The following is a 141,224-nucleotide window of genomic DNA, read 5'->3' as shown; positions in this document are numbered from 1 at the left end:
CATCCTGCTGTCTGTGTGTGTGTGTGTGTGTGTGTGTGGGGGGGGGGGGGGGGGGGGGGGGGGGGGGTTTGAATTAAAAACAAGAATAACAACTTCAGATTAGTCTTTTAAAAAATGCCAGATAAGAATAGCATCACTTTCAACATCCTGAACAATGGGAGTAAAATCCACAAAGCAAGAACAGTAAAAAATAGGAAGTTAGAAAAGATAAATAGAACATCATTACTCAAGATCATGGTTTTAAATTTCGACCGAAACAAAATGGTACCAAAACCGAAATTTCGTCGAAATTTATATTAAAATAATAATTTTTTATCCCTTCAAACAATTTTGAACGAAACTACGTCCCAAAAATCAGGGATTTCGTGCGCCAATACCAGAGTTCGCCCGAAATTTTGGGATTTCGGCTGAAATTTCGGTTTCAGATAAGTCCGAAATTTTAGCCCCAAAATTTAAAACCACGCTCAAGATACAAAGGCTTATTATCCAAGATACTCAGAAGGAAAGAAAAATAATACCCAAAGATTAGCAACTAAAGTAGTAGGATTCCAAAATAACCCACTTACCCCACAATCCCACCTGAAAAGAAAAACCCACATCATGAAAATGCACAAAATTAAAAAAACTTGCAACTAATAAAGCACAATTTCCAAATAACCCACCTAAATCAGAGCACTGCAGAAACAAATATAAAGGAAAAACCCACATCAAGAAAATGCACAAACCCACATCAGGAAAATGCAGAAAAGGTAGAAACCTTGCCACTAATAAAGCACAATTTCCAAATAAACCACCTAAATCCGAACACCAGAAAGACAAAGATACGAAAATATAAAAACTACAATAGAAGCAATAACCCAACATCTGAAGAAGAATGAATTCTAAATACAATAAAAAAAATTACATCAAAGCAACAGATAAACAAACATACTTTCAATCAGCCACAAACAACTCCCACAAAACAAAAGTGCAGAGAGAGAGAGAGAGAGAGTTCACCCTATTGTGTTCTCTCTTTTTGTTGAACTTATGCACTGCTTGGATTGCAGGAAAAACAATTTTGATGGAAAAAATTTTCCCTGGTAAATTCTTCTTACCACGATTTCGAAGAAAATAACTAGGCAATTTCGCGGAAAGCCATTTTGCGGATGGCGTTTGCATGTGAGAATAGACTTTTAGGCAGGTTTTGTCTTATTAAATTAGTTCATCTGAGGTGGCCGTTCTCACGTGCAAAAGCAAGCCGTGAAATATTCTTAGAATATCATCATAAATTGATATTTACGACCCTTTTATCACCGGGGACACCCATTTGTCAGTGTACTTTACAATCAAAGGCACTGGATTTTTTCTGACATTAGAGTCCTTTTTGCCATTGATTCACTGACGCTGGGTGTCCTGATGGAAAGGGGGGCAGGGCAGTGATATTCCCCCTGTGAAGTTTCAAAGGTAAAGGAAAACGTTACGAGGGCGGGGGGAGGGGAGGGATATCACTGCCCATTGAATCCCTCTAAATTATAATCGAATTGGAATTGTTAATTTATCTTATCTACTTTGTAATAAAAGTAGGGAATTCTAGAAATATTCTTACGTTCCAAACTTTTTCAAAAAAAAATCATGCAACCAAACAGTTTAATTTATACATCTAAACTTGAGTTCCCACCTCTCATCACTCTCCGTAAAACAGTCTGCTCTTGATCCTTAAACTCAAAATGCAGCCCACCTCTTATCACTCTCCATAAAATTCAGCTATCAGAAAAAAAAAAAAAAATAGTACCATATGGAACTAAAGCAGTCTAGAATGGGCTCGATCCAGACAGATGACATGGCGGCGACCATGATCAGGTAATCCTAACCATTGATCAAATTTTCAGTTTTCCAAAAGAAGTGTTGATCTATTGCTGGTAATGATCGAAGGGTTGAAATCATACAAATCAGGTGGGACCGGTGCTAGCTGTTTGATTGAGCTCGTGCGAACACCAAATCAACAGCTTTAATCACCATACTCGTATGCCCATAAGTAGATGTGGTGGGATAGTCACATCCGAACCTGAGTCCCAAGTCCTAGCAATGTTTTCCTTCTAAATTCTCAAAGTCAAAAGGAAAAAAAGAAGAAAAAGAAAAAGATGGAACCCAAGTTTTAAATTTCGACCGAAATCCTAAATTGACCGACACCGAAATTGATAAAAACAGAAACAGTCATTTATTTAGGCCGAAATTTAGGAATTTCGGTCGAAATTTCTGTTTTTCCGAAATTTGACCCAAAATATATGTTTTTTTTTTTAATATTAATTTAATATTTCACCGAAATTTCGGTAATTTAGGCCGAAATTTAATATTGAATAAAATATTGGTTTCCAGTTTTGTACCAGATTTCGGTCGAAAATTTGAAATTTCCTGGGCTCCCCAGGGGGGAGGGATGTAAGAAAAATTACCAACTTGAGCTTCAGACAGCAAAAGAATCATCATATGCCCCGAAAGATAGATTATTACGAGCCATACTTGGAATTCAGGTATCCACTGCAAAGGAAACTTGTCTAAAATTATCTATAGACGGAAAGGGTCGAGTTATTGATGTGAGATGGATCCATAAAGGGTGGGGGGGGGGGTCCAGTTATAATCCAGAAACCGGTACCGAAACCGAAATTTGGTACCAAATTCCAAATTTTAATAAATAATGTCATTAAACCGAAATTACCGAAATTTGGTAAATGGCGAAAAATGGAATTTCGGAAAATTCCAGTTTCGGTCCCCACCGGTATCCGAAATTTTGGATTTCGGTCGAAATTTTAAACCATGGATGGAACTGAAGTTACTGGAGTTACTGAACTTTCAGAGTGACCTAAATCATTAGAAATCCAAAACAGGAAAATATTGTACCATTGGTGTTACTTACAAATATGGAAATAATAGTAAATGTACAGTCACGTCCGAATGTGCGAGTCTCAACAATGTTATCCTTCCTAACTAATTATCAAAGTCAAAAGAAAAAAAAAATTGGAGAAAAGATGCAACTGAACTTTCACTATGACCTAATCCAAAATAGGAAATATTGTATCATAGCTGTTACTTAGCGAAAATAATAGTAAATGTGGAGAGGAAGAGGAACCAAAGACCATACATCCAAGAAGATTCCACCTTTAGCCAATGACAAAAAAGAGAAAATACCACTTTGTTTAGGATCATCACCCCAATAAATATGGGAAGCCTTCTCTCTTCTTTTCCCCATTCACAAAACCTCTCTCTTTTGTTTAGAAAATGGATTTTCTGCTCATGTTTCTGATAATCTCATCATCTCTGCTGCTTTTCTCATGGGTGGTGAGAATAGCATACTTCATATGGTGGAAACCCATGAAACTAGGGAAGCAATTGAAGTAGCAAGGAATCAAAGGCACTCCTTACAAGCTTCTGTATGGAGACATGAAAGAGCTAGGGAGGCCAATGAAGGAAGCATGTTCTAAACCCATGAATCTAAATCACCACACAATTCCACGTCTCATGCCATTTGTTTATCAACCGGTGCAAACCCGAAGTATCTACTCCCTTTCTTCTCTTAACAATTTTGCAGGAGTTTAGAAATGAATGTGGAGCATTACCCTTTCATTTTTTTCAACCATATCTAAAGGTTTGGGGATATATTTTCATGGCATGGTCCATCCGTAACTAGCAAGGCTTATACATGGATGGATAGAATTGTAACAATTGTTATCCTTTGTGTACTGCGTACACCAACACTTCTTCTTCGATAAAATATTACCAAATCAAAATTCATGAACAGGGGACAAGTTAATTTAAAGATAACCTAGCCAAGTAACTTATCTCTAAGGATATCTGTCCCCTGGGTGAACAACCTTAACAGGGCCAACACACTGATGATTTGGATTCTCATCAATTTGTTTGTGTTGCCCGAAATCAGTCCATTCACTTTTCCGTCAGCGGCTGAGATTAGTCTAACTGAAAAACTGGTTTTATTTAGTCTCAGCCTTTCACCGAAAAGAGAGTGGGCTGATTTAGGGGAAGGTGACGGTCTTGAAATAAAGTGAGTAGTGCCATTATCAAAACATGGTAGCACCGATATCAGTGCCCTGAATGTATTAATCAATATAAATCATGCATTTTCTTTCTTTCTTTCCCATGTTCCATGAACAGATAGCTTATAGGACCTAACAGATAAGAAATCTCTTTTTTACCGGCGGACCCACTGGCTGTCTGTATAACCTCCCCTAAATGTAAATATATAGATATATGCATGGTTTTAAATTTCGACCGAAATCCAAGACCAACACCGAAATCAACAAAAATTGAAACAGTATTTTATTTCGGCCGAAATTTTGGAATTTCGGTTGAAATTTCACCCAAAAAACCTGTTTTTTTTTAAAAATTTTTTTTTTATATTCCACCAAAATTTCAGAATTTCGGTCGAAATTTCCCCAAAAAACATGTTTCTTTTAAATTAATTTAATATTCCACTGAAATTTACGTAATTTGGGCCGAAATTTAATATTGAATAAAATATTATTTTCTTTGTTGTACCGGATTTCAGGGTCCGAAACCGGTACCGAAACCGAAATTTTAAACCATGGATATATGCATGGTTTAAATTTCGAACGAAATTTCGGATTTCGGTTTCGTAAATACCCGAAATGTTACTTTATTTGAAATTTTATTTTTTCCCAAATTTCAGCCGAAATTTAAGGAAAATCAATCAAAATTCTCCAATTTTTTTACTTATTTAATATTTTCCCGGCTGAAATTACCGGAATTTTGACCGAAATTTTGGGAATTTCGGCCAGGATAAGATAAACTAATCTATTTAACGATTTCGATCGAAATTTCGGTTTCGGTTAGGACTGAAACGCAAATTTAAAACCATGGATATATCATATATGAGCCATGAAATCGACATAAGATGGTCCCGCCCAAAAACTTGACGAGTAAATGTAAATATACGACAGCCGTCTCTGACAGGAGGAAATGAAGTAGGAATGAATTATTTAATTTGTTCCTATATCTGATTTCCTATTGCCTTTCTTTTTTAAAGTTGTCTCAAGTGGTTGTTTGCACTTGACATTGACTTCCACTGGTGAAGCGTTTTATTTCACTGTGGATGCTCTGAATTTAGGGTGGTCCCTTATTATTGATGTTTGGATATTCAAAACAGGAAAGATATCTCTGTTTTGAAATGGGACAACTCCTAGGGTGATCATCAAGGACCCAGAGCTAATGAAGTCAGTCATGTTAAACAAGTTGGGTCACTTTCAACACCTAAAACTAAACCCTCGTATACAGCTTGTAGCCAATGGAGTTAATAACTTGGAAGGAGAGAAATGGGCTAAACACACTTTGGAAGTCGCGGAGAAGAAGATTGGGCATCTTGTGGAAACTTGTAAAAGTTGGTTGCATGCAAAGAACTTACCCAAAGCCTTATGGGCGGAAGGTATGGCATGTGCAACTTATGTGATTAATCGGGTGCCTCTTAGTCCGATTAATATGAAGTCTCCTTATGAGTTGATGTTTGGAGTGAAGCCTAGTGTCAAGCATTTCAAGGTTTTTGGTTCAATTTGCTATGTGCATGTGTCGGATGAAAAGAGAACCAAGTTGGATGCTAAGGCGAAGAAGTGTATTTTCATTGGGTATGATGAAAGGAAGAAAGGTTGGAAGTGTGCTTAGCCCATTTCATCAGTGCGGTAAGCATTTTCAAAATACACATTATTATAAGAAAGAACAGTCTTACCACCTTGGAAATCAAGACGCATACCGGCATCACATAGAAGACTGCCAAACACTAAATTCTTAGCTATGGATGGAACATGCTTGACGTTCTGTAGAGTAACAGTCTTCCCAGACGTGAGTGTCAACACAACAGTCCCAGAACCGAGCACATTAGTAGTAGAACGACCCACCATAGCCACTTTCTCCTTTGAAGCAACATAAGAAGAAAATAGTGACTTATTGGTGCACACATGACAAGTAGCACCAGTGTCTAGCCACCAATCAGTAGAATCTGAAGTACCCTCCACATGAGAGATTACTGCTACAAAATCTGAAATCTCTTCATTTCCAGTTACAACATTAATCGACTCATTCAGTTCTTTGTTCTTTGATGGTGCCCTACAATCCTTAGCCAAGTGGCCTTACTTTCCACAATTGAAACATTGACCTTTCTTCTTAAAATCATTTTTCTGCACATTAAGGTTCTTTTTGTTCTACTTCTTCTTGGGATTGTACTTCTTCTTTTTCACATCATATTATCCCTTGTTATTTTCTGATTTTGCTTCTATCATATTGACAGTAGCCTTCTGCTTCTCAAGCAACTCAATGTGAGAACGGGTTCGGGCTTCAACTTCAATACGAATGAACCGCTTCAAATCATCAAGAGAAACTTGTTTCTTTCTTCTACGCATCTTCGTAGAGAAAGATAACCAGGAAGGAGGGAGCTTGTTTACAATAGCTCTAGCAATGAAAACATTGTTGAGCTTTATCGCTTTCTGTTCAAGCTTCAATACCAATTTTTCAAGTTCTTTCACTTGGGGCAAAACCTCTTTTCCATCTTCAAATTTCATATTTAGAAACTTGTCGATAAGATGAGTCTTGGACAAATTCTCTTCATCTTGATATTGCTGCTCCAGATTATCTCAAACTGCCTTAGCTGTTTTGTTTTGCCCATAAACATCTGCAAGATGGTCTGACAAATAGTTGAGCAAATAACTTCTACAAAAGTCATCATCACGATCCCAATCCGCCTCTTCCTTAGAGTGAGAACTTCAAAATCGGGTTTCTCCTCTTGAACAGTATAGTGGATTTTCAGAAGTTGCATTCCAAAAATCACTTTTCGACACCAAGCGTTAAAATCAGAACCATCAAAGTTCTCAAGCTTTAGACCATCAATACCCATAACTCTTGCAGTATCCATCTTATACGAATAACGTCTTAAGATTGTTGGTGCAAATAGCAAAAAATTATAAAATGAAAACTGCAATAGTATGATCTTAGAGAAAGATGGAAATACCAAACAGAGAATAGATAATCCAAAATATCTGTAGAGCTGCTGTACGTCCTCGAACGTTTCGCTTAAGACGTTATTTGGCCCTATTCCGGTGCAAGGATCTGACGACCGAACCGTCTCTAGGAACAACAACTAAGTGTTGGTGTGCACCTACCAAATACTTTGAAGGCAAAGCTTCGAGTCTCTCTAGTTAAGCAAATCGGGCTCTACAAAATACTTTGAGGCTTCTTGTGAAGATCTTAATCTCACACCAAAATATGGGACACACCCTTGGTTGGTTTTCCTTTCACACACCACAACAATGGTGTAGAACTTTTTCCTTCTCTCTTTTTTTTCTTATTAGAAGCTAGCCAAGAGTCTCTTCATTCTTATGGAATCACCCTTAATGAGAGAACTAAAGGCATTCAACTAAAAGGAGAAAATCAAAGAGCCACCATAAATGGAATACAAAGAGTCACCAAGAATGGCCCACTCTTTTGTCATTTTGTGCATGACTTTTGGAGACCAAGGAATATGAAAAGCTACCTTAAAGCCTTAGCCCAATTATGGAATATTTGAAACTTAGATTTTTTTTTAATAAAATCCAACACTTATTCCCTGTATATCTCGTTGCCTATTTCACAGATTCCTTATATGGCTTATTTGATGCTGTATGGTTTCTTACTTATTTAGTTTCTTACTAAATAGTTTGATTTCCCAACACATGCCCGGTATAGTTCCTTACTTATTTAGGCTGTAATTCTCTTTATCTGATTTCCCAAATCGAGGGATTTTATATCTATATGCATGTAACTTGTGAATACTGAAAAACATACGGTGAATGCAATATACTATTCTTCTCTATTTGCACAGTACTTGATATGGTATCAGAGCTATAAGGCCCGATCCGTTCTCTTCTCTCTCGCAATCAGTTCCTCTCCGGCAACATCCATCTCTTGTTGCGAAACCTGCCCTCCATTTTTTTCCTCTCCGGCAACATTCATCTCTTGTTGTGAAATCTACCCCCGGTGAGTCTTCTCTATTTGCACAGTACCTGACATTGATATCATTTATGGTAAAGAAGAGACAAAACAACACAGTGAACAGACGGAGGGTTGTTATGAATAAATCTCTCTTCTTATGTGATCTGAGATTTCAATGGCAAAGCAAAAACAAAATAACAAACACAAGCAAACGCACAGAAGACACAAAGATTTACATGGTTCGGCAAAGCCAACTCCACAGCAGAGGCGACAAGAAAAAATAAGTCCAATCAATGCCTCTCTCACCAAACCCACTAGAAACCTTAGCACCCCTTTTTCGCCTTTCTTATGAGCTCTCAACCCTCTTTACAAGACTAGCTATCAAATAAGCCCTAAAAGCCCCTTTATATAATGCGGGCCATAAGTTAGTCTTATCAGGCTGAAAAAACACATAAAACAGCCCCCATATGGCAATTAGGAATTAGTGACCAATTGAACCCACACAATATTTCGGACCTTATCCAGGTCACACACAATATTTTGGACCCCAATCAGGTTTGAATTCAAGACATCCAACTCAACAAGGGTCTATTAGGAATCCACGACTAATGGTAACTGCTTAAGTATTTTTTGCTTTTTTATCTTTTTGAAATAGATACCACTATTAAATTTCATTAATAAAAGTGAGCCTGGGAGTGAATACCCCCAAAAGAAAGAGTTGCAAAAAGCACCCAATTTGGCTAGGCAGCCCAACTTCATCATTCGAGATTCAGTCCGAATTCGCTCCTCCTCCCACATAGGCTCTTTGATCGACAGATTTTTTTGTCTTTATTCATGATGTGGCTGCTCTCTCATGCAACAGATCATCCGCGAAATGCCTTCTGCGATGGTCCCTAGCAAATCCCCCATCAATAACATTGCCAAGTCTCCATGGACCATCACTGATTCCTTTTGCCCACTTCACAATGTTAGAAGAGTCACTTTCAACTTCCAAACTGCCCTCGATACAATGTTCATGAAGATGTCCAAACCCCGATATAAGTGCTTAAGAGATCAAATTGGATGAAAAAACAGACACTTGAACAAATTAGCGTAATGATTAAGAAAAGGATAATAACATTTCCTCTTCCACCAACAAGAACAAAAGAACTATCAACAATTGTAAGCCTACCATCGACATGAAGTAATAAAAGAAAAGTAAACTCTAGAGGGTACAAGAAATTTCAGAAATTTTCTTTGACTCTACTGAACAAAACTTAAAAGATGGATTGGTCGTGTGTACAGACTTGGGTACAGTCGTACAGACTCAAAAAAGAAACACCTTTTAAGGATTGTAAATTTATTAAGTCGGTACTGGTATAAATTCCCTAAAAAAATTATTCATGGTGGGGATGGCTTGAAAAATATGCTATTCATAAATCCATAGGTATAGAGGTCCCCTCTTCAACCTAAAATTCTAAGTGCAGGCTGTGCAGCCCATAGGGGTGGCAACGGGGCGGGTCGGGGCCGGATGTTGGGGTCCCCTTCCCCTTCCCCTCTGCGGGGAATTTCCCCCCTCCCCTTCCCCTTCCCCTCTGCGGGGATGGTGGGGAATCCCCCTCCCCTCCCCGCGGGGAATATCTAATCCCCTTCCCCTTCCCCTTCCCCTTCCCCTCCCCGCATCCTTCGGGGACAAAATCCCCGCCCCGCCCCCTCTTTGGAACCCAATCAAACCAGCAAACAGAGCTTCTTTCTTCTACGTCCATTACAGACAATATTGTGATGAATGCTATGATTCTATTCATGTGATCAACAAACAGATGGACAAAATCAGAAATGCATGGATGAGACAACAAACATAAATAACAACAGGACCTCATCTTTCAGCAATTTTCTGCATAAATTATGGAATGATAAAAATGAGCACCAGGATTACCTTCATTAACAGACAGCCAATGTGCAAAAAGTAACTATTTCAGTAGTCACAATGAACTTTAAAAGTCCATAAGTGGGCGCTCACACACGCAAAATAATGTTCATTAGTTCATTCTGTATAGCATGTTAACCCCCAGATGAGCATGAGAAATGAGAATGGAGAAGAGAACAAAATCAACAAATGACTTATTTCTTTAACTGCAATTCAGTCTAGTGCTGACATGAAACAAATTTCTAGTAGCTAAATTTTTCTTGTTGAAAATTAAAACCTGCAATCCAACCCTAAAATTTTGTTGGCACTACGATTTTTTGATAATTGCATACACTCAGCGTCTCAGGCTCTCAGCTTGTCTTTATTATTTCAACATCTGTGAAAAGGTTATTATAGTTCCCAAAATGCTCTCAGAAGCTAATTAAAAGGAAAAGACAAGCTAAGTTTATGTTTGGGGGAATCTTGTAGCCGATCCACAGAGTTTCTAGTAGTTTTCCTTAAAAAAAACACTTAAAAATTTACAAAAAAATGGCATTATTAGCGGGGCGTAGCGGGGCGGGTCGGGGTGGGGCGGGGCGGGGCGGGGACAACTCCATCCCCTTCCCCTTCCCCTCCCCGCACCGGGGAATTTTTATAATCCCCTTCCCCTTCCCCTTCCCCTTTCAAATCGGGGAATCCCCTCCCCAAACGGGGCGGGGCGGGGCGGATCCCCGCTTTTTCGGGTGAAATTGCCAGCCCTAGCAGCCCACCTCTTATCACTGTCCATAAAATTCAGCCATCATAAAAAACAGAGAGCTCTACCACATGGAACTTCACTATCCATAAAATGGGCTAGATCCAGACAGAAGATATGGCAGGCCACTATGATCAGATAATACTCACCTTTGATCCATTTTTTGGGTTTTCCAAAACAAGTGTTGATTAATTGCTGATAATGATCAAACGGTTGGAATCATCCTGTCGGGGTGGGACCGTTGCTGATTGATTGGGCTCATGGGGTCACCAAATCAACTGCTTTGATCGCCATATACGTGTGCCATGTGTCAAGGAGGCAAATGGGCCATGCCAGCCCGCGGCTGGCAAGGCACGGCAAGACACGGCCGTGCTGGCATGGCACGAATAGCCACAGTGACATGGGTCGTGCCGGCACGGCACGAAGCCGCGGCTTGTGCCAGACTGTGGGTTTAGGCACGCGACCCGGCACGGCAAAATCAGTTAAAAAGTGAGCATATAAGGCTGTTGTCCCAGGCCGGCACAGCCATCACGATACGGGCCGCGGGCCGGGCCGTGCCGTGCCGTGCCGTGCCTAACCTCAAACTTATTGGTGCCATGCCAGCACGGCCCATTTGCCACCTTGAGCCATGTGGCAAGATAGTCACATCCGAACGTGAGAGTCCCAATAATATATTCCTTTCCAACTTCTCAAAGTCAAAAAGAAAAGAAAAAGGAAGAAAAGTTGGAACTGAACTTTCATAATGTCATAAATCATTAGGGACAAACGAGAGACCCAAAATAGGAAAAAATTTATAATAGGTGATACTTAGGAAAATGGAATTAATAGTAAATTTCGAGAGGAAGAGCATCAAAGACCATGTATCAAAGAAGATTCCCACGTTTAGCCAGTCACAAAAAAGGAAAAATACCACGCTGTTACTATCATCTGTCGTTGAGACACCAATAAATATGCAAAGCCTTCCCTCTTTTTTTCTCCATTCACAAAACCTTTCTCTCTTGTTTAGAAAATGGAAGAGTTTCTTTCCATGTTTGTGATAATCTCTTCATCTCTACTTCTTCTTTCATGGGTGGTGAGAATAGCATACACCATATGGTGGAAACCCATGAAACTAGGAAAGGAATTGAAGCAGCAAGGAATCAAAGGCACTCCTTACAAGCTTCTGTATGGAGACAAGAAAGAGCAAAGGAGGACAATGAAGGAAGCATGTTCTAAACCCATGAATCTAAATCACCATACAGCTCCACGTCTCTTGCCATTTGTTCATCAAACGGTGCAAACCCATGGTATCTGCTGCCTTCTTTCTCTTTACAATTTTTTAGGATTTTAACACTGAATGTGGATCATTTTCCTTTTATTTTCAACCTTAGCTAAAGTTTTGTATATATGTTCATGGATCCTCTGTTTAGTGAACTATTTATCTATTTAGCTGGCTTCTCTGATGGGCTCTTGTCATGGATCAATGATGCCCCAAAAATCTCATCCAAAGATTCTAGCAATCTAGTTACTGAATCTTTTTATGATTGATTGGGACCTAGGTTACATATGTTTTTACTACATCCATTTGCCGGCTTAAAAAATGACAATCACCTCGGATTTTGTCTGAATGGGCAATATTTTCAAAAATCTAATATAAAATCTCTGTTTTTTTTTCTCCTAACGCATTAAAGAACATATTGCCCAGTCAACTCAATAAAAAATCTTTGATAAAACATTGGGATTTACTACGGTCCATTGCGATGGCCATGGACTCTAGCAAATCCCTAAAATATTTAAATACTTGGGACTCTCTCTCTCTCTCTCTCTCTCTCTCTCTGGAAGTTCTAGAAACACATTAAATAACATATTTCGCGGTAAAGTTTAAAAAAAGTTTAATGGGCTCTGTTTCTTTCGACCTAAAATTTGTTTTATGTTGTAAAAATGAACATAAAACAAATTTTACGTCCAAAGGAACAGAGGATTTATGTGGGAGAAAAAAAATCCAAGGAGATTGGTGGGAAAAAAAAAAGTCCCAGAAGTATCCTGGTAAAATAAAAAAACCCATGTTTGGTTGACCGGACTATGCTTGTTTGGTTGCCTGAACTGTTGGGAAGAACAAAATTCTTCTCAAGCTTATTTTTGGTACCTGGGATTATTTTGGTTCCTGGGAGTATTTTTTTCCTTCCACAGATTTCGCGCGGGGTTATTTTGGTTCCTGGGATTATTTTGGGCCCACCAACCAAACGTGGGTTTCCTGAGGAAATCCCACAAAAGTGCCAAGAATAAAAAAAACCCGGCAACCAAACAGACCGTATACGCACGAGATTTTATTTGGTGGCCGACTGTGAAACAACAAGGGCGGGAAGCCCATCCTCGAATTTTTATCCAACAGCAGCCCCTTTTTCTTGACTTTTTAGGGTGCTGCTGTTGGATCAAATATCAAGGGTGGGATTCCCGCCCTCGTTGGTGCACGGTCGGTCACCATATAATTTCTCTGATATGCACAACCATAGTTTGATAATTGCACTAACCCATCATGTCTTTTTTTATTTAAAGGATTATTACAATTCCCAAAAAGCTCTTACCTTCTTGAAACCAGAGCCCAGAATTCTCTGCAATGCATACTTCCCTTTTAAGTTGGTCCCTTCACTGTTTACCCCAAAGTGATCTACTGCTGATGGTTATCCCTAGTTTTTCGAACCCCTCCGAATAAAGCCAAAAGCACCACACAAGTCCTTCCTATTCAGTTTGATAAGATTACGTACAGCATCTCTATTAAACGTCATTTTCTATCACGCCAAGTGGGCACCAAACTGCCTTAATAGAAAATTTAAAATCAAGAGAGGAGTGGGGAGTTCAACTCCCTTATTAGAAGAATAATCTAGTGGCAATAATTCACACCTTAGACATGGATGGTGGGGTGGTCCATCAAGAGCAACCATCAGGTGAATTGAATGACCAAATAAAGAGAAGCTCTCAATGTTTTGACCATTAATTTGTTTGCAAACTACTAATCTGATGGTTAGGATCATTCATTTAGATCGAATACTTTGCACGATCGGCCATTCAAACTGGGGCCCGCCAAATGAATGGTTATGATTATCCTATCTGAAACATGTTCATCCCCAGTAAGGTCCACTAAATGAATGGTCCAGACTCTATGTAATCAGACAACTGTACAGTTTATTAGGACAGACAGAACTATAATGTACTGTGGAGTCATCAGAAGCATACACACTGGCCACTAGCATGGAGAGCCACTGCAAAAACTGCACCAATCAAATGACCCGAATTGTCCAAGATAAAGATAGCCTTGTAAATATGGTAAACTATTTGCAAACACAACTAAAATCATGTGGGTAAACTCAATTATTTTATGATGAAAATCATGAGTTTCCATATCAGTTTTCCTTGTTCTTCTCTTTTACATTGCTTTTAGAAGTTGTATTAACTCGTGATTGGTGAACTTTTTTGAGTTTTCCTATTGCTGCTTTTCTGATTTTTCATTTGATGAAAGAATGTTGTAGGTTTTCATTCCCCTTGCACACCTCAAATTTATACTAGTTATTCTCAAGTAATGATGTTGGGACATTCAAAACAGGCAAGATATCGCTGTTTTGGAACGGGCCAACACCTACACTCATCATCTCGGACGCAGAACTGATGAAGGAAGTCTACACCAACAAGCTTGGTCACATTCGCAAGCCCAGAGTAAACCCTCTTGTGAGATTGTTATCCAAGGGAATCAATAGCTTGGATGGAAAGGAATGGGCAAAACGTAGGAGGATGATTGCCCCAGCTTTCCACATAGAGAAACTGAAGGTTGCTTCCCATAATGCTCTATTAATTTTACGCAGAAACCATGTAGATGTAGTATATAATGTGAGGTTCTCATGTTAATAATCAAAAAATTAACCTGATAATTCATCCAATAAATGAGATATACTGGAAAGCTTTTTACAGAGAATTACCAACTAGAAACACCCAACTATTACATAAAAATTGAGATAATTTAGAATTACGGATAAAAAATTACCTTCATTTATGAGATTCTGTCAAACTTAATGCAGCACCATACAAAACACCAGCAACACAGAAAAAACATGCTTATAAAGTGGCAAATGTTAGTAAGAACTCAAATATATATCACACACCACGCGCAGGCAAATCTAGCAATCCCTAGAATCAATTTCAATGGCCACTAGATGCTGCCCATAAGTAACATTTACAGGCCAGAGTAGGTGCAAACATCGACTGCTTTCTAGAAAGCAATTTATTTTAAAATTTTACTGTCCTAGTGCTAAGGTTATACATATTTTATAAATATAATGCTGGAATCCTAATTACAGGGGATGGTACCAGCATTTTCTACTAGTTGTAGTGAAATGATCAAGAGGTGGGGAGACTATGTTGGTCCACAAGGATCTTGTGAATTGGATGTCTGGTCTGAATTTGAGAATCTTACTGGAGATCTCATCTCTCGAACGGCCTTTGGAAGCAACTATGTAGAGGGCAAGAGCATATTCCAACTTCAGAAAGAACAGGTCGCTCTGGTCAACAAAGCTCTTCAGATGGTATACATCCCAGGTTTCAGGTCCATTTCTATTTCTCTGTTTTTTATATCCTTAGTCCTTACTCCTGACTTCCTATTGGGATTCTTTAGATATTATAAGATATTGATATAATGCTATCCCTGTTAACCAAACAATATGAACCTGTTTTATTTAACAGGTTCATCACAACCAATATTTTTCTAATGGCATTCATCTCAACCAATATTCACACTAACAATTCAGATTTAAGTACAGAATATCAGGTTAAAAACATAGCCTACCAGGTCTAGTCACGTAAAAAGATGCACAAATATTTTTCTGCGAAACAAAGAAGAACCCGATTTCTTTTCAACAAAAGAAAAAGGCATGAACAAAAAGAACACCACAGCCAAGCAAGAGTGTTGCCAATATTTTTCCTGTATGTTTACAAGAACACCCCTCTATTTTTGTGAGAAAAAAATACAGGGAAGCTTTGGCACTCGTTTTTCTTTCCTCCTCTGTTTCCTCTATGTCACCAACTATGTCATTCCAAACCCACCATACACCACAATTTTCTCTACTCCATCACCATGTTTGCCACACCATTGTTACTACCAGAGATGCTACTCTGATCTTACGTCAACACCACTTCCCCTAATGTCTGCTATTGAATTCTCACAATTGTTACCTTTGGAAATCAATCACCAACACCTCCATCGTTCTTGAATTCTAAAGTCGCGAATATCACAAAAAATCAGTTTGGAACAGGCAAAGCGAGATCACTATTTTTCATGGATTTATCGAGTACATATGGGGAAGAACAGATTAATCGCCATAGATATAAAAGGCAATTGTCCTTACATTTTCGACTCTGTTTTATATAGATTCCTTCCCACAGAAAACAACAAGAGGAGAATGAAGTTAGACAAAGAAATCAAACGTTTGTTAAGAGATATGATCAATAGGAAAGAGCAGGCAATGAAAATGGGAGAATCAGGGTGTGATGACCTACTAGGTATGTTGTTGCAATTCAAATACAACAATGATATCCAAGAAGATGAGAATGACTCAAAGAACAATGTACTGACAACTGAAGACGTGATAGAGGAATGCAAGTTGTTCTACTTTGCTGGCCACGAGACAACCAAAGTCCTGCTAACATGGACAATGGTTGTTTTAGCATTGCATCCAAGCTGGCAAGAAAAGGCAAGGGCGGAGGTACTGCAAATATGTGGGAAAAGCACACCCAATTTTGAAAGCATAAACCAATTTAAGATTGTGAGTAATTTTCCTTCCATCAACTTACTACTTTATCCAGGGTTTGTAAGTTCATTTCTAATGCTTATTACTAATTCTATGGTTGTTAGTATTCACCATGAAAATTTAGAAGATAATTGTTTCCTTAATATCCCCTCCTTATGGAAAACATGCAAGAGTTACTGCACTCATTTCAGCAAGACCGAATATCTCTTCCATTTCAAAGTAAAAACTGTTCGCGTTTTGGGCACTTAACAGAGAAAATAAGCTGTCCAGAGTGATTTTTGAAAGAGTATGCGACACTTCTCATTTTAAGAAAACTCTGGGTGAACATGATCTTATCTTTGTACTCCAATACGTGTTATTGTGTGGATTTGCTCACACCTGTATTGTCTTACAGGTAACCATGATATTGAATGAAGTTCTAAGGTTGTATCCACCTATAGCTAGTCAACTTCGGCATACTGACAAGAGAATAAAATTAGGAGATATCTCAATCCCTGCCGGTGTCGACCTCTTGCTACCAACAATCCTTGTCCATCATGATACTGAGTTGTGGGGCAAAGATGCTGAAGAATTCAAACCAGAGAGATTCTCAGCAGGAGTTGCAAAGGCATCAAAGGATCAACTCGCATTCTTTCCATTTGGATGGAGCCCAAGGATATGTATTGGCCAGGGCTTTGCAATGATAGAAGCTAGGATGGCTCTGGCTATGATCCTGCAGCACTTCTCTTTTGAGCTTTCACCCTCCTATACTCATGCTCCATGCACTATTATAGCACTTCAACCACAACATGGGGCTCAAATCATCATACATAAGCTATAAGGTCATCCTTCTCAACAGTACCATCATCATTACCTCTTTTACTAGCTCACTAAAGATGTAGTGTTTCTCCTTCTTCTTCTTTTTTTCTTTTTTTTATTTGCTGTCATCCTTCTATAATTGTACTTGGAGCACAGATGTCTAGACAATATATATACATCCAAGGATAATGAAATTCTGTGTTTGTGCACTGCAATGCGTACTCTAGTAAGTTCAAGTGTACTAGAAAACACACCCATACAAATACGACTTAGGCAGCTATGCCAAAGCATTAATTGATCTTTATTAACTTTAATTGAAGACAGATGAGTTGTAGAAGTCTACTATGTGCCCAGAAAATACTGCCCGACTTCAAGACCACCACCAATCATCTTCCTCACAATTAACTTTACATTACAGTTCAGAGATACGTTTAGTCTAACAATTTCTCTTCCCCAACAAGAACAAAAAATACCATCAACAATTGTAAGCCTACCATTGACACAACTTACTATTGACACAACTTGAAGTAATAAAAGAGAAGTAGCCTTATTAGAAGGGAAATGATATCAGCACAACCATGTTTTGATATTTTCACTAGTGCATCTTGTCTTTAAGCATTTAAAGAGCTGTGAAAAGGTCATTACAGTTCCCAAAAAAGCTCACAAGCCAATTAAAGAAAGAAAAGATAAGCTGGGTCTGTTCAATTATTAAAACATGGTTGTGCTGATATCATTTCCCTATTAGAAATATGGTGATGTAGGGAGGCTGTGGAAGGAAAAAGAAACTCTATAAAGAGCAAGAAATTGGAGGAATTTTCAAAAGTCTAAGAAATTTCCTGAACTCTGCGGAACTAAACCAAAAGGATGGACTGGATGTCTGTAGTCTATACAGACTTGGGTGCGGACTCACCATGATTTGAAGAGGTAGATAACCCAACTAATATATTGGAGTGAAAACATTTACAGGACTTGGATGAATAAATGACAATTGTAACAATCAGTTCGAATAATGTAGAACTGACCCCTTTGTAATAGCAAGGATGGCAAACTAGCTGATTCAAACAAGATAGGAAGAAACATAGAGTTGTAAAATATTAAGAAGTGAAAGATGGCTTTGAGTGTAATGACTGAAAGAACAGGACAACAGACAAAACAAGAAACTACAAACTGGAATGTCGCAAAATCTGAATTACAAGGAATACAAAATGATAGTCAATTGGATAGCATTTAATTTAACTAATTGTTCACAATGTTTTAAAATTGAACCGTTGATCAACCTGGAAAAGGTTTCGCTTTGGTTCGACAAAACTTTCCATACAAAAATCGAAGAAACAATAAGAGAAACTAATGTAATTCAATAAAAATGCAATAGTCAATAAATGAACTATCTCATCAGTTAAAAACTTGTAGTTCAATTTTTTTTTCATGATATAATTACACCTTTTGAACAATAGTAACCTCAAATTCAAACAAGTACAGATGAAACCCGAACTGAAAAGTAGCCAAAGGCAAACAGCACTCAAATAAATCACCACACAGAAAACATAAATAACACTGACCAAAGGCGATAATAATCATTCAAACTCCAGTAAATTAAACATAATATCTCATACATTAATATCTTAGCCCTGTTCTTCGGAACTCAACTTCGTGGTTTGCAAGCATCAAAAGCAAACTAGAATTCAGTCCCAATTATTGAAACCTATCACTCAACTCGACCCTTGAATCCAAGTTGACAAGGGCGGAGAAGAATTCCACACACACTATGATCACTGTCCAACCACCAAAGAGACAAGAATTAACAGCGAACTTAAAAACTGAATAGAAAAGCAATACCCAAAGGCTGAAAGAGCGCAGGCAGTTAATTTCAAAAGCAAAGAAACAACAGCTTGCAAATCATAAGATGAGAACAACCAATAAATCAAGACAACAACGTTTAATATGATCTTTTCATTGGATGTACTAATGAATGAAATGTACTGAAAAGCAACAACATTGCCATGGATATAACCAAAATAACCCCTGGACTTTGTCGGGATAAAGTTTTTCAGATCTTTTTCAGCAAGAATGTTACGGTCCTGAGTGAGGGCCTGCTTAGGTATGGGACTAGGCGGGACCCAACCTCATATGGGACAAGTTTGAAGGGCCTGGCCTAATGTGTTTCATCAGCTCTAGAGCTTTTGGCATGTTGATTACCTAACATTTGGTATTAGAGCAGCCACCATATCCCGTGACTTGAAGGGGCGATCTGTGGAAAGAACTACCGGGTAAAATGTCAGTGTGAAAGCTGCCAGAGTAAAGTTGCCGGCCTCGACGGAAGGGGCAACCCATGGAAAGGGCTACCTGGAAAAAAGGCCCGAGTGAAAGTGGGCCGCCGAGGACAGCAAATGTGAAAGTGTGGTGGCATGTTACACCAAATGTTAGGTACCTAACCAATAAACCAAAAGCTCGAAGCTGTTAGGCTAGGCCCTTTAAACTTGTCACATTGGCAGCTTTCACTCTTTTTACCGGGCCTCCACAGGCTGCCCCTTCTGTGACTAAAACACAAGATGTGGCTGCCCCTTCTGTGACTAGAACACGAGATGTGGTAGCTGTTGTAGCTGCTTTGATGCCTCCACTCGGACTGTAACAAAGAAACTCTTCTATTATGATGAAAAGGTTTCAGAAAAAAAAAAACAGAAACAAATCCAAGAATCGTACACAAGCAGAGATAAGGTCCAAACTCCAGACATAATCAACCAAAAGGCATTTATTCACCTCCCGCCGTATTTGATCGTGACGTCTGAGAGAGTCTAAATCATCAAGACAAGGTCCGCCATGTAATTCATGCCGTGAGACAACGAAATCTCAAGCAAAGCTTGAAAATTCAAGGACATTGAATCATCGTTTTCTCTGCACAGACCACCTCCTTATATCGAATCGGGAAATCTCATTAAAAATCCAACTGCAATTCTCGAAAAACTCAGATCGATGGTGTTAAGGTCCTGAGTGGGGGACCCGCCTAGGTATGGGACTAGTTGGAACCTAGTCTGGTATGGGATAGGTTTAAAGGGCTTGCCTAACAAGTTCCATCAGCTCTGGAGCTTTTGGTGTATTGGTAAGGTACCTAACGTTTGGTATCATAGCAGTCATCGCGTCCCGTGTTCGAGTCACAGAAGGGGCGGCCTGTGGAGTGGACTACCTGGAGAGGGCTACTTGGTGAAAAAAGGCAGAGTGAAAGCTCTGCTAGAGTGAAGTTGCCATAGAGTCGGCCACCGCGGAAGGGTGACATGTGGAAATGTGGAAAGGGCTACCTGGAAAAAAAAAAGGCAAGAGTGAAAGCCGTCACAAAGTGGGCTGCAAAGGATGGCAAATGCAGAAGTGTGGTTAAATGTTACAGTCCTGAGTGAGACCAGCCTAGTATGGGATGGGTTTAAATGGCCTGATGGTAAGGTACCTAACAGATGGAGAAAAATCGATTACTCACCAAATCGGCTACAAGTGTATCGTTCGCTCGGAATTCCAATTGTTGCAACCAACACAAAAGGCAATCCAATCCATGAGGTTATAAAGTTGGATACAGAAGGGATTAAAATTTAAACCAAGGCCAAAACAAGGAACATAAAATAAAAAAAACCTGACGAATATGTATAGGTCGGTTCGCATTTAAATTGGACAGCTTCCATGCTTGATACGAATTCTTATATGCTATTGTGTGTGGTCGTATAGTCCTGTATTTTTTTTAAAAGTATTATACGGCCCACTCCGTAGGATGATCTAAACCGTTCATGTGTTGGGCCACAGCTAAATAGCTAAATAGACTGCGCTCCAAAAGTCATTTCCATAGGATGATCCTAACCCTTTGGATCTATAGAGGTTCCCATAACGTCCAGTCCCTTTAAAGATCAGGCTTAGGATGGGATTATTGTTGGGGCACAACCTATTTACGTTGTGGCCCAACAAATGAATGGCTTGGATCATCCTATGGAGTGGCCCGTACAGTACTTTTTGATAATACTGGATCATACGGCCACACACCATATCAAATCTTGCTAGATACACAGTTGGATGAGAGAGAGAAACTATACAGTGCCCGACTGTCAAGTCCCGTGTAGGTGGTACAATGGAAGTACCACCCATGATATTTGATCCAACAGCAAAAGTAGATTGCTGTTGGATCAAATATCAAGGGTGGTAACCCCCGCACTGTAGTTGACGGTCGGACAGCATATAAAAAACTTGGCACACACCGTGTAATAAAATCTGGAATATATAGTGCGCCTGACACACCATATAAAATCTCGCTAGATCCACAGTAGTTGGATTGGAGAGAAAGGAAAGATACAGGGCACACACCATATAAAACCACGCTAGATACACAGTTGTATGAGAGAGAGAGAGAGAGAGAGAGAGAGAGGGAAAAATGAAGGGGATGGAGAGTATCAGAAATATTGTATGGCGGATGCGAAATGCACCACACCGAAGAAATGCAAAGGAGGCAATGGAGGCATGTTTCCTCCTCGCTAAGTTCGGCTGCTTCATCCACGTCACCAACGCCTACCTCTGTAGCGTAGCCCTCGTAAGATACCTCTCTCTACAAAACCAGTAAGCTTTTTTTTTTCTTTACTTTAAGAGAGAAATGACAGTATTCGTGTCTGTGGGGCAGGTGTACGGGCCCAGCATGCTTCCGACCTTGAATCTGACAGGAGACTTCATATTGGTAGATCGTCTTTCCACCCGTTTCGGCCGTATCGGTGTCGGTGACATCGTTCTCCTCCGCTCCCCTGAAAACCCTAGAAAGATTGTCACTAAACGTGTCATGGCTATGGAAGGCGCTCACGTGACCTTCAACCCTAATCCTGCCCATTCCTACAATTGCCAAACCCTAGTGGTAATCTCTCTCTCTCTCTCTCTCTCTCTCTCTCTCTCTCTCTCTCTCTCTCTCTCTCTCTCTCTTTATATATATATATATATATATATATATATATATATATATATATATATATATATATATATATATATATATATATATATATATATATATGAGGTTTTCTTGTTCAGATGTTTAATTTTGAGGAGTTTTGTGATGGATAGGTGCCAAAGGGACATGTTTGGGTTGAGGGCGATAACATGTACAATTCGCACGATTCGCGGCATTTCGGTGCTATTCCATATGGTCTCCTTCAGGGCAAGGCATTTTGTAGGGTGCGTGAATCCCTTCTCTATTAGCCTCTTATATCCTTTTATCTGAATTGTACTTATAGGCCATGTCTGGCTACAAGGAATTTATTTTGATGATAAATCAGTGTAAGGTTGCTTCATTGTGACCTGGTGGTCACGGGTTAAATTCACGGAAACAGCCTCTCTGCAAAGCAGGGGTAAGGCTGCGTACATCTAGCCCTCCCTACACCCCCCAATGGCGGGAGCCTCGTGCACTGGGCCGCCCTTTATAAATCAGTGTCTCCAAGTGGTGTGAGCATAGTCGCCAGAGTAGGAAGTGAGTGCGAGAAGGGATGTGGGAAGCGTGGGGTTTAGAAAAGAGAAAATACAATAAGTAAAGAGAAAAATGTGGGATACTTTATTGAAAGTCAACATGAAGAATGCAATAAGCTTCATTGGAAGCGAACAATAAGTACATAGAAAGAGTAAGATACTCGGAGGTTAGGGTGAAAAAGTTAATATAAGGATTACACGTAGAAAATAAGATTTCCCCCTGTTTTTAGGGACTTTATAGCTCCCCTTACTCCCCCTGTCAAGCCTCTCTCTCCACGCAAACAACAAAAAGTTGTGAAGCTAAAAGGATTTTGAATTACTACGACAACAGAGAACGATCTGGACGCACAAATATATTATATGGAATATATTTTCATGGTTGTCAAGCATGCCATAAGACATTTCTTAACGCAATGATAATTAATATAAGGGCAAATTTGGCTAATATGAATTTAGTCTCATGATAAATCAGGTTCTTCATTTGACGAAGGAGTCTGGGAGAGGGAATTGTTTTTCGGAATAAAAGAGGGACTCGGTGAGAAGAGGGCAAGAAAAGCCTAAAAAATTGGAAATAAAAAAGCTCCACTCCAAATGTGATCTACTTTTTGCTTCTTTTTTAGCCACTTACTCACCCTCAATTCATTCCTGCCCTCTCAAATCTCTCCTTCCACCTCCCTGCCCCTCTCGCACCATAGTTACCGGAAACACTCTAGTTGGATGGGAAACTTTCTTCCCTGAAAACTCGCTTCGGAAGCTGAGTTCTCCACACTTCCCAAATTTAGGGGAAGCGTGTTTCATAGACGCTTCCTAAGCGTTTCCTTTAAATTAAGAGTACGGTTCCAATTTAGCTTATTCTTCCTAAAAAGGATATTTTCTCCTTCTGATCATTCTGAAGGAGCGTATTTAGAAAGAGTGCATTTAAAACTTGAAAACTCATTATGAGTTTCACATGAAAATTATGTGGGTTTTTTTCCAAAAAACTTAATATTAAATGTACATGAATAAAATATGTGAAGCTATAAATTCCTTCATGAAAATTTTCTAAAGGATTCCTAAGCTAATATGTGAAGCTATAAATTCCTAAAAACTATAGTTCTAATCCCATTCAATGTGAACTTCATGTCTACTCTGGAAAACTCCCAAAGTATGGGACCCGATGTAATGAGCCATTGGATACCAAGCACCAAGTCACGCACGCCCACCCCATGGAGGAGGCTCACATCTGTGCAGCTAGTGGTTCCTTGGATCATCCAAGTGAAACCTCATCACCCGGTCGTGCTCATTGACTTGCCACCATTGGCTAGGGCTACCTCTATGGTCCAGCTGGCTTGAACTTCACACCCCGTCCATTTAGCCGCCACATGGTTAATTAAGTTGTGGGTGCTGGACTGCTGCCTCAATCAATAACAATAATTATTTACTTTCCTTTGATATATCTCTAGACACGCATGGCTTCTATTTAACGAAGATTCGAACAAATCATGGACAGAAATTTGCGGTTCTTCTCTGCTGATATTGACCTATTCTTCCTCATCTTTACTGTGTGTTGCCATCGTCGTCAATAGAATCCTCTTTTTTCTCCACATCTAGCAAAGTGTTTTTTACTATTACAGTGGTGCTCGAGCGTAAATCGCTTATTGCAGTTATAACACAAATCCTTGTTCTCTCTGTCTTTATTTCTGCTTGTGTCAACTTTCGCATCAGTGGTATCCATGGGCAGGAAATGTTTTAGGAATTGTGCCAACCAATGAATTGGGCTTCACCATGCTGGTTGTATGTCATTTATTTCATGCATCAATTTTTTCTTGCAATCGGGTGAAACCTATGGCTTGTTGTGGGATGGAACATTTGCAGCTCCACTTGCAAATCTTCTATCAATCCACTAATGAAACAACTCACAAGGAATTGTTCAAGAATTCTTGTTTGATTCGCTAACTGTTCAGTTAGTTTCTGATATTCACGCATCATCATAGTTTGGCGTATTACTTGTTGTTTGCATGATTACTCATTGGATAGATTGGGCTTGGCATCAGTGTCTTTCTCCCATGTTGGACGGTCAGCTAATGGGGAGGCGGAGAAATTAGCTAGAGAGGGAGTATCTAGTGAGAGTATAGAACTCTCAAATTTTCTTCCGCCTTAGATTATAATATTTGTATTGTTCTGTCTATTTTATTATTTAGTATTTCATTGTATCTTGGAGTCCTTCTCGGTCTCTTCTTTATTAATGAAATCTCGTTACCATTCAAAAAAAAAAACCTCATTGCTCACACAAACTCATCCCACAGTACTCTTCATTTGGTCTTTGCAAACCACTAGTACCATTTTTTCTTTAATGATGCAAACCACTAGTACCATTGGAGCGTCTTTTTTTCTAAGTGTATATATGCTATCTAATTTTTTTTGTCCAGCGTCCGTGTTATTGTATTTAAAGACCACTCGGCGTGATCTATCCATCCGAATTGATCCTCCCCATCGAAACGAGGAAACTCCACCTTTGCATATTTGATGCAAGGTTTCAAGTTTCGAATAGAAATGGGAATCTATCAGTTTTGGATGGAAATTTCGGTGGAAATACCATAAAGTCGCGAAAATGTATGGAAACATATGCAAATGATGGACATTTAAGATGCAACTTCAGAAAGTGAAAGAATAAGCATAAATACGTATTCAAAAATCTTCACATAGGCATAATAATCACACCCATAATGGTTTAACAACATCAAACACCTAGTGACATTCGTTGTCGGGCATGTCTGGTCATTCACTACATACCATACTTCAGAAAGTGAAAGAATAATTTATGGAGTCTGAACGGGTTCCTAGATAAATTTTGGGTTAAAAAAGCATAAATGCACGCTCAAAAATCATTACACAAGCAAGATAATCACCCTTTATGGTTTAACAAGAGCGAAATCCTGGTGATATGCGAAATGTGGTGTATGTAAATATATTTCTACGAAATTGCATGTGAAATGTGGTGTATGTATCATTCATATATATTTATAAGAATCACTAAGATTCTTATAGTTTTAGATTCGCTGCGTGTTTAGGTTTAGATATGTGTTTTGGTGGGAATGGAAATAGAAACATTTCAGTCATTTCGTGTCAAATCGGTGTAAATTTAGAACTAGGATTTGATGTGGTCGGTCTCTTGAAGCCCAACATGCTCTCAGGCTGTGTTGATTCTTCTTGTTGAACCTTACGGCTCGCAATTGTGGTGGATAACCCCTCATAATTAATATCCATGGATGCAATCATCTGGTGGATCTCCTGCAAAGCACTCACCTGCCGATCACATGCGTCTTTGAATTGTTGAATCTCAGACTCCTTTTTCTCTGCATACTTTGACCTAGTTCCCTTTGCATACACCTGCCCACAGGTACACTGCCAGGTCGTACTCTTATATCAAATGTTAAGCAAAGTTTTAGGGGAGAAGAAAAAGCAAGTTTAACAAAGCCTATCCCACATCTTTGTTTGTGTGTGTTGTTGGCGGGGAGGAGGGGGGGAGGAGATGATTGTTTTTTTCATTTATTCATCCAAGATTACAACTGATTCAAATAAAGACACAAACCCACAACCAGCTATTCAAATAACAAACTGAATTATTAAAAATCTGCCTAACAAATTAAAAGATTGTGACCTTACTTAAACTGGATCTGTTCTATAGGCCCGTACTTTTGTATCTTTGAGTGCTAAGGAGACTGGCATCAAAGTCCGGTTGATGAAATATGACCATGCAAAAATGAATAAATAAAATACTCATAACAATACCAAGACTCCTACACTTGTCTCGACACATGGTCACACATTGCCGTTGTATCAAAATAATACCATAGGCAAATGTTTATCAAGAATTAATTAATCTTTAAAATTTTAAACTACTCGCGTATAGAACAATTGGTGGTTTTAACTTTGATCATGTTTCTTGGAATTAAGTTCATTTTGATACACATCGAATATTACTTGTGATTTTTGAATTAGTATTTAAAATGTGAATTTGTTTTACTAGAAAACACTTATTTGTGTAGATGATTAATTCTTTGATTGAAAAGAATACTTTTTTCAGGGTTTCTATCTAAGCTCTTGATGGATTAAGACTGCCTCTAAAATAGTTTTTTGTTTCTTTAGATTTGGCCACCTAGCAGTTTCGGACCATTGGAATGAGGGGTGTAGGAAGTGCACCTCCTCATATCTCCAAGGTACTCTTATTGTTATAATGTTTGCTTGTTAATGTGAATGGCCTACTTGCTCCTTTTATGTGTGTATTAAATATCTTATTTGATGCATTCATGATGTTTTGTAGTAGTTAGATGTGCACTATTATAAGTGGAAACAATTTCCCATATCTCTAATATGTGAAATGGTTGAATTTCCAGTTGAATTAGATTTTCTAGAGTAGCTCTAATATATGAAATGGTTAGATTTTCATTTGGATTGGATTTTCTTGAAAATGTATGGAAATATAGAAAGGCAGAGTAGTTTTTCAGGTGGTACTTGAACATTTTTTTTTTCAAAGATAACAAAGACTAATTAAACAGAAGGAGAACCTAAATGCAACGGTGGGCTGAGGTAGCCTACTAAACAGAACAAACAAGAAAGCACAAAATTAAATCAGTTATGAGTTTCCATTTAATGAGTTTTCACCATTTGTTATTGAATATAATCTAGACAGGCACTTCAATAATTGTTTTTTTACTATTCAAAACAAATAATTGTTTTTTAATGGTGATAATTTCATTGAAGAGAAAGAAGAAACATCGTACACAGCCGACCGAGAAAGTCGACCAGAAGAGGAAAAACAAGAGCACAATAAAAGCAATACATCACGAAAGAAATGCTAGAACAGCCCTCTAAGGTGGGAGGAAATCGAAAATCTCCAACTCCTGCCTTCCCACCCCCTCTCTAGCAAGCTTGTCCGCCTCGGCATTTGCCTATCGTTTGGCATGCAGAAATGCCACTACTGATTCTGTTATCCCGTCCCTTATCTTGTCAATCCAAGCAGCGAATCGCCAGGGAAAAGTCTTACTTCCCTTGAGCCAGGGAAAAGTCTTATCCTGGAATGTGTGGGGTTTGGGGTCTTTGGCACTTCAATAGTTGTTACTACATATAATATGCTGAGTAGTTTAAACTTAACATTTATGTAATCATGTGAAGATGATGATGATATTCTTTTGGACACTATGCTAATCATAACTGCTTCTCATGGCTAGAATCTTTATTTATAGATCAAGGGAGGTTTCTAAGGGGCTTGGAGTGGAAATCCTCTAAGCTGAGGTGCCTCCATGGTTTGAAAGAAGGATGCAGCATCAAATCATGGGAGTATAAATCCTAGTGCAAGAGAGCGGTACTTCTTTTAGATCTAAGAAAAGTTTTTCTACACAAATTCTTTTTTTAGATATGCTCAAAACCAAGGCAACCAGATTTCAAAGACAACGGTGTACAATATGTAAGGTTCAAAGAACATTTGATTTTACTGTCAGTGTGAGGTTTACTGCGCTGGATGACACTAGATGAGAGGGTCAGAGAGAACATTCTACCTTGGCTTACCTTGCAATGTTGTGACAAGTTGATTACAAACCATAATGACATCAGTGGAAACTTTGTTTTTATCCTGACCATGATACCACTTTTGAAGCATTTTTCTCATAGATGATCAGTAAGGAAAGTGAGGAAGATCCAAGGTCGATCAAGAAGACTTCTCTGGCATTACTATTTTAATCTGCTCATAGGACTTTTGACGATTGTAAATGAGCAGTTACTATGAAAGTTGAGCTACAATACGCCTTCAATGGACAAAAATCCTCCAATTGGATGGTTAGAATCACCCAATTGGTGGCGTTCACGTCTAGGAATGAGCAATAAAGATAGTAGAAGGGTTGGAGGGTAAAAATGAGCCAAACGCATATGATAGCACCCCCCACCCCCGTCACCCCACCACAAAGCCAAACCTAAATGATGATGGAAGAAAAAAAAAAGGATATCAGGGGCGCATGTTTTTTTTTTGGTAAAATAATTGAATCGCTAGGTGTGAATACAGCTAGGAAGGTAAAAAAATGAATCCCTAGTTGTGAATACATCTAGGAAGATAAAACACGGTTTATAGAGGAGGGGGAGGGGCGTGTTTTGGTCAAAAATGACTCAAAAGGTGGACGATGCCCTCTACTAACAGCTGATGGAGATTTCAGAAATCAGGTTTTGTGTATAGAAATAACTGAAAAACCTCTACCATAGGTTATGTAAGCTCAGAAATGGAACAAGAAACTGATGTTTGTGCTCATGATGAAAAATAATGTTTATAAAAGAGGTTTTCATCTTTCTTTTTTTGAAAGATAAAAGATGTCTTCATCCATTTTCTTATAAAAAAATAAAAAATAAAAACTGAACTTCTACTTGGCTAATGGTAGAGATGCACGCACACAGAAATATATTAGAGGGGCTCTGAATCTGACACCATAATGTCTGATGAAATTAGGGTTGATGGAAAATGTGTGGAGAACCGATGGAGCGGAAGAGAGTGAACTATTATGGTGAATGAGAGACTCCTTCGCCTTACATTAAACATAACTTATTACATTGACTAAACTAGCCTTAATGAGGGTACTGGTAAACAATGAAGAAATTAAAACAAAACTTACATGACTAACTCGGAGCATACCGATGCGCTTATCACATAATTTACAACAGAACCTACCTACTACAAGGGAATAGATAACCCTCCACTTCCTCCCTCGCAAGCCTATCTGCAACATCATTAGCAAATCTCCTATTGTGGCAGAAAGTTGTTGAATAATTCCTCATATATCACGCAGCTCCAATAGATCATAGGTTAGTTGTCTTGGCAATGATTCTGTACAAGCTATGCACCAAGCTAACAGGTTTAAACTCTTATTTTGTTTGCCTCCTTTTTCTATTCATCTCATTTCTTGTTGTTCCTCTATGATAGAATTATTTGTGCACTTCCTTTAAGTCGCCTTTTATTAAGTCTCAAATTTTTTTATAGAAAGCTCTTCCACTGTGGCATCTCTGAATCAACTATTCGCTTTTCATCGGATGTGATTCGATTGAGTACAACTTTTGAGTAGCAACCGTCTCCTGTGTTCCTTAGCTTAGTTTTGATGGATTGTCAAATTTAAGAAAGGGGATTCCTAAACTTAAAGATAAGTAACAATCTTTAAAGAAACTTTTGTGTAGGAAAGAAATGAGTCCATCTCCATTTTTATTATTATTTTAAAAAGGAAGTATGCAACTTCCCATGAAAGAGAAAAATGGATTTGACACTTTTGAGAGGACTCTTTTACAAAAATGGAGTCAAAGTAGTTAATATGACACATAAGAATAAGAGATTTTCCTATATGGGAATTCTCTTAAAAAAAATTCAGAAAGAAATTTTTATCAAGATTTGCTACAACTGACAGGGTTCCTCTCCCAAGAAGACCCTTTTACAAAATGAGTTTGTAAGAAAAATATTTACTTAACAAATGCTTATTTATTATTTATATTTATAATCAGAGATGATTTCAGAAATGTAATTAACAACAATTAAAGCCGAAATTGTACATCCCCACAAATTTAATAAACATCTTGCAAGAGAAAGTTTTGATCTGAATGTGTTTCATGTGTATAATTTTCATTCATGCATCAAATTTGAACTGGAGGTCTCACATGTTCATAGGGAAGCAAATTCAATAGTTTATCATTTGGCTTAGGCTTCAAGGCCATTGATTTGTGCACATGTGTGTTCTTTCCTACTTTACTTTTGGATGTTGTTCTTTATACGGTTATACCCATGTTCTTGTTTATCTCTTTCTTTGTTGTTTCTTTTTTTTCAGTTTTTTGCTCTTTAATACCTATCCACAAATGTGATATTGTGTTAGAATATGTGCTGTCTGGTGAGCTCACTTAAATTAATCCACTGAGTTTTTGTCCAAGCTTCTGAAAGACATCAATTATTCTCTCTTTTGGTTCAGGCCCAGAGATTGGCATGGCATTTTTGGAAAAATACAACCTTGGTCTCCAAGAAGATACTCTAATATTGTAGTTGAGTCAGACAAAGTAAACAACACCTGTTGAATTCTAAACGGGGAAAACTTCTTGATAGCAAATTGCAGAAATTGTTTGAAGGTTATTTCATTACCTTCCTGTCAGTTACAGTTCATTGTCAATAAAGCCTTGGTTAATGGCAGTTGCAGATTTTTCCATGCTTGCAACCTGATGAAGTATACAGCTGATGGGCTGCTAATCTTTAATTACTTTTTTACAATATTTAGACTTGTAGAGTGAAAATACAGGCAAATAATTTCCATGCTATTATCTGTGACATATTGGCCTCATTGATGTGAAATTTTGGTAAGTATAAACCCCCATTGCTTGGTTTAGTTTGTGAAGGCTGGTATTTGAAGATTTGAACCACGGGTTAGTCTAATCTGGGGCTGGATGGGTGGCATTTGAAGATTTGAACCACGGGATGTGCGCTTCAAATTGTTTGCTCATTTATGTGTTTGGATCATTTTAATTTGATGCATTGTTGTCCAATTTAGCACCAATTGTGTGATTCCCCAGAAGAAAGTGAGAAAGCAATTCCTTGTGAAATGGGAACAGTTTGGCAACTATTATATAATCGCGGGTCGATAAGAAAAGGTTTTTGGCTCAAAATCAATTTTCAAAATCCGAAAGAGCAGAGCCTAAATGCAATTTTGAGTCCAATAATCATTTCTGGACTCAAAATCCAAAACGAAAAAAAGGCCCAAGCATTCCTCTCTACCCTTGTACATTTCCCTTTAAAAAAACAAAGAAGCATTCCTCTCCTAGTTGAACGGCATGTAGAGTGGAATGGAGATCATCTTTGAATAATACCAACCGGATGAACGAACTGGATCCTAAAACATGAGTTATCATCACCTGGCAAAAGCGACCCGTGCCGGCGGGTTGACCCGACCCACCTGCAAATTTGCGGGCACGGGTCTGAGTTTTAGTGACCCGTCAAAACTAACCCGCGTGTGACCCAACCCGCAAAAAAATGGGTCGGGTCGGGTCAACCCGCGGGCACCCGCAAGTCACTTGGCTTTTTTAAGGGTGGTGATTTTGTTATGCTAATCTAGTTAGATGGCTTTTTTTTTTCTAATGCAAAGGATGGTGATTTTGTCATGCTAATCTATTTTTTAAGGGTTTGATGCCTGAATAGGTTATGGCTAGCACCATAGGTTGATCCCAACCCTCCGATTTGAATGTTAGAGGGTTGATCAGTTGATCCTAACCCTCTATAGATCGGAGGGTTGGGATCAACCTATTGAAATGATTTTTGAGGCACAACCTATTTAGGCTGTGGGCCATCTAATGGACGGTTTGGATCATCCCACGGTGCTGGCCATACCCTACTTTTAAGTTTTAACATTTTCCTAAATTAAAAAAATCGTTTGAATTTAACCACTGTTTGAATTTGCGGGTGACCCGCGGGTTGACCCGGCCCACCCGCGGGCTGTGCGGGTCACGTAAATTCTGACCCGCAAAAATGCGGGTCATTTCCTGACCCGACCCGTGTGACCCGCACCCGCATCACCCGCTGGTTGACCCGGCCCGGCCCACCCGTTTGCCTGGTCTGTCTCATCCGTATGATTGTTTCATGCCAAAAGAAGAAAATAAAAGGAGAACGATTTGTACATGGGGCGGAAAAGTAAAACCCAATAAAAAACATACTATGCTAGGGGCATTCCGAGAATTGAACTCGGGACCTCTCGCACCCTAAGCGAGAATCATACCACTAGACCAAATGCCCTTTTTGAACTCGAGAGCATTTACTTTAAGATATAAACCTAAAACGCTTTCATATTACTAAAACTTCCACCCCAGCGAAAAATCCCAATATATGGAAAGGAATTAAAAAGAAAATATATAGGGAAATGATACCACCGCTACTGTATTTTGATGAACGCACTCCTCACTTTATTAAAATGTACATTATGGCCCTCACCATAGGACTATGGATATGATTTTTGGGGTACAACCTATTTAGCTTGTGGACCATCTTATGGACGGTTTGGATCATCCTATAGTGCAGGCCATACCGTATTTTTTAATAGGACATTTGGTCAAAAGGTACCACAGAATATCTGAAATAGTGAGAAAGACCCCTTCAATTTCAAACTTGTGAAAATGTACCATTTTGTTTTTCCTGACAAGGTTTTTTACCGAAATACCCTTCACCCTCAAAATATACACGTTAAGCCATAAAAACAGGGAGAAAAAAGTGTTGTTTTCTTTTTCACACCTGGAAAACGGGGTGACCAAGAGATGAAATGGAAGTATCACACCTGGAAAATTTTGGGTTGATGTCTGTTGGGCCTAGAAGGGGTTGCCAGCACAAAGAAAATGGGATACTACATATGAAAATGAGGTGACCAAGAGATGAAATGGGGGTATCACACCTGGAAAATTTTCGTATTTTGTATCCAAAACTCAAATCCAAATCCAAATGAGGTATCCAAACATGACCTAAAAGTACATGAAGATCTTATTGTTGTTTTCATACTCTTGGAATTCACTTTCTGACATCCAATGCAAAATCCTTTTCCACATGAATTATGTTTTTCATGTATTTGACTTCCGAGATTTGTTTCTCTACCCCCATTATGGATTGCAATGGCCCAGAAATCTTTATGAGCAGTCCTAACCATTGGATCAATTGCTTGCAACTGAAGAGTTAAAACAAATAAATATTCTTTTTTCCTAACCATTAGATCCATTGAGATTTTACATGGTACAAGTCCCTACATTTCAATATTTTGCCAAAAGGAATGCATTGCCTAGACCATAGATAATCAAAGCCGTCCATTTGATGGGCGACAATGTAAATCGGTTGTGCCCCAAAAATCACTTCCATAAGATGATCCCAACCCTCCAATCTATATAGGTTTCCATAATATACAGTTCCTCTATAGATTGGAGGGATTAAATCATGCAATGGAAATGATATCTCGTGAGTGTGCGTGCAAGTGGGGGGTGTTCTTGGCTCTGATTTATTGTTATAACAATCATTATTTGCCCTCCTTGTGCAAATTCCTGGCCCGCCCCTGTTTGGAACCAACATAATTAACTCATGAATCTTCAACAATAGTTACAACTGCTAATTTTTGCTGAAATTATATGCTAATTTTTGCTGAAAAGAACCACCACAAAAGCTTCAGCATCTAAACAAAAAAAAGATGGAAAAGAGTATAAACCTATAGCAAGAAAATAGTATAAACCCAAAGTTGTAATGTCAATAACATCAACATAATGTTGAACCAATTTTTTGTGATTCTAAGACTTGGAGGATGACATTAAGTCTACACTTCCATTAATGACAGAAGATGAATACAAAAACTGTTGGAACGGATGAAACAGTCATGATCACAGATTCACAAGCATAAAATAAATTTGGAGTCAATGCACTCAAATTTCAAACATTTATGAAATTTCTTCTTCCTGCAATCAAAATATCAATAAGCCCAATGGAGTTTTTCCTACCAATTATCTTTAAACTGTAGCCATGAAAGGATAAAAAAGCTCAAAAATTTCCCAAAATTTTCCAGGTATGGTACCCTCATTTCATCTATTGGTCACCCCATTTTCATATGTGGTACCCCAAATTTTATTGTGCTGGTAACCCCTTCCAGGCCCAACAGACATCAACCCAAAATTTTTCAGGTGTGATACCCCCATTTCATCTTTTGGTCACCCCATTTTCATAAGTGGTACCCCCATTTTCCTTGTGCTGGTAACCCCTTCCAGGCCAAACTGACATCAACACAAAAATTTTCCAAGTGTGATACCCCCATTTCATATCTTGGTCACCCCATTTTCATATATGGTACCCCCATTTTCCTTGCGCTGGTAACCCCTTCCAGAGGAAGGCCCAACAGACATCAACCCAAAATTTTCCAAGTGTGATACCCCCATTTCATCCCTTGGTCACCCCATTTTCCAGGCAACACATTTTTCTCCCTGTTTTTATTGCTTAACATGTATATTTTGAAGGTGAAAAGTATTTCTGTAAAAGTCTTGTCAGGAAAAGCAAAATGGTACTCTTTCACAAGTTTGAAATTGAAGGGTCTATCTCACTATTTCAAATATTTTGTGGTACCTTTCGACCAAATGTCCTTTTTAATAAAGGGAGGAGTGCGTATATCATTTCCCAATATAAAAGGCAAAATGTGAATATTGAGATGACTTAGTGCTCTTACACGAGGAGCCCACTTCAATCAAAGGGAAGTGACATGAGGATTGGACCCGACTTTGATAGTTAATTGCCAAAAATAAGACCATTGCAGAGGCCTACCAACTCGATCAAAGAGAAACAAATGGTCTCCCAAATCAATATATGCAATAGTCCACATTCAATGGTTTAATATCTTTGTTCCGACACTTACTTTTCAAAAAAATAAAAAATATTCCGAGACTTTTACTTTTCAAAAAAAATATGATGGTTATGTGTAGCCAATAGGAGAGCCCTTTCACCTCTTTTTTGCAAGGGCTCCCTTCAGCCTAGAATTATATGGTTAAGAACTTGGGATCATTTGATCAGATTGATTATTGGACTATCAAGCCAGTTTCCATTCCAGAATACCGTTGCTATTCTCACATTTTTCTCCGGCAAACATGGCGTCTTGCAAGTTTAGTTTTGGGGTGAGAACGGAGATTTGAGGCCTTTGCTAATCTCAGGAGATTTGAAGCCTTTGCAAGGCCATCAGAAATAGCTTTCTAAGAAATTGAGCCACCAAGATGGGGCTTACCCCATGAATACATACCAGAATATGGTGGAGACCAGTTTTGTTAGACCCTTGTTTGGTACATATACTACAGTACATAATGATAGACCTAAAATTATTCTGCAATAGATACACTAGAAAAGGGCTGAAAGAGGAGTATGAACAACACCTTTACCACATAATTATTTCATTTGACACAGGTAAATTCTCACAACTCCATCATTTTCCAAAGGCTGTTGCATATCTCCAACGGGGGTGTCTTTGCAGTTTCAAATTCAAACTTCTCGACCACCTTTTTATTCCTCTCTACAATTTCTGTAGTCACCTTTAAGGAGAAATCATACAAAGGTCGGATCTCCTAGAACAGAATTTGCAAGGGTAGTTGCCTAAATCGACTAAGCTCATATAGCCCAAAAAAAAAGACAGTGAAAAACTCAAGGGTGAAATCATAAACATAAACAACTTACTGCTGATAAAAGGATACGGCCAGAAATTCTGGTTTGATCACCGAAATCCGGAATGATATTTGTCACTGAAGCATACATGGAAAGTTTCGTCCTGCATGATAAAACAAAAGTTGTTTAGTTTTGCTTTCATTTTCTCTCTTGTCAATGTGTATGTTAAGCAAAGCATTGAATTCATGGAATGAAAAGCGTGGGAAACACTTTACTAAATCAGAATTTAGGAGAATATGTCATCATGCTCTCCCTTCACACTAGCTATGCCAGCCTAAAACCTCAAGAAACACTTTAGTCATTGAAAGAGCAAGAAGAAAAAGTAAATCAATTATTTGAGTCATATCATTCTACAACTGTCCAATTCAAATTAACAACCTGGAACAACAAAGAAACACCAAGAATGATCATAAATGTTGTGGAATGAGATTTGGATTTTTTATGCTAAAGATATAACCAGTGAAGATAATATCAAGTATATAAAGTTGCGAGAGTGATGGAGTACCTGCTATAGATTAAGCAGCATCCTATTTAGATTTTCCTTTCGGAAGGGTTTTACTAGTATCTACATTTTACTAATGATAGTTGATGGAATACATGCTATAAAATGTAAACAGGATGGAGAACTATATCTCTTCTTATTGCTTGACCCATACAAACTGTTTTCCTTGGTGCAGAATCACTCTGTTGGAACTGATGCTAGTAATGGCAAATGAATTTAAACTATCAAACGAGAGCAACCAAAAAAGATTAGGGGTGCAACTTGGGTCACTTTTTTGAAATTGGGATAGGTTAAGGTTGATTCCAATTCATTTTTTAGCAAAACCTTGACCCGGCCCAACCCAAGGTGCACTCCTAAGAGAGATGAGGTCATATTAGGAAAGCATGCAAAAAAAACTCTTTAAGGGTGAGATGAGCAAGAACGGCCTTGGAGGTGCACAAAAAATGGCAATTCAGATACAATGGGAAATTGATCTTTGGGCCTCCGGAAGTGTGGTTATCATTACTTCATTCAATAAGTACATGTGAAACAGCATATCGGGAAAAAAAAAAAAAAAAACTTCCATCCTTCGACCTAATAATGGAGAATAGCATAAGCAAATAAAGCCGAAGATCCAAGAAAGGAAAGAATGCCATCATTAAGCTTAACACAAACCAAATGAGAGAAGCAGGTAGATGAAGATGGCAATATATAATACTTGGCAATATATAATACTTGATCTGGATGACTGGACCCAAGTGACGTGCTTAAATACAACAAGGGAAGAGACTGATTCAGGAAATATGTGAGACGCTTTCAAAGGAAAGGAGTAAAGCATGCGATGGTTATAAATCATTGGCATACTTCCAATGGATAGGATTAAACAACCATACAAAATGATGTCAGCCATAGACTTTATTTTAGTTAGCTTTTTTCAAAGAGAGACCGTAAAATTTGTACTGAATCGAGCGGATCGAAGTCTAGTTTCTAACGAAAGAAACGACACCGAAAAATTCCAAGTATTTTGTGAGTTATGAAAGAAATGGTGAAGCTCGTCTGTTTTCGACGTACTGATTTCTGGTGTACTCTGATTGAACGACCATAACTCACTCAATTCAACTTGGAATTCAGTAAAACGAGGTATAGTTTCTAACGAAAGAAACAGCACCGAAAATTTTCAAGTATTTTGTGAGTTATGACAGAAATGGTGAAACTCGTCTGTTTTTGGTATGCCGATTTCTGGCCTACTCTGATTGAACGACCATAACTCACTCAATTCAATTCGGAATTCAGATAATTTGGTACCAAATTGAGCAAATCGAACTCTAGTTTCTAGTTCTTTTATTGGGATTTATTTCTATTTTAGCTATATTTTGTCCTAGATGTAGGGGATGTCCACATCACCAAATGGCCCACCATTCTCACCTTTTTGCCAAGCTCTTAAGTCCCCTTCTTTTATCCTATTGATTTGACCTTTAGGCCCACCACTTAATTAAAAGCCGCATCCCTATAAAAACTCCTAAAACCCTAGATCTTGGAAAACGAAAAAACATTCTCTCTCTCTCTCTCTCTCTCTCTCTCTCTCTCTCGTGTAGGCGTCCCCCTTCTCTCCCTCCATCTCCCTTCTCTTCCTTCACTCTCTTTTCCTCCTCATCGCCTCTTCATATCATCTTCCTCTCACCCTCATGGCTGGGGTTCATAATCAACCCATGTATCCCCGTTATTTTCCCTTTCTTGTGCTTGGTTCTATCTCCTTCCGCCTCTCTCTTTATCTTGGTCGTGACAACCTCTCTCTAGCTTATTCTCTTCTCTCTCTCTCGGACACTTCCTGCAGCGGACAATCAAGATTAGACGTCCGGCATGTCGCTACATGGTACAGAACACCTTCACTTTCAACAGTTGGAAGTATATGGGCATGAATTATGTGTGACAAGTGATATCATAGATGCAAATAACTTCATGTGCCAATCCAGAAAAGGAAAGAGGGACAAGACACCATATGTATGCTCTCTCCAAAGGCATGGAAAACAATTTTTAGGTGGTGTCTGGGAAAAAGGATGTTTCAAACTAATGAATCCCTAAATTCACAGTTTTCAAATCAACATCCAGATATGGAGGATGATTACCCCAATAAAGGGGGGTAATAACCTGTGACTAACTACCAAAAAAGTTTTGTGCAAATAGTTAGTTTCATATCCAACTTAGTTACATGAGTTGAGAGCATCATATGAACAGTCTGAGAAGTGCAATCATGAATCTGAAAAATAAATATGTTTAAAAGATGGCTACTGATATTAGCACTGCCATGTTTTGATAACTGCGCTGACACATCTCGTCTTTTATTATTTAAACAGCGTCAAAGGTTATTACAGTTCCCAAAAAGCTCTCAGAGGCCAATTAAAAAAGAAAAGACAAGCTGAGTTTGTGCAATTACTAAAACATGGTAGTTCCAATATCTGTAGCCAATATGAATTAGGAGAGGGCTAAGAAACCCAAGCTAAATTATGAATAATTACTTATTCATTGTAGTATAAAGGTTGTTAAGGATAGACAAAATTTAGATATAGGACATTCAAAATCACATACTCTAAAGTAATTGACACCTTAAATAAAACCCTTCCAAGAGGACAAAATGAGGTCATGTTATCCTGGTACTTACTTTTGCCTTGATTCATGTTTGTCTACTTCCTTTAGAATTTTCTTTTGTTCTTCAACAGAAACCCTTTCACATTCTAGATCACCAATCTCGTCACTAACTGTTGTGTTGATGTAAAAAGGAAAATTAAACCAATAATTGCAAACCAATCTGTATTTCAACCCATGGTTTCTTATATATTTTAACGTGAAAACCAACAGGTACTTATCTAAGTTCCCCACGAAGCAATTGTTCCTTGTTAAGTTCCTCTTCCAACTGATTTTGCAGATGCTCTAGTTCCGAATCAGCAATAACCTCAGTTCTTCCCTCATCTATCTTTTGCTTGCATGCATTTATATTTTTCTGATATTCTGAAGCACAAATGAAGGAATCAATCAGAAGAAGATAACATCAAGAACAAATCTTTGCAAATATAACGAAAGAAAGAAGGCTCTTGAATCCTTTTAGGCTTCTGTCGAATCGACCCAATTTCCATTTAATGGACTTGACACATAATCTAGTGTTATTTATAGGGTTGTCAATAGGCTATAAAGTCAAAGATGCATATGTTAATGGCAATCGTCATAAAGAAGTTCATATAAATCGACCTCTAGGTCTTCATTTATACAGATCCAGTCTTGTCTACCACATTAAGGTCTTCAATGATGTTCGGTTACACTTCGAGATTGACGACTTAATGTAGCTGAGTACCTATTATTGGTCCACTAGATGCAAAAATTTACAGATATCATTCTGAGTTTAATTAGAAGGCCATGACATCAACGAAAAGAGGGAAATTCAACAAAGAGACAATAATATGAGTGAGAGAGAGAGAGAGAGAGAGAGAGAGAGAGAGAGAGAGAGAGAGAGAAACCAGCCCTGTAGCAGGTTATGAGCATTTGAGAAATCTGCCTTGCAGGAAGATCGAAGCGTCTTTGCTCCTTCCTGAAGCTGCATCACGCCGTTAATGTCCTTTTTGTTTCTGAGAACTTGAACGAGATCATCACTGTAGGAGAAGAGCTCCTGAACATCAATTTTGCGTGTGGAACCGTCCATGGAGGAAATACCTTCTATGTATCCTTCCTACTCAATCCGAATCGAAAAGGTGAAGAAGATTGGCATATGAACCTGAAATGGCGATAGGAAGACCAAGATTTTAAAAGGAAACCCTTGAGAATTATCTTGTTTGAAAACCCTAATCCTAAGGATGTTCTTGATGAAAGTCCGTTCCGAAGGAACTTGGGAGAAATTTAAAGCATGCAGCGACAAGCTCAGAAACAAAAAGCAAAGGCTACAATTTAAAACCACACACTAGAATAGTTACATGTTTATGAGTACCATTGAGAGCTGTACAATTACAATTATATATATATATATATATATATATATAAATCCAAGCAAGTATTATGTGTCTGGGAAGTCAGCTAATATGCTTAGATATGAAAATAAAAATCAAACAGCATTTTACAAGAGCATCTTCATTTAAGACTTTTTAACTGTGATACAAAGTTGTTTTTGCTTCTGCATTATTAACTGGAATATAAAATTACAGATATGAGTCCTGAAAATAGATAGAACATCAACATTAACGGTGGTTTTGTGCTGCATTGAGCACCATCAAGAAACCTGTAATCTGTGGCCTTTGAAAGCATCTCACCAATCGCACGGTTAGTGCAATACTGAACTTCTCATTTATCTACTACCAATTATGCGATAGAAAGAAATAACGACAGAAAATTTAAAAGATAGTGAAGCCAGATAAAAGCGTATGGATATCCTTGCCAGTTTATAATTATTCTTGAAATCAGGATTCAAGTGTTTCTATGTAACAGTAGCTGATCTATTTTGGTATCAGACTATGAAAATAAATGATCTAGAGCAAGAAAACATGAATAGAACACAAAAGCTTGTACTGATCATCATTCTAGACTTACAGACGATACAAGGAAACTGGCAGTAGGTCTATAACTGTGCAACAGGTTGACAGTAATTAGTCAGAAACAACTGAGTAGCAAATTTATGCTGTCTTAAGAGCAATATTCAGTCTAGTAAGATTTTTTTCGAAGTCCAAATGATAAAAGCATGTGCAATGATGGGAAAGGTAGGGGTGAATCTACCACCCAAAAAAAAAATCATGTTAGCGGACTATAGATCAAGCACAACTTGAACAATAAAAATGAAAATCCACCAAATCAAAACAGAAGAACACAGGCCCAAAGCTCCAAAGATAGTCACCATCACAACAGTGTAGGGAATTTAACCGGGTAGAACTCACCTCTAAAAGCTAGCCATTAGAGGGAGGGTGCCCATTCCCTTATAACCCATGCCCATCCATTTCACTTATCCGATGTGGGACTATTTACTTTTGCGTGGAACCCCAACAAACAGGGAACTAAACAAACATATATGTTAGACATTAACAAAGACAGAACCAATCAACAGATTTACATCATCAAACAGAAACCTCAGACAGAATCCAAATAACTTAATCCCAACTCCTGTTGAATTGGCTGAAAATCGTCCAAAGATTGACCAACCCTTTGTACACCACACAACTTGCATCATTTAAGAATACATTCTATGTGATATTATATACAATATAAATTACAATAAATACTAAAAAATTATTACACATAGAGCAAAATGTGCGTTGCAATAGTGCCTGCACTTGTCTAATTTTGAAATCATAGTCCGCCCCGCCGAATCGCCGATTAGGGCTATTGCTCAGACCAGATCAAAGGTGAAAAAATAATGGGTTTGCTTATCAATTTGAGACCCTCATTTTTTTTCCCCAATAACAGAATCAGAAGCAGAGCTTGCTAATTTTTGTTGGATAGTTTTTTTTTTTTTTTTTGAATGCCAAGATAGTTTCTCTTATATTATACACGTATTTCTGTGGTATAGAGACACAGATAGGAGTTTAAATGACCAGATACCAAAACACGATTGAAAGAATTTCCATTTTTTGACTCTCATCTAGAATCACCCAAACAGAGAACCAAATCAAAGCTTCAAAACAAAACAAAAAAGAAGAGAAGGATGGGGAAAAACCCCATAATGTAGAACAATGGAGGAAAAAAAACCCTAAAAATTGAGACATACCTCGATGAGTTCTCCGGATAGAAGAGACATAAAGCAGAGGACTAGAAATCCGGCGAAGATCCAGTCACCGCCGAGATGCTCCGATTAATCGTCGAAATGTGTGTGTGTGAGAGAGAGAGAGAGAGAGAGAGTTGCTTAGTACAATCCCAATTTGAGGCGGGAGTTCGAAATAAAAGGAAAATTTCCGAAGGCTGCTGATGTTGGCACTACCGTGTTTTAATAATTGCCCAGACCCATCTTGTCTTTTCTTTTTGGAGAGATTTTATATGGTGTAAACCGGTATAGTACTGTGGACATCAAAAAAAATAAATGTCCATTTAAGTTACAAAATTGCCCTTCAAATCCCTATGTAGGCCCTACCCATAAAAAAGAGGTTTTACAAGTAAACGGACCCACTTGAGCCCAAATGGGAGGCCCACTAAGTGGCAAGCCAAAGGGCCACCATTTCAAGTACAACTCATCACCACCAAAACCAAAACAAAGAAGTAGTGGGTCCCACAACCACTTACACCACTATGCAAGAGGTAGTGTGGGTAGTTAGTAGTATATACAATTTTCCTTTCTAATTTGTCCTTGAATTTTCGTGTCGCAAAATTTGTTGTTGATAAGTACAATTTTTTTTCAAAAAGTATTGTACATCTTACACTATAGGATGATCCAGACCACCCATTTGATGGGCCACAACGTGGTTGTGCCCAAAATATCATTTCCATAGAATGATCCTGGCCATCCAATCTAGAGAGGAATCACATATTTATATGGTTGATGCCTGTGCATACAAGTTCAGACCAAAATACAATGGGACCCGCATTGTTTGGGTGATCTAAACCATTCATTTGTTGGGCCCTAGCATAGATAGGGTTGTGCCAAGAAAATCTTCTCCATAGGATCATCTTAACCTTCTAATCCGTTGAGGTATCTATATTGTGCCATCCATTTTAAACATCGATGGATCAGAGGGTTAAGATGATCCTATGGCGAAGATTTTATCTATGGCAGGACCCGATAAATGAATGGTTTAGATCACCCAAATAATGTGGTCCCTTGAGCATAGGCGAAACCTAAAAGACTGAGATCAAAAACATTTCTACTCTTCAATCTTTATTCTTGTTCTCCTAACAAATTAGAGTATGGATCCCATACCCAAATGGATCTTTCTCGGTTTCTCTTTCTTCTCCGGTTTGCCTTCTTTGCATAGAGAAGCTTCTCATTGTATAAGGGTGTGGAAGTCTAGGGTGGCAGCTTTTGCTTGGACGGTGGTAAGGAGGAAAATCAATACTTGTGAACGCCAAAAAAGAAAGAAAGTTTATGGCATCTTGGTATGTACTGTGTAAGGAGAACGAGGAGACTCTGGATCATCTTTTAGCTCATTGCCCTTACTAATCAATTGTGGATGAACATCATAAAATGTTTTACCATTAAAAAAACATCATAAAATTTGTTGGCCTATCTTGGCCACTTCAAAGTTCAATCAAAACCATAGTCTTGGAATGGAGTGGCGGACAAGTGGGTCAAGCCTTTTGGCGGTTGGTGTCACATGCGATAATTTGGCACACGTGGAAGGAGCGGAATAATCAGATCTTTCAAGAGTGCACTAAAGGATGGGGAAGGACATTGCTTGACATCAAATCTGATCTTTTAGTGTGGAGTATGTCTGGAAATGATAGGCCCTCTTACAGTGTTGTTGAGATCATAAGGAATTGGAGGGAGATCATATTCGAAAGGAAGAAGAAACTATTAATGAAACCTAGTTGGCAACCCCCTCCAATCAGGTGGATCAAATTAAATTTTGATGGAAGCTCAAAAGAAAACCTAGGGCCGGCATGTATTGGAGGTCTCCTCTGGGATTCAAGTGGTCAAGTAATATTATCTTATTCAGGATCAGCCGGGATTTGCAACTCAAACGAAGCGGAAGCTAGGGCGTTATTATGGGGGCTGAGATGGTTTGCTCGCAACGGATCGGGTCCTCTCGTCATTGAAAGTGACTCCACAAATGTTATTTCGTGGGCAAGTGGTAAAGCAGGGGCATCATGGGCCATAGCGGACACCATTGCTGAAACTCAACATTTGGTATCTTCGATTGCACCAAAGTTTCATCATATGTGGAGATCGGCAAATGAGGATGCTGATAAATTAGAGAAAGCTGAGGAAGACAGAAGGAATATTAATCGGCCCAGCAATTTATTTTAACTCCCAATAACATGGTTCCTGTTGGGGGCGTGAGTTGGATGAGTGGTGCAGTTTAGGGCAATTAGTGTTTGTAAATTGTGCAGTTAGTGTCTGAAGCTCCTGCAAGTTTTGCACCCATTTAAGTTACATCTGTAGTTCGTTAGGCATCTTGTCCCCTCTGTTTTTGGGTTATTTGTATAATAAATGGTGCCTTCAAAAAAAAATCGACCGTCAAACATGATGTGGCTTCTTTGTTCAATCGTTAAACTTTCCTGATCTAAAATGTAGATTAAATTTACAACTAAATGGGGTGGCATTTGGGGGTGGCATTTGGGGGAGTCCATGTGCTCCAGCAATGTCAGTTAGCCTCTCTTCCTTGAGCTCTTGGTATGTACAGAGGATTATTCCTCTTGTTCTGCCCTTTACCTATGATGGATAATGAGAATTGGATGAGAAATAGTGTTGGTTTAATGGAGGAAACCAATTCTCAAAATAACACAAGTGTTACTGGTTGGTTGAAAACGCATACCCCCTGTAAATGATTTATTTATTTAAATACTCAAGGCCATGTTGGGTTACATGAAAATAGGTGACATAAGCTTACACCAACAATCCTCGTAAAACTAGCCAATAAAAACCAACCACCTAAATAGCATACTAACAAACACACTAACAATACCTACTAACTTGGAGGACATAATTATCTCTAACTCCCTCCTTATACGAATCTTCATGTAAAACTACCGTTCTTGCTTTATTGACCAAGAAAGTGACTTGTTGACCAAGAAAGAAAAGGCTCCCTGTTGCACACGTAACATCCCTCCCCCCTTGAGTCTGGTCATGTCCTCAAGACCAAAATTAGGAATTTGATTCGTCCCAGCCGATTGCCCCGTTGCCATCTACATCTTCATAACAGTCCTCTATTAAAAACAGTTTCTTACACCGATGGCCCGGAACAAATTTCTCGTTGCAATTATAGCACAACCCTTGTACTCGTCTCTCTTGCAACTCAGTGGGGGTCATTCATCGAATTGGAGGCGTAGGCACACTATTGGTTGTGATGGGGTTCTTCGCGTCTGACGTTGGAATTGCACGTTGTGATAAATTGTGGGCCTCGTACAAGCGGGCAAGTCCGTTAGCAGTAGATAAGGTCGTATGACACCCTGCTAATACGTCTGCCTTGATGTCATCTTTCAAACCACTGATGAAGCAACTAACTTGGCAGTTAGGAGCAAGATACCCCGCCTTAGTTAGAAGTCTTTCAAATTGAGTCTGGTAGTCTCGAACAGTTTCAAATTGTTGCAACTTAACTAATTCTCCAAAAAAATCTTGAAATTGGGTGGGACCATACCTAGCATGCAACCTGTCACAAAATGTCTACCAAGTCATCGTGCCTCCTTCTTGTTTGAACAATTGGTACCACAGTTAAGCATCTCCCTCTAGATGGAAAGATGCAAGAGCCACACGTTCTTCTTTGAGAGTTTGATGGAACTGAAAGAATTGTCCCACTCTACAGGTCCAACTAGTCGTGTCTTCCTCGCCATTAAAACAAGGAAATCGAGTTTGACAAATCTTAGAGCGAAAGACTGTTGTGATCCATTCTGACGGCCCTCATTGTTGTTCCCAGGTCGTACACCATGGTTTGGGAGTGGAGCCATTGAGTTCTCACCTTCTTCACGATCAACACCGGAAGGAAATGGACTAAACTTCTCAAACAATTCATTGAGCCTCTTCATTATCTGTTGTTGTCCATTGGTGAGAGAACTCACATCGGCTTCCAACTTGTCCACCCGTTAATCCATGTCCTTGCTCTGATACCACTTTGGTACGTACAAAGGATTATCCCTCTTGTTCTGCCCTTTACCTATGATGGATAATGAGAATTGGGTGAGAAATAGTGTTGGTTTAATGGAGGAAACCAAGCCTCAAAATAACACAAGTGTTACTGGTTGGGTTGAAAACGCATACACTGTAAATGATTTATTTATTTAAATACTTAAGGCCACGTTGGGTTACATGAAAATAGGTGAGATAAGCTTACACCAACAATCCTTGCAAAACTAGCCATTAAAAACCAACCACCAAAATAACATACTAACAAACACAGTTAACAATACCTACTAACTTGGAGGACATAATTATCTCTAACTCCCTCCTTACACGAATCTGCATGTAAAACTACTGTTCTTGATTTATTGACCTAGAAAGTGACTTGTTGACCAAGAAAGAAAAGGCTCCCTGTTGCACACGTAACAGCTCTACTATTGTTTAAAGCATGACATTTGACTCTGGACATGTATGCACTGAATTTGTTGAACTAAGTGGGGTTTTGTTGTGATTTCTTGTTTTGTGTGGACAGTTGTTCTCAGCATGATCATAATCCAAATGGGTGGGGCTAGAGAGAAGTTTAGGCCTCCTAATCATTGCGGTACTAGCAAGAGGGCGGAGTTGATCAATCACATCTTCCTCCATTGTTTGGCAGCTCAAGAGATTTGGAATGCGGTTTCCAACTGAATGGGTGCTAGTCAGATTGTGTCAAGCTCAGTTGGACTGATGTTGGATGGGGTGTGATGCACTTGCCATTGAAACAAAGGTATGACATTATATGAGATGCGTCCTTTTTAGCTTATTTGGTCTAATATTGCAGGAGCGAAATTAATGTAGCTTTCAGGAATGGGTGGCTAGCATTGGTAAAAGATTTTTTTTTTTTTTTTTGACAATCAATGCATTGGCTGATTGGGCTTTAGCAAGGAAAGTCTTTTGAGGCACCTATACTAGTTATTTTTTTAAAGGAAATGGAGAGAGACTATCGATTGGTGGGTGGCCAAAGAGAAGATATTTGCCGTGTGGCATTCTCTGCCTCCTAATACCCTAATGCTTGACTTTTACTGTTGCTCTCTTGAGAACCCTGGACCACTGGGTAAAGTCGGTTTCTTGAGATTCTAATAGATTACCCATCTTGCTTATTCTAATCTGGTTGGCATCACTGATTCTAGTTATGAAAAAGATTGTACTCTTCTAATCGGGCTTAGATTCAATAAGGTTTTGGCTCTTCCCATGTTCTTAGAGGGGTAGTGTAGTCGTGATTCCCTATTTAAAGACGAGGCCACTACCACTAGAGATGTGCATTGGGCAAGTTTGCCTATTTGTATTTTGTTTTTTTATAAAGGATTCATTTAGCCGACCCCAACTAGTTTGGGACAAAGGCTTCGTTGAGTTGAGTTGAGTTTAGTTGAGTTGAGTTGAGTTGAGTTGAGTTGAGTGTTATAAAGCTTTAACTTTGTTAAGAGTCATGTACACTTTTGGATTGGTCAAACGGATTATCAACGTGAAAGCACTTCTAGAAAAATCAACTATGAGAAACTGGCATTTGTTGTGTGTCAATGCTTGAATCTATACAAGTAACACGGGTGTCAATCCCATGGCTAGTAACTCAGAGCACTAACATGCTCAAACCAAATTGTAGTAAAACATTGAACCATGTTTCGATGGAACACAAAATAACAGAGAAATCAAACAATTACAGATCAAGAACACAAGAGATTTACTTGATTCACCCCTGCTTTCTAACTATATCCCTGGGCAAAAGGAAAATCAAGAGCTTCCCCTATGCGGATATTATAATGTACAACCAAGACCTTTTTTTTCTGCCATCCAAAAAAAAAAAAAGAAAAGAAAAGAAATTGTTGGGTATATGTTCAAATATAAGCCCATAGATAATGGTCCAGGTGTTTGGGCCCATATGGGCTAAAGCCCATAACCTCTTATTCTCTCATACTTATCCCTTCAATATTTATTCTTTGAATAAATAGGGGCTGGAGGCAACGTGTTAGCATTCCACTTAGATGCAACCCACGTAATGCTTCAAGCAAACATTCCACCGACTCTCTTTTCTCCTCTCTGCCTCTAACAATCTTGAAGCAGTACGCAGATTTTTGGCTTTGCTTTTCTCTTTGTGAAGGATCTAACATGGTTCTTCACCCACAGAATCCGTGATTGAAGTGGGTTTCTCCCTGTGTTCTTGAATCGCTTGGGCGTGGGTAAATTCCACAGTTGGAATCAAGAAGACAAGAATATACACACTGGTAGGGTGTAATTCCCTCTCTCTTGGTCGGTGAAATTGGATTTCTCTCTTCCAACCTTGGCCGTGGGTTTTTTCTTCCCTCCCATAGTTTGTGTGTTTTGGCGTGGATTATTATCCGGTTGAGGCTAGTGCCTTGATTTTTTGGCGCATAGAACTTTTGTTCTCTCGGCTAAAATTTTGGGCTCCCCTTGTTTGGCAGAAACTATCTTTGGCACTTTGGTTGGGGATCGTAACATTTCATCCGTGGCTTTGGCTCAAAATTCTTGTTGAATCCCTCTTGGGCAGTAGGTAGTCCTGAAATTCTCTTGAATTCGGTTCTTGGGTGCTGACATCAAGTCATTTGGAGCCGAATTCTTTTGGGGCTGATTATTTTTTGGGAATTGTTTCGCCATCGTTCGTTGCGGTTCGATTCGATTCTCGGCTTCAACTCTCGGATTGGGTTCTTGTGATTCGCCAATCAGGTGCACTCTTTCCAATTTATTTTCGTAAATTATAAAATGGAAAAGACTGCTATTCCCTTTGAGATGATCAAACTTCAATCCTTTGGAGGATCTGAGTTTAGTTCCTGGAAGCGAAAGACTCGGTTCGGTTTGAAATATGTGAATGTCTTCTATACTGTTCTGAGTACCTTTGCTGATACGGGAGAAGATGTTGATGAATCTCAATGGAAAAGGGATGAAGATTTCTGCAAAGACTTCTTATTAAATTGTTTATCAGATCGTCTTGCAGAAACCTACAGCAAATTTGGCACTGCTAAAGAAATCTGGGATCATTTAGATGCTCAATTCAAGAAAGAGGAAGAATTGTCCAAGACTCACCTTGTGGACAAATTCATGGATTTCAAGTTCCAAGAGAACCTGGAAATCACTCCTCAAGTATCTGATTTCGAAATTTTGAGATCTAAATTGGCCAATGATAACATTCCTTTACCTGATGCTTTTCTGGTGGGTGCAATTATATACAAGTTACCATCTGCATGGCACTCTTTCAAAACAGAAATGTACAGAAAGAAAGTGCAAGTGGGACTGGATGATCTCAAACGATTCATTCGAATCGAAGATGAGAATAAAACTAGGAATAACTTGGAAATTTTTAGACAGCAACAGTCAGCTGCTAACACTGTAATATATCCCAAGAAATTTCCTAAGTCAACCAAAAGTGCTACCCCTAAGTTGGAGGCCAAAAAGCCTATCTTTAAGAAGAAGAAGGGCAAGTGCCACAACTGTGGAAAGTGGGGTCACTGTGCTGCAGATTGTAGGCAACCTAAAAGGGTTAAATCTGACACACCACAGAAGCAAGCTACTATGATGATAGATAAGGCCGAGCCTAAAAGTTTTGTTGCCATGTTGGCCAAAGGGAAGGCCAGTACTTCTTCTGAGTGGTGGTTAGATACAGGTGCCACTTGTCATGTTTGCAACTCAAAGAAACTTCTCACTGATATTACCCAAGTAAAGGAGACTGTTACAGTGGCTAGTGGAGCAGATGTAGAGGTCACTCACACTGGTACTGCGAACCTGGCCCTTTCTTCAGGTAAATTACTAACTTTAAAAGCTGTTAAAGTAGTTCCTACTATTCAAAAGAATTTGATTTTCATTGGTTTGCTTGACAATGCTGGCATGTGTACATCCTTCTTGGGTGGTAGAGTAACTTTAACTGTTAACTCTTATTATTTTGGATGTGCTTTCTTGATAGATGGTATGTATAGATTGAGTTTAGCAAATGAGACTGTTAGTCAAGTGAGTTCACCTTTGATTGCCCCTAAGTTGTTACATAACAGACTGGGACATGTGAACTATAAAAAAATGGTCCAACTTGCTAAAACTTATGATATACCTTTAGATATGTCAAATGATTTTGACAAGTGTGAGGTTTGTGCTCAAACTAAGATCACTAGAAAATCTTTTCGTCAGGTTTCTAGGAGCACACAACTTCTTGGATTGATACATTCTGACCTCTGTGACTTTAAAAGTTTTACTACTAGAGGTGGTCGGAAGTATTTGATCACATTTATAGACAATATGTCACGATATTGTCATATTTATTTGTTAAAATCAAAGGATGAAGCTTTTGCTAAGTTTAAAGTTTTCAAGAATCGAGTTGAATTGCAATTAAACCTGAAAATTAAGAGAGTTAGGAGTGATAGAGGAGGAGAATACACTTCGACAGAGTTCAAGGAATATTATGCCTCTCAGGGCATAATACTTGAAACTACTGCTCCTTACTCGCCTCAATCTAATGGTGTAGCTGAGCGTAAGAACAGGACGTTAACAGAAATGTTAAACTCCATGTTATTGACAGCCGGCATGCCTAATTGCTATTGGGGAGAAGCAGCTTTAACTGCAAATCACATCCTGAATAAATTGCCACACTCAAAATGTTCCTCCACTCCTTATGAGTTATGGCATGGACATCCTTGTAGATATGATGCTCTTAAGACTTGGGGCTGTATTGCTTATGTAAGGATACCAGATCCTAGGAGACCTAAAGTGGGACCTAAAACAAACACTTGTGTTTATTTAGGAGGTGCAGAAGATAGTGCTGCTGATCGTTTTTTGGATCTATCAACCAATATGGTTATAGAATCTCGAGATGCAGTTTTCTTTGAGAATAAATTTCTCAGAGATCAGGATTTGACCATACCAGGCAATATAGAGGTGGTTACATAATTGCCGGTTGAGTCAGAACCAGTTACTTCTGACACTTGTCCCAAATTAATATCTGAGTCAGTTCTTGTAAGAGTTTCTACAAGAGAAAGAGTACCCAAAAATTTTGGTGAGGACTTTGTGACCTACCATTTAGAAAATGATATATCATCCTATAAGGATGCGATGAGATTTAGGGACTTTTTGTTGTGGGCAGAAGCCATTGATGATGAAATGAGCTCTCTGTTACAAAATCTAACTTGGCAGGTAGTTGATTTGCCAAAAGGGGCCACGACTGTGGGCTGTAGATGGATATTGAAGAAAAAACTTAATCCTGACGGATCTATAGCTCGATATAAAGCACGTTTAGTAGCTAAGGGCTATACTCAAGTGAGTGGGATAGACTACTTTGATGTCTACTCACCGGTCTGTCATTTGGCTACGATAAGAATTCTTCTTGCTTTGACATCTATTGAGCATTTTGTTGTACATCAAATGGATGTAAAGACAGTTTTTCTCAATGGAGAACTGTCGGAGGAAATCTACATGAATCAACCTGAAGGGTTTGTCATGAAAGGTTTTGAGCATAAAGTTTGTAAATTAAACAAATCTTTATATGGTCTTAAACAAGCACCTAAATTGTGGCATCATAAATTTGACAAAGTAGTAAAGAGCCTTGGGTTTCTATCAAGTGACTCAGATAAATGCCTTTATTATCGTTTTGTGTCGAATAAGGTCGCAATTATTTGCTTGTATGTAGATGACATGTTGATTCTTGGTTCCGATCTCTCTGTAGTGAGTGACGTGAAACTAACCTTGGGTAAAGAATTCGACATGAAAGACCTGGGTGTTGTTGACACCATTCTTGGTATGAAAGTAATTTTTGAGAGGCAAGGAGTTTCCCTTAGCCAAGCCCATTATATTGAAAAACTACTTTCTATATGGGGATGCAGTGAGTGCAAACCGATTGAGACACCATTTGCTTATACCAAGAAGTTGATCTCTAATGAAGGAGACAGTGTGAATCAGTTAGATTATTCTAGACTGATTGATAATCTCATGTATGCTATGAGTTGCACTAGGCCAGACATAGCCTTTACAGTTGGCATGCTGAGTCGTTTTACTAGTAATCCTGGCCATGAGCATTGGGATGCCCTTATGAGGGTAATGAGATACCTTAAGGGTACTCAAAATTATGCTCTTTGTTATAGTGGCCATCCTCCTGTTTTGGAAGGATATTCTGATGCATCATGGGGCTCAGAATTAAGAGACAGTAAGTCTACCAGTGGTTATATATTTACCCTAGGTGGAGCTGCTGTTGCGTGGAAGTCAAAGAGACAGACTTGCATTGCCTTGTCGTCTATGGAATCAGAACTTTATGCTCTAGCCTCAGCTGCAGATGAAGCAGAGTGGATAAAGAATTTGATTATGGACATTCCACTTACTAGATTAAGGATTCATTCCTTAAGTCTCTTCTGTGATAATCAAGCTACAATTACGATTGTGAAGAACTCACTCTTTAATGGTAAGAGGAGACATCTTAGGCTAAAACATGCCATGCTGAATTATCTTATTGAACACGGGATTATCACTTTGATTGATGTGAGATCGAAGGATAATATGGCCGATGCTCTCACAAAAGAATTGAATAAAGCTCGAACATTCAAAATTGTAAAGGAAATGAGATTAAAATCTGTAAAGATAGAGGAAAATTAAGTTAAAGCCTTTATAGAAAAGACTTAACTTATATTATCCAGATTATGGACTTAATCTACATTCTCCTTGTTAATTTGAATTTTTCGAATATTCCTGTATGGCCCTAGATAAGCACTTGATATGTTTTCTTTATGTTTAAAGTTGTTGTATATCATTCCACACTTGATGATATACCCTCTTTTGAGATAGGTTGTACATTCCACATTTGATGATACAATTTAACTCAAACTTGGTTAGCCTGTTTTGGAAGGGTTGAACATTCCACACTTGATGATTCAACTTGACTCAAATATGGATAAGATGACTTAACATTTTATGAAAACATGAAATGGTTGTTTGCAAAAGAAACCAATTTTTGGTCTTGTTCTTTATTGAAAATTATAATGAATGGTTCTTTGCAAAACAAGCTATTTTGGTCTTGTTCTTTATTGAAACTTGACAATGATGCTTATGGTGAGAGTGATACTGATACTTTTTCATCCATTCATGTGTGTCATTTATGTTTTACACAAATGGTTGGATTCATTCTCATGAAATCCATATTGTGGTAATTCACAGGGATTGGCGAAAAAGGAGGAGCGCATCTTGATTTTGACTTTGATGAAGATGACTTACTTGATGAGTAAATCTTCTAAACTTGTAAAGACTGAGTGCCTTCTTTCAGTATGTGTATAGAGTTCACTTATATGTGAAACTTTATTTTGGATCTTGATGAGAATCATACCCCATGTATAAATTTTCTGAGATCAGTGAGGTTCATGTATATATGAAACTTCATTTTGGTTGAGTTTATTGTATATAAAACTCTTGTTTGTTCATAAAAGTATTTGTGTTTTTCAGTTGGATTACAGATCTTTTATGATAATGTGATGTGGATAGTTCAATATATTGTTTGAACATCACACTTTCTATCTATGAATCGTGCTATATGCAGAACATAAGGAGGAGATTGTTGGGCATATGTTCAAATATAAGCCCATAGATAATGGTCCAGGTGTTTGGGCCCATATGGGCTAAAGCCCATAACCTCTTATTCTCTCATACTTATCCCTTCAATATTTATTCTTTGAATAAATAGGGGCTGGAGGCAACGTGTTAGCATTCCACTTAGATGCAACCCACGTAATGCTTCAGGCAAACATTCCACCGACTCTCTTTTCTCCTCTCTGCCTCTAACAGAAACCAAGACCTTTTAAGATATCCAACCCTAATCTTAGTAGAAAAGTTTCACCCAAGCACTACAATCATGCAATTTTCATACAATGAAAACACCCATGCTCTGTAGTTTGGGGATGCTGCTGCTCTTAATCTCCCATACAGGGACGGTTGGCATTACAGATGTGCGCCCAAGTCCCATCGAATCCATATTGTAACCTTAGGCCGTAGGAATATACATGGGATAGAATTCAAGCCATAAATATTACACGAACTAAAGTGATAATTTTTAGTCTTTCTGTCATATGGATTTCTTTGTAATTTAGAAGTTTGTAGGAAAGGATAAAAGTGTCGTCCGCTAGAATACTTTAGAGAAGTGTGCGAAAATTTGTATGTATATATAATACTCCAAAAAAGCTCTCCACATATGGGATGTTCAACAGAGAAATTGTTTGCTACAAGCATGGTTTTAAATTTCGGTTTCTGTAACCATTTCGGACCCCACCGAAAACCAAAATTTCAGCTTCGGTCCGAAATTTGGTAATTTGGTTCGAAATTCCGGACCAAATTTCTGAAATTTCAGACCGAAATACGAAATAAATGGCGAAAAATGAAATTTCGGATTTTGGTCGAAATTTAAAACCATGGCTACAAGAGTGTATTTTCGTTGAGTTGAAAAGAAAATTTGTTTTTTGGTTTTCTTCAATTGTGTGTGATTCATTTTCTTTTAGGTTTCCTGCATGGATCTTTGTTTTCAGGTGATTAATGAAATAATTACCTCGAAGTGCCTTAATTTTCTTAAGAAAATGGTGTATTCCTAACACACCTTTCTAGCTCGTGTTCATTAATGACTAAAAGAACAAGTTAGTAAATGTGATCAACGATTCCTAGAAAGATCCCAGCCTACTTTCTGTTACCATTTTAGAAACAATCGACATTTACAGGTAATCAATCACACCTGAATTTCATCTCTCTCTCTCTCTCTCTCTCTCTCTCTCTCTCTCTCTCACATAAGGTTTGTTTCTTAGTCTCAACAGCTCCATATCTTGTTAATTTCTTTGCATTTGGATGCGCTCACCAAATTGAGTTTGTGGCACGTTCCTCATGTTGAATTAATAGATTGCCTGCTCACCAACCCAATGCCCCCCTAGTCAAATCTTACTGCAGTAAACATATTTTCAAAGGAATCTCTTCATTACAAGACAATTTTGATGATCAATTAGATTTATATGAGGGGTTTAGTTAGGCTAACCTAATTAATTGACATATATCTAACAGCCATGCCACATTAGTCAGCGGATGACTGTTTACCACTCAAAAAATTCACTTATTCATCTCAAATCACTTTACTTTCAGATGATGTCATCAAAGCCCGCCAATCCCTATTCCCTACTGATATCATATACTTTTCTTTTAAATTTATGGAATTGATATGTGCACGCCTTTGTTTCAATAATGTCATTCTAAACTTTATTTGATACTTTTCTAATTTAGTTTTAAAGAAGGATCGAATACCTAAGATCTTGTTAATAGCCAATCAGAAGAGTTATTAATATTTGTGTTCTCTAATGATATGAACATATTTTTCAGTGAAAAGATGCGAGCAGTAGAAGTAAATGTGGGGCTCATCTGCTCATTGATCCCAACTAGACCTGGCAAACGAGTGGGCCGGGCCGGGTTTCACCCAACTCGTACGGGTCCGAGTGGTATGGGCCGGGTAACAAATGACCCGGAATCTTACAAGTCACTATTTTGTGAACCTATACCCATCCATATGGGCTGAGTGGACCTGCTGGTCACCCAGTTTTTTTTTTTTTTTTTTAATTCCCACACTACAGGATGATCCGAACCGTCCATGTGATAGGCCTTGACGTAAATAGGTTCTCAACTCAACTATGCCTTTGTCCCAAACTAGTTGGGGTCAGATAATTAATCCCTTAGAAAATTTTAATGAAGAAGGTGAAAGAATTTACCCGCTTCAAATTGACTAAGTCTAATCCTGACACTCCATTCTATCCTATCCAAGGTCATGTTCTCTGTTATGTTCCTAGCCCTCAAGTCTTTCCTCACTGTTTCTACCCAAATTGTTTTTGGTCTACCCCTACCTCTTATTTATGGAAATCTCTATAGATTGGAGGGCTAGGATCATCCTATGGAAATCATTTTGGGGGCACAACCTATTTACGTTGTGTTCCATCACATGGACGGTTTAAACCATCCTATGATGTGGTCCGTACAGTACTTTTCTGAAAAATACGGTACTATAAGGGCTTACACCATATAAAATCTCGATCATTTGGGTTTTTAAGGGCACCCGTGGGCAGCAAGTTTTGACGGGTTGGGTTGGGCCAGGTCAAATTTCAAAGGGTCACTAATTTTGTGACTCATACCTGTAAATTATTGGTGGAACCGGTCCGGTTCACTTTTTGCCAGGTACAGCTGTGAACAACACTAATCGGGAGATCCCGTTATCTCGCCAAACACATCCATTTTGGTCAGGCCTTCGTATGGGATGATCCGAACCTTTCACCTTATTACAGTAAATACAGCTTCTTTGTTTTGCACCTTTCATTTAATGGCCACAAATTGGAGGATTAGAACCATCAGATTTTGATGAATGGCTCATCCATAATAACTCATAACAGATAAGCGGTTGGGATCAATGAACATATGGGCCCCACTCATACGAACCTCACCTCCCTAACTTTAGAGTTTAGACAATTTGTCAATCTTGATTATTGCAATCAGGCCTGGCACATATTCAATATGGAGGGGCCTACCTTGAATCTCCCAACTCCCCAAAACTCGGCTAATCAAGCGCTGTACGAGCGTGGTGGGTTTCTGAGTGCTCTTTTTACACTACAAGGGGGTGAGTGCGGGAAGAAAAGGGGATATATCATTTCTCTTTTGAGATTTGGTTCCTTAGATGAGACCGTTACGTTTGCAGTACTTTACCTTAAAAATGACTACAGCTGATGTGGGCATTTCAATTGGCAATCGATTGAGAAAATGTCATCGCAACATCTTCTCTTCTAATTATTCGACCGCAAATCTTGACCGGAATTCTCTCACTCTCTCTCACTCTCACTCTCAGTCTCACTCACTAGGAATCACATCAACTTCCAAGTCATTATAAGAGAGAGAGTAAGAAGGTGAACGGCACGCCTACGAAACGATAGATGTATAGATTCATTGAATACAAGCCGCTATGTGATTTGCCATAAAGCTATTTTGGGAAGCCACCGTTCTAATTACTATATCACTATCACGTCACATTGCCGCATATGATTTATTCGACCACTTGTTATTGATGAGACCCCACGAAAGTGCAGAATGGTAGAAAATTATGAAAGGCTTTTAGCTGGGGAGGAAAGATGTAATGGAGTAGTGGGGGTGGTTTAGGTGGGCTCAATTTTTGGTCAATCTAAACTATCCAGCTAATGGAGTCCACTTTTAGTTTCCAATGGTTTAAAAATGGTGATGGGATCATCTTAACAATCCATATCCTACAATATATACATGAGCCAATGTAGTAAATGCACCGATAATCGGATCAGTGTTACTCTGGCCCCAGCTATCACTGATGAGCTACTCCAGGTGGTTAGTTTGGACTGGTCAAAGGTGGGTAGAAATACAAGTGGGGCTCAATTGTTCATAGAAATTAGAGGGTTAGTAACTTAGTATAGTCCGATGGGAGTAGATTTTGTTGCATAACATATTCATAGTTAGGCCTAAAAGATCGATAAACGGTTTGGATCATCGAACAAGTAGGTCTCCCTTGTATTTAAAAATAGGATGACCACAAAGTCTTCTTACTGCTTGATGTTGCCCCTCATCTCCTCAATATAATAGAGGTCAATAATTTGGCAAGATTTAGAGATATTGTTCATCTTGTTAATGAATTTGATGGGGTCAACTTACCCTCCCCCAAAAAGAACTAGGAAGGAAGACCAATCAAGTATGAACAGGATGTGTCTTCTCATGCATGCATTTATGTTTCTTTATCAACTTATTTAACGAAGTTAGTAACATGTGTATTTATTAATGTAAAGAAATACTTCAAATTCTTTCCGCAATTATCGGAATTTAATGATAAGACGATGCTAGTGTCTACATGCATCAACTTTTTAGAACCAGAGGATTTTCTAGGGACGAAGGCATTTCGCAGACCGGCTGTTGCATGAGACAGCAGCCATGTAGGCTCACTTTTCAACAGACTTCGTCTTAATTCATCTGAGGTGGCTGATCTCTCATGCAACAGCCGGTCTGCAAAATGCCATCTGAGATGGTCCCTAGGAAATCCCTTAATAATTCATCATTGAAGTTACGGTATACATAAGGAAAAACTAACAAGTAAATAGCCTAATCTACCACATTGCCCGATCCAACGGTCAGAGCTTCCTTGATCTGATATGTTCTAACACATGGCATATGAGAATCAGTACTGGTGATCATCTGATGGGCCATCATAGGGTGACCAAGTGGGTCCATGTTAGATGCTAAATGGGGATCTCATTCGCGAGATTATAGCGTGCAAAAATAAACATGTTAAAGAATATTAAAAAAAAGCTAGCCCTTTTTCATTATACTCAATCACATGTCTGGAATCATCCTTGAGAGCGCGATCAAGGGCGATAGGTCGGACTTGTGATGACCAAAAATAATCATGGACCCAGTCACTATAAATGTGACGGTTGGTCAATGCTGCATCATTCTAAAAGTTTCTCTAATTTATTTTGCAACTTCTACTAATGGACGGGGCGGTGTGCCCAGTTAGTAGAACTTATAAAATAAACTAGAGAAGAAAAAAAATAGAATTCACATGGGCATTCATGTTTGATTATCTATGTCTACACATTCTATGCTGAACGATGATCCAATCCATTAGATTAAGGCTACAAAAATCAACGGTTAAATTCTTCAACATGACCATAAAAATGCCTTGGATAAAACGGAAGGTAAGGGAGCTATTATGTAAATCATGATCATATAATTTTCTGTATCATTTATTACTAACATTAGATTCTGTTATTGATGGAGAGAGATTGGCAAAGGACAAAACTCTCTGTTGATTTATTTATTTAGTTGTGTTAAGACTTCCGGTTCGGGAGAATTGAGGAGTAACACCTTATTCATTGATGGAGAGAGATTGGCAAAGGACAAAACTCTCTGTTGATAGTGTGAGGCCTTCCCAGCTCCCATACAAGCTGTTGATTTATTTATTTAGTTGTGTTAAGACTTCCGGTTCGGGAGAATTGAGGAGTAACGCCTTATTCTCTCGTGGAAAAAATCAGAAACCTACAAAATTTATAGAAGACATAAAAAAATTCCGAAAAAAACCCACAAAAAATAAATAAATTAAAATATCATTATGCCATGAAAATTGACAAAATGGTAAAATTAGAAATATAAGGAAAAAAATCACATAGCAAATCGTGAACAAAAAATAGACTGTTGGTAGATGGAATGCATTGATTCTTAATAAGAAAATAATGAAAAAGGGCAAGTGATTGCACTCCAACTTGAGCGTATCCAGCCCCATTGATGGGATCCTTCTGCATTGTAAAACACATCCAATAACTTCGGATATGACTTCTAGAGTTCTAAGGATCAGTAAATCATTCACAGGCAAGCTCCTTTAAATTATCACCTTTTGATCATTATTAGATGGTCACGAAAGTGGGGCGCCACTTTCTTTTGACTTCTCACCGAGTGATAAGATTTGCTGCACTCTTCTTATCATCGTGTGATCCAGATCACATACTGCAAGTCGTTTCTAGCATGATTTTCCCTACCTAGTACCTACACACAAACACTCCCTATCTACACAGACATGTTGTTTGGGATGTAGGGAAATTTCGAATCTGAAGATGAATCAGATGACAATATTGTAATATGCAGAATCCGATTATGTACCGTGAAATCTGATCTGTAAAAATAAAACTGCAATCAATTGATGGTGAGAGAAACTTATCGATGAGTTATGACATGAATCTTAATTCGCTACTTGAGACAAGTATCGCCCCCAGATACGATGAATCATGGTGCAGATTGGGTCTTCTGGTGTATGTCTCCAAGATTCAACAACTCTGCTCTGGGGGGTGTGCACTCACGCTACCCGGATGCCTAGCGAACACGTTTATGCAGTCTTGTTCAGAGATGAAAAACTCATATTGTATATTATTAGGCTACTAATATTGGCACTGCCATGTTTTGATAATTGCAATAACTCATATTGTATATTATTTTATACACGGCCGTCAAAGGCTCTTTTTTTTCTTTGAATGACAATGAATTAAATTAATAATGAAAGAAAGAACAGAAAACCCAGTGAGAAGATGATCAAGATAATACAAAGTACAAGAAAAAAAAAAGCCAACAACAAATTAAGGGGGAGGTATTCAAAAACTTTCAACTCCTCTCTAGATGCACCCTCCCTTGCTAAGCTGGCGGTCTCATTATTAGCTAATCTTCTCACGAGATGAAATGAGATTGACAATCCCTCCACCAATCCGAGATCTCATCAATCCATCTTGCAAACCTCCAAGGGTGTGAGACACTTCCCTTCAACAATCTTATGACACTTAAGGAATCACCTTCCACTATCACCTTATTAGGAATGTTGTGATCCATCGTCAACTTTAATCCTTGATGCCCCGCTCTAATCTCTACCTTGTCGGATTCTGCGATCCCAATTGCTCCTGAGAACACACATAACGTATCTCGCTTCTCATTTCTTAGAAGACCTCATACCCCTACTGGCTTGGGATTCCCGAGCTTGAACCATCAAAGTTCACCTTAAGATAACCACTACAAGGGGGTTCCCAATCTTGTGACATCACCGGCCTCAACTCCCTATTATTACACACCTATGACCGTCCTTGCCAGAGATCCGCACTGAAACAAAACGGAAGCTAGGCAATGCTCGGACCCAAGCAATGGTTAGAGCTAGAATCTTAATGTTAAAGTATAAAAAATTAAATAATGCCATCTTCAATGGTACTGTGTCAAACAACCAATTACTCGAAGAACTTAAGCCATTGGAGATGGTGTTATTTAATATTTTATACTTTAACACTCCCATCACATGTGGCCCCTCTTTTTAGGGTTGGCCTACACGTGGCACATGTGGCCTCTCTTTTGGGTTGACCATTACATGTGTATTGTTTTAATATCAAGGAGTTTTGAACCGAGGCAATTTGCTCTGATACCATGTGAAGCTACCAATTACTCCAAAAGCTTAAGCCATTGGAGATGGCGTTATTTAATCTTTTATACTTTAACACTTAATCTATAAGAAAAGGAGATTTCAATTGTCTTCTTAACACCCTGTACTTGAATCTTTTATAAGAATTTGATCCTTCATATTGTGGTTAATAGAATCACATGCCATAAGATTTTACCCTTTCTTCTCCGAGGGACCAAAGACCAACTCCCCAGTAACTCTGATAGCTTTGATGAGAAGAACACCCATGATATGCAAAATCTACTTAAGGTGAGTTTGAGCAATTATTAAAACATAGTAGTGCCAATGCCAGTAGCCTACACACATACATACATACATACATACATACATACATATATATATATATATATATATATATATATATATATATAGAGAGAGAGAGAGAGAGAGAGAGGCACTACTAGCTCCTATACCATGAGCATGAGGCTATAGTTTCCTTTCTCATAATAATACTAGAGACTCAGAAATCCACCCCTGCTTCTCCCCAAGAGTCCTCCTTGCCAAACAAAAATCTAGGCCGTCAAGATATCTCCAAACCTATCCATCTCTGAACAGTACCTCCATTTCCATCAAACAACCAAAACATTAATTGCACTTGTAGCAAAAACATGCAGACCTAGCCTCCATCCGTAGTACTACTATCAATCCATATGCTTTATCACGAATGACCATTTCCCATTTTGAAAGGCTCTATTAGATAGCCTTTCTCTTATATGGCACTAGTACCATTGGCCTTTTCTCAAAGTAATTGGCATATATATTTTTTGCAAGAACAAGAAGAAGGTTTAGGCTTTATAAGTCCGAAAGATGAAGTTAATGCTCAAGATATCACATACTACTAATGGTTCATATATATAAAATTAAATACATGTACAACGAGAGAGCGAGAGAGAGAGAGAGAGAGCGACCAATGTCATGGTTGTCTGTGGAAGAAGGAGGGAACGACATCTTGCAGAAGGCCATAGTCATGAAGTTGGAGTTGCTGATCGAGAGGGCTTAGATTTTGCCGGTACATGGAGGTAGTGTCACTTTGAATATTTGTTTGAGGGAACTGCATCATTAGTTCTTGGTGGAAATTGGGCATCAACTGCCGCGACATTCCCATTGATGGCGCCAAAAGTCCTGCACCATTCCCTCTAAGTGTGGCTGGGCACTGATGGGTATGTTGGCCTTCATATGTTGTAATCACGATTTTCGGATCTTCAAACGATCTCTCCACACGCTTCTTCACTGAACATTTCTGGCTCGTGCACCGATAATAGCTTCTGCAATGGCGGCAATTAACTGTCATGAAAACTCTCCATATTTTACAAATTCCTGTGAAATAATTTTATAGGAAGAAGATACATTGAGAGAGGTTATCAATAATTTGGATAACCCTAAAAATTGTTTGCATATGATCTTATATGAATGTAGCCCTATTTACATATATAATCATATCAGCAAATAATGGTTATGAAAGATTCAAAACTATCTAATTTAATGGCATCCAATTAACGTGACCTAAATGTCCCAGTTGCAAATAATATTTACATTTAATAATCTTGTTTTCAAATAATGGCCATTTTTAGTAGCGTCTAAAGAGGTAGGGCCTCTTTGGATAGCTCAAAAAAGTAAGTGTAAAATCTTATGTGCAAATGATTTAGAAGTTAAACATGATTATGTGTAAATAATGGTTATTACAGACTTAGAAATAATATAGGTAAGGGCTTTCAAAGAGACTTCAATGTCCCATCTTATATACAAATGATTTTGAAGTTAAACATGATTACTTACAAAGAATGGTTATTATAGTCTTAGAAATAATATAGTTAATGGTTTCCAAAGAGACTTTAATGTCCCATTTACAAATTAAATTGAATTAAAATAATCTTTACTTGCACATAAGGACTGATTTGGTCTCATCCAGAGGGCAGTAAGCTTGCCAAATGAAGTAGAACTGTTTGTTGCGATAGTGCAATTATCAATTTCAAGGGAATAGGAAATTATTCAAAAGAATTAAAATATCTCAAACAATAGATTGTATAAACATTTGACCTAGAATCATGAACATGTAAGCCACAATATCTTAAATTGAGGTCTAAATTTTATAATTTAGAGATTAAGTAATGTTTCTTCAGATAGATAATGGACTTAAAAGTTAAAACACCAAGTCAGCACATATTTTGTTTAAAAATTCAACAAACAAACCTTGGATAAGGGCTGTTCTTGACTGCCTTTTGGCCATATTTTCTCCACCTGTATCCATCTTCCAGATGATCTACCTCGCTCTCAGTCATAAAAGCAAAACGAGGCTCCCTTTGCCGTTTCTCTCCTTTCTTCCTCGGTTTGTTCCTAATGATTTTCACCAGAAAAGGCTATCATTAGCAAAACCCACTTACTACAAACTAAGAAGAGGGCAGATCACTTGAAATTTCTTCAATTCGCAAAATGCTCGTATTCAAATTCACTTATGCAAATTAGGGTTTTCTGCTATTTCACCAAACAAGATCATCACAGTAACCACCATCATGTAATATGAAAGGGTTTTCTACTTTACAAATTAGGGTTTTCTTCTATACAGATCTAATTCTACTGCTATAATACCATAACCAGTATCATGGCGACATTTACTTCAAAGAAGCTGATGATAAGAATAAAAAATTTTAGCCCCATGTTTGGCATAAAGGGAAATTTTTCATAAACAAAAGGTAGAAAACGTGTCTAAAGCAGAATCTGTTCCATTTCACTAAAGCATTAGAAACAAACGAAGACAAAAAGTATTGACTAATCTTTTCTTTTAACTAAAGTAAGCTTTATGAGAACATAAAGGAGAAAAGAAAGGCTTTAATATCTCAATTATTAAAACATTTGATGACATAATTCAAAATCAAAGAACCAAATTAACCTACACTTTTTTAGACTTCTCTACCCCATCCTCAGATCCTTTAGTCTGCTGATCTTTTTTTCTCCGCCCCGAATCTTCTTCGCCTACAGCTTCAGTGGACGACCAAGAGATCGAAGAATTCGGTGTCGCGGGATTTCCACCATGCGCCGGAGACTCAACCAACATGTTCCCTACCGGCCCGGCCTCGCCGGAATTTATTACTTCCGACGAAGAACACGACATGTCAAATGCTCTTGCCATGACCCCATAGTCCATAGATCCATTTAGACAATCTGTTAAACTAATATAGGATGGATCAAAGCCTCTATAAGAAGGCAACTGGTTATATAATGAGTGGTGGTTTGAGATAGGGAAGGTGAAATTAGAGACACCCATGTTGGGATTTCCATAGTTAGGGTTTTGGTGACAAGGTTCTTCTTTTTCAGACATAGGTAAAAAATGAAGAGAGAAAAGCTAAGGAGAAAGAGAGAAAGAATGGCTTTATTGTGAGAGAGGTCTTTGGTTTCTTTGCCTTTGAATAGTCTTTGTAGTCTCAAAAGCAAGGATGCTGAGTCAGCAGAGACCACCGGCAATAGCCAGTTACGTGTCTTGATCGTGGTCAGCATTTCAAAGGCTTGGTATTGGAATTATGAAGATCTTGACGACACGTGTCCCTAGGGCAATCTCAATTGACCGTTTTTCCCTTGGCACGTGGGAGACTTTCACTGTCATGGCCATGTTTAGATTGCTGATGGCCATCGATGTCATAAACCAACAAAAATTAGAAAAAAAATTGGTCGGCATTTTGGTGATTGGTCAGATTTGGCGTATAACATTGATATGGGTATCTAATTTATGAATACAAGTATAGATTTTGTATGGGGGTATGGGGTTGTTTGGACGCGCGTAGGAAAACAATTCAGAATTTCTTCATGGAAAAATGGATTTTCTAGTGTTTTGTATCGTCATTTTCAAGGAAAACTCCGAACGTACTTGACCATTGATGGCTCAGATGCCATCAGACTTACTTTCTTTCTTTTTTACTATTGGGTTTTTGGACATCTGGACCTACTCCTGAAAATTCTACAATTTAAAGGTCATATTTTAACCTAATTTCTAATATGACTTCTAGTTAGCTATATTATACTATTAGGAATTTATCTAAAACTAGGACCACATTTCAAATACTGTAGGTGAGAAAGTGAACAAGTCTAATGTATCATATCCTATCCTAGATTCAACAATTTCGACTCCGTATATATGGTTGAAACCTAACTGATCTTATGTGAAATGGCCGTTCCAATAATTAAGTTATGGTGCACAATCCTTTATATACTTAATCACATGCTTGTCAAGCCATGGGACCACCACCCCGTCATATGGTCGGCTTACCTGACAATCGTTAGATCAATATCTGATAAAATCGCTCTAAAACCGTATTTTACACTAGATATATACTTATTCTCTGTTGTTTTCCATGATTCCCATCACTCTTATTAAAACCGGCGGGTCCCACATCACCACTTATCTGGTATTCTTAATTATTTGTTAAACAAACCAAGGCATGTCAATGAGACTATTTTTTTGGCAATTAGGTTAGTAGATCACCCATCTTCCCCATTAGGACACTCAAAATACAAAATAGAATGGGGAATATGATTAGACAGAGGAAAAAAACAAATGTCTACGAGATTAATTTAGTATTAATACATGGTTTAGTATAGTGGGAGATATACTTAAATAGATTTAAAGAATAGAAGATCGATCGAATATTAAGAAATGTTTTGAATGGCTGACGGTGTCGAATCTCTTGTGTTGTTAACATGGGAGATTGCTTGAGTGGTACGACTTTTTGTGTGGCAGATTATAAAAAGAGCATGAGATTGTTGACTTTGTTAGAGCTTCTATGGTGAGTATGCCATTTTGGCCTTTCATACGTCTCTATCCATCTAAGAGGGCAGGTTTTTTTGTTAGGTCTATGCATGGGAGGAGGAGCCTTAATGAAATGGACATATGTGGACCGTTCCACAAAAGCCAAATTGCCCGAGAAAGAGGTCCAAAATGTATACACACATGTGAATACGTATGCATACTTACAAAACTCAAACTGGACTCCACCCATAATAGTGGGTTGAATCGACTCATCCCGGACAAGTAAATGTGAAGCTATTAAAACTCTAGAGGACATTTCCTCTTGATGTACAAAGATTCTATACACATGAAATATGCAACACATAGTTGTAAAGCTTGTTTTAATTGCACTAAATAGAAGGTGTTGAATTCGAATCTTGTATTGTTTTTTTTTTTTTTTCACCTTTAGGCCATGTTTGACAATGTCAAGGAGAAAACCCTTTGCCACTGTAGCCCATTTTGAGAGATCATTGAAATTGTCTCCGAGCTCTCTCCTCATTATTCATCTCTGCATTCATCCTTTGCATTTTTACGTCCGTGGAATTTCAATAGGAGGTGTAAGGAGGGTGGAGAAGAAGAGACTTGTGAGGGCATGAAATAGGAGCAGATGAGAAATAGCTAAAAACCAGGAGAAAAAGTAAAATGTGTTTTGAATGGAGTTTTTCTTTTCCATGTATGCCAGGTGAACAGGAGCGATGGCACATGAAAGGGAAGGGGGACAATTGCCCCCCTTAATTTTTGGGGAAAAAAATGAGGAAGTCTAACCTTTCGGGACTCTATTGGCCATAATGTGCCTTGCTGGCTTTCCTTTCTAAAACTACAATTAATACATCGGCAAAAAAAATCGTCCATCTCCTCTTGACTCTAAAACTAATAGGCTGGCATTGCTTTTGAAATAAATCATTCTCTTAAATACCATCAGTAGAATCCTAAATAGTCGGCATTTTCCTCACAATCCAAACCGTTGATTTGTTGCGCCCTTGCCCATAAAATCATCTCCATTGGATGATCCTAACTCTTCAATCTATAGATATTTCTAAATGTAATTTGTCTACATATTAGAGGGTTAGGATCATCCTATGGAGATGATTTTTTCACCTGTGATTCCTAAATCAAAGTGTACTAATAGGACACACGCAGAATCTAATATTTGCACTCCATTTAATTGAAAGGTCTCAGATCCCTTGAGAGACATCTTTCAGAGAGGGAGATTATATGATGGCCGGTCATGTATGAGGGTGCAGCCTAGGCCCACATCAATTGGGTGATCCAAACCGTTCATTTGTTGGGCCCTAATGTATATAAGATGTACCCCAAAATATCTTCTCCATTGGATGATCCTAACCCTCCAATTTATGGAGGTTTAAAATTGACGGTACAATATAGAAATCTGCACATAACAGAGGGTGAGGGTTCGGATGATCCTAACCCTCCAATTTAGTACTCCTCACATACATCCATGTATGCCAGGTGAAGATGATCGAGGTCTCTTAAGGGTGTCATGTTGGCACCTATACACACGTGCACATGAATGGGCATGCTCACATCCCACATGAGGTCGAACCCGTGCCTTAGATAAGCGTTTGGGGTTACGGCTGTATCTTAAATAGAAGCACTTTGTGTTGCAACCACGAGGATGTGGGTTCATTTCGGCTTAATTTTCATAGTCATCCTACAAATTTAGAGGGAGAGCTCGTGACAAAACTTGACCTACAAAGGTAAATACCACAAGAAAGTTCATCTTTAATGGCATACATTTACGAGGGGTCACAAAATATGGCAGGTAAAAAATAACTGTCGATTGATAATTAAAATATTTGACAATAAATTTGTAGCCGTAGGCAATCTCACCAGTAACCAGCGGTCTTGACCCCAGGTAAAAACTAACTTTCTTCATGAGTTTGTAAAAAGTGGTTTTTATGAATTTTTCACATTGTTTTGTTCTTTACTATTCCCCTAGTAAGTATAAAATGTCAAATTCCATGTAGCTTCAAAAGTGAAATGGAAGATAGGATGGTTTTGGGCGGGATAAACAGTATTTGGACATGTTCTAACTTCTAACCACTAAAACAGTGGATCAAATCCAACCCTTCCTCTTCTTCATTGGTTTATTTACTTATCTTTTTGTCTTGTCTCATGGCACGAGTAGAAAAGAAAAGGAAAGAAAGATAGAAAAGCGACAAAAACGATTTCATGGATAACTAAACTGATGGAATTATATAGTTTTTTATATTGTACAGGTTGACTCAATCCCAAGCCTCTAATATCCAAGTATCCCCACCAAGTCAAGTTCAGTTGAGACCATGTATGATGGCAGATTTCAAAGGGGCATGGTTTGATTACTATAAGAAGAAATAAATCAGAGAGAGAAAGAGGACTTGACCTGGTCTGCAAAACTTTATTAGTTTGATTTTCATCTCACACTTTTCTCTCCTTTATAGAAGCAAGTTGATACATTAATTGTGGTGAGACTTGGAAGCAGCCTCCCCAAAAAAGAGAAAAAAAGTGATAGTGCAAGTCTGTTTGGTCACTCAATTCAATTTTCTATTTAAAAAGTTAAAAAGAACCTAACCCTATCCCTAACCCTAACCCTAACTCTAACACACTAGAAGAGAGAGGGTTAGGCATAAACCCCACTTCAGCTATATTTAATGTCATCTTCTCTAACGAACTTTTATATTATTTCTCTCGAGAAGTATACGTATTAGTAGGCTTGTCAATTTCAATGGATCCAAACAATTCAATGGATCATTTGGATCCAACTTTGAGGTCCTATTCCTTTTAGATTTTAACAACCGATTATGAGTCCAAAACTGATTGTTGGACTCAAAATTACGTTGCGAGTCCAAGAAGGGATTATTGGACTCAAAACTAAACATAATTTTGAGTGTCACAATCAGTTTTGTACTCACAATTGGTTGTCAAAAAGTTCGTCGGCGAATTGGATGAGACTCGTGTGGGACAGACACGGCTCTTATTTAATTGGATGAGACTCACACATTGTCTAAAAAGTCCGCGGGCGACTATCCTAGATTTGAATATATTTTGCTATATATAGTAAAACAAAAATAGGGCAGTGATAAATCGACCCCATTTAACAGGAAACATTAGGGCGTGTGAATTAAGTTTTCATCTGCCATTAAACACCTTACAAGTGTACAACTCACAGCCCTAACGTTTTCCGTTAAAAGGGATCAATTTAAGATATATACAGGTCGATTTATCACTCCCCAAAAAATATCTTTCTCTTTACATACGGGCTAAACATAGGGAGTATTTTTAGTACATAACATCTAATATAACAAAACTTAAAAACCTTGTTAGAATGAATTGAATCGAAAAATGAAGTGTCCATTTCCTCATGTTAAACCCCAAAAACCTACAACACATTTGTAAGTCGTCTGTAGATGTGTTCCTTCATTTCATTCGCTGCTATGTGATTGTGTTCGCTAAATGATAATTACAAACACGCAAAAGCTTCTAATTAACTATACAAAATGTACACAATTTTAACTGTGTAAAACGAGATTTTATATGGTGTAAGGCCTTACAACAATACGGTAGGGGTACCGCCCTTGATATTTGATCCAACACAAAAACTTCCTCTTAGATAATACCAATGACAACAAATGACGTGTGCTCCCCAACCCCCCTATTTAAAATAGAAAATCTATGAGAAATGGGTTGGTAAACAATCCAATATGTTCTTGACACATGTAAAGATTGTTATAGATCCCATCAAACACATTGGTATCGGTATCATTCCCAATGTATTTTTTTGACTTTCACTACACATTGGTATCGATCGGTTTCATTCCCAATGATTTTTCTTTACTTTCACTTCTACTTCAAGGTCATTAGGTGAAGGATCACAGCATAAACAAAGCCATACATGCATAAACTATCCAAACCCACTCTGTAGTGAGTTCACACTAGATTTGTTTGGTGGGTTTCCAATGATTGCTATCAACGGAAAGATACATACACATGAGCAGGTTTCAAATGATGGTAATTTCGTTATTATGGGTCAATCGACAAAAGCAAGGTGGATGACTTTTGCATGAGAGAACAGCCACACGAGCTCAATTTTTAGCAAATTTTGTCTTATTCATTTAGTACTCATATGAGGTGGCAATTCTCTCATGCAAAAGTGAGCTGTGAAATTGCTTCCCCCAAAATGGTTACCAAAACCCTAAAAATAAAGATAATTGTGTTTACCATCGGAATTCTTGAGTTGTCATTTGAGGAGATAAGAGGGATAAAAATGGCATTTTAGAAAAATGATGATTATATAGTTTGGAGCTGAGGTTTATGTCACAGTGCTCTGATAGATACACCTCTTTGTTTGTTTCCAAAATTTTCTTCTGGTGCCGGGAATGCAACAACAAAGGAGATCTAGAGAAAGTCTAAATAAAGAAGTGGTGTATCTATCAAAACAAAGGATTAATTTGTCATATATGAAAGATAGAGAGAGACAGGTCCGACAGGAGGAGGAGGAGGAGAGAGACTTGAGATTTTTAAGAAGAGATGAATTCAACATTTGAACAATACAGGAGCTCTTATGAATTGGCGGTGGAATGGAGAATTCGGAGGTAGTCTTTATCACCTTTTTTTGTTGGTGGGTGTGGTTGAGAAAGTTGTGAATTACATATGCACCGTGGGCCTTTTGGCTTTGCAAAAGCAAGAAAATAATGCTATTGAATTGATTTAAATCTGGTTTTCAAGTCTTGGTAGAGGCAGAAGCAATTCCATCCGCATCTGTCCCTTCCATCTCTTAACCAGACTACCAAACCCAATAAAATAATGGACGGAACAGGGAAGATAAGACTACCAATGAAAGTGATTGGCAATTAGAAAGATGGAACAGAACATTTCGTGTGACTATGACTCTACAGTCTGATTCCTATAGTGCATGTTCATTTTGGATTTTGAGAATTGGTTTTGTGTACAAAACTGATTATCAAATGTAAATACAATTTTGAGCCCCACAATCAATTTTAGACTTAAAATCAGTTCTCAAAATCCAAAACGAACAAGGCCTAAATGTAAAAAGGATAGAGAGATGTGATTCGAGTCCTACATTCTAGTGTGAAAAAACTTTTAATTTTGGGCTTTCTCTTGGCGCTTTCTTACATTGATTAGAGTTCCTTTGCCTGGCCCTGTACCGACAATCAGTGCCCGATCTTCATCATACTTGTGGCCTTAGGTAGGCCCTACTATATATTACTGCACCTCGAAAATCTGCACCAATTGAGCCATTTGGCTGGTTGCGGGTTGGGCCATTGCTTGTATTTGCTCTTAATCGTCCATTTGTAAGTTGTTTTCCAGATAGATGGTTTGATTGTCCAAAAGGTGGCCAATGATCCATCCAAGGGTGGGCGTAGGGTCTACAGCATGGTTAGATGCTAGAAAGTAGGGCTGCAACTCGGGTCGGGCGGGTCGGGTTTTGGAGAACCCAACCCTACCCGAGAAATATCTCGGGTCGGGTCGGGTCGGGTTTTTTTTCGAAAAACCCACGATTCCCAAACCCGGCCCTACCCATGATAAATCTCGGGTCGGTTCAGGTCTGGTCGGGTTTTTTCACGTTGACGCAAATTTTTAAGGAAAACTCTTGTTCGGCAAGGCAACTCAACTCATAGAAGCAGAAATTACACTCACATTACACTTGAATCAAACAATGATGTAATTACACTCACATCACACTTGAATCAAACATTGCTGTAATCAAACAATGTTGTAATTACAATCAAACAATGCTGAATCAAACACTTGAATCAACTCAACTCATAGAAGCAGAAATTACACTCACATACAGTAACAGTGGGTGCGTGGGTTTTCACTTTTAACTTTGGGATAATTACATTTACACCCCCTCTAGTTTCTGACACATCCACTTCCACCCATATAGTTTAAAACGTGACAAATACACCCATGTAGTTTCAATTTGTTTAAGGTTTGCCCCCTGAGCTGAAGGTTCGTCCATAGATTGAAGGGTTAGGATGATCCGATGGAGCTGATTTTTTGGGCACACCATATCTATGTCAGGACCCATCAAATGAACGCTTTGGATCATCCAAATAATGTGGGCCTCTACCCGAATCCAAACACTACCAAAAAATCATCCAAATAATGTGGGCCCACATTGTTTGGATGATCCAAAGCGTTCATTTGATGGGTCCTGACATAGATAGGGTGTGCCCAAAAAATCAGCTCCATCGGATTATCCTAACCCTTCAATCTATGGACGAACCTTCAGCTGAGGGGGCCTACCTTAAACAAATTGAAACTACAAGGGTGTATTTGTCACGTTTTAAACTATAGGGGTGGAAGTGGATGTCTCAAAAACTAGAGGGGGTGTAAATGTAATTATCCCTTTAACTTTAACTAACAATAGAAAAAAATGTACATACTATAACTTATGAAACTCGGGTCGGGTCGGGTCGGGCCCCTTCAAACCCGGCTCGACCCGAGATTCATGCGGGCTTTTGAATGCTCAACCCGGCTCAACCCGAAACCCATGAAACCTAAACCCGACCCAGGCTATTTTCGGGTTGGGTCGATGCGGGTCGGGTAAAACCCGGCTCGAGTTGCAGCCCTACTAGAAAGTAGAAAGACACGCCTGGGTAAGCAATGTTCTTAATAGGCGCCATATGTCTGGACTGCAAATCCTTTCTCCCCAGTTCAAATCCGGGTGTCGCCTGATCAACAAAAGACTCGGAATCCCTTATCCTGCTAATAGAACTCGAAAAATTCTTGCCCAGCGGAAGCAGAGGCAAAGGGCTAGGACTGTCGATACTAGATTTTCAGAATCCCGGGGTTCTATAAAAAACTTTTGATTCGTTCTTAAAAAATTCGGGTGTGGTCCAAACCGGTACCAATATGAATAAAGAAACCCTCGCTTATTACTGATTACTGATAGGTTCGGGTCATTGATTTGATTTATCAATAGAATCAAATCAATAGTCAAATTCAATTGTGAGATTCATAACTACAAAAGTCAGGGATCAAAATCTTAGTATCATTTTCGTACTTTTTATAGCGCATTTGCTCAAGCCTTAGGAGAGAGCATTCCTTAGGTACATAACCATTAGAAGATTTTATATAAACTCTCTTCAAATTGCTAGAGATGAATCTATTGGTAAAATAGTATCCCCCCTCCAAAGAAACGTTTTGATTTTTAACCCCACCCTACCAAAGAATTTATTACATATGAACAAAATACATTACAGGGAATGTCGTAAGTATAAGATCTTAAGTATAGATAAAGCTCTTGAGTGTACGTCATTGGTTTATTAGGCTGGCATTTTGGAAGAGAGACAGAGCGGAATGTCTGCTAGAAGGAATCAGCCAACATTCCAAGAGTTAGTAATTTTGCTAATAGCCAACTTTGTTTAGGGTCATGATATACCACCTAAGTTCATCTTGACCCAATTCAACCATGATTTCTGCTACTTTACCCTTATATCAAAGAAACAAATCCGGTGAAAAGTGATGAAGAAATATGGGCCCTTAACGTGACGGTTGGAGTCCTTCAGATAAAGTTGTCTTTCGGGTAAATATCTTTTCACCAATGATTAGGGCCATAACATCAGCTTGATTTTTTAGGTCGCTGGGCATCCATGATAGAGCCCTTTGGGCAAGCAGTGGAGATCTTCGTACACATTTATTGAATCTGTGGGCTGGAGGAGAAAAAGGAAGTCTAAGGCCACTTTACTTTTGGTACATCTAGTCTAAGTAATAAATAGAAAAGGAAAATGATATGCAGACTGGGAACTGATGTATGCACTTCCTTGTTTTAGTGAGGCACCATGTGCCTCTTTTTGATAGGTGAGCCCGGATTTAACCTCCATGACCATTGACTTATTGAGCTAAGGCTCAATTCCTGCACTGTCTTAAACACTTTTCTGATTGACTGTGGGTAGCTTTTAGGAATTTGTAAACACCTTTAATGGCTAATTAGAGAGACGTAAATAAAGAGGAGTGCATATTTTCCGTTGGAAATACTAGACTTACAGGTAGGGCTCTCATAACTGAGGCTCCATAAATTTATAATCTCTTATATCTGATTGCTCGAATGATGAGTCAGTGGTGTTCCTATGTTGATAATTTTTACTTCCTTATTTCTATTACGAGAAAACATTATTCAAAGTACATATAAATGAACACCAATGCTGTTCAAAATAAATACAAGTGAATATTAATGGTGTTCAAAGTGCATCTTGTACATAGGTACATAAGAAACGTTCTCTGGTCTCTTTAGTGGAATATGTTCTAGCGGTCGCAGTAGCCATTGACTCTGGTTTGACAATGATGGCAATACACGCCAATGGTAGTAGATGCAGCACCAGATGGGAATCTGACAATGGTAATAGGTCACCCGATTTTTTTCATGTTAGACAAACGGTATAAAACTTAATCAACCAGAAACATGGGCATGACAAGGTAAGGGAAAAAATGCTTTAGGTTCTTGATGTACTTCAAGACATAAAAATTCCTTGGGTTCTTTGTCAGTATGCTTGTTGTGGAGATTTTATGGTGCTTTCTGGAAAGTTGTTTCTGAGAAGTTCAGTGCAGGATCGATGGTAGAATTGTTATTTGAGGTTGTTCTGATTTTGAAAGTGTCCTATGGTGTGGCTGGATGAAGCTAGCTTATATGCAGTCTTTTTATTTCTTCTTTTTTGTTTCCTCTTTTGGGATTCAGGAGTATGCTCCAGGATCATCATACTATGTAATCGATAGAGGGACTACTAGTCCCCATGTATATTTCATGTTATGAATATATCATGTCATTTTTCAAAAAAAAAAAAAACAACAACAACAACATGGGCATGACAAAGTTATAAAGTTGTACCAAGAAAGTGGCATTCAGTTAGGTGGTGATGGACAACACATATCTGATAATTAACTCTCTAATACCCTATATAAAATACAGCCAGTTATTAGAGCACTGATTGTACAGGAACCTAAAATATGAACAAAAATGACTAAGAAATACCTTGATTCAACTTGCTCAAAAGATAGGACTTGTATACATAAATGACTAAGAATTATCTTGATTCAACTTGCTCAAAAGCTAGGACTTATATACTGTTATAATTCTCTAGTCTCTACTTTTTGAGAATGCTAGATTACTTTTCTTAACACTGACTCCTAGTAATTAATTTTCACACATATTCATACCCTTTTGAAGGGATTGGATTTTTGCATTGACGAACAGTTCATCAGTATAGTGAAACTCAATCATGTCTTTGGTTAGGCAACCCTCTATTGAGATGGTGCTTGTTATCCACGTGTTGTTTCATCATTTTATGAAAATGTTCCTACTAGCAGTGTCGACTTCTTCTGTTAGAAAATTTGAGTTGATGGAGTTTGTCCTTGTTGAGAAATCTGCCAAAAATCTTCTTAACTAGACGAGGTTTTGTCGCATTGGAGCAAAATAATTTTAAAGATTGATGCAAGACTGTCTGTCAATATTTTGGGGATGACTTTCTTGGTCATCTCCTTTTGAAATGAAATTTGCTACCATACCAAAAAAAAAAAAAAAAGGCTTGTCGATCAATAATACAATATAGAGATAACACAAGGAGCAACTAAATCATCTCGTGAGAGTTTCATCCATAACCTCGTCAAATTGCGTGATCTTGGGCTCATTTAATAGGTAATTCAAAACCTTTCTACTAGTACCAAAATCTAATCCAAAAGAAAAAGATTTAATGGCAAACCCTCCACTTGCTGGGACTGAACGAACTATCCGAGTCGTCGATGCGCAGGTGTGAGACACAGCATGCTGGTATCAACAGTTTTCGTAGTGTGAAAGCGCTTTAATGAGCGAGATTTGAGGAATCAAAGTCCAAGTTTGTTGGTGAGCATAGTGATGGGAGACTACCTAGCTTGGTTGGGAGAGCATTTGTTGGGTTAAAGATTCGTTTGTTGCTAAATGTGACGGCCTAAATGGTGAACTATTGACCCTACTAATGGGCTACACATAGTCGGTGAAAATAGAAGTTGAAGAAAAAGGGACTTGTTCAACGACACACTTTCATGGTAGTTTGGCATGTATCAGAGAGATAGTAGTTGATTATCTTTGTTTCTATTTAATCTAAGAGGGGTCCTACTTTTACATTAGATCTGAATGGATATGGATTTCCTGCCATAGTGTCTAACTGTTAAGGGTCAAGAATTTCAACTTTACAATGCCATTGGAGAGAGAGAGAGAGAGAGAGAGAGAGAGAGAGAGAGAGAGGAGGGGAGGGGGAGGGTGTAAAATCTCTTCTTTAAGGTGATAGGATTTTATAGTGAACAAGTTCTTATTATTTTTTATGGAAATATATTTTATTTAAAATAAAACTAAGTCTGGAATGAAGAGGCCCCGAGGCATACCAAAATTTATTAAAACAAGAAGAACACGAGGACAAAACTCGCCTAGTCTAAAAATCCACTACCAGAAATAATTGAAAGAGCTTGCCTTGCAACTAAAATTTCAAGCAAACCAGAAAGACCCGGCCATTACGAAGACTTAAAACCCGAAGATTTTTCATGATGGGTTTCAATCCCGCTGATTTTGTTTCTTCTCCTTTGCCTAGACGTGACGTAGGACTGTCATTCCTCATCTTCTTCATTGCTCAGACCTGGTCGCGTCCTCGAGTTTTCCTCCTCTTCATTGATGAAGGAATTGACTGCACTGAAAGAAAAATAGCATAAAATGTTTTTTTTTATGGGGAAAAAATGTTCATAGATGGTGGAAAATTCATGAAAACGGTTGCACAATGATAAGTTGATAACCATTTGATAACTATGTTAAATGATGATTCGCGGTCAGCTGACATGGTCATGCTCATATTTTTATCTTTAGAACGGCAAGAGTCTAAGAAGTGTTGGTCAGATAAAATGGCAAGAGACACATTCTCATTCAAGGCTCTATTGGGTATAGCCCTCATTTTGCTGCTGAGTATTGTAGATCCTTGCCCAAATTCTGATTATCCATATCGTTTTCAACTAATTTTCCAGTAGAGCAAACCAGAGGCGATGCCAGAAATTTTGCACAAGGGGGGCAAAAATTATAGTAATTTTTTATCTATCTTAAAATTAAGATAGAAAAAATTTCTATCTAAAATTTTGCACAAGGGGGCAAAAATTATAGTAAATTTTGCACAAAGAAGGGAGATAAAAATAGTAACATTAAAATTTTAAACTTATTTTCTATCTTAGGGATATTGGAAAGGGAGGCATATTTTTTAAAAAGGGGCAAGTATAAAAATATATTAAAAAATTAAAGGTATATATATATTTTTTCCAAAAAATAAGGGGGGCAATTGCCCCCCTTTCCTTACAAGTGGCATCGCCCCTGGAGCAAACCTTCCTATGGTCTGGAATAGTACCCATTTTCCTTGGTTCAGATAAAGAAACATGCAGGCACCTTGATGCAGTCCTGGAAGGTGGTTTGATCCCAAAAAAGTTTTTGGGAGAAACGGTTGCTTGGTATTGCCGCACAAAATCCCATTTTTAGGAAGAAATTTAGATCAAAATTCTTTAACGGAATAAAAAAGTATTAATTTATTCGAAATTTCGGGAATTTTGGTTTCGGTACCATTTCGTTTCGTTCCTCACCAAAATTTCAGATTTCGGTCGAAATTTAAAACCATGCTAGCAAGTCCTCTGAAACAGGGACGGAGCTACATGTACCATAAGGGGGGCAGTTGCCCCTCTTGAGTTGGGCCAAACTCCTTAATAGGCCCAACTCAATTGGGCCCAGCCCCCTTCAAAATTTGAAGCCTGCCCCCCCTACGTATAAATCGTGGCTCTGCCACTGCTCTGAAAGACTGAAACTATGTTGAATAGATATATATTCACTAGGCTCAATCAGGGCCAGCTCGACCCGGCCGGGCCCAATCAGGGCATTCAGGGCGAGCTTGGGTTGAGGTTTATTAGGCCCTGACTCATGGTCAGGGCAGGCCGGCCCAATCAGGGCATTCAGAGCATTGCTTAAAAACATGCAAAGTTCATTGAATAGAGGCCCATGGCATTCTTTAACTATTTGAAAATAAACAAGTTTGGCTTTTCTTTTACTGGTTGAGAGGATATCAACTTATTTTACCTTAACGCAATTGTACAGTGATGGAGATAGCAAGGCTTGATGGCATTGCCTGAAAACATGGGAAGTTCATTGAATATTAAAATAGAAGCTGCAGAGACTGCAACATTGGATAGAGAACTATAATGCAAATTGTAGACAGATTTCTAATTAACATTGCTGAGCTGAATCCAACAACATACAAAATATAATAACGAAGAAATCAACGCAAACAATCGGCTCTCGGGCATAGCTCATGGAAGAGATCCAGCGATAACAAAAGGGGCCATTCAAAACAAAGCCAACAATAACAAAATGGAATCCTTGTAGGTTCAATAGAGATATGGTCCAAACTGCCATGCCTATGTATTTAGGGGAGGACACTGATGCATAGCAACCAGTTGCAAATTCAACTGAAAGTATACAAGATACAGATTTGAATTGCAGCAATCCAATACTACCAAAAAAATGGGAAGATCATACGGAGGATTATGAGGAACAAGGAACTGACTCTGCAGTTGATGAAGATCACCAGGACCAAAGTGAAAGATCCCCATCAGTCGGAGAAGAGATAAGAACTGCTGCCACGCAAAGCTATGTCTTGGAAAAAAATGGGAGGATGACTCGGCATATTACAAACCCCCCAGTAAGGGAATGCATAAGTATTTTACACCAGCCCATCAATTTGATTCACGATGGAACCTTATCCGTAAATCCTGATGAAATCAGGGAGTTGAAAAGAGCAGAGGACCTCGATGAGGCAAGGAGCGATGATACAGAAAATCAGATTTCTGATGAAAAAGCAGAAAATGAACAAAAGAAGAAACAAGAAGATGGTGAAGAAGACCGCCCCAACAGAAGAAAAAAGAAATCCCCCATCAAAGGACTTCTAAACCCCCAAAGATTGAGAAGCTGAGGAAGAGCATGAGAGCAAGGAAACTTAGCCAGAGGATGAAAGAAGTCTTTGATCCTTAGGGGCTAAAATGGGGCCCGGCTCTAGAGTTCACGTGTATTCTCTCTTGTTGTGCTTGTTTTAGTTTTGATATCAAGGGTATTATGTCCTTGTTTGTTCTGCCCCCTTCCTTAGCCATTGTTCAAAGGATTGGGGCGTCGTCTTCTTCTTTCTATTGTAACATCTTTCTTTAATCAATATACTGGTAGGGGTCCCCCTAACCCCATGATAATTTTTTATTTTTCTACAGGTTGGAGAGAAATCAAAAAAGGTTCAGAATGGAGAAAAGAACAAGCATGCAGATGAGTAAACAAATGCACACAAACCACTAAAACACGAACTGCATATTCGAAGCAAAATTTCACAAAAAAAATGCAATATGGTGGATGAATCCAGCCTTAGGAAGCACAGGATTTCGAACCAAATAGAAATCTCTGAACTGCTTCCCATTGAATCACACCATAAAAAAAAATGAATAGTTTACCAAAGGATCCAAGCAAGAAAAAAAAAGAAAAAGAGCATTCAAGCATGTAAATAAGATCTAAAAAATGAAACTAAGGCCCATGACATACATATCTGATTCAAAATAAAACTAACCCTAAATGAAACCCATCCTCGTCGTATCCCCGGTGATGCTCGGATTTTACTGCTGTCGGATTTAGTAGAGAGGGTCGGGGATCGGCGTTAGGTGAAACCCAAAATAACTACGTTGAATCTTTGAAGAAAAAGAAAAGCTAAGAGAGAGAAAGAGAGAGAGTTTCTGGAATGTATTTTTGAAGAGTTTGAGAGTTTCTGGAATGTTATGATTGTTTTCAGGTGAGCTTCATTCTGATCGTTAAAACCCATCTTAATGACTTGGGCCCTGGTTTGGGGATTCGTGGCACTGGCAGCCCGTTTACGAAGTTTCACCCTCCGAAGAAAATAGGTTTGTCTCAAAATTTGGATTTCCACAGAAAGTGTTGTTATCTCCTCCACATCTCCGGCAGAATCACCGACATCTGTTTCTTGTTGAATCAAGCAATGTTGCTTGAAGCATTACACCCTATGTATCTAGTTTGTTACCTCCAGCTCCTATAAATAGAGATAAAATAGGGTTAATGACGGGTAAATGGACTCTAGCCCATATGGGCCTACTATACCAGTCCATTATCTTACTGGGCTTATATTAGAATATGGGTTATATTATATACCCAACATTTCTTACCAACAGCTTTGGTAAACATGTGCTCTAGATGGACCCAAGTTTCGAGGAAATATCCCAACCAGATGCGTTCTCTTTGGAATACTATGATCAGTGGATATTTTCTGGGTTTGAGTTGGATGCTTTTAGTTACTTCCGAATGATGTTTTATTGTGGTGTTGTTCCTGATCAGTTTGGTTTCACTAGTACCCTTAAAGGTTGTACTAGTTTAGGAAGCATTGGTAGAGGATTACAAGCTCATTGGGTTTTAATCAAGCTAGATCTTGGTGACAATGTCTTTGTCGGAACTCGGAAGTGTTCTTGTTCGAGTTTTACGCTGAATATCATTGCTTTGATGAGTCCACAAAAGTTTTAAACAGTTTAAAGTTTTAAGATGTTTTGATCGATACAAAGATGTGTGTATTTGGGAAGAAAGGTAATTTTTAAGGAAGCTTTCATCAATTTATTCCAGGTCCCCTAATTCTGATAGCCACGCCCTCATTTTATTTTTTTAACTTTCTAATAATGGGAAATGATATCACCACTACCGTATTTTGATAATCGCACTCTCATATTATTAAAAAGTACAGTATCGCCCACACCATAGGATGATCCAAACCATCCATTAGATGGGCCACAGCCTAAATAGGTTATGCCCCAAAAATCATTTCTATAGGTTGATCCTAACCCTATGAGTCGATCTAACCATTCCATCCGATGCTAGACGGATCACTTCCTGATCGAAGCCTTCTTTGGATCCTAATCCCGTGTATGAAGCTCAAATCTATTCATTACAAAGTGGCAAGTGGCTACAGAGATCAGGGGTAACAAATTGGTCACATCGTGGGCCCCAATGATGACATGGACAGGCACAGCATAGGATCTTGACAAGTCATACGACTAATACCAGCTAGGAACAGGGTCTCACATCACATAGGAAACCCACATAATGCCCAAACCTTCAACCTCTTTTGCAATTCTTTCTTTCTAGGTTCCAAAGAACTGCCCTTCAAATCTAGCATGACATGTGTCAAGAATCGTAGTACCCCGACCCCCATCAAAGAAAGGCTAGAAACTCCTTTTTTGGCTAATTCAATGTAACAATATAAACGAAATTCCATATAGGCCAGACAGATGACCTTCACTCCGAGCAGGAGCAGGAAATGATCTATTAAATAGAGAGAACTCCACCTCTAGAGAGAGGATACAACAGATTCAAAAAAAAGAAGGAATGGGTGGATCTCTCCCATCCCCAACATGCTCCTATCAAGTTAGCTGATTATATTAGGGTATCGAGCCGTTTGAACTCTGAAGTTTAGTGTTCCGATTGTCTGGATCTCGCTCTCTCGTGTTCCAAGTTAGGGATGGTGCCTCATACCATAAATCTAACATCTTATCTCCTTGTCTAGTAAAGCAGTAGGGTCCTTGCCAAACCCCAGCTTACCCATCAGAAAAATTTCTTTCTTTCTATTAAAATGCCTACTTCCAAAAAAAAAACATAGGATGGGTAACAACAACAAAAGAACCAAGCACTGAAGTGAGAAAAAGAATGCCGAAAGCAAATTGTAAAAGATGCGCTTCTTAAAAGGATCTTTCCTAAAGACACAATCGATAGTCCTACGCGTTTTGGGATACTTGCAAAAAATGTTCGTTGTTTGCATATATGATTAGTTGATCTCTTTCGACGCCACCAAAATTAGACCTTGTTTAAATTTAACATTATTTTTATTTAGAGAAAAGTGTTTCTAGTCTGCCGACTAGAGATAATTTTCTAGTCCGGGGACCAAAAAACATGGGTCCCACCTTATTTGGGTGATGCAAAGCATTCATTTGATGGGCCCTAACATAGAGAGGGTGTCCACAAAAAATCAGCTATGTAGGATCATCCCAGCCTTGTGATTTGTGGAGCTTAAAATGGACGGCTATAAATCGGCACAAATCTGTCCAGTTTTTAGCTTCATAAATGAAAGGGTTAAGATGATCTTGTGAAGCTGATTTTTTGTGGACACCCTATCTATGATGGGGCCTATCAAATGAATTCTTTAGATCACAACAAAAAATAAAGTGTTTTTGGTCACCTGACTAGAGAATGATCTCTGGTCGGCAGACTAGAAACAATTTTCTCTTTCAATCTTCTTTGCAAATTGGGCATTCGGGCATCTTTGGAAGCTATTATTCGAATCATTTCTAAAAAACTAGACACGTCCCGTTTTTTCAGTTTGACTACGAAACCATCTATGAATTGATGGGATTCCCAAATCCCCAATCCAGCTGGCTTATATTTTTCAATTCCATATTCGAATTTTCCTCCCTGGAAATACAACGAAGAACGCGTAAACATTACCTCTCTCCGTCCGCCAACGAAAACTTCCCTGTTAAGAAACCTAAATAGGCCATTTATCTTCTTTATAAGCAACTCTCCAAGACTCCAACCCATACAAAAAAAATACAAGATAACCCTTCTCCAGCCCATTAAAAAAACAAACCCTCTCTCTTTCTCTCTCTCCATTTTTGCCATGGGAGTACGTTGGTTTAAGAAGGGAAAGAATTCATGGGGCTGGCCATGGAGATTCAGAAACACCGCGTTTCGATGGAAACACTTGGAATTTCACCGCTCATTCCTCGATGACATCCTATTCAAAATACTCTCTGTTTTAGAAGTTATAATCCTCATCTCCGCCCTCTGTTTCTTCTACCTTTGTTGCTGTGGCCACTTCTAATGTCCTCCCTCACCTCCATTTCCTCTTCATCTCGTTTTACAAGTTAACAATTTTCTATTATTTTACCCATCATTTCCTCCCCTGCAAAACCCCCCAATTTTCTCTAAATTTTTAACCAGGCTATCGAGAGTTGAAACCCTGTTGTTTGGGCCGTTGGAACGACTCCCGACCCAAAACCTATAAATCCGGACCCGGGTGGGCTGGGTCAAAATCGGAGTCTTGGGAATCAAAACTTAGCCTTCAATGGCATGGGGGAAGAGTAAGAATGGTTGTTGCATGCGGGTTGGGGGGGTTGTGATGGGTTTGTGATCGATATCTTACAGTTTAAACCCTTCAGAGAAATGTGAATTGATTTTAGCTTCTTTGGTCAAGGTTTGTGTCTCAAAAAAGTTGATGGTTTTGATTGTTTTATACTAAATTGTGGTTGTTCGAATGGGTGTGGTTGGGTAAAATATAACCAATTGAACTCTTACTCGTTTCATAATGTTTTACCAGTTCTTGCATTTATTGTTGGGACAATTTTTAACCTCATTTGGCTTAGGAAGCACTTGTTCTATGTTTTTCTTTAACCCCGAATTTATCTAGGAACCCGGCCGCACCTGAAATTTTATTGATAGAAATAAAAAAAGTGCAAGAGTAGGACATGTCACCTTGCCTCTAAAACCCATACAGAATACTAAAAAACCACCACACAGATACTAACTCGAACATTAGGAATGCTGAGCTGATCATGTCTAACAGCCCCCCCCCCCTCGTATCTTTTGAGAGCTCCAACCAGTTCCAACAAGTATCGTTAAGTCTAGTAGAACAAGCATGATTAGCCAATGAATCTGCAGCACAAATTGCCTTCTCTATACTCGTTAGATATGAAATCTGCAGCACAAATTGCCTTCTCTATACTCGTTAGATATGAAGCAGTTCATACTAGAAACGAGAGACAGTATATATTTGAGAAAATACTATATAGACCACGGATACCTATTGTTCATTTTAATGAGCTTAACCAAGACTTGGTCATCAGATTCAACCCAAATATTGGTGAGGCTTAAAGTTTTACAATATCTCAGCTTCATCTACTGAGGCTCTAGTTTCAGCTACCATATTTGGCTCTAGTTTCAGCTACCATATTTGAAGGTACACCGTAGTAATGAGCAAAAGCAAAAACAACCTTGCCAAAATAATATCTAACAACACCTCCTCCTCCAGCCAAACCAAGGTTCTCTTTAGATGCCCCCATCAACATTAAGCTTATATCAATTAGTAGGCGGCTTGCACCATATCACCTTCATGATTTTTTTGTATCATGGGTGATGCTTTCTTCTATTCCCAGCCGTGTTAGAGCCGAGCTTTCCAATAAGCTACATCTTCTAATTGGTTTGAACTCTTTAGCTAAGTGGTGCATTAATGCACCCCATGTCATCCGATGTGAGTTACATTACAATAATCATTTTCCATCCTTTGATTGCACCTCTCCTTCCAAATTTCCCACAGCAATATGGAATGAAGAATTCTAATAATGAACTTAAAAAGAGAATTAGTGTCTTTGGAAATTCTGAACCATTGTAAGAGCCTTCCTTCTAAAGACTGAGGATGAAAAAAGAAATGTTAAGGACATTAGAAAAGTACCTCCACAGTTCACTTTCCAAATTGCTTTCTATAAAGAGATGATTTATATCTTCAATACTACTTTCATCACAACAATTGCACTTAGATGCAAAAGCTGTGTGTTCATCTTGAACTCTGGCATCTACCGGAATAGCTTATGCATCAACCTCTACATGAAGGTACTTATTTTGGTAGGAATGAATTCACATACAGCCTTAGCCTAATCCTTTGGCTCTGCAGCATCCCCAATCAAGTTCTACGTCGTCTTAATTAAGAAAGATCCGTTATTAGAAGGGCACCAGACGAGCTCGTTGTCATTAAAAGTACTCTGGCATAAGACACACATGTTAATGTTTTGGCATGAATGTGTTCGTGCTTAGTCTAGGAGCAAATTTAGATTTCAAATGTGAGATTTATTCGTGTTGCTATGAATGGTTTGGTACTTAGTCTAGAGGCAAATTTTGATTTTATGGGTGAGGTTTATTGTTCTGCCATGAATGTAACCAATTGAACTTTTAGGCCATGTTTGGCCACCGTGAAAAATATTCCATGGAATATTTGTGGGGCTAGTTGTGATAGATGGGCGGGAGCACAGTTGGCAAAACGTGATTAGGCAAAAAAATGGGATGGGAGAAATTCAAGTCTAATTTGGTATTGGTTCAAAAAAATGTAGCGAAGAAAACGGATACAAGAAAAATGCGTTTAAAATTTTGTCATTTAAGAAATACAGAGGGGGTAAAGTTGGAAAGCTGGCAAAAAACCTGTTTAATCCATTGGAGGCATTTTTCTCAGAAAAAAAAAAAGGAGTTTCTTTTAATGTAGAAGCTTGAAACGGAGTACTAGATGGCAAACCAATGAAACATGGTTTTTTCTTCTTTAAAAACACCACTTAAAAAAGAGTTTTGGAGCAACCCCCCCCCCCCCCTCTCTCTCTCTCTCTCTCCTTCCTTCCATCCCAGCCCCTCACATAGTTTGGCAGCCCACGCATATTCCATGGAATAATCTTCTATGGTTGACAAACATAGCCCTGCAATAATAGCAAGGGCCAGGAATGGTAGGTTTTCTATAGCTATTAAGGACCTTATAAATGTAAAATTCTTGATAGCTATTAAACTCCTCGCACTTTTAAGCTTTTTCTTTATTTTGGCCTCTAACAAATTTATTCATAAAGCATGTATTCTTCACATGAATAATGCTGGCTTATAGTAGGTGTTTTTTAATGTAGTAAATAAAAACTAGACCTGGCAAGCAGGTGGGCCAGGCCGGCCGGGTCAACCCGCGGGTGATGCCGGTGCATGTCACATGGGTCGGGTCAGGAAATGACCTACATTTTTGCGGGTCAGAATTTAGGTGACCCGCGCGGCCCGCAGGCGGGCTGGGTCAACCCACGGGTCGCCCCCAAATTCAAACAGTCGTTTATTTTGGGAAATGTTATCACTGGATTTTGATGAGGACGGTATGGCTGGCACCGTGGGATGATCCAAACCGTCCATTAGATGGCCCACAGCCTAAATAGGTTGTGCCCCAAAAATCATTTCAATAGGTTGATCCTAACCCTCCGATCTATAGAGGGTTAGGATCAAGTGATCAACCCTCTAACATTCAGATCGGAGGGTTGGGATCAACGTATGGTGCCAGCCACAACCTATTTATATTCTATGGTGCCAGCCATAACCTATTCAGGCATCAAACCTTTAAAAAAATAGATTAGCATGACAAAATCACCACCCTTAAAAAAGCCAAATGACCCGCGGATTGACCCGACCCAACCCGTGTTTTTGCGGGTTGGGTCACCCGTAGGTCAGTTTTGATGGGTCACTAAAACTCAGACCCGTGACTGCAAATTTACGGGTGGATCGGTTCGACCCGGGGGCACGGGTCGCGTTTGCCAGGTCTAATAAAAACACACATTTAAAGAGAGGAATAATTCGGAGAGAAACTACAAAAACCCCTTATCTAAGTCTGTAAAGTAAATCCCGTTACATTGTAGATAATGCCTAACCAAATCCATCACATTCACCAAAAACTTATAGTGAGCAATTATTTAAATCATATTTCCAACAATTTAAAATTCAAACTCTAATTAGTGAAGTTAAAGTGTTTAAAAGGAACAAAATTGGAGGAAAATGTATTTAGAAGTGAGAGAATTAGACGGTTTTGTTGGATAACATGGATTTTGCCAAGGGATTTTTGGTCATTTTTCCTGTAATTTAACACTTAAAGGATTCCATCACATTGTATCACAGAAACATACTACACATGGACTTTTTGACCGTGGATGTACATTGTTCTCTCACGAAACCCTTTTGTGGGTTCTCTATCCTTGAGCTTCTAACCCATAGTTCTTTAGATATTGGAGATGAACTTCTCAACCTCTTTGTCAAGGGACCTCACTTTTTCCTTGACAATTATCTCCTAATGGTATCCATGGACCTATCACAAAAAGCCAACCGATTTCCCCATGCCATCTTGATCTCAAAATCAAGATCCAGATATGATGGATCATGAAGCAATGGGCATATATCAAATCATCGCTCAAATACATAAGCAAATAATGGTCGATGTAACATCAATTTAGGACGACTAGCAAAAGTCACTTTCTATGATCAATGTGAAAGGGAAAGTTTTGATTTCCATAAGATTGTTGAGACACACGGTATTAGTCTCGCCCTGAGCAAACATTCCATGTGTAAGAGAAGGAGTACGAAAACTAAGGTTTAGAGCTTTGATTCATCAAGGGCCTAGATCATCCAATCAAAGTTGTTGATTGCCATTATCCACACAATTCAAGGCCATATTTGGATCCAAAGTAAAGAAAATTAATATTTTCATAGAAAAACATTTCATGAAAAAACAAAATTCTAGGGTACGGTAGGTTTGCAGTTCTCCTCGAGGAAATCTTATTATTCTAGAAAAATAAAAACTATGAAAAATTAGCTTACCAAATAGGAAAAAATCGGGAAAAACTTTTCCATAGAGATGTCTTCTAATAAGCTCTACGTGCGTAAATTACGCATCCTTCCTCAAAGCCGCGTAACGTGCATAAGTTTTGAAAGTGTCCAAATCCAAAGACCGAGCAAATTGGCAACATGTGGGGGGGTCATTTTTTATTAGAATTCAAAAGCCTACGTTGACCGCTCTTTCGCCCTCCTTCAATTAATTAAATTAAATTAAAACAATAAGAAAACGACACACGTATAAGGTTTTAAACATAATACCTAAAATACCCTCAATCCCCAAAAAGGTTGAATAGTCAAGAGACACCAACCTTCCCAAATCCCTCGCCCCCCCTCCCAAGAGGCTAGAACAGAAAACCCAAGAAAAAGTCCTTCTCAAACCCTAACATTCTTCTTATCTCTACACAAAAAGAGATTTTTAGAATTCTCTTCATGGTCTGTTCTTTTTCTCTGCTCATAAAATGTTGGACCTGATCGAGCACGGAGGTTGTGGGCCCTCGATCTTTGTTGCCATTAATTCCATTATCGCCACCATCGACGGATTCATTGCCGCCCTCGCGTTCTCTCAGGTCGGTACTTCTTTATTCGATTCTTCAATCTTTTTCTTGTTTTTAGTTTTAGGGTTTTGTCATTTGTTTGGCTTTTGATTTTGTGGAATTGCTTCCTTCGAGTTAAATGACTGTCTTGCATTCCGTTTTATCTTTACTGTACGGAAAATAAAAGAAATGGAATCAGAGGGACTGATCACTTGATCAGTGTAAAATGCTCAATTGGAAAATTTGAAGTACAAAATGTAAAAACATAATCATAAAGTGGTCCTGCTTTTGTATATTTAAAGTAAAACATCTCTTTTCCTCTCTCTCTCTCAAAACACGATCATGAAGATGATTGATGTGTTTTGTATCCAAAACTCAAATCCAAATCAAAATACAAATGCATGAGGTATCAAACGGCCCCTTAAGAAATTATTAAATTCTTGTTAAAAATCAAATTGCTAATGTTTTCTTTCTTATGGCATGTGTATTTTACATTTTTACTTGAGGTGCTAGAAAGAAGGGAGTCCTTGCAAAAATCAAGTGAAAGGGAACTCCCCCATTGGCTGAACGTCATCATCCTCTTTGACTTTGCAGTCATTAGTAATGATAGATGGCGACGTCCAGCCAATGGGGGAGCCCTTTCACTTGATTTTTGCAAGGGCTCTCTTCAGTCTAGCATTCACCGTTTTACTTACATCGCAGTGGTTTTAGATCCTGTAAAAGGTTTCAAAATATCAGGAAGGCCTACATGGGTGTCACATATTCATGTGCTATATTAACTTTATACTGTCTTCTAAAATAATTACAATTGGTTTCGTGTGTATTCCATCAATTACTTCATGCTGTAGATGTACAAGCAGGTGAATGAGCACGTGATACTCATGCTGAGATTTAGATTATCAAGGCTTTTGGTTTAGCTTCATTACTTTCAAAATGAATTTAATGCACCATATGTATTGTTCTGTAGATGAATTGATCTTTTGCATATGAAGAGGTGTTGTGACCTATCTTATTTTGTTATTTCAGTTATTAAGGATTCACTTACGCAATCAACAAATTGGATGGACCCGCCAAAAGGTAAGTGATAAATGATTGTATTGCACATTATCCAATTTTTTATTCTTTCAAAACCAATTTCTTGACATTATTGGTTGTCTACTGTCTCTACCCATATAGATAATATAGTTGGATAGTATTAAAAATGCTGATGTGGGTCAAAATGCCTCGACTTGGCACGGATGTGGCCAAGAACACGGTTGACGTGGCTGAGTAATCGGTTGATGCGGTCATAACTTAGGAGAGTCAAAGGAGTTTTTATTGACTTTGTAGTGCAAAACGCGGAACATGGCCAAGGGAAAAGAGAGTCGACTCAGGGGAGTTCGCGATGACGCGGGGGAGTTTTAAAACTATGGTTGAATTACATCTTTTTTCTGAATGATGAAATATTTATAAAAAAAGGAGAAATACTCAACCGAGAGAAGGGAAAAGAACAACCCCAAATAAAAAAGAAACGATAAAAGAGAAGGGAAAAGAACAACCCCAAAAGCATCAAGGCAACAAATAATCAAACAATTGTAAAGACTAGCTTAAACCCTTATCGGACAAGATGATCAGTCTCATTATTAACCTAGCCATATATGATGAAAAGTAGCATCGTGCACCTCAACCATGTCCAAAGTTTCTTCAGTGGCATCAACAAATTTCCAATGATAAGGAATACCATCTCTAATACACTGGATCACACTAAGAGAATTATCTTAGACGATAAGCGAGTATAGAAGAATTTGGTCCACAATTCTGATCCCACTGAGCAAAGCCTGGATCTCCACCTTATTGGAGTTGAAAACTCCACTCGGGAGGGGTGCAACTCGGGTCGGGTTGAGGCCAACCGAAACTGAAACTAAGGGGCCATTTCTCCAACCCTAACCTGACTTGATCCGACCCGAGTCTCAACCCGAAGAGGGCCAACTGGCCTAACCCACATAATTTTTTTTCCAATCCGAACCAGACCCGAGTTGTAGAAGGAAAAAGAAATGAAGAGAAACAGAAAAAAGAGAAATGAAGGAACCAGGTTGCTTCTTCTGCTTTCTTGAGAAAAGAAGTTGTTGGCTACCAAGTTCTTGCACATAACACAACACAGAGAGCTCATAATCAATTTCATAGATATTTTTGAAAATGCATGAAATATAGGTGCCTAATAGAATATAACAGCTTCTATGTGATTATTATGAGAAACAACCATATTCCAAAGCCAATGAATTGAAATTCTAAAGGGTGGTGGCCATGTCATGATTTTAACTGCTTGAATCTTATTCAAACCATGTCAACATAACAGAAGAAGAGACAGAGATTTTGGAGATCATCCTCTAGTGCCGTTCTTTGTTCCCCCTTTTTTGTCAATCCCATTAGAGAGGCTTCAATAATCCTGAGCTGCGTCAACCTCCGAAGATTAGTTGCTACGAATTCGCAGGAAATTCTTCAGTCAATTTAGGATATTTCCCGAGAAAGAACAAAATAAATTAAATAAGATGCTGAGGAGATTCTTGGAGACTCTTGAAGGTTGCTATATTAAACTCTCTGGAATAGACAAACGTATTTGGATTTGGAACTTGGATGGGGAATTCTCTTAGATCATTTTATTGCTAATCTTGTACCTTGTCCTGCTCCTTACACAGTTGCAAAAGTTTGGGACATCCATGGCCCACCTAGGGTTTGTGTGTTTGGTTGGGCCGCAGTTCCGGATAGAATTCAAACTGTTGACTTCTTGAGAGCTCGCGAGATGTTGATTATCAAGCATTTCACACTTTTTCTTGAGGCAGGGGAATCTGTGGATCACATTTTTATTCATTGTAAGGTGGCTAGAGAGGTTTGGAGTAGTGTTTTTTTTTTTTTTTGGGGGGGGGACCCATTTGGTTGAAGCGTGCTCCACCCCACCAAAATTTGTCTCATTCTAACTCTAATGTCATCACAAGAAAGGCGAAAGGAGGACTTAGAAGCACCCCTAAACATGGGAAGCACCGTTGCACAACTACTGTAAATATTTGTTCCTAAATGAAACAAACACCCTTTGAGTCCCCCTTTAGAAACCCTTATATTCCCTTTCTTCCAAACCAGCCAAAGCGAAGCAAAAAAGAAATAAATCCTAAAGAGTGCACCCCCAACAGCCCAAGGCACAAATACCTAATAATAAAACAATTCAACAATGTGACAAGGAAGAACCCAACTAACTCAACAAGCAGAAAATGAAACTCAATGTCTCACGAGCGAAACTACAAGGAGGAAATAAATGATCAACCATCTACTCAGATTAGAGATACATGGCGCAATGGTTGACAATAATCCTACGACGATTACGAAGATGGTCGACGGTAAGAATCTTGTCCAACACGTGGTCCAAAGCAATAATCCTTTGTGTAGCAAGCACCCTTCAAACCTTCCTGGCAGGAGAGATGGATAAATCAGGGGTAAGGAGGCACTGAAACGATTTCATTGAAAATCTGCTGTCCATCTTTTTGATCCAACCCCATCTATCCTCACCCTGTCTTCTGATGTATAATCCAACTCGCTATGAAAGAAGCAACCATATGAATTTTACAATTGAAGAAAGACCTTCTCAAATGCGTCTTCCAATCAACTTTTCCATTCCAACGACTATGATTTTAAATTTCCATTGAAACCAACACGAGTTATGACCTTATTAATTGAGTACTCAGTTGCATCAACCGAGTACTCAACCGCATTGTGCCGAGTCAACTAGGATTTGCTTTGGCCACGTTTTGACCTGCATCCGTGTTTTAAAACACTGATTTTGCCATTTTCTATTTCTGAGCATATAAACCTTGAATGAATCCCTATCACCTTGAGATTAAAGATGTGGTTCTCTGTGTAGTGTAAGCTATTGGTCTACTTTTCTGTACGTCAAAGTGAAAACCCACTTTTTAATTATATTTTTAGAGTGAGCCAATCTTAGAAACACGACCTTTGATGCATATGTATGTTATGATGCAGGTATTCCATCTCCTGATTGGTTCTTCAAACACAGGTATTGCACCTCATACAAAGTTATTCAAATGCTCGTGATTCGATATCCAAGAATTATAACTTTTCTTTCTTGTTCATTAATTGCTAATATGATGAGGAATTGTGGTTCATAATTGCTAAATTTGATGTTGCATGAGTGGGTATTGCTATTGTTGCATATTCATTAGTGAGTCTAGCCATCAAGTTCTCTGTTATGTTCAAGGTCATGTTCTATGTTATGTTCAAGGTCATGTTCTCTGTTATGTTCCTAGCCATCTAGTCTTTCCTCACTGTTTCTACTCAGGTTGTTTTCGGTCTGCCTCTACCTCTTTTTACTCCATCAACTTGGCACGAGTCACTTCTTCTCATTGGAGCATCCAAAGTTCTATGTTGGATATGCCCAAAACATCTTAAGTGGTGCTCTCTCATCTTCTCCTCAATTGATGCCACCCCCACCTTTTTACGGATGTCTTCATTTCTAATTCTATCCAATCGTGTGTGGCCGCACATCCATCTAAGCATTCGCATCTCTGCTACACTCATCTTATGCACATGTTGCTTTTTGGTGGCTCAACATTCTGAGCCGTACAGCATGGCTGGTTTCACATCTGTCTTATAAAACTTTCCCTTCAACTTGGTAGGTATTTTACAGTTGCACAGAACTCCTGAAGCATTCTTCCACTTCAACCAACCTGCTCTTATTCTGTGGTTAATATCTTCTTCAGTCTCTCCTTATAATGCAAATTTTCCATAAGGGGGGCAAATGCCTTTCTTTAAATTAGTTTACTATTTCTCTCGTTTCTGATATTGCAACATCCTATTTTTAGGGATTTTGCGTAAATTTTTTTCAGTTTTCTCACACTTTTAAGGTTTTTACCGGTTTCTCCTTATTTTAGCCCCCACTATCTCTCTCCCTTTCTGTCTCCATCTCTTCCTCCCTCACTTGGTCTCTCTATCTCCATCTAAAATCGGTTTCCAAGATTGAACTCTCAATAACTCAATCTCACTCCATCTCAAAGGTATGTTCTCTCTCTCTCTCTCTCAAGCTCTCTTCGTTTCTCTTAATCTCTTTCTATCTCTCTGAATCTCTTGTAGTTCTGTTTTTTTTTTCCTGGATTTTGAAAACCGATTGGGTATCGTAGGGAGATTGCGAGAAGGCCCTATTTGTTTTGGATTTTGAGAACCGATTGTGAGTCCCAAACTGATTTGAGTTTTAGAGTTTAGACTCACAATCGGTTCTCAAAATCTCAAATGAACAGTGTGTGAGAGTTAAAGGCACTCTCAAATCTCTCTCTCTCTCTCTCTCTCTCTCTCTCTCAATCTCTAGCTCTCTGATATTTCTTTTTTTTCTTTTCTGGATTTTGAAAACCGAGTGGATAGAGAGAAGGGCCTGTTCATTCTGGATTTTGAGAATGAGATAGAGAGAGATTGGGACTCATTCGGTTCTCAAAATCCCAAGTGAACAGGGCCTAGGACTCTCAATTTCTCTCCCTCTCTCTCAAATCTCATTCCAATCTCTCTCTCTCTCTCTCTCTCTCTCTCTGAATGATCTTTCTGTTTTTTCCCGTGATTTAGAAAACCGATTGAGTAGGAGTAGGCCCTGCTAGTTTTTGGATTTTGAGAACCGATTGTGACCAAACCGATTTGAGTCTTAGACTCACAACTCAACTGAACTCAACTAAGCCTTTGTCCCAAACTAGTTGGGGTCGGCTAAATGAATCCTTTAGAAAAATTTCATGAAGAAGGTGAAAGGAATCTACCTGGCTCGAATTGATTAAGTCTAACCCCGGCCCTAGTTGGGTTCGTCTATGTGGATCAAGGCCATGTTCTTTGTTATGTTCCTAGCCATCAAATCTTTCCTCACTGTTTCTACCCAAGTCATTTTCGGTCTGCACCTACCTCTTTTTACTCCATCAACTTGGCACGAGTCACTTCTTCTCACCGGAGCATCCAAAGGTCTACAGTCTTAGACTTACAATCGGCTCTCAAATTCTCTGCGCCCCCCCCAGGAGCAAATTCCTAGCTCCGCCCCTGTGTATGAGTGAATATATATGCATGTGATATAACTCAAAGATTTAGTCTCGTTATGCATTATCTTTCTCCAATATTTCATCCCAGATGTGACAAAAATATTATGATCTTTTGTGGCTCCTTGGAGGCTAGATTGCATTATTTACAAGGTTAGATATTTATCAAATGATATTGATGTGTATTACAGTCATATTCTATGTGAAATAAATAACGGTAGTAAATGGTCCCGCCAAACATGTATTTAGATAAGATATGTGCATTGAGGTCATAGTTTTTATCCTAGTTCAGCCGCCTAGCATACAATGGTGCACAGCTGTCCATACTATAACTGATGGCCTTTTTAGCGGATTTCTATTTTTTATTTTTCTAAAAGTTTTACTTGGTTAATTATGTTATAGGAAGCAGATCAGTGTTTACAAATCCATTGCTGCCTTTTGGAACATAACAAAACAAAAGTTCAAGAACCTGTTTTTAGTGCAAATCATTTCTTTTATAGCTCTCTTTAGTGAGTATTGTGGTTCATTCTCTGTCCAGACTTCATAAACACACAAATGATTATTATGTATAATTTCTAGTTAAAGTTCATTATGATTCATCAATGTAATAGAGAAGCTTGCTAGTCTCCATTCCTTTTGCATTTGGCACATAAATTCCAAATGTCGCTGCGGCTGCTAACTGCAGCTTTGAATTTTTTGGCAGAACATACAGACACCAAAATCAGCCTCTTGGTGTGAGTGTTTCAAGTCATGAAGAACACCACAGGTTGATGGCTGATATTTGAATGCCGTCCCTTCAGATGGATGGCAGCATTAGTTTGACTAGGCAGCACCATTGTGTTCTGTTTGAACAACCCATTATTTAATATATATTTTTTGAATGGTATCCGTTATGTTTTGTTTTATTTATCTGTCTGCTGCCTGTCCATTGGGAGCCTCTGAAATTACCCGGGAATGCTTGGAACAACGTGCACTCTCCTAACTTAGTGACATGCCAAACCCCACCCCACCCCACTCCACTCCACTCCACTCCACTCCACTCCACTCCACTCATCCCATCCCCTACCCTATAATCCCATTGGTTTAGTGCTCAACAATAGGATAAATAGACTTCCATGCTCTTGAGCCACGACTTGTGCCTAAGCTACCAATGTTCTATCCATCTCCTCCCTCCCTGGATTCCCCCTTGACAACTCTTCTCCAAAGAGCCTCGCTTTTTTCTCCAAACTTCCATAGCCATTTACCAATAAAGCCTTGTTCCTAGCCACACGATTGCCAATGCCGTAAGCCTCCTTCCTTCTTAGGTAAACAAGCAACATGCCAACATCCCATTTTCCAAAATGCTTCAATCTTTTTCTTCTTTATTTCCCTTGCAAAGAAAGTTACACTCAAGGTTTTGAATGTCGGTTTCGTTATGCATATTGGTTGTCATGCTCCTCATGGAAATGGAAATATGTCGTTTTCGGCCATAGATTTCGGTGGAAATCCTATAAAATTACGGAAATTTGTGGAAATTCATGTAAATGATAAAAACTAAGATGATACTTCAAAAATTGGTAGAATAAGCACAAAAACACACTTGAAAACCATCACATAGGCAAAACAGCTATCCATAATGGTGTAACAATATCAAACACCTAATGCTGGAACAGTAATGTCTATTTTCTTTGAATGATCAAGAAATTATATTAAGCTGAGAAAAACATACAAGACTGAGATGGTTAGATGATGGAAGGAAAAAACAGAAAGAAGGCTAAGGAACATCAATAATTAAACCACCACAGCCTCAAGGGGACAAGAGTCAAAAGTTTCCAAACTGGGTCTGGTCACCTCCGCACGAGCCAAAGCATCATCCTCACCATTTGCCGTCCTTCTGACATGATTATATGAAATAAATCTATGCCCCATTATGTCCTGAATCTCATCCATCAAATGCGAAAACCTCCAAGGGCAGGGGTGGCTTCTAGTCAACCAGCGAATAACGTTGAGGGAGTTGCCCTCTACCACCAATAATGACAATGTACTCTCATCGGTTAGACTTAAACCTTGAAGGACCGCCCTTAGCTCAGCTTCATTAGAATCCGCTCTATCAATTGGACTAGAGAACGCCCATATAGTGGCTCCCCTCTCATCTCTTAGAAGGCCTCTGACATCCGATGGACCCGGATTGCCCAAACTGGTCTGTCGAAGTTAATCTCGGACAAACCCGGATTGGGGGGAATCCACCTAGGGCAAGGAAGGTCCCTGTGCTCCCCACTAGAGCAAATCTCACGCCATCATCGCCATAAATTAGAGCTAGAGGTAAACCTGAAGCACGGAGGATATTTTGCCCAAAAAATGTTCAATGGGATAATCTTTGTATACGTGTATAGCCGGCTTTTGCCACATTGCGGAAAACTCTATTGCTCCTATTATTCCAAGGTTGCTAAAAGAACTGGAGTCCACAAGATCCTCCCTTTTCTTTTCCATGGGACCCAGGACTAACAATCAAGAAGTGCTGCCAAACTAGAAGGAAAGACCCACACAATTCCAAATCTATTAAGGATAAGGCACCAAATGGCTCTAGCCAACCTGCAATGAATGAAGATGTAGGCCACTGACTCCCCTGCCTCAATGTAAAGAGAGCAGTGATCAATGATCAACATGTGGGGTTTCCTGAGGTGATCCATCGTGAGAATTTTATCCAGGAAAGCTGTCCACCTGAAAGCGCATACTCTAGGAGGTAGGGGTGGACATGGTTCGGTTCGGTTCGGTTTTGGGGTATACTCAGAACGGAACCATATATAATCGGTTCCCTGAAATTGGAACCAGAACTGAACCATATATGTTTGGAACCAAACCGAACCAGAACCATATATAATCGGTTTGGTTTGGGGTTTACCCAACGTTCACCAATTGTAGATATTTTGCCTAATCGTGTTTATAATCGGTTCGGTTCGGTTCGGTCCTGTTTATATATGAACTACAAACACTAACAGGCACAAATTTGGGATAATCAGGCACAAATTTGGGCAATGCAAAAATTATATATGAACTACAAACAGGCACAAATTTGGGATAATCAGGCACAAATTTGGAGGGTGAATTAAAATTTTAAAGGCAAAGCAACACGTTAAAGAGGGGTGAATTAAAAGGGGGTGGGGTGATTTTGTCAAATGTGGAGGCATTGGGTTTTAAGGTGAGGGTCGATTCTCTGTTCGGTTTTCGGTTCCGGGATCCCAAACCCAGAACTGAACCGAATTTCCACCGGTTCCAGGATATCAGAACTGGAACCGAACCACATAGATATGGAACCGAACCGAACTGAACCATATGTGCCTGTTCGGTTCGGTTCCTCGGTTCGAACCGGAACCATGTCCACCCCTACTAGGAGGGGCTGGAGTGCGCCACACTTTGTCCAGCTGCAAGCAGGAAGGCATTGAGAGATTTGTTGATAAAATGATTTGAATGAAAAGATTCTCCCAAGGTGTCCCAGATCCAAACCCTTTTATCCATTCCATTCTTCTTTATATAACAGCTTGTCGAAGAGGCTAGCTGCACTATCTATTTCTCTATCAAAGAAACTCCTTCTGAATTGGATAGCCCACGACAACCGTCCTTCCTCCCATTTGAAGCAATCTTTAACCCAGGCATCTTTATCAATTGCTACCTTCATTATGTTAGAAAACATAGCGCTTAATGGCTCATTCCCACACCACGAATCATGCCAGAATTTGATTTTATCAGCTTTATAAATTCTGAATCTTATACCCTTTTGAAAGCTATACAGGTGTTAACGGATACCCCTCCACACTGTCGTGCCTCTTATTCTGAATCTATCATCATAGTACCAATTTCCTCGGGTGGACGCATTCTTGCAATCAATCACCTTTCTCCAAAGATGTTCTCGTTTCTCTCCATACCGCCACAACCATTTTCCAAGCAAGGCCTTGTTCATATCCCTTAGACGTCAAGGGGGGAGGTGTGTAAGCCAATCAAGGCGAGAGGTATAGGGTGTAGAACAACAAATGTCAATTCTAAACGTTGATTTCATAAAAGTACAATATAATGATCGAAATTTAAAAGATTTTCTAAAGATAATAAATAAAATATAATTTCAAAATTAAAAAAATTCTGACTCTGTTAATCAGTAGATTGGGCAAGAATAACTCACATATAAAAAATTAGAAACTACATTGTATGTATGATAATTTTTTTGAAATATAAATTCCTCTATTTTTGAAGGGTTCTCTAACAAAAATAAATAACATAATTAAAATATGAAAGAAAAAAATCTAAGTCCTTCAATCGGTAGATAGGGCCAGAAGAATTTAGCATATAATAAAATTAGAAGCCAATATGCATATATGATTTATTTTTATTCAAAATATATTTTTCTCAATTTTATAAACTATAAATCCGTGAAAAATAAAAAAATAAAATAAAATTCATGCACTAGTAATCCATGTAACAATGCATTAAATCAACAATTAGTTGATGTTTTTGCACCATAATTGCATAAACAAGTAAAAAACTATAAAAAAAATTGCCAAGAAAAATGTTACAACCCAAGCTTCTCTATTTACTTTGGTCGAAATTTTGACTTGTCGATCGAAGTCCTGTTAGTTACGTACTAAATGGTAGCGTTTCAGCTGACATGACCAAAATATTACCAAAATCTATACATGTCGACCGGAGAATACCATTTCGATAGGGATGGAAACAGAAACATGTTGGTCGATTCCTGTCAGTTTCTGCCGACATATAGAACCACAGTTACAGTGCTACTTCTCAATATTTTTTGCCACCTCCACTAAGATTTTTGAAAGAGACATGAAGTAGATTGGTAAGTTGGAAAGGGATGCCTTAATGAGAGTGACAGGCCCCCTTAGGAGAGAAAATATTTCTTCTTGCCAATTTCTTCTCGATCGTTTCATTAATCAGATTCCATAAAGATCCTGAGGGGATTCTAGAACCCAGTGGAAGCTCTAAACACTACATGGGAAACTCCAAAATGATAGACCCAAATACCTTTGCCAATAGAGAAAGAGTGGACTGATACTTGTTACATCTGGCCATGCCCCATTTAGTTCTTCCCGAGGTTCAAACTCTCAAACCTAAAACCACCTCAAAATAATACGAAGCTTCGAATCATATCATGGTAGGCTCTTTTGAAAGATAAGGCCATAAGAGTGTCATCGGCAAATTGAGGATGAGAAATCGACCCCATGTCCTGAATAGCAATTCCTTAATCAAACCCGATTGATCTTCCATCTCAAAGTCTACCATGTGATAGTAAACAACAATGGTGACCACGGTTCTCCTTGTAGAAGACCCCTATGACTAAACTTCTTAGGGCTCCATATCGTTAATTACCGTAGAGAAAACGAATCTGACATGTTTTCTCTCGTCTAAAGCCTCCACCTCTCAAGGAGGAAATCCACAAAGCACATCATCTCAAGGAGGAAATCCACAAACTTCCACTTCACATGATCACCTTCTCCATATCCACTTTACACACCACACCTCAAATTCTTTCCTCCTTCCAAGATTCCAAACAAACAAGGCTTACATTAAAAGATAGAGAACAAGAAAAAAAAAGTAAACAAGAAAATAAAAAGAAAACAATACAAAGAAAACAAACATAAATAACCATCAAATCTCATCAAATCTTGCCAAACACATGAATCATGCATGTATTCTTCAACAAATCAATTACAAAAGTGGGGAAAAACTATTAGGTCTTCTACCTTATGCGAGAAAATTCAAATTCCGTAATTGCTTTCAATTTGTTGATTTGCACTTCAATCCTAGAGGACACGAGAGGATATTTGGAGAAATGATGAGAGAAGTGAAGAAGTTTTTGTTTGATATTGGAGCCGTAGGTGCTTTATGGCTGATATAAGGGGATATGGATGATGTTCCTGCATTTTTTCACAGGTGCTAATATAGGTTTTCAAATTTTAAAACCATGCATACATTCACTTATCCAAACATATATGTATTTGAAGGGTGTGTCACCATTTCAGGAAAAATAAAACATATATGTATTTGAAGTCAGGAAAACAAAATTAGTGATTCACTAGAAAAAAAATACAAAATAGAGTGAATACTGTGCAAAATTTAGAAACCAATCTCAGTGGCATGAACAACTAATTTGTGAAATCTAAGTTCTGTACATTGAAAGATGCTCTGTTTCTGTAATGATTTTTTTGTCGCTTAATCTAGAACGCTAACAACTACCAACCACTTTTGTGAACTCGAATTACTCTAAGAAACTGATATAATAAGACAAAAAATAGCAGATGAATTTATGTTTTTAACAAAACCTAAAGTTTTTCATAGTACCTGGCTGAAACAGACTGGATTCAGACCGAATCATCGAAATCCTTTTGATTTTCACCAGTGAGCGAGTCCCGTAGGATTTCGAGTTGGTTAAACAAAGAACCAAATGTACTTGATCAATTTTTTAATCCTTTTCTTTTGTATATCTTGATCCTTTCATCAAATCTCTCTCCTCCAAGATTCCAAAAATTATGAAAGACCTGCTCAAGGAGAGGAGCGCTGCCATTGAGATAAGCTGTCTAATTAGGTTAGAATTCCATTATAGGTCACCATTTAGAGGCCTTGCAACTTTTTTAGACATGGACGCTATACCACTAATCCACCAATTGCTGAAGTTTTACACTGTTATCAATTATCATACGCTTATAGAGTGCACATCTTTCTGTTACTTTTATTTAGCTTGATTCTCTTCCATGTAATCTGTGAGTAAATAGTTCATTTACAAAAATTCACATGAATCATTGATGTATCTTTAATCACACGCTAAATATTCTAACCAACTCTTGTTATTTACTTCTCCATTGAGCAGGTTACATGATTTATTTTATATCAACTCTTGTTACTAATTGTAAGAGATGGTTGTGCTGGTCTCATGCTTGTGGATTTGTTCTTATGGGTATGTTCATATTATGCTACAATCCTCTCCTTCAGGACTTTGAGTCTTTAATTCCCATATTTTGATTCATATAGCTATGAAACATAGTCAGCAGTGGCATTAATTGTGAAAATGATCACTTTGCAGCCTGTCCCCAAATTCTGTTTCTAGCAGCATTTCTCCTCCTTTTATCATTCTGGTATGTTTTTAACCTTTACTTCTCTCAAAAGGTGTATCGTGTATTTTTGGTGTTAGCTATCTATGTTGTAATTTTAAATTGTTTATTGATATTGTTCACTTATGTTCCATTCTCATATTAGGATGACATCATAGCATTTACTTTTAAAGAAAACTTTGCATCTATACTGAGTTATGTCTCAGATAGCACAAGAAAAGCACAAACATTTTCTGCTTCCAAGGCCATGGGGTAACAGGAAACTATCTAAACCAGAAAAATAATGTACAAGGATATTAGCTATATTGATGTGTTTAACTTATGTGTTTACCTTTTCTATTGAATACTGCTTTGTTCCAAATTATTTACTCTTCAAAATAAATTTAAAATCGAAGAAATTACTGATATTATTTAACCAACCCCTCACTGTTGTGTCTGTGGTAAGGGTACACGAACTTTATCCAATGTCTCGTGTTAATTCCCATGGGGAGCGGTACCAAACATTCCCCCTAAGTTACTGATATTATTTATTTTTGAAGGTAATGTTCTACTTTCACATTCAGTTCATATTGATGTTATTTGAAAATTGATGGTACACCTGCACTTTTTGTTGAGCTTTTAGAAAGTAACTCTATGTGGTTGCTCCTAAGTTGTATAAATAATATTTATTTTGCTCTAAGCAAAATAAAGTAAACTTTCTATCAATTATGATTTATGTCACATAAACAAGAACTCTGGTGCTGTTTGACATTTCAAGCCTGAAAAATGGATCAAGAAATGGAGGGATTTTTTCTTACACTCACCCGCACCTTCATATGCTCATATAAAGAGGGAAATTTAGAGGTAAGAACGACACTACATCCACAGTCATTTCGATGCAAGAGTCCTCTTCAACATGTTAATGTTACACACACACACACACACACACACACACACACACACACACACATTCGTGAAAATGCCATATATTATACATTTCGTCTCAAAAACAAGGTATTTGGATTTGTCAAAGGACATCTGCTAAAAAAATATTAGACAATTTTACACGGGCATGTTCATTTAGGTAAGTCCCTATATGGATAATCCTCAGTTGCACAATGTGGGAGGATATTTAGGTGCTTTAGTGGGGAGTACACATAGGAATTGTTTTAAATTTCCACCGAAACTGTCACAAAATGGTCGTAATGTTTCCATTTCCATCCGCACCGAAACATATGCCGAAACCAAAATGTATACCGAAACCAAAACCACAACTGTATTAGTGGTATATCATATCAATATGTTACATAATTATATTTATATGAATTGCTTTTGAAATGGAATATATGTATTATTAATAAATATTTATATGAATTACATCTGAAATGTGGTATGGACAGAATTATCAAACATGCAGGATAGTGCATGTCACTAAGGTGTCCGATGTTTTTAAACACTTATAGGTGATTTTTTGCTTATGTGATAGTTTTTAGGGTGTATTTGTGCTCATTCTAGTGCTTCCTAAAGTTTCATCTTATATTTCTATCATTTGCGTATGTTTCCGTATGTTTTCATGATTTTACAGGATTTTCATCAAAATTTCAATCCGAAACCGACATGTTTTCTTTTTTATCACGACCGAACGCATATCGAAACTGAAACATGAAAACTTGCGCTTAAAAACTGCCTAGACAGCATATTACATGTAGGAACTGCCTAGATGAGCATGCGGTTCATATTAATCTAGACATTAGAAAGATGCATTGGTACGAGGTCTTTGAGAAACCTGTACATCCAACATCATCTAACATATAGATATATGCTGCATCTAGCATGAGTGAAGGAAAAGGAAATTGGAAAGTTAATATTTTTTTCTCGATGACTTAGGTACATAGTCTAGATTGTATGTTAATTTTTATATTCTGGGTTCCATGTATGTGTTTTCTTCAAACAAAAGAATGACTTTTTTTCTTTTACAATTATGTTTCTTTTGTTCATCATTCTACAGGGTCGACCTTTGCCATCAGGCAAATGATGAGGATGATGAGGATGAGGATAATAGTGCTCATGAAGCTCTGTTGGAAAAGCCAAAAACTCGATCAGGCCCATTGTATGTGGACAATTGTCGAAAATGTTTCTCCTTCCAAGGCATTCATGTTGGAAGCCGGCAAAGATTTGTGATTTTGGTATGGTGTTGATAAAAATGATCAGATTGAGCATCTATCCCATAGTTCTAATGATGGTCCACTTGTTTCACATATTATTTTATTGGTGTTAGGTGTGACATGATATTTGGAGTGTTTTCTTCAAATAGTGTATCAACTATGATGATGGTTATGTGGAAATTAATTTAGAAAGAGTTGCACTGATACCTTGTTGTCTAGATCCAAACTAATTCACTCCTGCTTTACTAGGTCATTGTGCTGATCTTTGCGTTGATGATTGCATTTGCTGTGCTAATATGGATTGGTAAGGGTAAAAACCCTATTGACTCTTTAGTCGTAGCTAAGGTATGCATATGGGTTTATCAGTGAAATTTTCTGATGATTTTCTCATCACTGAATAGTTCATTTTATTGCTTTTTCATTCTTTTCCTTCTGAATTCTTGTGAGAGGTTCCTTTTTTCTGCCTTTTCTATTATTTTATGTATGAAAACTTAAGTTACTCCCATGTCTTGATTCCTGAAATTGTAAGGATGTTGTGTTGTATATTGCTTGATTATGCTCTTAGGGATTGACACTGGTTTAAGAATTATATTTAAGTTGCATAGGCTTGAGTTTTCTAAATTACAGAGACTATTGGAAAACAAATTATAGACATTATATGGTTAGTACAAGCTATTGAAGAGAAAGAAAGGAAGTTTGTGTCTATTAGGTCTTTTTGTCCATTAAGGCCCTGTTCGTTTGAGCGACAACCGATGGTGAGCCTCCAAACCTATTGTTGGGCTCAAATTACATTAATTTTGAGTCCAATAATCTGTTTGAGGGCTCGCCATCGCTTATAATAATCTCAAACGAACAGGTCCCAAGCAAGGTTTAAAATTTCGGTTTCGGTACCGGTTTCGGACCCTGAAATTTTGAAATTTCGACCGAAATCTGGTACAAAACCCGAAACTAATATTTTATTCAATATTAAATTTCGGCAAATTACCGAAATTTCGGTGAAATATTAAATTAATATTAAAAAAATAAATTTTTGGGTCAAATTTCGGAAAAACCGAAATTTCGGTTGAAATAAATGACCGTTTCTGTTTTTATTGATTTCGGTGTCGGTCTCCACCGAACTCCGAAATTTAATTTGAAAAAGACTTGGGACCATGGTTTTAAATTTCGACCGAAATCCGAAATTTCGGACGACCATGGTTTTAAATTTCGAGGTCCCAAGTCTTTTTCAAATTATAATCAAGTCAATTTCAGATTCACTTTTTGTATTTTTCTCCTAGATAAAGTTTCTGTTTTCTCCAATGAAGAAAAGAAAAGGATAAGTTTTCAGGAGTTTTTTTATGGTGTAAAGCCCATATAGTCCCTTATTTTTCAAAAAGTACTGTACGGACCACATCATAGGGTAATCCGAACCGTCCATAATATGGAGTTGTTCCCCAAAAATCATTTCCATTGGATGATCCTAGCACTCCCATCTATAGAGGTTTCCATCTATAGATTGGAGGGTTGGGATCATCCTATGGAATTGATTTTTGGGGAACAACCTATTTACACTGTGTTCCATATTATTGACGGTTCGGATCATCCTATGATGTGGTCCGTACAGTACTTTTTGAAGAATAAGGGACTATAAGGGCTTACACCATATAAAATCTCAGTTTTCAGTTCACCACTGGGACATATTAATATTATGAACGAGTTATATGGCCAATTCTCAAATTTGAAAAGAATTTAACCTGTTTATAGTGTCTATTTCCTAAGTGTCTAAAATTATCTTATTTAAGACTTGCAATGCATTCATTATGGTACTCTATTCCTTGCTATCCTCATGTATGATCCCTTGAGCAACAGAGATGACACTGTGTTTCCATTATTACACTCAATGTGATGTGACAACCTTTTTGGATTTTCTATAAAAGGAAATGATGCCCTTGATAGGCATTTCTGCAAGACATGGAGGCAAACTTGATGTCACCTTCACTTTTATTGCAGATAATTTGATAACTATTCGAATTGGTACAAATCCAGTTGCTTACAACATATTGAGGTGTACTGGAATGTTGTTAATTGACAACACACTCAAGGCGTCACTACCCTTTGACATATAGTCACAAATATCTTTGGTGCTTTAAAAAATATTGCGATATTTTGTGATTTTTTTTATAAAACTACAATTTTTTAAAAAATTTCTGAGATTTTGAAAAATCATCGAGATATCTTCATATTTTATTTTTTGCCGTAAAAATATCACCATAAATTCATGATAATATTTATTGTCCCAATTTTATTCTTAATTATATATATATATATATATATATATATATATATATATATATATATATTCATTTTTCTTATATAAACCCAAAAATAACAAAAAACAAAATATCCCGAGAGACATATTTGTGACTTTGTTGACACATATCCTTCAACCCTAGGCTTTTGCTTATTCATATACAATACCAGCTATTATTTGATAAGTTTCATGTGTTTGTTATGATAAAGAATTTCGAATGGTTTGTTAGTTATATGTTTTATAGTGTTTTTTTCTCAAAAAAAAAAAAAAAAAGTTTCCATAGCTCAACCATTTTTTACACTTTTTATTTCTTTTCTGCCTCAACCTCAGTTAAAGTGGTGCTAATTACACAATGGGAGGAGCTCTATTAATTTGCAATCCTTTTCACTGTGCAGGTCTACATAGATCTTTATTCCATAGCAATCCTTCTGTTGGGAGGAGCTTTAGCTTGCTACGGTAACTATCATTTGAAAGGGTTTTTGCTTGCATATAATATTGAGCATTAGCTGGTCTGTTGTTTTGGCCAAGGTTTTAAATTTCGACCAAAATCCGAAATTTCGGGTTTCGGTGGAGACTGAAATCGAAATCCATAAGATCCGAAACATTACTTTATTTCGTATGAAATTTCAAAAATTTTGGTTGAAATTCCGGCCAAAATTTAAGGGATTTCACCCAAAAATCTGGATTTTTTATAATTGTTTAATATTATCCCGAAATTATAGAAATTTCTGAAATTTCGTCTGAAATAAATTACGCTATCAAATAGCCATTGAATTAAGTTTCATGGATTTCGCCCAAAATTTCAGAATTTCGGCCAAAAATTTCGGTTTCAGTGAGGACTGAAACGCTTTCCGAAACCGAAATTTAAAACCTTGGTTTTGGTCTATGATTGTGATATTGCAGTCGATTAGATGCAGCAGGAACATCACTTTCTTAAAATGGTTTCACCATAGGATCGTTTGTTTTATATTCGTTAGATCAAAGATTCAGTCAAGAATATGTAACTGACTAGAAATTATGCATTCTTGTTTGTGGTTAAATTGGTCTACGTGGGACTATGTTCCATGGCTACAGTAGTTTGTCTAGTGGTTGAACCGCAACCCAGAGTTCAATTTCTTTATCAATAATAAAAGGGCCAGTCATGCCTTAACAGTGGGAGCTGTGGCTTAAGCTGAACAATTAATGTTAGGACCAGGCCTTGTGTAGTGGAGAAATTAAGGGATTTTCTCACTGAAAAGAAAACCACTCAAAAGGAAAAGACCTAGAAAAGAAATGAGACCTAGACTATAAATTCTTTTTTTTTGAAAGGTAACTAAATTCATTCCATAAAATAGAGCCAAAGATTACATCAAGGGGGACAAGCAGTCACCCGAAAAAAGGTGTGCCGAGAGGACAAGAGCCAGCAACACCACAATGCAGCATAGTATTGAAACAAAAGATATAAGAGACAAGACAGAAGGAAATAGCGACCCTTATATTACAGACAGCATCCTCATTCAGCCTCAACAAGAGGCCTGCCTTGGGATACAGTCACCATCTCCAAATTGAACCCCTTTTTTAGCCAAACGGTCCGCCGTCTCATTGGCGGATCGCCTCATATGCGGCTTGTGTGGCTTGTTAGGCCATGCCATCTCAATCAGCCTACTATCCAGAGTCATCTTGGAATCATTGACCTTTATATATGGGAAATGAATAACGAAAATAATCTTAAACTGAGATTAATAATTCATCCATGAGGAGACGATTTCTTTCATGAACGGCATTGAGGACGTAGCACTCTACTATTAATGGGTGATGAAATGGGTGGAAGAGCTGTAAGCAGCATCACCTAATAGAAAACTGAGACTACACCCATACCTCAATCACCATGGGAGCCCCTGCAAAACCTCTTGGCCCAAGATTGCCTTTATTGCTGCCTTGCCACGTGCATTAAGCTTAAGGCAACCTTAAGACATGCTTAGCAGGATTCTCCTCGTGGTGTCGATTGGAAAAAAGTCATTTCCTATGACCGATTGAAGATTCAAGGACTTCACTCTTACCATTTATTTATCTAAATGAAACTTGCAACTCACCACAATGGCAACCTAGCTCCCTAGTACAGATGTGATTGGGAATTGACCTTGCATCAACAAAGTTCTTCTCCAAATATATAACCAAAAAAATCAGTTTCAGCTTCAAAATATAAGTAGTGTCATGTGCATATACTATATATAGTGATCATTTTCTTGCGCAAGCTGTCGATTTTATTTACTTGAGGTGGCTCACCTGAATAGAGTTTCTTAGTTTCCCATGGTAGTAAAAAGGGATGGGGAGAATTAATCACCCTAGGTCTGCTAGTGCTCTGAAAGGTCTATTTATCAAAACAAAATCTAGTACAGGTGATGCATCATGAATACCATGACCTCAATGTTAGTCGAAGCCCTCCCAAAGTCTGCGGGATACCCTGTTTACATTCTGGCAGGATTTTTATGATCATATTGTGCAGACAAGTACACAAAGAAGCATTACAAGCTTAGATAGTATGGGACCTTGGAAAGCTGCATATTTTGCTTTCCTGTGCTCAATTTTATAGATTTAGTTGTACATCTATTTCAGATATCATGTATCAAGATTTATTGTATTTCATTAGATATGTGAATGACCACACATCTCATTACACAGTTTGGGTTCCTCAATTTTTTATATAGAGTACATATTTTGCTTGACAAATTTGTATTCTGTTTCTTTAATGTAAATGATAATGCACCGTCCTGCATTATATGCTATGTTTTTCATGCCTTATCAAACTTCACTTCAACAGATATTTGTTTTTGTTGCATGGTCAAGTTCAGGATTATTACTATTCTTGAAAATGAGCAAAGTACGATCTGAGAAGGCTCCATCTGAAATGTGGAAGGTATCTACTTTGAATGTTCTTTGATAAGCCTTGCATTTGTTTGCTTTGTTATGAAGTGCTCTAATAACATCCATTCGATCATTCAAATGCTTAGATTGCCCTTTATTGCTTGGGCATATGCTCATGAGGTGTACGGCTTTAACTTGCTTGTGAGGTGTACGGCTTTTATAAAAGGCTCACACCTTAAGTAAAAGATTTATGCCTATAAACTACGCCTTTCTCCCAAAACCTTGTGCCTATCTGGTGCTCTGCCTTTTGTTTTGTACCTCGCTTCGAGGTGCGCCCCAAAGTGTAGCCTGCCACGCTTTTAAAAACATTGGTCTATACGTATATTATTTGGAGTAGTTTTCTTATTTATCTTTCGATCGTATCATAACACCATCTTTTGGCATCTACAGTTATTGCCTTTTGCTCATTTATTATGGACTTGTGCATGTGTCTTCTTGTATCTTATATATCCAACTTTACTACTGTGTGCAGGTTGCAGGTTTGGCAGCTGTATCTGTTGTATGTTTCACATCATCTGCTTTAGTGGCTCTTATTACTTATATCCCTGTATGTAACTACCTTTATGAATACCGTAAAATGTCGTGAGAATTCATTTGAAAGGAAGTATAGCACTCATATATGTTCCTAAACTTCTCTTTACTTCTAATTGCAGGTTTTGTATCACTGGAATTCAAATTACACAAACGGTGTAAACATGTCTCTTCTAATAATATTTTATTATTTGATAGGTATCCATTACCTCACAACTTTTCATTTGATGTATAACCTTGATCTGATTGATGACTTATTTGTAACTATGGATACATGTTGGGTAACGAAGAACTTGTAGAAATTGTGTTTAGGGATGGTTAAAAAGGGATAGAATATCAATATACTATGAAGCTAGGAAGACTAAATTCAGTCAAAATCATATACTCAACTATTCTTTCTATTCAGCCTGTGCATAGCAGAAAATTGTGATCCAGGACAACTACCTGTGATTATTATACAACCAACAAAACCTTATTACATTATTCATTTATATACTGAGACCTCCAGGAATAATTTGCATTTATTTTGTTCCTCAAGTAAATTAGGTTTTCTGCTCTTTATGAAATCACTGGTGCTTGATCAAGCATCCTTCCTTGATAACGTGAACTTTTGTAATATAGAACAAATCTACAAGTGGTGCTCTCATACCAAAATATGGTATCATAGAAATAAGTCAGAGTCAATAGGTGGCTCTAGGTAATAGGTATCAACCAGATAACTCAAATTTGGAACTGATTTAAAAGTAAATTACAACAAACAAATCCACGACAAAACTTAAAGTAAATTACAACAAACAAATCCATGACAAAACTTAAAGATGTTTCTCATAAAAACAAAACCCTAAACTTCTTTATTCCAATAAAAAACTGCTCTAAAAAGAACTGAAAAGTATATTATATAATCCTTCCTTGTCCTAATAGAGTAAAACTAGAACTATTTGTAGCAAAAAAAAAAAAACAAAAAAAAAAACCCCAAACTAAAGTACTAAACTACACTAAACTCCTTGTTACTGATAACATGAACAGTACTTGGACCCTACAAAAAATGACAACGTAATAACTTGAAGTTCCGATGAAATAAAACATAAACTATGATGGTCCTCACAACTTAAAACATAACTTGAACACTGATGGTCCCTACAACTTAAATAAAAGATAACTAAACTTAAATAAGTCAGTTGTAGCACTTGGAAGTGGGCCCCAATTGCGTCAACTGTATTCTAAATCACAGCTGGTTTGAAGATTCTTTGAAATGGACCCCATCAAGGTTTACCCAATGAAAGTGACTCTCTCTCTCTCTCTCTCTCTCTCTCTCTCTCTCTCTCTCTCTCTCTCTCTCTCATGAACACCTTTTTCCGTCTTTCTTGGCTCATGTTTAGGCCCCAACTCAGGACCTCGAACAATCCCTTCCTTGCTCCTGGTGTATGTTATAATAACTTTCGGATGTTCTAACTGTCGCACATGTTGTTCCACTTCTTCCTCAACTTCAATGTGAGGTTGAACTAAGGATGCTCCATGGTCTACCGTGGAAGAAATCCAAAAAGATAGTCCAAAGAACCTCTTCAATACGGTTCTGATTACCGGGACACGGTTTTCGAACAAAAGTTGCCATGAACATCTTTTTCCCTCTTTCTTGGCACATGTTCAGGCCCCAACTCAGGGCCTCGAACAATCCCTTCCTTGCTCCTGGTGTATGTTATAATAACTTTCGGATGTTCTAACTGTCGCACATGTTGTTCCACTTCTTCCTCAACTTCAATGTGAGGTTGTACTACAACATTTTGCAGCCAATCCTTAGAGGTCTATCAATGCCAACTAAGGATGCTCCATGGAGTCTCATGGAAGAAATCCAAAAAGATAGTCCAAACACATTTTCTAGAATCATTTGTGCTTGCATTCAGAAGTGGAGCAGAACGATGAGCATGGAGTGAATCAATTTCTTAACGAATTATCAAACATGAGTGTGCTCATAGTAGATGATTTCACCATTAGTTATCTACCAAATCCTTCTCATGTTATTTGGGGGATTTTTATAGCACGTCTCTGCTCAGGATTCACGTGGTATCTCATATTCTTATGGACACAACTCAAAATCTGTGTACTTCTTTCAGTTAATGATGTTCATGCTTGAACAATGAAAATGATAATCGCGGCTGCAATTTGGATTTCATTGGTGTTAGTGATAATCAAAGCGTATCGAACTCACGTTGGACATTTCTAGGGAAGAGAATCCTCAACGGGTAGGAGGGTTTGAGAATTGGGTTTTAGTAGTGAATTAGATGAAATCCAATTTGAGAATTTCAAGAAAAAACAACTTTCTATTCCAAAGGATCAGTAAAGATCCAACCGTTGAATCTCTTTGAAATTTTAGTATGATGTAGGAAATACTTTTAGGTGACAATATGAAAATTCGAGGTCAATCATATAAGAAGCTCTAAATTGGAATGTTTTATTTTTTATTTTTTTCTCTAAATCTGTAAGATTTTCAATTTTAGGATCTGAAACTGATCATAGATCACAAACCGGCTGTGGATCAGGTCAAATATTGACTATGCATAGTCGACTATGTTATAAGAAAAAACCTAAAATTTCACGATGTTTGAATGTTAGATCAATAGATATGATCTATCGAATGGAACAACATTAAATCAACATTCATCTTGATCGAAAGTGTAGGAATTTTAGAAACAAGAAAGAATAAATAGATTGGATAGTAGAGTGATTGTATGCTTGAAATAGAAGAGAAATAATGATTTGAAGAAGAAAATTAGAAGTTACAAAAAAAAAGGATATGAGTTAGGGCATTGCACCACTAACCAAAGGCATCACACCAATGGCTAGATCATGTCATGTGCATCTCACCCATGTCTAAGAGCAATGAAAGTCACATCCACGCATGAGAAGAACAATTTTTTGTTCATTCATCTATCATCCAAATAAAATACATGTCTCTCTCTCTCTCTCTCTTGAAAGAGATGGAAGGTTCTGCTAGTTCCATAACTACCCGCAGCTCTATTTTTAAAAGTGAGGCTGACACATGGTAATGGGTGGTTATGATAAGACAACTACTTGGGGTGCTCTTTAAAAAGAGACGGATCATTCTGATCAACGGTCGAAAGTTTTAAATCCATGATCAGGCTGTTGAAATATCCAAGCTTAATGATACACCACCTAAAGACATCCATTTCAAACATTCAGGCCGAGAAAATTGCCAACGATTACTAACAGAAGGCCGATCATAGGATGATCGGCAAGAGATCGAAGTGACTCTCAAATTGACGGTCCTAGTCGATCCTATCCAAATGAGGAGAATTGGAGATCAATCGGGATTTATCGATTTCATCATAGCCACAATCATCAGATGGCATCCTCAGTGCCCCTGCCAAATTTGTCCATATCTAGTTTTGGCAGCTTCTATTTTAAGTTGTTTCTAATTTTGGCGACTTCCAAATTTAACAACTTTCCAGATTTAGAAACCGTTTCTATATCCTAAGCTAGGGGCCAGTATAGTAACTTTGATTTCAAAGTGTAATTAGGAACTTCCAAATTTATCATCTAAACTTACAAAGTTGCCATTTAAAACATACCAAAAATAAGGTATCTATTACTATTTTACCATTGGCCAAAAACTTGTGGAAGGTTTGTTTTTGGGGTTGTTTTTAAATGGAAACAAGATTCCAATTTTTGTCTTGGTTTGCTAAGTTAGCAAGGGAAAGTGGACGTATGGATAGGTAATAGGAAAGGCTTGTGGGTGGCTTCTTTCTTTGAATGCTAGCCAATAGGAAGTTTTTTTTTTTTTTTTTTTTGAAATGGCAACATAAAATATATATATTAAAGAGAGAACCGAGATGGTCCTTACAGATTACAAACAGCGAAGCTAAGAGCAAGGATAGCAATAGGAAGTTTCTTCTTTAGTTTATTAGTATTGTTATTTTCCTTTCTTTGATTAGCTAGGATAGCAAGTTAGATGTTAATCTTAGGAGTTTACTTTTATTTGGCATTTAAGTTTCTATATTTGCAACATGTAATCGACGACGATCATGTGAGATTTTTGTCTCTCTTATTTCTTTATTTTAAGGTGAAGACCTAACCTATATAATATAAGGACTTCCATGTAATGAAATTGATCATGACTCAACCCAACTCAACTCATCTAAGCCTTTGTCCCAAACTAGTTGGGTTTGGCTAATGAATCCTTTAGAAAATTTTCATAAAGAAGGTGAAAGAATCTACCCGGCTCAAAGTGACTAAGTCTAATCCTGACACTACTTGGGTTCGTCTACATGGATCATTTTCTTCCATTCTAATGAAATTGATCATGAATGAATAAAAATTCTCAATGTGAGTTATGTGAGGTTTGATCTAATGCTCTAGTACGTAGCAGAAACTGAACGAGTTTCAGGTTTTAATTTACTGGTGCATCTGTCCTCCATCTCAAGCTTGTCATGTGCAAGCTTTCCATCTGGACTGATCTGAATGATCAGTTTCTTCATCCCAATCCAGCACCCTTATGCTTGTCTGCTTGTCTGCTTTTCTCCGTGAAAGCAGCTATATAGTTTCTGTTTGGGACCCCATTCAACGCCTCCATTACCAACCGCCTCTATCTGCCAAGAAGATACGACCCAAAGTTCAGCTGGTCATCAAACATATCTTAGCTGAGAGAAGTCCTTGCTGCCGAACTTTGCACCCTGCAAGCAACAACTGTGCTGAGCTTGAAGCAAACTCTTTGTTGCCCATAGTTAAACAACAATTTGAACGTTTCTCAGCTTGGAAAAACAGCCTCTGTGCTGCTTGTTTTCGACCCTTATTGTTGCTACTCATACTTCTTGCTGCTGCTTAGGCTTCAACCTCCATTGCTGCTTGCTGGTTCACACCAATTTGTTGCCCCAAATATTAGTCCTCTGAACATCCTCTTCTTCCAATCTCCTACCCACGTCCTACCAACTCAGTTTCTTGTTTGGTTTAGCTGCAACCATAGTTATCATTTCCGTTTCGTTTCATCCGGAATGGACGAAACATTTCGTTCCGGACCGAAATCTGGAACAAAATGAGTTCCCATTCAGTTTCGTTCCGGATGTGCCCTGTTTCGTCAAAAATACCCCATTTTTTGTATTTTTCCCTTCTCTTCTTGCTTCTTCTTAGTTCTCTCTCTCACACATTGGATCTATTAAAAATAGTTTCTAGGCATAAATCTAAAAGGATAAAAAGTCATCTTTACAGTTCCAGTATAGAATTCGAAAAAATGGGTCGGGTTAAAATCTTAACTTCCAAACGATGGAGTATATTTCTAAAATAAAGGATAAAATGTTGTTAACTTACCAACTTCTCCAAAAGCTTAAGCTGTTGGAGAAATGCGTTATTTATCTTTTATACTTTAACAGTCCCCCGCATGTGTGGCTCACTTGGCAAACGCGTGGCACATGTGGTCCCACTTTGGGCCGACTATCGCATATGAATTTTTGCTATCCAGGAAGTTTGAACTTGAGACATTTGGCTCTGATACCATGTTAACTTACCAACTTCTCCAAAAACTTAAGCTGTTGGAGAAAGGCGTTATTTATCTTTTATACTTTAACATATGTAAAAACACATCCACGTAGCCTACAATATTATTTGCCATAGATTATGTGGATATTATGATGAACCATGATATGATTTTCGAGTAGCAGTATCATAAGCCTCAGCATATTTAAAAGCTCTTGGCTCACAACGTTCCTCGTGCCTCTTGCAACTTAACTCATTCGGTATTATGTATGTTGTATGGTCCCATGCATGCGTGTATGCAGGCGAACTTAACAAATTATTTTCCAGGTTCATCATTACCTTCAACTTTTGTATTATGGGTCATGAGAGAGATGCCACCACAAATTAGAGAAGCAGAATCAAGAGTTGTGACTTATATCCGGGATATGCCAGCAGCTACACCCCATCCTCAACGCTGGACTGAAGCTACAAGCTCACAGAATCAGGTTCTGCTCATGACCTCTGCCCATTCCCTAAATCACTATAGTTTTGCAGTTCATTGGCAATCTTACAGCACTTTATTTATTTCTCATCTATACATGAATTTGAAAATCCAACTATATGGCGATTCTTCACTTATATATATATATATATATATATATATATATATATATATATATATATATATATAATTGGGAAATGTTATCAACACAACCATATTTTGATATTTGCACAAACCCAGCTGTCTTTTCTTCTTTAATTGGCTGGTGAGAGCTTTTTGGGAAATGCAATAATCTTTTGACAGCTCTTTAAATACTAAAAGACAAGATGGGTTAGTGAAAATATCAAAATATTGTTGTGCTAATATCATTTTCCTATATATATATATATATGAGAAAACGGTTCCTACACATATGTGTAGAGAGTTCTCTACACACTAGCTTAAAATACAGTGGGGGCCCACATTGTTTGGGTGATCCAAGTCATCCATTTTAAAGGCCCTCACATAGATAGGGTGTCTACAAAAAATCAGATCCATAGGATCATCCCATCCCTACGATTTTTGGAGGTAAAATGGATGTCTTTAAACCTTCACAAATTAGTCCATTTTTTGCCTCCACAGTTCGAATAGTTAGGATGATCCTATGGATCTGATTTTTTGTGGACACCCTATCTATGTGAGGGCCTTAAAAATGAATGGTTTGGATCACCCAAATAATGTGGGCCCCACTGTATTTTAAGCTAGTGTGTAGATAACTTATCTACACATGTGTGTAGGAACCGTTCTCTCTCTCTCTCTCTCTCTCTATATATATATATATATATATATATATATACATATATATATATATTTTACTATATATATTTTACTTGAGAATAGGTTAAAATAAAATGGAAAAGAATAAAAACCAAAAAAAATTCACAACTAGAAGAGATGGCAATGAAACCACAACTAGAAGGGAATATAATTTTTTTTTCTATTTAAGAAAAAGAAAAAGGAAAAATAGAAATTTCAGAAAAAATAGAAATTTCAGACAATTGCCGTCGAACTCAAAACGCAAAAACCCATTCTATTTTTCCTTTCAGAGTGAACTGAAACCGCATCAAAAGAAATTTATCCATCTCCTATTCCATCCCCAGCAAATCAAAATTTCAGTGTAACCCGAAAAGAAAGAACCCGTCTACCGATAACTCATAAGCTGATGACTAGACACCTTCATTTAACACTGTTGCTGCCTTCAGCACGATTTTAACCATATTTTTCTTATACAAATGAAATCGTACAAGAAAAAGAAAAGAAGTAATTAAACTACAATTATAGGAGAATGAAAAAGTGATTTTTCCCATTTATGTCACACCGTGATCATCTTCAAGAAGGAAAAGGAAAAAAAGAGAGTAGAAATTTCAATCATTTAGTCTTAACCCAAAAGGGAAAAAAAAAACATCCACAGAACATCCGAGAAATTTAGGAACTGGTGAATTTGGTTATGGCCTTTGTACACTAAGAGTCCGCGTGCTTTTTGAGCTTTACTATTTCTAGAGGGTCTTCCATTTCTGGCTTGTACACAAACCCAATAGACGACATAGCTCTTTATCTGTTCATCCCTTTCCTCAAAACCTTTCCTTTTCTTTTCTTTTTTTTCCCTTTTTATTTTAGCCTATTTTCAAGTATACTTGGTTGGGCCAACCCAACTAGTAGGATCTTACTAAACGTGACACAAGTGCGTGCCATTGGTGCCTTTGTGGGTGTGGGAATATCATTCCCCTATGTGTGTGTGTGTGTGTGTTTATATATGGAGAGAGAGAGAGAGAGAGAGAGAGAGAGAGAGAGAGAGAGATGAACAAAGAGAGTGATCGGATCCACTATCGAGAAAGCATCGAAGACCCTGAGATGCCTTACAAAGCCGACACACCATAATCTTAGATGACATAGGGTAACCTGGCAGAGGATACATATAAACTTCCTCATGAAAATCACCATGAAGGAAAAAAAATGGAAAAATTGCTACCTTTGCAAGGCTGCGAGAGCAACAAGTGCAACCCAACCTATAGGATCTTACTAAATGTCACACAAGCATTGGTGTCTCTATGGGCGTGGGGGAATATCGTTTCCCAATATATATAGATATTTGTCTCTCTCTCTCTCTCTCTCTCTCTATATATATATATATATATATATATATATATATATAATACTATATAGCAGAAGAGAAAAGGGAGAATTATTGTCCATTTAACACGTCAATGGGGATGATTTTTACCGTTTTTTGCCCTCCTCACATATTTGTACATACTATCTATGTGAGGGTAAAATCGTAATCTACAAACGAAAAGTACCAACACGGGTACCTGTCTATGACAATTACGGAAAAAAACTACCAAAAAGAGGTAAAGACATGACAATGACGAAAGAACTACTTTATATTACTCATGCAGGACACTTGCAAAATATTGACGGATTCCGGGCACCTGAAGAGGAACAACAATTATGGAAACCTCGATTGATTGGAGGGCTAGGATCAGCATATATCGATTGGAGGGCTAGGATCAACATATGGAAATGATTTTACGGGCACAACCAATTGATGTTGTGTTCCATCACATGGACGGTTTGGATCAACCTATAAAGCCACATAATTTCAATCTTACCCCCCTCCTTTATGCTTTTTTAATAAAAAATCTATAGGGTGATCTTAACCATCCGATTTAAAAGGAACAACATATTATGGAAACCTCTATAGATTGGAGGGCTAGGATCAGCCTATGGAAATGATTTTTGGGGCACAACCTATTTATGTTGTGTTCCATCACATGGACGGTTTGGATCAACCTATGATGTGGTCCGTACAGTTCTTTGTCGGCCCGTGCATCGCACGGGGTTTCTTACTAGTGTGTGTGTATATATATATACTAGTAAATCACCCCGCGCGATGCGCTGGCGAGAAAAAAAACTTAATTGTTATAAAAACGTCGTCTTAATAGTTATTTAACAAAAAAAAGTAATGCATTGATTATAATTATTTCAATCAGAAGTTAGTTTTGATTCAGAGAAGTTAAAAGGGAGCAAGGGACATGATTACAATGGTAATACAAAACTAACACAATGAGTGGGATTGGAAATATCCCTCTAAATCTTCGAAAGAAATTTTTTACCTATTTACATTGTGGCTATCAAATGGACGGTTTGGATCATCCAATAGTGGGGGTTGGATAGTGTTTTTACATCATCGCCATCAAATGGACGGTTTGGATCATCCTATGGTGTGGGCTGTATAGTCCATTTTGAAAAATAGGGGTGAATCTTGTAGTAGAACTGTAGAAGGGAGTGAATTTATCACCGGGAAATGGCATACATTTATATGAAGTGGGCCCCACAGAGCATCCATAACGTGGGAGATATGCTGGCCATCCAATAGTGGGGCTGGATTATGGTTTTAGCCATCAAATGAACGGTTTGGATCATCCTATGGTGTGGGCTAACAGCCGCAAATGTTGACTTTTGATCCACATAACATTTGGGATGTGCTAGCGTCCAATGCTAAAGGCATTTCGCGTATGGTTTGTTGCAATTGGCAGCAGCCACTTCGTGAATGAAGAGAAAATCTGCAACAGAACATCTGCGACATGTCTTCAAAGATGGATGCTAGCAAATCCCTAAACATTTTAATCTTCCACGTGTCAAGCTAATGGTTTTTTCAACAAAGTAAAAAAAAATTCTGAATTTCTGTATCTTATTATATATATATATATATATATATATATATATATATATATATATATATATATATATATAACGGAGGAGACGTAAATATCTCTGACTACCGAGGACACGTAGCATAAAGGATTCCAGAGTCCCGATTTTACCCTTTCATGTATGTACTTAATACACACAGCAGCAAAGGGGTGCATGGTAAAATTCAAGGGAGAGAGAAACTGAGAGACATGTGGATAGGGATGTGGTGGTAAAAATATAACGGTGACGTGTAAATCCGATAGAACCAAGTCTCATAGCAGAATCTGACACAGCCACATAAATGCACTTGTGTGAATCCATATAGTTAGATTAGAAATAAAATAATCGTTTCCATTAATTGAACGGTGTAAATACATGAAAATAGCAGAAAAATATATTCATTAAAATTCAAATTAACCAAACAAATTAAAAAAACCAATTTACAAAACCAGCTTCTGAGAAGGAAAAAGTAGAATTTACGAAAACACAGACCCATATCCCAAGAAATCAAATCTATCAATATCATTCAAATTTAGAATGAGAACATAAAATGAAAGCAAAACACACTCAAATTAGATTAAGCAAGAAATGGCTGTATCGCTTTAGAAGTTAAACAAAACAAATTAATGAAATAAACATACCTTCAATCAACAATTCTGAGTTTGTAATTCTCCTTATATTACTCTAAGGTCTGAAAATCTTATGTTCTACCCACAGCAACGTCAAGAAATCTGGAACATAAAAAGGGTAGGACATAAAGCATCAATAAAGAGTCATTAGAGGCAAATACAGGTTTATATTCTACTGACAGCAATGTCAAGAAATGTGGAATTAGTGAGTCAATTTGAAATTTAAAAAAAAAAGACACATTTTTAAATTCTCTTCACATCTACAATAAAATTAGATTTAACCAAACAATTTTTGAAAAGGAAGAAGTAGAAGATAATGAAGAAGAAGAACAGAAGGCTTCACATTTATAATCAAATTGAATTTATGCAAAAAAAAAAAAAAAAATTTCGTGAAACCAGTTTCTGAAAAGAAATATTAGTTGTAGAAGAAGAAGAACAAAATGTCGTGGTGCCTGCTTCAGACAGAAGCCCTACATACATGAATAGAAAAAAGTAATAGCTGAAACTAAAAATTTACAATTTCTAACCACAACCTAATTAAGAAAAACTAAATTAAATTAAAGTGAAAAAAAACACTTACCATTGTAGAATCAGAGAGAACCGCCTACCTGGAGGTCTTGAAGGGGTTTAGTTACATGGGTTTTACTACATGGGTTTTTATATTTGGGGTTTAGGGATTAGTTTTTTGTGGTTGTTCGATGGGAAGGGGAGAAGAGGGAGACGAAGGAATGAAGGATACGACGATGGAGAGAGAGATAGAGAAAGAGAGGGACACGTGATACTCTCGTTGGTAAAATATCATCCCCAAATCTACTTGAAATGTACGACTGTACAAATATCTCTGACGTTTGAGAGACTTGGGAGAAAGAGAGAGGGGACATGTACGACTTTAGAAATATCTCTACGTTTGAGAGAAAGAGAGGGGATCGGAGGAGACGTAGCAGATAGATGTGGATAGCTGTAAGCTTTAAAAGGAAGTAAGGATGTCGATTTTGTCCTCTCCTATATATACAGTAATAATTCACTCTTTCTTAAAGGAAAAATATCTCTGGTACAACATGAGACGTTGAATAAAAAAAGGAAAAAATATCTCTTGAACTTTAGTTATTTTCTCCTTGATAAGGGCAAAACTACCCTCATGAAATAGCTGGATAGATAATCTGGGAAGAGCCTCAAACAGTAAAAAACAACCACTTGACGTGTTAAAAGCACAGATTTTTCGAATAAATGAAAAAAATTCATCATTTTCTCTTCTGCTATATATATATATATATATATATATATATATATATATATATATATATATATATATATAGAGAGAGAGAGAGAGAGAGAGAGAGAGAGACTCGCGAAACAATAGAGGACTCCAAGATGCCATATGAAGCCGGCACACGATAATCTTAGATGACTTAGGGTATATACATAAACTTCCTCATGAAGTTCACCACGGAGGAAAAAATGGAAATAATTGCCGCCTTTGCACGGCTGCAAGAGCAACAAGTGCAACCCAACCCATAGGATCTTAGTGTGTGTGTGTGTGTGTGTGTGTGTGTGTGTGAGAGAGAGAGAGAGAGAGAGAGAGAGAGAGAGAGAGAGAGAGAGATTGGATCCACTTTGGCGAAAGCATAGAGGACCCCAAGATACGAAGCTGACACATCATAATCTTAGATGATGTAGGGTAACCTAGTGGAGGATACATATAAACTTCCTCTTGAAGATACCACTAGGGAAAAAACTGGAAATAATAGCCACCTTTGGGCCGCTGTAAGTGCAACAAGTGTGCAAATAGCCATTATCTTGGATTGCTCCATCTTCCCAGTTTCAACCCTATATTTGGATATCCCTTTTCAACAAAGTGAGCCTTGCTTGTATCTGTCAACCAGCCTATCTTAGTCTTTATAATATACACTCACGGACAACCAATAGCATGTTTATCAGGAAGATTCAATTCTCGCTTCAAGCTCTTCATTGCTTGTTGCCAGAAAGCATGAGGCCTAAGCGCATTATTATTATTTTTTTGAAAGTGGACATATTTTCATTGATACTAAGGTAACAGTGGGGACCAGGAGTCCCTTCCTGTATTATGAAGTATCAGAGAAGCTGGCCAGGGCATACCCTGGGCCAGGAAATTATAAAGCAAGAACAAAATAAAATAACTAGGGCATGTCTTCCTTCATCATGCCTGAACCTCCCCAATAGAAATTCTTAGTACCATGCTTTTCCATCCATCCTTCTTTTTCAAACCAGTCAACTCCAAGGTTTCGGTACTTCTGTTATAACCACTCCTCCCAACACTTTAAATAGCAGAGTAGAACGATCCAGGCCTAAGTGCATTATGATGAAAAGGATTCAGAGTGTAGAGCTGCAAGGCATTCAAACCGCCAGCAGTGGAGTACGAAATAAGCCATTCATCGTTTATAGGTAAGAGGCTTACCCTTATTCTCTCTGGGAGATATTCGTCATGGAGGTTCGGTAGGTAGCGCCGATGATTGAGAAGGCTGTCAATCTTGTTAGCTCTCTTGATTAGTAGTGGGTGCAATAGAGGGCTAAGCATATCGGATGCGAAAAACGGATCAGTGCAAAAAGCAAATTGCAAGTCAGGTTGAGAATGGCTCATTTCAATAAATGTCACATTATGATCCGGCATTGACAGAAAGCTACATTTGTCAATTGATCGTTATCAGTAACAACTGGAACAAAGTCTTGGGGGAATTCCTGTAACGATCTGGAACTGGCTGTTTTCTCAGTTGAGAATTAATCAAGCTGCCTTTTCAAAAAAAACTGTGACGAAGTCTTGGGGAATTCTTCATACTGAAACGTTCATTATTGGAAGAAGCAACTGGAAAAATGTCTTGGGGAATTGTCAAAACCAATGTGTCATGGAGATGCGATCTTTGATCTTTGATGTCCTATGCAGACACACACACACACACACACACACACACACACACACACACACACACACACACACACACATACATATAGACACATGAGCTCGAGTGCCACAAACACATGGGTCCCATATTTTTTAGGGTGGCCCAAAGCATTCGTTTGGAAGGCCCTCCCATAGATAAGGTGTGTACCAAAACTCAGATCCTATGGATCATCCTACCCCATCCAAAAGTTGCGGGAAAAATGGTCAGACACTGTGTGTCCACAAATCTGCCTATTTTTTCCCACCATCTGATTTTTTGTGGACACTCTATCTAGGTAAGGGCCTTACAAATTAATGCTGAAGTTCATCAGCTCAGGGATGCTTTCTAAATCTTCATCTTTAAAATTGAAATTGCTGTAATGGACTTACACTCAAATTTCTAACTGTCTCATCCTTTTCTTTCAAAATCACCAACCTTTGCTATCAATCGTCTCCAATCTTTGCGATTTACTGAACATTCTAACTATATCATCCTTTAAAAAAAAAAAACTATAGCCAATCATTGCTTTCTTTTAGTGTAGTGAAGTCGTTTACACGTGCAGTGTGAAAATTTATTCTGTTAAATAATATATCCACACTTTCCAATCATGCAATAAACTTGTACATGTTTATTCTGTAATACACTGGATAAAGTATTAAACTACTCTTCTTTAAACTGTTCTTATGAAGATACAAAATGGAAGTCCACTAAGCCCGAGCAAACAAAATCCGACTCAGAAAGTCAACATATACCTTTTTTTTTCCTTATCAATACTTCATCTTCCTGGCCAGTGTCAACTTGAGATTGTTTCTAGTCTAAGTGACCAAATCTTTCCTTTTCTCTTGAACTGCTTGATATACTAGCTCTTAATTCTCAAATGTAGAATGAAAGGAACACTGAGATGGCTTCTGCATTGTAATTGCAGGCGTCGAGAGCGAGCCCCATATAACTATAATGCCATAATTGGCTCTTATTATAAACATACACAATGGAGCAAGGATGGCAAGGCAGAAAGCCCCACCAGCACCATCTCTAGCAAAAGGTTGAATTCCTACGACGAAATCAGAAGGCCTTGGGCTAGGTGTAAATTCCTTCTTACTGGGCATTCTAACCACAATGGTAAAAATTGTAATTGATCCGGGGTTTCAGTGATGTACACATGTAAATAGTGACAAATTCATGTGATCATATTTCTTGATTTAGACTAAAGCAATGCTATTCTCTCCCAATTGAGCCCAAGATTTCTCAAAATGGCCAGCAAACAGCTAGCCCCCTGGCGCATCATCAATTCATCACATGTTGATTGTTGCAGAATCTAACTATTGGAGTTCAGGAGAAAGGGCTGTATCACTGAACGCAAAAAGGCACGAACCTTTGGACTTAAGATCACTGTGAGATTAGGGTCTTAAATGTATATCCAAATTAGTCTTGGCGGGATGGATTTTGGCTTTACTTTCATAGATAAAGAAAGAAATGTAGAAGGGTAACAATGCCAATCATGTCCGTTCAAGTTTCAGCAGATCGGTGGCTGCTGAATTACAAGCATAGTTTTAACTTGGAGAGAGCAGACTGCAGAAAGTCACCTTTATGATCATTGGTAAAATACAATTTTTGGGTCTCACAGAGGAGTATGAATGTGAAATCAAGGCGATTGATCTGTAGAGCCTCGAAAGGCCCCACATGGTCTCTGTCTCATCCCGAACGGACATTCCATGTGTAAGATAAAGGATTACAAAAATCAATGGTTTAACTTTTCTTGGCTGAACCTTTAATGAAGCTCGATTGATCAAGGGTCAGGATTATCAGATCAAGGTGTTCTCGACTGTCATTTGGCTGGACTTACTGTTGCTGTGTGGATCAATGAATCTGATCATATTCATGAGGCAAAATTGGGGCTAATAAGTGTCTTTTGGGGAGGATCGTTAGGGCCTCTTTTCTTTTTAACAATTTCCTTCTCTCATTACACTGATTGAAGGCATATACGGTTATTACGGTCCTCAGACTTGTCTAAAAGCAATTTAAGCAGTTCATACTCATTGAGCAAGACAAGGGCAACGGCAGATTCTGGGCTATGTTTATTTAGGGTAGAATTCCAATGAGTCCAACTATGTGGATGATCTTGGGGCTGGTCTTCATGGTGGCAGCAAGCTGGGATATGTTTATCCTTGGATAGGGTCCTCTCACTTCGAGAACTGCCCCATGAATAAGGTATACTAATAATACAAGTAAGGTAGCCAATCCCAGGGGCTTTTTATTGAAGATAAAATGAATGGAAAGGTCTTGTCCCAAAAATGCGGCCCATTGGATGAACTTAACCCTGCGATTTGTGGAGTTTTAAAATGGACGGCAAATAGACCCTCCACCCCAACACACACACACAAATTGAAGGGTTAGGATTATCCTGTGGACTCATTTTCGGTGCATGTCCTATCTATAACGGGAATGGACACATGAATGGTTTAGATCATCCATACATGCGAAACATCTTTTTTCCATGCATTGAACATATGATGCAAACGAATTTCTGCATGTCCTCTTTTACTGTTATAAAGGGGGGAATTTGTCATTCATATCAAGATTAACGGTGGTGGAAGTAATTCCATGATACTTCACCCGTGAATTCTCTTTTATTATAACGCTTGGTTGGTTATATTAAAAAGATTTTTTCCAACTTCCACTTTTTAAGAAGCTGCTGTTGGATCAAATATCAAGGGTGGTACCTCCACCGTACAAGGGCCTTATTGTTGTAAGGCCTCACACCATCTTGCCGTTTACCATTTTAAAAGGCTTGTAAGTGCTTTTTGAGAACTTTAATATTCTTCTGACAGCCCTTTAAATGTTTAACAACAAGATGCTCTGCCCATCTTATAAAAACGTTGGGGTGTTCATATCATTTCCCTTTTTGCATTGCAAAAACACCTCTATTTTGTGTTTTAGGGGAGCTGTCTCCGGTCCTGGAGGCCTTTATAGACGTTGTCCCTTTGGTCCTTTAAAGATTGCAAGTTGTACTTTCTCTCCGAAAGAATGATTTGGGCTTGATAAAGATAAACAACCTTATACAATTACATGACAGAACTACATGGAATTAAGCCGCAAGACCTCCAGGCTGGGCGATTTTTACATAAAATATATAGCATGTGTTGACACAGAGAAATGACATGATAAAAGTATAAGGGATGATAAACAAGGGAAAGAAGCATCATATATTACGCGGTTGGGTAAGAGGCTTGCATGGCAATACCACAGAGACCTTCCTTAGCGCCAACGCCCCTTTGCATCCTGATGTAACCTTTTTCGCCCCACCCACGGCCCCATGAATTTTTCACCAGCCAGTATTTGGTCCCATCACCACTTTTTCCATAACCCACAGCGGTAACACCATGGTCGAGATTGGTACCACAATCACCAGTGAAGACACCACTTGAGTAGAATTGGAAGGCATCTCCACTAGCATCAATGGCAACAGAAATGGGTTGATTTGCCACAGCCTTCAATAGAGCCTTCTCACTGTTGGCTGGCACATCTTTATAACCATTGATCTTTGCCGCATGGTTAGTAGCCTTCTTGGTGTTGCAAGTCCCATCAACTCCCTTAAAAGGATAATTGGCTTCGGTTGTAAGGCCTTTGTTGTGTTGAATAAATTTGAAGGCGTCGTCCATGAGACCACCTTCACACCCTTGATCCTCGCCTTTAGTATCACAATCGACTACCTCTTGCTCAGATAGAGGAATCAACTTACCCGCCTTGAGTTTGGTAATTCCTTCCATGGCTGCAACTGCTGAGAATGCCCAACAAGATCCTATTTTCCACATTTCATTATAAGTAATTAGCCACTAGATAACAAAATTATGTGTTATTTTTGTTAAAGTGATATGATTAAATAACACCAATACCAACTCTAACAGCTTAAGCTTTTAGAGTAATTGGTTGTTTCACATGGTATCAATGGGCCACGCAAATAGCAAAGATCCCACATCGAAAAGTGAATGCATGTGGAAGGCCTTATAAGGACTTGGGCACCCTCCCCTTAATAGCTAGCTTTTAAGGGTAAGTTCTACCCGGGTCACAACAAGAGGTATCAGAGCTATTGCCTCACGACAGGTCGTGGGTTCAAAACCCAACAACTCCTTAATATTAAAAATCCAAGTGTAGGGCCAACCCACAAGAGGGGCCACACATGAGGGGGAGTGTTAAAGTATAAATGATTAAATAACACCAACTCTAACAGCTTAAGGTTTTAGAGTAATTGGTTATTTCACACTTTTTTGTATTTTAACAAGGAAACGCACCGCATTGGCCTTGGTCCTTGATGGGTGTTACGGCACCTTTCTTTCTCCAGTCCATGCTAGATGGCACCGCACTGAAGTTCTCATATGTGAAGGTGGACATTGTTTCCAGTGCTCTTGTTAGGGAGGGCCTAAATCCATTACGAGAGGCCCTGAACTCTTCATTACTTTGGTCTGCAAATTCGTTTACACTTAACTTGTAGGATTTGCCTTCAGCATTGTTGAAAGATTCTATATATTCGACATTGTCCTTGAATATCTTGAAACGTAGCTCCTTCTCTGTTGCATCCTTGTACGAGCGTCCATAACGTGCCATCCATTGCTCATGCTTCTCGGACATGGATGTCTCAGGGAGCGTCCGGGAGATGGCTTGAGAAGCCCAAACTCCAAGAACAAAGAAGGCCATCAAGTAATATTGGGAAGTTGAAGCCATGGAGTAAGGAGATTGTAGATGATATGATGATGAGATAGATTATGTTAAGGTGGTCTGAGTTTATATAGAAGGAGAGATTAGATGGAGAAGGATTCGTCATGTTTATTGCTATTGTAGTGGTAAGAGGGACTTCCAACGTGGCGGGACAAGTGTTTTGATTTGAATGGGAAGAGTGACATGCTTTTTTATTCTGTTACGTTTATATAAGGCAAGAAAAGCCTGAAAATTGAGGAAGCAAAAAACTCCAGTCAAAATATGATCCACTTTTTCCTGATTTTTCAGTCAATTCTCACCCTCTGTTCATTCGTGCTGAGGAGTCTCTTCTTCTCCCACTTGTCCTCCGCCTCTCTCACCACTTGGAGACACTAATTTATCATGGAAAAAAAATCCTGGCATCCAGACATGGCGGTAGGGATTTGCTAGGGACCATTGCAGAAAGTTACCACTAAAATTTATTGAAATCTAATCTTATATGAAAACATTTTTCGAGTTAAATATAATTGTTTGCAAATACTGATTATAATTTTTTTAGAAATGATGCAGCTAATGATTTCCAAAGAGTTTTATTTGCAAATAGCGGCCAATTTTGGTGGCATCCAAAGAGGCCCTTATTCTCACATAGGACAAACTAACACGGTGGGACGCCTAAATTTTAAGAGTGGATTTGGATAGGTCGGACACATTTTTATATAATTAGAACAAAAATTCGTTTATGGATGCTTTCAGGTTAACTCATCTTGTGTTTGGTATTTGATTACAATCAAACCCAAGTATGTTTGATCACAGTTCACAGTTCGTAAATACTGCATCGGTGCAGATTGCAAGTGTAGTTAAAAAAAAATATGGGGCTCACATATTTGATTGATCTAAACCATTCATTTGTTGGGTCCTGACTAAATAGGCCATGCCCCGAAAATCACCTACATAGGTATAAATGGACTTACGGACGGCACAGTGTAGAAACCGATATGGATTGTAGGGTTAGTATCATCCTAAAAAGAAGATTTTTGGGGCACAGCCTATATAGATGGATACCCGACGAATAAATGGCTCAGATCATCCAAATATGTGGGCCAATTTTTTTGTTACTTCACCTTACAACCTTACGCCCGTTTTTTCACTTAAAAATGGCCATAAAATTTGTGATATTGCCTATTCTACGTTGAAAGAAACAAGTAAGTAGAGGCTCTTGCAACTCTCCTATATTTATCGTCTCTTTGGTTTTGTTTTTACACAACTTAAAACTATAAGAAAAACTGCAAGTGAGGTGCGAGAATGAATGAGAGCGAGACTGGGGCCTTTGCCATGTGAGACCTGTAATTTGGTTGTTAATGAGTAGGTCGAGTTGCCGTGTCATGTTAATGGAAAGGAGGTTCATGTGTGGAGATGACAGCCAAACAATGTTGGTGCAGATGACAATCAAAAGATCACAAATTGCAATCCCTGTTGAGGAGCCAAACAGGCATAAATTATACATCAACCTATGAGAAACCCATAGCTTGAAATGCAATTAGTAATTTCTAACAAAGTTGAAATGCAATTAGTAGTGATTGCGGATTGCGTGCTCTAAGTTTAGGATAGACTTTACCAGCTGGTGATCCTAAAATAAGACTACAAAGAGAATCTCTAGCAACTTTAATGTATAAGAAAGATCCTAGGATGTGGATCTTTGTATCTGCTATCACAATCCGTGTCTTGGTAGAATTTTCAATAGCAAACTTTGTCTTACCACCTTTACCAGACAGCCTACCAATTGCACGAGAAAGGTGCTCACCTCGAAGTGTCTTCACATCCTTGATCTCAAAAGAATCAACATAGAGATCGTCCAAATGAAGAAGGGCAATAGCATCTATAAGATCGAATCCAAGCATGAATGCATGGACAAAATCAGTGCACTTCTGTAGGTTACTGACATCAGGGGTATCCGACCTTGTCTTCAATTCCACCTTCTGAGCCTAAAATTACAATTTACGAGTTCAGACAAGTAAAATCTTGATAAAAATTCCAGAAAATGATATTTTCAAGGAAACAAACATGATACGAAATTCCAGAAAATGGTATTGTTTGAAAGTGAAAACAAACAGAAAGGTAATAAGGTAAAAGGATTCTGCAGATCCTAAATCTGGATGTAAACAATCAACACACTCTGTTCATTTCAGATTGTGACATCGGATTGTGAGCTCCCCCATCTGATTATTGGCCCAAAATTACGTTTTATTTAGATCCAATAATCGAATGGGGGCTGACAATCGGTTGTTACAATCTGAAACGAACAGAGCTTAGAAAAATTGTCAAATCCTGGTTGTCAAGTTTCGAAACAATAGCCCTAATTCCAGAGATATCTATACACAAACTTCAAATTCACAAACAAAACCCTCCTAAACCTTACGCCAATTCTCCAAACGCAAACAATCCTAAAAAAGTTCTGCTGCCAAAAAAAAATTATAATAATAACTTCAGGGAAACCCTAACTGCAAATACAAAAACCAAAAAACCTAATCCCCAAATTCCACACACGAACTCTAGCCACCAAATCCCAAATCCATATTTTTCAAAAGACAAAAGACAAAATCTAACACCCATGTCTCCAACCATAAAACCTAATTTCCAAAATGAAGTAATTCTAAATCCTAAAACCCAAAATGTATTTACTCGAATCGACAAAACTCAATGAAAAATCTGGAGAAGAGAGGAAATGTCATTAGTACCTTGAGATTCATACGGATTTCTATATTCATTTGCTCGTATATAGGAGTGTAGATTTCCATCCAAGCTTTCTTGAGAGGCGTAAACCGATACTTTCCGAAACTGAACTCGGCCATCGGAGGTTTCATGAGCTTTAAGAGGCTCGAATTTGGGCTTTAAAAGTGGAAACCCAGATCCTGATTTGGATTCTGATGGAACCCTTTCGATTTCCATGGAGGCCGTGGCTTCCTAAGCCCTAAGGCTGCATGATGAAACCCTACCTCAGTTCTACAAGAGAAAAACCCTAGCACTCCCGGACGAGAGAAGCTAGGGTTTGCTCCCACTTCAGAGAGAAGCGTGGTGAAGGAGTTACGACTTTTAACAAGAAAAGGCACTGTTACATGATAGATTCTCATTCGAAGTAGACCTCCCCAATGAGTGTGAAGGGCATCCATGTTCAACAGGATTTAACCAAGGCGTGTTGTAGATTATATGCCCTGGTTAGGGAAATAAATTGGAGTGAACGTGCATAAGGTCTCTTTCGAAGTTAGTGCACAGGGATTTTCAAGTTGTAGCCAATGTTGAGGGATTACAGTTAATGCGTTAATGCGATGGCCAGGATGAATTGAGATCCCTCTGCAAGGTAGACTGCGTGAGTCACTTAGTTCGCAGCCACACATGTGCATTAGTTGTGTTGGTACATCAGAAGGCTAACGACAATTTGCGACATCAATGGAAATTCTTCAAGTGGCTAGAAAATAAGCCAAGGTGGAGATTGTTGGGAATGTTGCCTTGTTTCCAAAAATAATTTTCCTAGTTTTGGGAAACTAAAATAGGAAAGGGGTTCTCTTTGGGCTTCTTTTAGAAAACCAAGTTATAAAATCCTTTACCTACAGCAGAGGGTAGAGAGAGAGAGAGAGAGAGAGAGAGAGAGAGAGTTTCATCTCATGGTTTCTCTTTTGTTCTTGGTTTCTCTGGGGTTCTAGTATGTGGTAAAAAAAAAGGGTTCCGATTGCAGGTTTGCAAGTCAATCCAATCCCAATGTGATCCTTGTAAATTTGTTTTCTCACGATCTCGCTCATGGACGTAGGCATTTTGGCATAACCATGTGAAATCTCATTGTGCACATCAATTATTTATACTTTTTTGTTTGTTTGTGTACCATGGGATTGGATATTACCCGGCAGATCTCTCAATACTTACAATACCAAACTCGGAAAACCCTATTATAAAGGAAATCAAAACACATTATAATCATGCTCACGCAAACAAGGGGAAATGGGTAAAGTAAAAATCATTATTGATTAATTCAATTTATCATACGGAGTATGATAAACAAGGTGTAAAGATGTTAATAGAAGATACCCACACATTATTATTTCTGAAGAATCTAATATAAATGAGCATCAAAACTCATTTTGACATCCTCACACAAACAATGGAAAAAAGGAATGTAAAAATCATTCTTAATTTCCTTAGTTTAATAATAGATCAAACAAAGGACTAATTTTTAAGATATGCTTCAACACCGATCAGATAATGCCTCCGTCCCCTGGATGGGAGTCGCCAATTTTTCACGGCTACAGCCCAAAAAATTCCTGGGCCAACGGTAAGAGGAGTCTTGAGAAACGAGAAAGGACTCACAGGGTATTCACAAGTCCTATTCGAGTGGCGAGCTCGAATGTAAAAGCAATTCTTCAGGGCATGTGGATTATTGAGAGCACCATGAATAATTGTAAGAAACTCCCTTAATGTTATTAGGTGGCTAAATGGAAGTTAGCCTCCCAGGGTGGGTATTCTCAAGTCCTATGGAGAGTATTAGAAGTAGTAGTCAACAAGGAGGTGACGAGGACGGGAGATGTGTAGAGTTGTATAGAGAAGAATCGGGGAAAAGTAGTAGTGTGTTTGGTTGGGCCGCAAACCATGTGGAAAATGTAGGGGTGTCATTACCATAATAAATAGTAGAAGAGGGAGAAAGAGAGAAAATGTAATGATTACACAAGACAAGACATATTCTACTCTTCTCCCTTCTAAAATCTACCAAAATGGAGTTTTTCCACGGGAAGATTAGTAAAGGGGACAAGTCGGCACATAGGCGCCACCTAGGAAAAAAGTTAATAATAATGTCTCCTCCATGTCTTGGAGTTAAATGGAATTTGAGCTCAAATTTGGCAACCAAACAAGCTAACCAAACAGAGCCATGGGAGTGCTAAAGATTTTATATTTCCTCCCCCTTGGTAGGCTTTATGCATTTTCTTTCCATGTATCTTCCTTCTGTTTTCTTTCCCGCCTTGTACCCCATCATGGTAGGAATGCTAAGCTCAAGGATGCCCTTGCAAAAAACAGATAGAAGGACAGCCCCATTGGTTACACGGCACTAAAGTGCATTTGATGTGCTGTTATAAATGTACCATGGTGACGGCAACCAATGGGGGCGCCTTTCATCTAATTTTTGGACAGGCGCCCTTGAGTCCAGCATTCCTCTCTCGCTAATTGGCTTTCCTTAGCTATGTTAACAAGTAGACAGACCAAAACACCATAGTATTTGTGAAGAAATCGTCGTTTTCCCTCCCAAGTTAGTAAAGAAAATATTGAGTTTTTTCTCCTCCTCATCAAAACGGAAGATAAGACAAAAAGTAGAATAGTTTGAGAGATTTAGGGCAGTATGCTCGAATTAAAACATGATAACATGTAAAATATTGAGCCTGCCACAACAAAAAGGCGGAATTTCAGAGAGTGGAATCAGGAATTAGAATTGGCATCCGATTCTATTTCTGCCATTTTGGTCATTTGTTTCGGCTTTGTCAGCTTAAATGGAGGCCCAAGCAGAAAAAAGGCGGAATTTCAGGCCGATTTTGTTAATGCCCAAAAGAGGTGCTATTCTTGAGTCTCCCTCTCTCTAGTACTAGATCGGTTGGCCAAGTCCGGGACTTTGAGGGACTCACGGGGACTTCACTCCCTTGTAATGTGAATTATGAATAAAGTTATGATATGGTAACCCATTTGGGGACTCAGTGGAACCGAACAAATAGCCTCTTAACATGTTAGAAATATGCTTTTTCTCCATCAAAATGGCAAAACTACCCCTCCCACGCGCCCGCGGGGGGGGGGGGGGAATGTGAATGTTAAGGTTATACTCTCGGTTCCACTCTCAGTGCACTCAGTTAGTTAACTTTCATAAAAATATATATATAAAAATCTCCAGCCTAGAGTCATGGTCATGCATGTAGAGGTCGATGCACTCTTCATATCGTCATCTTATTTGTTGGGATATTGTCTTAATCCAATATAGCAAATCTCTCAACGTCACATCGAATGTAGTCTACATATTTGTAGGGATATTGTCTTATTCTAACATTCCGTTTCTGTCTTAATCCAACATACCTTCTCTCTCAACGTGTTATGCACGCACATACAACCAAACACATCAATGAATAGTTATCTACAGGCTGCTTTTCGTGCCTTCAATGCAGACCGTGAGAGCAATTTGAATGTTTTTTTCCTCCCAACCATTCGTATTCTTTTCCCCCAACCCTTTCAGGTGCTGACAAAAGTGTGGAGTTTTGAAGAATTCTCATGTCTGTTTAGGGTAAATACAAAAGACAGCATAAATTTGAGTGGAATTTTGTGAGAAAACAATTGGATTTGTGGTGGGTAAGGAGCAAAGACCCCTATCCTCTACGCTATTAGAAAAACCCATTTCATTTTCAGCATCTCTATCTCTCGGTGGTCACATATCCTAACCCACATTTAACTTCCTTCTTTCTTCATTTGGTTTCATATTTATATAACTTAGGATCCTCCGCTGATAGGAAAGGAGTGAAGAGTATCCTCAAAGCTATTTGGAGATATGGGGAAGGGAGGATCATCCAAAAGCCAGGAACAGTTGAAGGCATGTAAGAGTGAAAGGAAGCAAGGTGATAGTTGGTTAAAGGTAGTTCCACCCAAGGTTTATATCACAAACTCTTCAAATTTTAAGAGGCTTGTCCAAGAGCTAACTGGGAATGGAAATACTTCCATATCCCCACCCTCTACCATGCAAGAACTACATGTTCAAGTACCAGTTATTGAGATAGAAGAACATACTGAACCAGAAGAGTATATGTTAGGAGGAGAAAGTTCCGAAGGGTTAGGAGTGTCTTCTGATTCAGTAGAATCAGGTATTCAAGCGCTGTCCCCCCTCGCAACTTTCACAGCTTTACAGACTGGATGGGTACCTCAGCAGACAGATGAGTTTCAGAACCAGAATCTTGATGCTTGGCCAATGGAGAATGACCCATTTCCATTCTATGATGATTGCAATTTCCAAACCGAGGATTTTTTCTTTTCTCAGTATGACCTATCAGAGCTGTATAGCATTCTTTATGAGTAATTTTACTAGTTTGTGAAATATTGTTTAGGTCCCAGAATCAGGTTGCCTTCAGATATTTGTAAATGGTCTGAGAATTGGAGACTGCCCCATTATAGGAGTGCAGAAGATGAATTGTTTACTTGTAATTATTCAGTGCATGCGTTGTGCATATATTTATTGGAATTTTCATCAGCTTACTATGAAAATCAAGAAGAAAAGTTCCAACAGTATATCACTTTCTTCATAATTCAATAAATCACAAAAGACAGCTAAAGCTGTGCTGAGTTCATCCGAGTTAGCTGTTTAAAACTAAACACGCAAAACACAGAACAGAAGCCTTATTGGCCTTATATGTCATTCAAAAGATGACTTTCTTTACTGGAAATTGAAGCTATACAGACTCAAAAACTGCTGCTCCTCCCATTCCACCCCCTGAAATGCAATATATTTTTGTCAAAACTGAGTTAAGCATCAAAGTGAAAAGCTAGAAGAGCATGGAAGTCTTGGGACTTACCCACACACATGGAAACAACTCCAAATCTACAGTTTTTACCATGTCTCTTCATTTCGTGCAGTAGTGTTGCAACACAACGTGCACCTAAAAAGCAAAGATGCAGTTTGATGTGCAATTCAAAGACAAAAGTGATATAGCAATATAAAAATTTAGACAGATGCCATTGAGTAAACTGGATGTTTTTTTATTTTGATCAATAAGGAAAACATGGCAGTGAATAAGGAGAAGGTTTTGGAGTAATCAGTAAAACTTCAAAATCTGAACAACTAAGTGCCGATCTGAACCTTTCCAATGTGGGCTCTAAGAGACCCCTAGAAATACTAATATGCTCGTATTGGTGTCTTCAAGTAGAAAAAAGCTATAAAATGATGCACCATAAAATGAGAACAGTATCGAGATGTTGTTGGGTAGCTTTTGATATGAAAAAGAAAGAAACCCGACTTACCAGTGTCTTTAAGCAAACTACAGGATAACAACTGCTGCAGAAAATTTATATAGAACTGGTTGTTCACCCCAGTCAGATCAAAAGATAAAGAAAACCTGCAGCCAAACTCATAAACACCCTTTTCTATATTCATACCTAATCGTCGCTTATCTCAAAATGATGAGCACCTTCTAAAGTTTAACGCCCCCTTTAAAGACTCCCCTATGAGTGTTCATCCACTTTTCTAAGAGCAAAATGTTGGACCTTCTAAACCTAAGAAAAAAAAAATCATTTACTAAAACATAAAAGAACTGCTAACTAAGAATCCTAAATGTAATGGACTTTCTAAAAAGGCTTTGACTGACTTCTAAAAATAACAGGAAAAGTATGCGACTTGATAGCTGTTCCAGTCTTCCAATCCATGCAAATCTCACGCCTGGCAGCACCAACAGTCACACAAGGTTTTATCACTCTCAGCGGAAACAGTTCTCTTTGATTCACAAAGAGAACCTGTATTCTTCTTCCCTTCATACGTTTTGATCATCTTCGGCTAATCCACTCTCAAAATTGTTGATATGTCTCATGAACAGCAGGAACATGCTCATTAACACCAGGATCATGGGATCATACTACATCAGTCACCCCCTCTTGAAAAGAACCACCTCAAGTTCTCAGCATGCAATGCATAATACGGAAAAGATGCTTAACATGGAGGTGTCATAAACATACAAATCCGAAGGCAACTTTATCTTATAAGCATTGCCATTAATTTTCAGCGGAATCTTGCAGGGACCAATCTTCTTAGGCTTTTCACCACCAGGATACTTTTCTTTTAAAAGACACACCCACAGTTCATCACCAAATTCAAAAGTAAGCTCTATACGGCATCGATATGCGTTCTCTTTGTAACTATCTTCAATAATGGCTTGTTATTGTTCCAGAATAGCACCCAAATCAGCCATCAATTTATCTATTTTCTTATTCAGCTTTGTAACATTAGGAGTAGGAGTGAGATCAAGCGGTTGCTGAGGATTTTGACCAAGAACAGTATGAAATTTAGATAAATCTAAGGAAATGGTAAATTCGCCCTTTTTTACATGGGACAGCCACATGCAGTGTACACAGCAATCAGGCCCATTGAACCCTTCTCCCATAAAGTAGATCAGCCCTCTGTAGTTGTAGATACACTAGAGGTGGCTGTCCCAAGTAAAGAAAAGGGTAGATATGTCACTTCCCTAAATCCATCATCCCAATTTTTAATGATAAATCTTTCATCCTGTTTTTGGAATGATTAAACTCCAACTCGATCTTTGGTAGCAAAAGATCCCAATTTTCCATCACCTTCACTTGATACCTCAACATCTTTCCCAACATATGATTTACCACCTCTGTTTGACCATCGGTTCGAGGATAATATGAGTTGTTGAATTTCAGGGAAGTCCAAAGGTTTTGCCATAAATGGTTCCAGAAAATACTAACATCGTATGTAGGTCCGATGTTATAGTCTTTGGGAAACTATGATATTGTACCACCTCTTTGAAGAATAGATCCGCAATCCTGCCAGCATTGTGCACTGACTTACATGGAATGAAGTGTGTCACTTTTGAAATCCTATCAACAACAACCAAGATTCTATCGCCGCCCCTTAGAATTCCAGGTTGACCAAGAGTCTATGGAAACCTCTACCCAAGGGTAAGAAGAAATAGGTAAAGGAGTATACGATCCAACATTAGTAGTACCTTAGGAAGTTTGACATATTATAAAGCTCTTTACATAGAGATATCATGATCTAAGCTCAGCCAAAAGAACCTTTCCCGCAGTAAGGCGATAGTTTTATCTTTGTCAAAGTGTCACGCATTGTGCGCTTCCTTGATGATGAGTGTAGTAGAAATGTATTAGGAGTGCACAAACATTTAGCCTAGAATAAGTACCCACCCTCCATTAAATAATCAGGATTGCTTCCATGTCAATTTTAGAAATTATTTTGCAAAATAAACCTTCCGCAAGCTAATTTTTAAGCAACCCAAACTCAAACACATCAACTCTTTTTTTTTTGAAAGACAAAACACATCAACTCTTATCGAACTGAACAAAACATGTCTTCTACTTAAAAGAACCATCCACCATATTTTGAGTTCTCAGCTTGTGTTTGAGAGAGAAGATAAACTCTTGCAAATAGCTAGCTCACTTAGCATGCCTTGAGTTTAACTTGTGCGATTAATTTAAATATTTTAAAGCCTAATGGTAAAAAAAATAGATCAAAATCTATATGTATCAAATAATGCCTCTCGAAGTTCAAAGTTCTGACAATAGCAAATAATTTCATATCAAAAGTGGAACATAAGTGCTACGCCGTTCAATTTCTCACTAAAATAGCCCATGAGCCTCAAATTTTGGCTTATGACACACCTTTATCAACATGAAGTAGGGTAGACATGATGCACTAGTTAGACACACCTTTATCTGCTAAAAATCCTTTTGAGCTTGAGGTGTCCACTCAAAAGTTCTCATTTTCATCAAATTAGTAATAAGAGCCATGATAGTGCTAAAACTTGCAAAATCTTCTATAGAAACTAGAAAATCCATGAAAAGATCTACCTTGTGTATGCTAGTAAGGGTTCGTCAGTTGTCAATTTCTTGCACCTTTGCTTTGTCTGGTTTGATTCCTTCACTCGATACCCTTCACTCGATACCTTATAACCCAAGAAAATAACCTTCCAAGTCACTAAAATATATAACCTTACAAGTCACTAAAATATAATTCTCAAGGTTCCTTCCTCAAGGTCTCCAAGAGACCAAGACTTCCCGCAAGTGTTGGAGATGTGTATAAGTATTCAACGTAAACCACCACCAGGCATAAATGTCCTACCAGGTGCATTAGTGACTAGAAATGGCATCACCCTCTATTCATATAATCCTTGATCCTTCCCTAGTTTTAAATGTTGTTTTCCATTCATCTCCAAGTCGGATCCGAATTTAATGGTAACAAGTCTTAATATCAATCTTCGAGAACATTGAAGTTTCACTATGCCGATACAACATGTCATCCAATATCCGAATAGGAAAAATAGTATTTGATTGTAATCTTGTTGATAGGTCTACTAACTATCAATACATATGCAGCACGGCCAATCTTTCTTTGGAACTGAAAGGGCCGATATTGCTCGAGGACTAGTGTGTTCGTCCTTTCCCCCAAAGTTCTTTCACTTGTCTTCTCAACTTGTGTTCTGTAGGTGACATTTTGTAATAAGGCTTGTTTGGGAGAATGAAATCCAACATAAGATCAATGTGGTATTGCACTCTTATCATAGAAGGTAATACAGAAGGCAAATCTTAAGAAAACACTCCTTGTTGTTCAGTAATATGCCTCTTAATACAAGTATAGAAACCACACTATCCTATGAAATTATACTCGAATTCCTGACTAGAGAGGGACACTATAATTTCCGCTTTTTCAGATTTAGTTCACCTCCAGAAGGCATCAAAGTAAACTCATCATTCATATAAAAAGTATAGATATTTTTCCTACCATCATGCATAGCATCTCTATCAGACTGCAAAGGTCTCCCAAGCAAAATATGAGCGGCATCCATAGGTACTGCCTCACGCCATAAACTATCGTTATATTTCTTTTAATAGAAAATGAAATCAAACACCACTGATAGAGTCTTTAGCTCATTGGAGTTATTCGATCACACTATATTATAGGACTAAGGTTATGCTTTTCATATTCAAATTGAGTTTGGTCACCACATCTTGAAAAATGACGTACCCACATCTATTGAAGTCAATAATAAGGTTGGACCAATGACCTCCAATGGAAAACAAAGTAGAAAATATACCAGGCGTCAACCAATAAACCTCATCTTAGGAGTATAAAACATCCTCTGATTTACCAAACAAGGACCGTAAGAGTCTCTGTATGGAATCATAAGAGTCTTTGTACGGAACATAAACCGCATCTTCTGGTACAACTTAATAATTATCATCAAATTCTTCACTAAGTCATTGTTTCCCCATATCATCACCCATTTCTTCTTCCATTGAGGAAATTTAGAGGATATGTGTCCTATCTTCCCACACCAAAAATACTTCACATTGGAGCTATTAGGGACTGATTTTGACGGTGTAGCTTGTGAAGCCATGGGAGGGTTCGTGTAAGGTTTATTGCCTTCAAAACCGCCCGAAGTTTGTCCTTGTGGACACATGTTAAGGCTTAGGCAACAGGTGGTGTATTGTTTATCAGATATGAAGAACACTAATAAGGAATCCTGTTTTGAATTTTCTTCTATAAGTTGAGCCTTAACTTGGTCCTGCTAAATAGTACCAAATGGATGTATTCTCAAAGCATCATCAATGGAATGTTTTAACCCACTAAGGTACCTTGCAATCAATTGTTCTCGAGTGTCCCCTAATCTGCTAGCAAGAAATTTATAAAACTCTGCATATTGAGAAACAGTTTCTGTACCTCGAGTGAAATTGTGGAGGCGCTCATACAAAGTTTGGTGATAGTTAAAGAGTAGAAACTCCTCTGCCATCATCTTTTCCATCTCCTCTCAAGTCGCAATTGCTGGCTAGAATAATTGGTTTCTTTAAATCTTCTCGGATTTATACCAAGCTGTCGCGGCCCCTCTAAAAGCCTCAAGGCAACCAAGGAAACTCTTTTACGAGTTATACCTCTTTGTAATATGAGTACTTCCACCATAGTCACCCAATCTAGATATTCTTGGGCTTTTATCTCCCAGAGAATTCTGGAATTTCAATTTTAATTCAAGTTTCCCATCCATTATTTTTCATACGATTGTTGTCTTGGGGTGTTCGATACATGGGCTGGAATTAGTGTCGAGGAGGCTGTTTTTGGAGTTGAAATTGATGTCTAGGATTTACCTCATCTTTAACTCCTTCCAAATTTGTTTCCACATGTCCTGAAGCATTCAAAGTTTGAGTCATCACTTGATTGTATAGAGCTTGAGCGAGACTGGTGTTGAGTTGAGCGAACAACTCCCCCATCTCCTCCATCTCTTGATCATGTGTTTCTGCTTGTTGTCATGTCATCTCCCTAACCTCTTCAAAGTTCTTATCTTCATGCGCATCGTCACTAGATTCAAGACCAAAGGACTTTCTAAGAACCATCTTGGATCCGATACCAAATTTATGATGCAACTTAAAATGAAAATCAACATGTCATTGGGTTGCTCTTGATACCCTCTAAAGAAAACAGCAATTTACCTCAGCTTTGTAAGAAAACTAGAATATAAAAACAACTGCAGAAAATTTGATATAAAACTGCTTGTTTACACCAGCAGATCAAAAGATATAGAAAGCCTGCCACCAAACTCATGAATGGCCTTTTCTTTATTCATGTCAAATCGTCTCTATCTAAGAACATTAACCAAACCTTTTAGAGTTTTAAGTTTTAACACCCCTTTTATAGGATCCTACAAGTGTTCATCCACACTTCCAAGAGTCCAAGATGCTGGACTTCCTTCTTTTCTTTTCTTTTGTCTTTTTTTTTTTTGAAAGGTAACTGATTTATTAATAGCTGAATTGAATTACATCAACGGGGGACAAGGCGTCCCACCAGTACTAAAACTATAAAGCAGAAAAGCTAGAAGGCCATCAATACCCGTTAATGTACCCCACCTAACAACATCCCATTGCAGATGAAACCAGAATTCACTCTGATAGACCAAGACCCATCATTATGGTCAATGCACGAACAGTCTAGCTCCAACAGCACCTACCTTACTCCCTACCAGCTGCAGACCATAACCCAAAAGTTGTCACCCTTTTAAACATAAGAAAAAACATGACATACTAAAACACAAAAGAATTGCTAACTAAAACACAGAAGTTGTCACTCCGGCCGGCATTGGAGGTGTCCTCAGAAAAGATTCGGGGGAGGTAATTTGGGCCTTTGCAGGGCCTATAGGGGAAGCGGACGCTTCGGAAGCAGAAGTTTGGGCAGTTCACCAAGGTATAAAATTATTGGAGAGGAATCAAATGGCCTTTTTGGTGGTTGAAGAGACTCCCTTAACGTTATTCGGTGGCTTAATGGAGCGCATAGGCACCCTTGGAGATTTGATAGGTTTTTTTATGAGATCTTTGATTGGTTTGGTTCATCGCCTGTAGTGTTTCACCATGTTAGACGTTTTGCCGACTCAGTAGCGGATAGTCTAGCAAGGGATGGAGTATTCAAAGATGTTCTTGCGTAATTTGATGCCCTTCCCCCTTGATTAATGTTATGAGGGGAGCTAGTGGCTTCCTTGCTTCTCTTACACTAAATATTTGGCTATCTCAACTCAACTCAACTCAACTAAGCCTTTGTCCCAAACTAGTTGGATCGGCTAATGAAAAATATTTCGCTATCATTAAAAAGAAAAAAAAAAGAATCCTGAGCATAATGGACT

At 38.2% G+C, this 141,224-nt stretch overlaps 8 protein-coding genes, 1 long non-coding RNA gene, 1 other non-coding gene and 1 pseudogene across 18 annotated transcripts in view; 3 read left to right on the top strand and 8 right to left on the bottom strand.

Annotated features, from left to right (window-relative positions):
* Positions 1-5,660: 5,660 nt before the first annotated feature.
* LOC143860368 (uncharacterized) lies at positions 5,661-6,907 on the bottom strand. The gene is made up of 3 exons (XM_077370955.1): positions 6,725-6,907; positions 6,285-6,614; positions 5,661-6,113 (listed from the first exon to the last, which is right to left on the bottom strand). Exons 1-3 carry the CDS (start codon positions 6,905-6,907, stop codon positions 5,661-5,663), a joined length of 966 nt encoding a protein of 321 aa, XP_077227070.1.
* A 4,660-nt stretch (positions 6,908-11,567) lies between these two features.
* Positions 11,568-17,388, top strand: LOC143862492 (cytochrome P450 CYP72A616-like). 3 transcript variants are annotated; one of them, XM_077373547.1, is made up of 5 exons: positions 11,568-11,887; positions 14,182-14,402; positions 14,930-15,174; positions 15,997-16,390; positions 16,770-17,388. In XM_077373547.1, the coding sequence occupies exons 1-5, from the start codon at positions 11,611-11,613 to the stop codon at positions 17,193-17,195; spliced, it is 1,563 nt and encodes a 520-aa protein (XP_077229662.1). In that variant the 5' UTR covers positions 11,568-11,610; the 3' UTR covers positions 17,196-17,388. The 3 variants fall into 3 exon arrangements, with proteins under 3 accessions (XP_077229662.1, XP_077229663.1, XP_077229664.1); XM_077373548.1 differs by lacking the exon at positions 11,568-11,887 and adding an exon at positions 13,794-13,935; XM_077373549.1 differs by lacking the exon at positions 11,568-11,887 and adding an exon at positions 13,801-13,904.
* A 4,088-nt stretch (positions 17,389-21,476) lies between these two features.
* Positions 21,477-31,060, top strand: LOC143861733 (Peptidase S24/S26A/S26B/S26C family protein). Of its 2 annotated transcripts, XM_077372626.1 has the most exons (5): positions 21,482-21,731; positions 21,819-22,043; positions 22,247-22,357; positions 26,774-26,844; positions 30,613-31,052. In XM_077372626.1, the coding sequence occupies exons 1-4, from the start codon at positions 21,576-21,578 to the stop codon at positions 26,807-26,809; spliced, it is 528 nt and encodes a 175-aa protein (XP_077228741.1). In that variant the 5' UTR covers positions 21,482-21,575; the 3' UTR covers positions 26,810-26,844; positions 30,613-31,052. The 2 variants fall into 2 exon arrangements, with proteins under 2 accessions (XP_077228740.1, XP_077228741.1); XM_077372625.1 differs by lacking the exon at positions 26,774-26,844 and having other exon boundaries at positions 21,477-21,731; positions 30,613-31,060.
* Positions 31,061-32,345: 1,285 nt separating this feature from the next.
* Positions 32,346-32,417, bottom strand: TRNAP-AGG (transfer RNA proline (anticodon AGG)). The gene has a single exon. It is a non-coding gene; the product is annotated as a tRNA-Pro (tRNA).
* A 2,926-nt stretch (positions 32,418-35,343) lies between these two features.
* Positions 35,344-42,192, bottom strand: LOC143861734 (kinetochore protein SPC24 homolog). Of its 3 annotated transcripts, none has more exons than XM_077372627.1 (6): positions 42,062-42,192; positions 39,838-40,087; positions 39,189-39,330; positions 38,984-39,085; positions 35,856-35,946; positions 35,344-35,746 (listed from the first exon to the last, which is right to left on the bottom strand). In XM_077372627.1, the coding sequence occupies exons 2-6, from the start codon at positions 40,013-40,015 to the stop codon at positions 35,597-35,599; spliced, it is 663 nt and encodes a 220-aa protein (XP_077228742.1). In that variant the 5' UTR covers positions 40,016-40,087; positions 42,062-42,192; the 3' UTR covers positions 35,344-35,596. The 3 variants fall into 3 exon arrangements, with proteins under 3 accessions (XP_077228742.1, XP_077228743.1, XP_077228744.1); XM_077372628.1 differs by having other exon boundaries at positions 35,344-35,713; XM_077372629.1 differs by having other exon boundaries at positions 35,344-35,703; positions 35,873-35,946.
* Positions 42,193-61,829: 19,637 nt separating this feature from the next.
* Positions 61,830-64,448, bottom strand: LOC143861163 (WRKY transcription factor 71-like). Its single transcript, XM_077372091.1, has 3 exons — positions 63,965-64,448; positions 63,264-63,407; positions 61,830-62,338 (listed from the first exon to the last, which is right to left on the bottom strand). The coding sequence occupies exons 1-3, from the start codon at positions 64,387-64,389 to the stop codon at positions 61,987-61,989; spliced, it is 921 nt and encodes a 306-aa protein (XP_077228206.1). The 5' UTR covers positions 64,390-64,448; the 3' UTR covers positions 61,830-61,986.
* An 11,690-nt stretch (positions 64,449-76,138) lies between these two features.
* On the bottom strand, positions 76,139-79,918 carry LOC143861736 (uncharacterized). Its single transcript, XR_013240006.1, has 2 exons — positions 79,470-79,918; positions 76,139-76,531 (listed from the first exon to the last, which is right to left on the bottom strand). It is a non-coding gene; the product is annotated as an uncharacterized LOC143861736 (long non-coding RNA).
* A 7,784-nt stretch (positions 79,919-87,702) lies between these two features.
* CAND3 (tobamovirus multiplication protein) lies at positions 87,703-123,357 on the top strand. Of its 3 annotated transcripts, none has more exons than XM_077371755.1 (13): positions 87,703-87,903; positions 88,897-88,947; positions 91,879-91,912; positions 100,771-100,857; positions 100,984-101,035; positions 102,999-103,176; positions 103,405-103,500; positions 105,841-105,901; positions 108,277-108,341; positions 108,822-108,896; positions 109,003-109,078; positions 114,692-114,849; positions 123,047-123,357. In XM_077371755.1, the coding sequence occupies exons 1-13, from the start codon at positions 87,796-87,798 to the stop codon at positions 123,068-123,070; spliced, it is 1,065 nt and encodes a 354-aa protein (XP_077227870.1). In that variant the 5' UTR covers positions 87,703-87,795; the 3' UTR covers positions 123,071-123,357. The 3 variants fall into 3 exon arrangements, with proteins under 3 accessions (XP_077227870.1, XP_077227869.1, XP_077227868.1); XM_077371754.1 differs by lacking the exon at positions 123,047-123,357 and adding an exon at positions 122,811-122,999 and having other exon boundaries at positions 103,405-103,459; positions 108,272-108,341; XM_077371753.1 differs by lacking the exon at positions 123,047-123,357 and adding an exon at positions 122,811-122,999.
* Positions 123,358-125,162: 1,805 nt separating this feature from the next.
* On the bottom strand, positions 125,163-128,655 carry LOC143861978 (senescence-specific cysteine protease SAG39-like). The gene is made up of 3 exons (XM_077372962.1): positions 128,615-128,655; positions 126,411-127,059; positions 125,163-125,920 (listed from the first exon to the last, which is right to left on the bottom strand). Exons 2-3 carry the CDS (start codon positions 126,838-126,840, stop codon positions 125,328-125,330), a joined length of 1,023 nt encoding a protein of 340 aa, XP_077229077.1. The 5' UTR covers positions 126,841-127,059; positions 128,615-128,655; the 3' UTR covers positions 125,163-125,327.
* On the bottom strand, positions 128,287-130,102 carry LOC143861979 (uncharacterized; annotated as a pseudogene). The gene is made up of 2 exons (XR_013240109.1): positions 129,549-130,102; positions 128,287-128,795 (listed from the first exon to the last, which is right to left on the bottom strand). The product of XR_013240109.1 is annotated as an uncharacterized LOC143861979 (transcript).
* Positions 130,103-134,090: 3,988 nt separating this feature from the next.
* The window catches only part of LOC143860751 (3-ketoacyl-CoA thiolase 1, peroxisomal-like), a 12,482-nt gene continuing 5,348 nt past the window's right edge, over positions 134,091-141,224 (bottom strand). The window contains exons 13-14 of the mRNA XM_077371565.1: positions 134,391-134,474; positions 134,091-134,308 (exon numbers count right to left, since the gene is read on the bottom strand). Of these exons, the coding sequence (XP_077227680.1) occupies positions 134,268-134,308; positions 134,391-134,474 (125 nt within the window). The 3' untranslated portion in view covers positions 134,091-134,267. The remainder of the gene's footprint in view (positions 134,309-134,390; positions 134,475-141,224) is intronic.

Source organism: Tasmannia lanceolata, unplaced genomic scaffold (genome assembly GCF_043159265.1).
Source record: "Tasmannia lanceolata isolate RefF3 unplaced genomic scaffold, GAP_Taslan_0.1 ptg000037l, whole genome shotgun sequence".
Classification (NCBI taxonomy): Eukaryota; Viridiplantae; Streptophyta; class Magnoliopsida; order Canellales; family Winteraceae; genus Tasmannia; species Tasmannia lanceolata.
This window is presented reverse-complemented; position numbering and strand designations above follow the sequence as displayed.

Excerpts from the sequence above, each read along its gene's own strand:
- LOC143860368 (XM_077370955.1), bottom strand. The coding sequence starts at position 6,907 with ATGGATACTGCAAGAGTTATGGGTATTGATGGTCTAAAGCTTGAGAAC. Across the intron at positions 6,615-6,724 it reads GGAAGAGGCGGATTGGGATC|CAATATCAAGATGAAGAGAA; the intron begins GTGATGATGACT and ends AATCTGGAGCAG. Across the intron at positions 6,114-6,284 it reads TTGAGAAGCAGAAGGCTACT|GATTGTAGGGCACCATCAAA; the intron begins GTCAATATGATA and ends CACTTGGCTAAG.
- LOC143862492 (XM_077373547.1), top strand. The coding sequence starts at position 11,611 with ATGGAAGAGTTTCTTTCCATGTTTGTGATAATCTCTTCATCTCTACTT. Across the intron at positions 11,888-14,181 it reads TCAAACGGTGCAAACCCATG|GCAAGATATCGCTGTTTTGG; the intron begins GTATCTGCTGCC and ends CATTCAAAACAG. Across the intron at positions 15,175-15,996 it reads GTATACATCCCAGGTTTCAG|ATTCCTTCCCACAGAAAACA; the intron begins GTCCATTTCTAT and ends TGTTTTATATAG.
- LOC143861733 (XM_077372625.1), top strand. The coding sequence starts at position 21,576 with ATGAAGGGGATGGAGAGTATCAGAAATATTGTATGGCGGATGCGAAAT. Across the intron at positions 22,044-22,246 it reads ACAATTGCCAAACCCTAGTG|GTGCCAAAGGGACATGTTTG; the intron begins GTAATCTCTCTC and ends TGTGATGGATAG. Across the intron at positions 22,358-30,612 it reads AGGGCAAGGCATTTTGTAGG|GCCCAGAGATTGGCATGGCA; the intron begins GTGCGTGAATCC and ends CTTTTGGTTCAG.
- LOC143861734 (XM_077372627.1), bottom strand. The coding sequence starts at position 40,015 with ATGGACGGTTCCACACGCAAAATTGATGTTCAGGAGCTCTTCTCCTAC. Across the intron at positions 39,086-39,188 it reads TTGCTTCGTGGGGAACTTAG|AACAGTTAGTGACGAGATTG; the intron begins ATAAGTACCTGT and ends TTACATCAACAC. Across the intron at positions 35,947-38,983 it reads AAACATGAATCAAGGCAAAA|GACGAAACTTTCCATGTATG; the intron begins GTAAGTACCAGG and ends TTTATCATGCAG.
- LOC143861163 (XM_077372091.1), bottom strand. The coding sequence starts at position 64,389 with ATGTCTGAAAAAGAAGAACCTTGTCACCAAAACCCTAACTATGGAAAT. Across the intron at positions 63,408-63,964 it reads GTAGAGAAGTCTAAAAAAGT|GAACAAACCGAGGAAGAAAG; the intron begins GTAGGTTAATTT and ends GAAAATCATTAG. Across the intron at positions 62,339-63,263 it reads AAGAACAGCCCTTATCCAAG|AAGCTATTATCGGTGCACGA; the intron begins GTTTGTTTGTTG and ends CCGCCATTGCAG.
- CAND3 (XM_077371753.1), top strand. The coding sequence starts at position 87,796 with ATGTTGGACCTGATCGAGCACGGAGGTTGTGGGCCCTCGATCTTTGTT. Across the intron at positions 103,501-105,840 it reads ACTCTTTAGTCGTAGCTAAG|GTCTACATAGATCTTTATTC; the intron begins GTATGCATATGG and ends TTCACTGTGCAG. Across the intron at positions 114,850-122,810 it reads CTACAAGCTCACAGAATCAG|ATACAAAATGGAAGTCCACT; the intron begins GTTCTGCTCATG and ends GTTCTTATGAAG.
- LOC143861978 (XM_077372962.1), bottom strand. The coding sequence starts at position 126,840 with ATGGCTTCAACTTCCCAATATTACTTGATGGCCTTCTTTGTTCTTGGA. Across the intron at positions 125,921-126,410 it reads CAAGGACCAAGGCCAATGCG|GATCTTGTTGGGCATTCTCA; the intron begins GTGCGTTTCCTT and ends TGTGGAAAATAG.